Raw genomic sequence first — 115,602 nt, forward strand, 5'->3', positions numbered from 1 at the left:
CCTCTTTCCAAACCCCACACTTATTCCTCGCCCCTCTTTTAAGCCCCACCCCTCACGGAAACCTCTAAACCACGCCCATAGCCCCTCCTTCTTGGAGTTCCTTTTCAGAAAGTCGCCTATAAGACTCGCCTCTTTCGGAGCCCCGCCCCCTCCAGTCCTTGGTACTTAAGCTCGCCTCTTTGGGTTCCTTGTATGTGCCCTCAGGCTTATGTTTGGGATTCAGTTTCTGCAGTCGTCTTTTGGAGCTTTATGGGTGTGTAGCAGGGATGGTTCATTCACGGGAAACTTCCACAGCCAGCGAGGGGCTGAAACAAGGGAAGCCGCGTTTCTAATCATGTGCTACACACTTGGCGTGAGCTGCAGACCCTAGTGCAATCTGGTTGCTTTGTTAAGTACAAACACGCTGCACGCAGCTAATGACAACCTTATCACTTTTGCTTTGTCTGCATTCCTAGGGAGTTCATATTTCTTATTAATTCTTATTTCTTTTATTAATTATTATTATTATTATTATTTGAAACATGACATTTTAATTTTTAAGTGAAAATAGCTTTTTTTTTCAAGATGAGAGGTGGGGGCTCACTCCTTTAATTCCAGCACAAGGGCGGCAGAGGCAGTCGGATCTGGGTTCGAGGCAGGACATCCAGAGCTGCACAGAGAAACCTTGTCTAGAAAACAAAAACAAACAAACGAAAATCAAAATTACACAAAAAATTATTTTCATAGTCTTGTTACAGTTTTCTTCCACAGCTCTTTCCAGATCCTCCAACACTTCCCCATGCACCCAAATCCACACTGTTTTTTCTTTTTCTTGTTAGAATGCAAACATGATGATGATGATAGGTAAAATAAAAACAAACAAATCATAATAGGAGAAAACAAAGAAACAGAAGAAAAAAGAGTCAAAGCTCAAGAAACACATATAGACACAGACACACACACACAGAAAATCTTATAAAAATACAAAATCAGAAACAGAAATATATATGCCAAAGACCTATAAGGGCTGGGGGGGGGAGCTCTGGCAAAGAATTATGAGGCAGGGGTTGGGGATTTAGCTCAGTGGTAGAGCACTTGCCTACCAAGCACAAGGCCCTGGGTTTGGTCCCCAGCTCCGAAAAAAAGAAAAAAGAAAAAAAAAAGAGTTATGAGGCAAAGAACCTCCAAAAAATGCTACAGAGTTCATTTTGTGTTGTCCATATGCTAATTGGGCCTGGAACATGGCCTTAGGTTTGTGCAGTGGGTTAGCTCCTTTGGAGAAAACTGATTTGTCAGTGATTATCAATGGGAGATAGCTTCTGGGTAAGGGGCTCTCTCAGAGCTGGAAGTCCATCTGGCCCAGACCCAGGCCGGCACTGTGTGCTGCCAGTCTCTTCTACTGAGTTTGGAAGGCCTTGTTTCCTTGGTGTCCTCCACCCCCACTTACTATCTTTTGCCCTCTTCTCCTACCTTCCCTTTTGGCTTCCTTTTTTGCCTTCCTAAGGAGAAGGTTTAGATGGAGACCTCATATTTAAGACTGAGCAACTGAGGTCTCTCACTCTCTACACATTGCCCAGCTGTGTTGCGGGTCTCTGTATTTGCTCTCTTCTGCTACTGGAGGAAGTTTCTCTGAGGGCAGCTAAGCAAGAGGAGCTGATCTGAGTATAGCAGAATGTCTTTAAGAGTCATGGGGGTAGGAGAGATGACTCAGCGGTTAAGAGCACTGATAGTTACTCTTCCAAAGGTCCTGAGTCCAATTCCCAGCAACCACATGGTGTCTCACAACCATCTGTAATGGGATCTGATGCCCTCTTCTGGTGTGTCTGAAGACAGCAACAGTGTATTCATATAAATAAAATAAATAAACCTTTAAAAACGAGTCATATATGTGTGTATTTAAGAGTTATATATATTTAAGATATATTTATTTAATATATTGATATTATATCATATATATATACATATATATATATCAATAAATGAACAATAGTAGTTGGGTTTTCCTTAGTTCCCTAGCCTATCTGGTCTCAGATTCTTGGTCACTGAGGAATGTAAGGCAGACAGGTCACTATTATAGATCAAAGGTTTGGTGACTAGATTGGTTTTACCTTTTTCCTCTTGCATGAAGAGCACCCTCCAGGACCATGAACACTAGTCAGTAGATGTGAAGGCTCTGTGTAGGCACCAGCTTGACCTCTCCACTTTCAATGAGTCGTGTAAATGTCTTCAGCAGTACGACCTTACAGTCAGTTTGTGGAGAGCAATCAACAGCTTCGTCAATAGCCTGGGTTGTTTGGGACTTCCTATGGGGCCCCCTTGGCTAACAACTCAGTTAGATGTAACCCTTTCCTGGAACTGGAGACTTCATCTGGTAATGAAAGATGTCCAGTTGGGGCTCCATTTCCCCATTATTTGGGAACTCCAATTGGATCATCTTCATATATGTACGTATTTTAGAAGTTTCTTCTGTACTAGGTTTCCATACAACCTGTCAAACGGCCCTTAGTCTTAGCTGTTCCTCTCTGAATTTCCTCCCTCACCCCTTTCTTCCATCCCCTTCTTTTTTGATCCTCTGTTCCAATCCCATCCCACCCCATTCTCCCATAACTGTTTATTCTATTTCCCTTTCCCAGGGAGAGCCAACCTTGTCCGCCCCACCCCAACCCCTTACTCTATACCTAACCTCTATGTGTGTATAGATGGTAGCCTGCTTATTGAAAAATTAACACGTATAAGTGATTATTTACCATTTTTGTCTTTGGGGTTCTTGGTGACCTTGCTCAGGATATTTTTTTCTAGTTTCATATGTGCACCTGAGAAATCCATGATTTCATTTGTTTAGCCTCTGAGTGACATTCTATAATGTCAATATGCCAAGTTTTCTTTCTCTCATTCATCCATCGATAGACATGGTGTAGCCTTCATGTCTGACTTTAAGTGAAATGTTTCAGCAAAGCCTTTATGTTTGTGTGAATGAGTAGAGGCTGAGAGTTGTTTTGAGAATGTTTGAACCTTGAAGAAATGTCTCTCCAGAGAATCTACCCTTGGTACTCTGTGAGAGCTTGCAGCTGCACCAAACTTGGTCCTAAGACACTCCTGGCAAACCTGGAGTTCTTACTTTGGATTATGGGTAGCCATGGTCAAAAGGGACTGAGATTTATAAGGGTCGTCTGCTCTCACAGGCAGCAAGAGCAGGATAACTTGAGTAGCTGGAACCTTTCCCAGTCCCAGTTAACTTTGTACACTGTTTGAATGAAATAACTGGAGTGAGCTAGCTGGATGTCAGTCTTTTCCGAGAAGGCTGAACCCCTTTGCTCCTTCAGAAAAATGAAAGCTTAACATCTTGATGAGTTTCTCTCTCTACCGTGGCACCTACAACTGACATCAAACAATAATCTAGTCTGTTTTCCATTTCTGGCTATTACAAATAGACCAACAATAAACGTAGTTGAGGGAGTGTCTCTGTAGTAGGACATCAAGTCCTTTGGGTATATGTTTAAGGATGCTATCGTTCAGTCTTGGAAGTAGATCTTTTCCCAGCTTCGTAGAGCCGTCACACTGATTTCCATGCTGGCTGTGTAAGTTTACACTCCCACCAGCAATGGAGGAGTGTCCCCCTTACTCCAGATCTCACCAGCAGGAGTTGTCATCTATTGATCTGGGCCATGTCAGAGTGGTTTTGATTTACATCTCCCCAGGGGCTAAGGATGTTGAGTGTCTCTTAGAGTTTCTCAGCCATTTTTATTTCTGACTTTAAGGATTCTCTCTTTAGATCTGTACTCCAGGTTTAAATTGGGTTGTTTTCTTGATGTCCTTTTTTTTTAAGCTCTTCATATATTTTAGATATGTTTAGATACTAGCACTCTATCAGATGTATAGTTGTTTAAAAAAAAATCTTTTCCATTCTGTAGCCTGCCACTTTGTTCAATTGTATCTTTGGACATGCAGAAGCGGTTCAGTTTCATGTGCTGTCTCTGTCTTTTCTTAGTGCCTGTACGGCTTTCAGCATTCTGTTCATAAAATCTTTCCTTGTGCCGGTGGGTTCAAGCCTATTCCCCACCTTCTCTTCTCTCAGAGTTGGTGTATGTGGCCTTATGCTGAGGTCTGTGGTTCACTTAGAGTTGAGCTTAGTGCAGGTTGGTAAGTGTGAACGGATTTGCAGCCTTCCAGTTTGACCAGCATCATTTGTTGAAGATGCTGTGTTTTTTCCAGTATGTATTTCTTGCTTCTTTACTAAAAATCAGATATGCATAGATGTGTGACTTTATGACTGGCTCTTCAATTCAATTTCACTGGTCCATTTTTATTACTATTGCTCTGTAGTACAATCTGAGGTTAGGGATAGGGAGACCTCCAGCAGCTCTTTTCTTACTCTAGGGTGTTTTAACTATCTCGTGTGTGTGTGTATGTGTGTGTGTGTGTGTGTGTGTGCGGGTGTGTGTTTCCACATAAAGCTGAAAATTCCCCCTTTGAAGTACTGGGAAGAATTATTGGAATTTTGATGGAGATTGCATTGAATCTGTAGATTGCTTTTGGTAGGACGGCCATTTTCACTATGTTAACCCTCCCAATCCATGAGCATGGGAGATCTTTCTATCTTCTGAGATCTTCCTCAGTTTCTTTCTTCAGGGACTTGGAGTCCTTGTCATACAGGTCTTTCCCTTGCTTGGTTAGAGTTACACCAAGGTAGTTTATGTTATTTGTGGCTATTGTGAAGGGTGTCATTTCCCTGATATCTTTCTAAGTTCCTTCGTCTATAGGAATGCTACTGATCTTTGTGTATTAAATCTGTATTTATCAGCTGCAAGAGTTTCCTGGTGGAATTTTTAGAGTCACTTATATATACAACCATATTTTCATCCAACATGAGGCTTTGACGTCTTTCCGTCCTGTCTGTGTCTCTCTCATCTTATCGTTCTAGCTAAGACTTCAGGTACTATCCTGAGTAGGCATAAAAGGAGTAGGCAACGTGTCTTGTTCCTGACCTTAGTGGAATTGCTTTAAGTTTCCATTTAAGATGATATTGGCCATGACCTTGCTGTGAAATGCCTTTATTATGCTGAGGGATGTTTCTTGTATACCTACTCTCTCAGGGATTTTCTCATGAAGGGTATTGGATTTTTGTCAAAGGCCTTTTATGCACGTAATGAGATGTTCGTTCGTGTGGTTTTGTCTTTCATTGTTTATATGTGGATGGCATCTGTGGATCTGTGCATGTCCAACCATCCTTGCATCTCACGATCATAGCGGACAGTCTTTTTCATATGTTCTTGTATCCAGTTTGCATGACCAGGGGGTTTCCAGGGAGAGTGTCTCGGGTCAGACAATAGGATGGGGTGAGGAAGGAACGCTGTAGGAGAAGATATGGGTAGTACCCCAGGAATCATATTTTTTCCTTTAAATCAAACCTAGGCAAGAGAATTGACCAAACAGGTAAAAGCTCTTGCCATCAAACCCGATGACTTGAATTAGATCCCTGGGACCCACAGGATAGAGGGAGAGAACCTACTCTCACAAGAGAGCCTTCTCTTACATATAAACAGTAAATGTTTTTAAAAGGCACCTAGTTGAGGCATAATTTAGAAACAATAAGAGCAATCATTTCAGTGAAACCACTTGGCAATTGTTAGCAAATGAACACGCAGGTGTAACTATGTCCCCAGCCCTAATAGAATTTTAGCATAGCTACAAGTTATTTCGCTGCAGCCTCTGCGATGACGTCAACACAGCCTAGCCCCAGGAGTACCAGGTAACCACACAACAAACCTGCTTCAAGGTCACTGTGGCAAAGGATACGCTCTGTGGACCACACAGGTGAGGCTGGATGCTCTGCCTCTCTGTTCTGGAGGCATCCATTTCTCTGCAGACATGGGGCTCACCATTGCAGCAGCATCCAGCTTTCTGTGCCCCTCTTCCACTGGAAATGTGGGAAACACAGCTGCTCTTTTGAAGGCATTCTTGGCAAAGTTCCTGCATTTCTCTCCATTGGACTAACATAGTCTCCCATCGTTGGCTTAACGCTGGTTAAGGCAAACAATAAAAAATAAAAAAACCACCTTCCATGTATCTCTTCAGACAGTTAGTAACCTGTGTCTACACAAGGTGTTCATTGCTGAGAACCACAAAAGAAGTTAAATGCAGATTATAGTGACAAAATTTTAATGCAATTATTTAAGTAAACCTGAAGTTTTAGTCCTTGATAAAAATTGTCTCAGGAAATATATATCATGATGATAAATTACAATTTTGTTATTTAATATTGAGACATAAGAATTATTTAATATTGCTAAATATCTTTTAGCTGCCACTAACTAAATAAAATTCTGTTGTTGAGAATTTTACACTAATGTCTGAGTACATCCATAACCATAAGCTGAAAATACATAGGGAAATTGGAAATTGGATGTTTGAGGCTTCTTAGAAATAACTTCTACTATACCTGAATCTGTTATGTTGTGAAAGGAAGGGTGACTGGTCCCCCAGCCCTTTCTTCTCACTAAGAGGTTCTTAAGAGTCTCCCTGAAGCCTGAAGCCATGGCTGGAAAAGCAGTTGCCCAGGAACATCCAGCCTGTCTTCTAATTGTGGGGACACAGGAGAAGAGCTGCTTCCAAAAAACTTAAGCACATACCCAGTTATTTTTAAACTTTTATTTACGTATATGTATGTGAGTGCATGTGTGTGCACACAGACGTGAGTATGTGTATGTGTGTGTATGTGTATGTTTGTATGTATGTGTCTGTGTCCATGTGAGAGTGTATGTATATGTTGGTGAGAGAGAGAGAGAGAGAGAGAGAGAGAGAGAGAGAGAGAGAGTCTGTGTGTAAGAGAATGTAAGTGTGTGTGTGTGTGTGTGTGTGTGTGTGTCTTTGTCTGTGTGGTGTGAATGTGTGAGCACTCTTGCACAAGTGTTTGCAAGTGCCAAGAACACAGAAGGAAGGTTGTCAGGCTTGGCCTCAGACACTTTGATTACCCACCCAAATTTATCTTTTGTTGAAATGGGATCAGCTGGACACAGTGACATATGCCAGAAATCCTAGCACCTTGAAGGTGGAGGCAGGGGGATCAGGAGTTCAAGATCATCATTGTCTATTACTTACTTACTTACTTACTTTATTTATTTATTCATTCATTCATTCATTCATTCATTCATTCATTCATTCAGCAAGTCAGGGTTTCTCTACACAGCCTTGGGTGCCCTATAGACCAGGCTGGCCTCAAATTGACAGAGTTTGTCTCTGTCTCCCCTCCCGAGTGCTGGGATAAAAGGCCACCACTGCCCATCAAAACTGTTGTTAAAAAGAAAGGAGAGGAAGAGAAATGGAAGGGAAAGGATAGGAGGGAGCATGAAGGGAGGGAAGGGGAGAGGGAAGGAAAAGAGATGGGAAGAGAGGGAGGAAAGGGGAAGAGGGAGAGAAGAATAAGGGAGAGGAAGGAAGACAGTGGGAGGGAAAGGGGGTACAAATGTCCTTAGCAAAGTAAACTCTACATTTTGACTACGTACTCTAAAGCACTTTGAAAAAAGTACTTTAAAGTGGGAAAAATAATACAGTGATTCATATTTCAAATATCGAGGTATTAGAAGCAATGGGTAAAACAAGATCTTAGCAACCAAAACTGGGATATCAGTTTTAATAGCTCTGATCACTTGTTGTTGTGGGAATTTTCTAATATCGATAAAAAGAATTGAAAATGGGGAAGCCAAAACAAATCCTTTCTCAACTTAGGAATATTTTACTTTGACAAAACAAAACAAAAAATCCAGTTGTATGTAGCCCAGGCTGGCCTGGAATTCTTGATCTTCCTGCCTCCATTTCCATAGCTCTGGAGTTAAAGACATTTCCACCACATCCACATAATATTTTACTTTTAAAGTAAATATTTTAAGTTTTGAGTTTTGTTTTTTTTTTTGTTTGTTTGTTTTTTGTTTTTTTTTTTTAAGAAAAAGATTTGGAAATACACAATGGCAAGAAGCACCTGTCATACCTCTGAAGACCACCAGGTGGCACTAAAGTACCTTTCCCGGGTCTTCCAGGTGGTCCATAGAATTAGAAATGTATACTATTGTCTAAACACTGATTCATTGACCCTGAACACGTTGTAAAATTTACTAAAACAATACTCAAATGCCATTTAGGGAGCTACAGTACTTAAAATTGTTTAGTGGTTTTTTTAGCTAGTGAGAACTATTCAGTGATCTGCTTATAAATCGATTCATTCAATTAGAGGTACGGGTAGCCCAGGTCTCTTCTCGTCTCTCTGCCTTGTGCTATGCTTATTTTGTTGAATATCTACCACTTCTGATATTGATTATTTGTTGATTAAAAATAAGACCAGCACTGACACAGATTTTAGAACTGGCATCTACAGATAATAAGTGGTTTATTTTATCTGTATTCCATATTTCTAAATACAGGGCTAAGGAGATGATTTGGTGAGTAAAAGTGCTTACTTAGACTTGAGTCTAAATTCCCAGGACCCATGTTAAAAAAAAAGCTGTGTGTGGGCTTTCAATCCTGTGTCCCAGGACACAGTTAGTGTAGACAGGAGAATCACTGGAGTTGCTGGCTGCCTAGCTCCAGATTCAGTGAGAGACCCTGTCTCAAGATAATAAGGCAGAGTGACATACTCACACACCCACACACATACACACACATACACACACACACACACACACACACACACACACACACATAGGTGTGAAAGATAAGCACCTTCTGTACATACCATGTATGTCCTCAACTGGAAAACGTTTAAGTAGCTGGACAGTGGTGGCACACACCCTTAATCCCAGCACTGGGGAGGCAAAGGCAGGCAGATCTCTGTGAATTCCAGGCCAACTTGGGTTCAGAGTGAATTCCAAGGTAGCCAGGGATACAGAGAGAAACCCTGTCTCAAAAAAAAAGTTAAAGTAATTAAGTATATAAGTAATCTTTATCAATCATTTACTATCTAAAGCAATATTACTTGCTCCCGACAAAAACATTTTAAGACATTACCAACAATGCTACCACCCTTTAGGCACCACCACCGTTTAGGAAGCAATTTGGAAACATGTGTCTGGAACTTGACATATGTGCATTCCAGTTAATGCACTGATTCTATTTCTGGAAGTCTTTAACAAGCTGACATGCCAGAAGCCAGGAACAGACCATTACCATCCTCTTGTGTGGGATGGCAGATTTTTTTTTTAATTATAGGGGCTGAAGAGAGGGCTCAGTGGTAAGAGAACTAGCTACTTTTTCCAAGAATCCGGGTTTGTTTCCCAGAACCCACATGGCAGTGCACAACTCTAGTCCAGGGGATCCAACACCGTCCTATGGCCTCTTTAGGCTCCAGGCACACAAGTGGTGTACACACACACACACACACACACACACACACACACACACTCACACACATACATGCACATTCACTCATATACACACACACTCACACACACTCACACACACATACACACTCACACACATACACACTCACACACATACACACTCACACACATACACACTCACACACATACACACACTCACACACACATACACACTCACACATTCACATACACACATATACATACACACTCACACACACATACACACTCACACACATACACATTCACTCATATACACACACACACTCACACATATACACATTCACATACACACATATACACACACTCACACATACACACACATTCACACACACATACACACTCACACACACATACACACTCACACACACATACACACACATTCACATACACACATATACATACATACTCACACATACACACACACATATATATACACACACACACGGCAAAATGCTTATACACATAAAATAAAATAAAAAATTTTAAATACAGTTCTATATTGTTAAGTATAAATATAGTTCATAGAAATACATATTTCTTTTTTGGGGGTGGGGGGAAGAGTTTTACTATGTGGCCCTGACTGTCCTGAAACTCACTATGTAGACCAGGCTGGACTTAAACACAGAACCACCAGCTTCTGCCGCCCCAAGTGCTGAGATTAATGGTGTGTACCACCATGCCAACCAATATACATGTGCGTGTGTTATTTCAAAAATCGTAGTTTGATAATTTTAAATAAGAGCAATTGAAGGTATTTTTGTAAGTTATCCATGCATATCAATAATTTTTGTATTGTGTCATTTTCTGTCTAAACCAACCTCTAAATTTTAAATCTTAATATGCATTGTTAAGTTTTTTTCCCGTAAACAACTACATATAAGAAATGAACTAGAGACAATAAACCAGGACTCCAATAGAGCATGTGTTTTGTCACACAATTTTAATGGCATGTCTTTAGAAGAACAATTGAACTCTTTGAAGAAGGCTCTTAGTGCTGGGGGTCAGCTTTCTACAGATAAGGAGCCGGGGGGTCATCCTGTTAAAGACACTAGGTGGTTTAGGGGTGTGTGTGTGTGTGTGTGTGTTTGTGTGCGCGCGCGCGCATGTGTTAAACATTGGGAAATCTTGCATTCAGTATCTCAGAGCAGCTTCCTGAAAAAAGAAAAATTAAACAGTATTGTACAGGCAACATTTTAAAGTTTGTTTTGTTTATTTATTTTGTACATACGTGCGTTTTGTTTTACCTGTGTGTATATCATGTGAGGTACCTGGTAGCCTCAGAAGCCAGAGGAGAGGCCAGAGGAGGGCATCAGATCCCCTGGTTTGGAGTTATAGGTATAAGCCACCATGTGGGTGCTGGGAATTGAACTGGGGTCCTCTGGAAGAGCAACCACTGTTCTTACCTGCGGAACCATCTCTCCAGCACATATTTTTAATTGTGTGTGTGCACGTGGAAGAACTGTGTATTCTTGTGTGTGTGTGTGAGTGTTGGTGCCCAAGGTTCAAGACATCGGATCCCACATGCAGCCCGACTTAGGGAGCTGGAGTTACAAGCACGTGCAGGCTGCTCCAGGTGATGCTGCAAACTAACTTGGATCTTCTTCAAGAGCAATCCTCTGCTCTTAATCTCTGAGCTACTTCTCCAGCCCTCGAAGGACTTCCGTTTTTGTAAATTACCTCTTAATCTGGGTAAGGTGGTGCATGGCTTTAATCCTAGCACAGAGGAGGCAGAGACAGGTAGATTTCTTTAGGCTTATATTTTTCAAAGCCTATTTTAATAAGGATTCTTTAACCCTTCAACGGTTTCACCTACCTTCTAGCCCACTACCCACCAGAGGGAGTGGACAGGAAAGGTTAGCAGGGCAAAGGAGGATGTGGACCGGTTTAGGAGTAATTCTCTGTGGCTATTCCAATCTTCATCGTCAAGATCACAGCAGTTCAGTTCCCAGACAGCAGTAGCTTGATCCACTCACAGGCAATGGCAGTTTGATCAAGAAGAAATGGAAAGGCTCCCCCAATCGGCCTGGATCCAAGAAAGTGCCAAGAAGCTGCTGGAATCCCACCAGAAGTTCTTTGGTGACCTCTCTCTCTACAAAGTCACAGCGAACAAAAAGGAGGCAAGGCAAACCAATGCCACAGCATCGTCAGCCGCTGTCATCAATACGGCCACACTGTATCAGCCACTGTCTGTTGGGTTCTATCTACACATTTCCAAACATCACGTGTTCTCGCAAGCGTCTGCTCGACAAAACACCACGTGCCCCGTTCCCAGTCAGCTTCCAGAAAAACACCACGCGTCTGTGTTCTCAGCAAAACATTCTCCCATGTGTCTGCTTCAGCAAAAACACCCTCCCATAAGACCGTTTCTAGAAAAACACCACATGAAACAACTGAGTCTCCAAAGAAATCAGAAATGTCCATGTTGGATCTCTGTGAGTTCAAGGCCAGCTAAAGTTACATAATGAGACTCTGTCTTAAAAGGTAAGTAGTAAGTAAGTAAATCCTTTTTTTGTCTTGTTTTGTTTCTTTGCTTGTTTGCCTTTGATTTTCAAGATGGTGTTTGTCTAGCCCTGACTCTCCTGGAACTCACTCTGTAGACCAGGCTGGCCTCACATTCAGAGATCCCTCTGCCTCTGCCTCTGCCTCTGCCTCTGCCTCTGCCTCTGCCTCTGCCTCTGCCTCTGCCTCTGCCTCTGCCTCTGCCTCTGCCTCTGCCTCTGCCTCTGCCTCTGCCTCTGCCTCTGCCTCTGCCTCTGCCTCTGCCTCTGCCTCTGCCTCTGCCTCTGCCTCTGCCTCTGCCTCTGCCTCCCGAGTGCTAGGATCAGAGGCATTTGCCATTACTGCCCTGCTGACAAAAGCTTTTTAAAATTTTTTTAAAAAAATTTAAAGATTTTGCAGCTATGTAAAGATTTTATGAACGCTAAAAAGATACCAGAAAAGAGAACATGAGACCAAAACTACTGGTAAATAACAAACCTCTGAGAGCTGTGGAGGTCACTCTCTGATGCCTGTACTTCTAGGAGAAGGCTTCTGTGGTGTCAATCAACAGAACCGTAAATCCAAACGGAAGAACAGAGGCCAGGGCCGGCAGAGCCCATCAATCAAAATCACCTCCTCCTGGCAGACCTTCCATCATGATGCCGTCATAATCTTTTCTCTCCCTTTAAGGCTGGCAGAAGTTTGATCAGCGTTAGGATGGGCCTACACATCCAACGTTAGCCAGAAGAGATGGCTTCCTAGGAACACTTACTAACGTCCCTAACCGAGACTCTGGCAAGTGATGGATTTTGCAAAGCCACACCTCTTCAGTGAGATACTCAGGTTTGTCTTTGCTCCATAATGAGCAGGAAAGAAGGGATAATTTTTTTTTTGTCTTAAAATCGAGTTTTAGATCAACATACAAAGATTGCTTTCATAACACAGTCATGCGTTCTTTGGTGTAATTTATTCCCTCCTCCAAGCCCCTTCCTCCAGTTCCCTTCCTTGGTCTCCTCTACTACACCCCACCCCCAGATATTTTACACTTCTTAAAATATGTTTTTACTATTGTTTTTTTTCCCTTTTAGTTAAGATAGCAGAAAATATCGATCCCTTCATATGACATTGACTGGTACTGTGGACAGCCTGCTCACCTGGCGCTCTCTGAAGAAACGATCAGGCCTATGAATTGTGGTTTCTATTAGCATCATCATAGTGTGTGTGTGTGTGTGTGTGTGTGTGTGTGTGTGTGTGTGTGTGCGCGTGCGCGCGCACGCGCGCGCATGTGTGCGGGAACATGAGCGCACATGTGTAGGCTCTCTCTCTCTCTCATGCTGTGTGCTGCAATCTGATAGAACAGCAAACATTTTTAACTATTGACACATCTCTTCAAACACCCTTCCTTCCTTCCTTCCTTCCTTCCTTCCTTTTTTTGGGGGGGGTGGTGGAGAAGTGGGATGGGGAGGATGACAGAGCTTTGCCCAGGCTGGTCTTGAACTCACTCTACAGCTAAGTGAAGCTGGTCTTGAACTCCTGATTCTCCTTGCTTCACCTCCCAAGTACTGACACTTCAAACACAGGCCTAGGTATTTGCTTATTTTTAATTTAACTCTTCCCATACTCTATCCCTTTTCCTGGAATCTCCTTTTGTCTATGGACCTAGCGTCTCAGAGCTCCTGTTTGGTAAGTCATTCTCTTGGCATAGGAATGTGACCGTAGCCCACCCCTCTCGTGGCTGTGATTTTCTTTCAGCTGCCAGCATAATGTCCTTTGTTTCTTTGTTTGGCTTAATGATAATTTTACTTCTTGCTGTCATTTTGTTGCCTTTTTATGCAACATAGGCTGGCCTTAAACTCACTATGCAGCCTAAGCTGTCTTTGAACTCATGACCCTCATGCCTCAACCACCCAAGTTCTGGGATTAGAGGCACATACCACCATTACTACCAAAAAGTAGGTTTACCTTTTAGTTACCTTTACTGAGACATTGTTTACATATAAAAATTATGATAAAAACATCCACATTGATATTTTACAGTGTCCTGTTCTTAATAGCCCCTATGTTGTATTCATCTTCCTTGTGTATACAAAGGGGAACTTGGCCTCTGGGTATAATGATTGAACTGGTGTAGCCTTACACCACAATGTATATAGTTTAAGGACCCTTGATACATCTTTGACCTCTTTCACATTTCCCCTGCCTTTTCCCCTCACTGTGAGCCACTCTGAATGTGAGATATACTTCCTCTTCAAGACCTTTGTGCTTATTGTTCTCTTCTCTTAGCTCTTGACCATAACCTGGTTAGCTTCAACTATTAACTTGACACAATTATCTGGGAAGGAAGCCTCAGTAGAAAAAAATTGCCTGTGGGCATGTCTCTAGGGGGAGTCTCTTGATTGGTAATTGTCCACTATGGGTGGCATCATTCCCTAGACAGATGGTCCTGAACTAATGGGAAGGTTAGCTGTGTATGCCTCTAGCCAGCAAGCATAATTCTCTATGGTTCCTGCTGTACTTCAGCTATGAAGTGAGTTCCTTGGTCAGAGACATTGCTCCATAGAATATCAAGCAGGTCTGTACCCCCACTCATTTTTAGTGAGCCCTGGCCTGAAGATTTCACAAAAAGCTACAAGTCATCGGCACTATCGTAAGACCTCTTCTTTTTCCTTTAGCACATGTCGCTCAATATGCTAAATGTACCTATCTGACTTGTTTACCATCTGTCCCTCAATACAAAACACAAGCTCTGTACGTGCAAAGATCCATGTCTGCCTTTCTTCCTGTGTCACTTCTGCAGCGTCTGGAACACAGACTGACAGGTATCAGGAACTCAATAATTATTCTTTGGATTTCATATCAATTTGACAAAAGCATTTCATTTTTCCATAGTACAATCCCCTGATGCTCTTTGCAGATTGACAAGATGGCACTAAATCACAGAGATGACTCACAATTCTGCCTTAATGCTTCAGCCCTTTTAGCAACAAGCAACAAGCTCTTGGTGCTAGGTGGGTAAGACAGAAAGAGCTGGGAAAACATAGGGGGATTCAATGCACAGTCAAAGATTCCACAAGGTCACTTAGAAGCCAATTAATTGGACCTCCTAAAGTTACTTTCAGAGCACCATCGGGTACAAAGGGGCAGCTTCAGAGAAGCCTGAGAAGACTGCAAGGTGCCAGAACCTGAAACTAGATCTGCCCCACGGGAAAGGCTGGCCCTGGAAGGACAGGGACAGGTACTTTGAATGCCAAGGGCATTTAGTGTATCTGGGAGGATGTTGTTCTGAAGACAGGGGAATCAGAAAGTGTTATAGGGGGCCCAGAGGAAATGACGTCATAACTCTGTTGGGAAGTAGACATCAAGTACTCACAATCTAAGATCATGCTTAGAAGACAGGCTTGTCAAAAACACCGAAAAAGAGGACTAAGGACGTAGCCCAGTTGGTAGAGCCCCTGCCTAGCATGTATGGGCGTCGGGATACAGTCCCTGTCCCTGCAGTTAGCAGGCGTGTTAAATGCACACCTGACGTCCAGCACTTGGGAGATAAAGGCAGGAGGATCAGAAGTTCAAGAATAGCTTTAGCTACATGGAGAGCTTCAGGCCAGCTTGGGAATACATGAGACCACAAACAAACACAAAAAGAACAAAAGTATTTGAGGGTGAGCTACAGGATACGGAAAATCGTTAATATAAAATTCATGTATGTAACAAATGACTCATGTGAGAATATTTTAAAAATTGTCCCAAAACAATAAACATATTTATGGGTGTATGTTTGTATATGCACATATACCCATATGTGTGTGTGTGTGTGTGTGTGTGTGTGTGTGTGTGTGTGTGTAATACAGAAACTACCAAAATGACCACTTGATTATTAGGGTGGAAGGTTTTATTGTGAGTAAAAGAGAGGAAATATCCAGAGACTTCTGGAAAATCCAGAGCAGAGAGAATAAAAATCAGATTGGACATGGCTAAGGCTAGGAAAATGGGATATGGGAAAGTCTGGGGTATAAGGAGGCTGAGTAGCTGTGGGGAGGGAAGTCTGTGAGCTGGAGCAGGCCTAGGAGTATAGAAAAGAAGTGGTGGGGATGGTGAATAGGGACTGCAGGAGCCTGGAAGCTAGCATGGGCTTCAGCATGCTGGTGGTGCCACAGTTACTTGTCACTGGAGAGCCATGTGTTTCTTCTGCCAGAAGCAAGGGAAGCAACTCCTTTCCTCAGTTAGAAAACAAGTTCCTGGGGAATGCTGGCTTTTAACAGACCACCAGAAATCCTCTGTAGTTCTTCTTGAGCTCATTTCTGCATTCTCCGAGACCTAATCAAACATGCTCAATTCCACACCAGTAGAAAAATGAGCAGAAACCTCAATGGTCATTAAAGCAACAGTGATGCTATCCACATTACAGGTAGCCCATCAATCAGAGCCACCATGAGGCTTCCCCACACAGGACCAGCAAGGCTGGAGCAAGAGACTGTCAGGGTCTCAAGGGTCTGAGAGTAGACCTCAGTCCTCTTTTTCCATCCTGGAAAAGAGAACAAGGGAGAGACAGACAGACAGAGACGGAGGAGAGCAGAGAGACAGAGAGACAACCATGATAGGAGCTGGGCATGGTAGCTCACATCTTTAATCTCAGCACTCAGGAGGCAGAGGAAGCAGATCTCTGTGAGTTTGAGACCAGCCTGGTCTACTTCCAGGCCAGCCAGGACTGTACAAAGTGCGGCCCTGCTCAAGGGGAAAAAAACAAAACAACCAACCAAACCAAACCAACTAACCAAACAAAGAAAAAAACCCACCTAATATTCTGCTGGTGCAATATACTATCAGGACAGATACTTCTTTAAATTATTATTTCACAATTAGGTACACTGTCAGGTGCGCTGTTCAGAACAGAAACGCCCAAGAAGACCCACAAGAGCATCATTTGTAACGTCTTAACCCAGAGCCAAGCCAGACATCGACGTCCAGCAAAAGAATGGACACATGTGCTAGCCATGAACCCACACTCTTGCCCTGTACTATAGAAAGGATTTTCATGAGCATCCTGGTGAGCAATAGGTGCCAGGCAAAAGGATATACATGCCATGATTCTACATGGATCATGAGGTCAAAGGTTGCTGGAGTTGGTACCTCACAGAAGCTAACCTACACAGCATGGATAAGAAGACACTGGGCAGGGTGAGGGGTCCGGGCTCCTGCGATAGTCTGTTTCTAGGTTTGGAGGATAAAGGGTGCTCATTTTGTGAAAAATATCTTCAAGCTATGCATCCTTCTCTCCTATACACAAGCTATATACTAGTAGGATACTTTTTAAAATTTTATTTAAACAGAAAAGAAGACAGAGCCAGCCTTGCAGGACAATGTAAATAGCAAGACCTGGATGCCAGGCCCAGGGATGAAAAGTAGCCTCAGGTAAAAGTGACCAACAAGAGTCACACAGTCATAAAGCTGCCATCTACTGCTCTGGCCCTGTCCCTCAACAGCACGTCTTGGATCTCAGCTTCCTTGGTTGCAGAACGGAAATAATATAGAGCCCTCCGAGGTAGCCCGTTTCCTCCACTGAGACTCCACTTCATAAACGCCCTTCCAAAAGTGTCTATCAGTCAGTGGGAGCCAGGTGCCCAAACACTCGAGCCTACAGGAGACATTTCACATTCGAAAAGCTGTACTGTGCTAAATGATTGAGTCAGCCACACAGAAAAAAATATTCTGTGATTCCACTCAAGAGAGCACCTGCAGGAGTCAAATTCAGTGAGAGAAAGCAGGTCAAGACTATGGGTTACCAGGAGGAAGGAGAAATGAGTTCTTTTTTAAATATTCATTCACTTATTTTACAGGTATATGTTTGTACCCGTATGAGTTTGTATGCACCATGTATCCAAAGGAGCCTGCGGAGGCCAGAAGAGACCATTAGATTCTCTAGAGCTGGAGGGATAGATGGTTGTGAGCCACTAACTGATTGCTGAGAGCCAAACTCTGGTCCTTAGTGCACTTAACCACACTCATGATGTACTTCTTCAGCTTGTGGTATGTTTTAATGGACACTAAATTTTGGTTTTATGACCCACAAGTTTTAAGATGGGTGGTAGAAGTGGATATGCAACACGAATATACTTACTATCACTGGGCTGTGCTTAAAATGGTTAAGATTTTATTACGTGTATTGTACTGCCATTTTAAAAGTTAAAAATTGATAGAACTAGCAGGAGGAACACACTTGTAAGTGGTGTGATGGCTTGAATAGAGGGAGGGTGCTGGGATGAGAAAGGGCTACAGGCACAGCTGTATGCTGGACCCAGATTATAAAAGGGCATGTGTGCCACAGTGAAATGTTCACTAGATGCTATGCTTTGTAGAAGCAAGAGGAAGGCCCACCAAAATGGCTGAAACACAGGGAATCAAAAAACCCATGTCTCTGCAGTCCTAGAGGCTGGATCACAGCCTTTTCCACAGCCAACTTCACGCCACTAGCTAGCCTCCCATGGTCAAAGAAGAAGCTAGCAAGTCTTGGAGGCCATGTGATGTGGGGAAGGAGAGATCTCAGAGAGGAAAGGCTGAGAAAGGAGATAGGGAAAGGAAACATATATATATATAACAATCCAGAGACTGGAACTTTCTGGACATGAGCCCACTTGGTGGATGCAGGCTCTAAGAGTCCCAGGCCAATTCAGAGCCTGCCCCACATGTGGCCCATATATGTACAGCCCCCCAAACTAGATAAGATTGATGAAGCTAAAAAATGCATGCTGAAAGGGACTGGATATAGATCTCTCCTGAGAGACACATCCAGAGCATGTCCAATACAGAAGTCAATGCTAGCAGCAAACCACTGAACTGAGAACAGGACCCCATTTAGGGGAATTAGAGAAAGGATTGAAAGAGTTGAAGGAGCTTGCAACCCCATAAAAAACAGCAATGCCAACCAACCAGAGCTTCCAGGGACTAAACCACTACTGAAAGACTATACATGGACTGACCCAGGAGAGAACAGCAGAGAATAGCCTTGTTGGGGCACCAGTGGAAGGGGAAGCCCTTGGTCCTGCCAAGGTTGGACCCCCAGTGCAGGGGAATATGGGGGGACAGTAAGGGGGATGTATGGGGGGAATACCTGTATGGGGGGAGGAGGAGAGGGGATGGGGGCTTATGGACAGGAAAACGGGAAGGGGAATAACATTTGAAATGTATGTAAAGAAATATATCTAATAAAAAAATTAAAAGAAAAAGTCACAGGCCAGCCTCACTTCCCATTTGTCTCTGCTCTCTGATCCTCCAAGGTAAAGCAAGCTGAGCCATGGGTACCTTTCACCTCTGACACCTGGTCACCACACCTTCTTGATCCCAATGGGCTGTGTGTGGTACATCAATCACAGAATATCTGACAGAGGCAACTTGAGGGAAGAAGGATTGTATTTGACTCACAGTTTGAGAGGGTGTGGTTCACCATGGTGGGAGAGACACACTGGGTTTCAGGGTGACAGGGGCGGGCAAAAAGTACTCCTTACACCCTAGCAAGCCAGAAAGTAGAGAGCAGAGGCCGAGGCTTGCCACCAGTACCGGGCCTTTCAGCTCTTCGGTCTAGAGATCAAGTGTCCTACCTAACACGTGGGCCTGTGGAAGACGTTTCATACTGAAGCCTGTTTGGACCCTGAGACAAAGTAAATCTTTTCCTTAAGTGGCTTCTTTGAGGTATTTGGTCTTAATGATAAGAAGAGTAGTCAACACACTTCTCCTTTCCTTCAGTGGTGTTCTCACGGCAACCCTCTTTCCATTGTCCCCAGCAGCTAGAGTTCAATCCCGCAATGTTCTTCACTGTATGTAATCCCCATTTTGCCTCCCTACCCAGACTCAGGTAGACCTGGAGAGGATGGAGTGGAAGAGAAGCTACTGAGGGGGCAAAGAGTCACAAATGATTAATCGTTAAGGGGGCAGCCTTCTTTTCTCTAACTGTTATCCTCTGTGGGATTTATTGTGAAATGAGACCGTAAGTATTGTTTGCTAACCTTAAGCAAATGTCTGATAAAATTATCCATGGGCCAGCGAGATGGCTCAATGGGTAAAGGGGCTTGCTGCCAACCTTCATGGCCTGAGTTTGATTTCAGTGACCCTGTGGTGGGTCTCTCTTTTTTTAAACTTTGTATTGGTTATTTTATTTATTTATTTACATTTCAAATGTTATCCCTCTTCCCGGTTTCCCCTCCGAAACCCCCCTATCTGGCCCACCTCCCCCTGCTTCTATGAGGGTGCTTCCCCACCCACTCCCCCTCACCACCCTAGCATTCTCCTACACTGGGACATCAAGCCTTCACAGAACCAAGGGCCTCCCCTCCCAATGATGCCAGATAAGTCCATCCTCTGCTACATAATGCGGCTGGAGCCATGGGTCCCTCCATGTGTACTCTTTGATTGGTACTTTAGTCCCTGGGAGCTCTGGGGGATCTGGTTGATTGATGTTGTTGTTCTTTCTATGGTGCTGCCAACCCCTTCAGCTCCTTCAGTCCTTCCCCTAACTCCCCCGTTGGGGTTCCCATGCTCAGTCCAATGGTTGGCTACAAGCATCTGCATCTGCATCTGTATCAGTAAGGTTTAAAAAAAATGAAATATATCAGTCATGGGCAGGGAAATAGCTCAGTAATAAAGGCAATGGTTGTCAAGCTTGACAGCCTGACCTCAATCCTGAGATTGGATCTATATGATGGGAGGAGAGGATGGACTACCACAATTTATCCTCTGACCTATACTTACCATGTGCACACACAAGCACAAATAAAAAATGTATTTTCAAATCATTCCTTTAATTGTATAAAAATTTGTAAGCAAACTTACAGAATTCATAAATTTTTAGTGTATTACACTTTGCTTTACACACAAATACATATAAATATATAATAAATTTATATATACATATATATAATTTTATGTGTTTGGATATTTTGCCTGCATGCACATCTATGTACCACATGATGCCTATGTAGAACAGAAAAGGGTATAGGATCTCCTGGAACTAGATTTACAGATGACTGGGAGCCACCACGTGGGTGCTAGGAATTGAACCTAGGTCCTCTGGAAGAACAGCTAGTTCTCTTAACCACTGAGCCATCTCTACATCCCCTAGTTGTTCTTTTGTTTTTTTGTTTTTTTGTTATATTAACAACTAATGTCTGCCTATTAAAGAGAAGGTGCTAGAATCCTACCTTGGCTCACAGAATTCTGGGAGGAAGTGGTGCCAGTAGAACGCTACTGTGTACCTTCCGTAGAAACAGTTCATAAAAGCATCCCCTAGTGTTTCCCCCTCCTCTGCAGGACAAGCTTGCAAATACTCATGTGTGTCTGCATGAAATGAGTCTTCGCCTGTTTATCCTCTCACTAGCTTATGAGACTTCTTTGGAAAGGTTTCAGGTCTGTTCGTGTTGTGTCCTTATCTGATCCTGTCTCAGTGACTTCATCATAATTAAGTATGACAATGGACATATGTTGGCTAGTCAGCTGTGTGCAAATGTTCATGATGCGCATAGGTGGCTGTGCTGTGCTGGACGAGTTTTGCCAAAACAAATTTACCCCTTAAATGCATAAGCATTCCCCTCCTCCCGCCCCAAAGCATATTTGCTACATCAAACATTGATGCAAGCTTTACTTCACTTTCTCCATGAAGAGGCTTGCTAGGGAGGACATCCCAAGCAGAGGATCACAAATGATTTCCCAGCATCCTCAGCTCATGACGTCAGCATACGCATTCAGCCCATTCTCTTCAGCTTATGTAGCCCTGGACACCGGCATCATCTGAGGTTACAATGTCACTCAGGTGGCTAACGTCACCACTTTCCATTCCCTCCCACTGCTGGAGTCTCATTTTAGCCTCGGGGATCACAAGGCATGGAGTGTCCAGAATGTCACTTGTGGAGATAACATTACTGTCGCCCCTACTGTCCAGTGACCCTGCTCCAGCACGGAGCACCACGTGCTGTGCGTGTGACTTGAGAGGAGGATGGAGGAGGGCTTTGCTGGGGGTTGGTGTGGTCAACAGAAAATGCAAACAAGGCAGTTTCTTGTGCTCAGCGGCAAACTTGGCATTAGTCTCCCTGTGGCTGTCCCTGCAGCAAATGACAATAGTATTTAGATACTCAGTTTTCAAGCATTAGGAGCTCTGGGGCTTGGAGTTCTCACTGGCTGAGTGGTAGAAGCTGGAATGGCAGCTCCTGTTTTTCCACCCGGGAACATCTCTTTAGGACGACCACTTCCATTTTATGGCTTTTCAGTTCAGCCTCATAAACCTCCCCTCAGAGGGAAATACAAAAATAGAATCAGAGAGACAAGGAGAGAAGGCAGGGCGATGGAATGCTTCTTCGGAGCCCCATGGACTGTTTGGAATTTCCTTTCTCGATAATCCACAGGATCATCAAAGATAGGGTCTGTCGGCTTTCCACAGCTCTGCGAAGTTCTAGGTCTGGGCCCTCCTAACTCAGACATGCCGCTGGTGTGGCGGGGAGGGCCCACGGGGCAGGGGTCGCTTGCTAGCACAGCTGCTCCTGAGCCCAGGAGCTTACCCTAGCCAGCCATGAGCCGTTGCCAGGTTTCTGGAGTGTTAGAATAGTAAACAGTTGTTTCTCAGAAACAGAGATAGGGTGACCTGCAGCCTCACATGCTAAATTTAAATTTCATTACGCTCTTTCCTAACAACAGGGATCAGGGATTTTCAAGCAGGGTGGGGCGGAGGGAGATGTGGCTCTAGAGGGTTGGAAGAAGGAACCACTAGGCGATTCAGTATCTCCAAATCTCAATGGATGCTTTGCTCATGCGCTCACTGTGTCCCTGACATTTTGAGAGGAACCTAGAAGCTCTCAGGGAAAATTCGACTGAGAGGTGTCACAAGTTCTTGGTCCCTGGCCCCAGTGCTGCCCCTGTGAACTTTCTCACAGTTAGCAGGAAGCAGCCAAAGGGCTGGGAGCAAAGGCGAATAAGGTGCACATAATTAAACGCTGACAAGAGTCCGGCTGTAAACTCCAATGTCATCAACCATGTCATCAGAACAGGGGTGGTGAAGCAGATGAAAGGGACAGGAGGGGCTGCAGACATGGCTCTGTCAGTAAAGCGTCTGTCACGCAAGGACAAAGTCCTGAGTTCAGTCTCTAGAATGCACATAAAAGTCATGGTAAACATCTGTAATCCTGGCTCTAGGAAGAGGGGAAACAAGTGGATCCCTGAAATCTGTTGGCTAGCCAGTCTAGCAAACTGGGGGACTCCAGGTTCAAGAGAGACCCTGTATACATGTCTGTGCACTCAAAGACAGGTGTATTTATACACACTACACACACACACACACACACACACACACACACACACAAATAAAGTGATGGTTTGAATATGGTTGGCAAAGGGAAATGGCACTATTAGGAGGTGTGGCCTTGTTGGAGTAGCTGTGGCCTTGTTGGAGAAAGTGTGTCATCATGGCTGTTGGCTTTGAGACCCTCATCCTAGCTGCCTAGATCGGTCTTATCCTGTTTGCCTTTGTAACAAGATGTAGAGCTGTCAACTCCTCCAACACCATGCTTGCCTGGACTCTGCTGCGCTCCAGCCTTGATGATAACGGACTGAAGCTCTGAAACTTAAACCAGCCCCAATTAAATGTTGTCCTTATAGGAGTTACCTTGGTCATGATGTTTGTTCACAGCTAAAATCCTAAGTAAGAAAGATGTTGGTACTAGGGACTGGGGTATTGCTGTGGTGGGCCTGACCATTCTTTTGTTTGGAAGAATGTGGATTTGGGGACTTTTGATTTGGAAAGCAGTGGAATGCATTAAGTCGATCTGAATGAGCTATCCTAGAAGGAATGTGGAAGACTTTGTTGCTCAGAGTGATTTGAACTGTGCAGAACTGGTCCAAGAGGTTTCAGTGGAGAAGAATTTCAGAATGTGGCATAGAGACCTTTTTTTGTGGTATTTTGGTGAAGAGTTCACCCACATACAGGAAGGAAAGAAAGAGAACGGAAAGTAGGGCCAGCAATAAAACCTTCAAAACATGCTTCGCAGTGATGTACTCCTCCAGCAAGGCTCTACCTCTGAAAGGCTCTACCTCCGAAAGGCTCCCTAACCTTCACAAACAGTGCAACCAACTGGGAACCAAACATTCAAATACATGAGCCCATGGGGGACTTTTCTCATTCAAACCATCACGATCTCCCAATGAACACCTATCTTCAGGTATTAATTACCAGTGGTGGCAAAAGATTAAGAAGTTAAATATTTATTTAGTCCTTACAGCCCATTAAGAGGTGACCCACCAAAGCAATCTGATTTAGGGTTTATATTGTCTCAATTATTTTGAAAAGTAGTTGATATCACTTAGTTCTAGACTAACCATGGTCATTTCCGGAAAGAGCAGAGTTCGTGAGAAGTCTCATTTTAGCTATAATATAAACAACACTATTTTCCTCATGCTTTGACTTTGGCACCTGCCTCAACCAAGCATCTCTAGGCAAACATTCTTACCTCTTACTATTACCTAGAACACTTTTGCTACCAAACATACAGTTCTCCAGGACTTTGCTTATTGAGGTTGAGAGTCTGTGATAGTGAATATTGAGGATGGACTGATAGAATCTAGACTTAGAAGAAAGCTCTAGGCAAGGCCATAAGGGGTTATCTAAATCAGGATACCTGAGGTAGGAAGAGCCATCATAACTATGAATGGTACCTCTCTGTGGCTGGGGTCCAAACTAAAGAAAACAAGGAGCAAGCAAGCTGGGGGTTTTGTTACAGCAATAAGAAAAGCAAACAATGTATTATTGCCCTGCAGTTTCATGCTGTTCTGATATCAAGGACTGCTAGCACAGACCCAGTGACTAAGTGTGCAATTCCACAAGCTGGTGGCCCTCGTCATATGCCAGTCATAAGCCTCAGTTTGTGAGACTCACTTCTACCCAATGACTCCCATGTATTTCAGGTGTTATATGATTGAATTATTGTCTACAAAACATAAAACAAAACAAAACATAACTAAAACAAAACAAAACAAAACAAAACCAATGAAACAAACAAAAGATTGGTAGAAGTTACTTGTCTGCGAAGTAGTGTGTTCTAAAGGTTTTACCCCACAGTCACAAAAACACTAGTTTAGTGGCAGAGGTTAAGGGTATGTGGTAACCAAGGGAACTAAGAACAGTCAAGATAATTTTGGTCCTGGATCTTGTTGATGGTTGGTTTTCATTGTGCATTTGACTGGGTTTGGGATCACCTAGGAGACACACATCTGGGTATATGAACACATTTCCAGAGAAGTTTAACTGAGGAGGGAAGACCCATCTTGAATGTAGCCAGCACCATCTCATGGGCCACAGTCCTGAGTAATAAGGGAAGAGAAAGTGAGCTGGGTTCCAGCACTCATTTCTCTGCTGTGAGGCCACTCCATGCTCCTGATGCCATGCCTTCCCTACCCTGATGGACAATATCTTCAAACTATGAGCTAAAATAAACCCTCTCTAAATTGCTGTTGTCACAGTAACAGGAAACACTACAAATATAATCTCCAGCATCCCATCTCATTACAACCTCACACGTTCTGCCCAGTATCTGTAAGATCTTCTACACAGATATCAGTTCCTTGGGGAATTTCAGTTGACAATTCAGAAAACCTCAGTGAAGACCAGTTCTTTGATCTTTACATCCTGCCATAATCCTGCCAAGGCGGTTGTGCAGCACGTGGTGACACCCCCAAGGTGATGTGCAAGCGAGTGTGTATGTGTGTGTGTGTGTGTGTGTGTATGCGCACGTATGTATATATATATATATATATATATATATATATATATATATATATATATATATATGCAGCACTTATAAATTTGCTTATGGAGGAGACCAGAAGAGAGTGAGTTACATACAGATGGTTGTGAGCCACTATGTGAATACTGGGAATTAAATCCAGGTCCTCTGGAAGAGGAACAAGTGTTCTTAACAGCTAAGCCATCTCTCCAGTCCCAACATGTGTTAATTCTTGACAATAGCCTGTAGCAGCTTTCCGAAAGGAGACAGCAGCTACGTGACAGATCTGCCCAAGTTCCCTCCAACTGGGTCCTTAGGAACAGCAGCCTCTCTTTAAAGGCTGCAGAGAGCTCCAGGGCACACCGTTTGCTTCAGGGACATTGCAGCTTTATATGGGGATGACGACAACTTTCTGGCTTGTGGCTGTGAAGCACCCTAAGGAAGGGTATTCCTACTCTGGTTACTCTGTCTCCGCAGACACAAACAGTGAACTGTGGGGAAAGAGGGCTCCATCACTTGGACTTTTGTAGTGGTTTCCCCATGGTGGATGAAAGATAACATCCTTTACTCTCTGCCCTGCTAAAACCCTATTATTCCGGCAGTCTTGGCTAGAATCAGAATACACACACACACACACATACACACACACACACACACACACACACACACACACACACACACTAGCATATTCACTAGCGCTCAATGTGTCCTGGTGACTCTTAGCTATCATATCAGATTCTTCCTTATTCCATCTAATAAATGTTACTTTGGGTAATGGCTCATGCATTTCCTGTCCCTTATATCCTTTTGGTCAAACTTATCTATGTCCATATGTGGAATTCCAACCACCGGAGAGAAGCAATAGAAGTGGATTTTGGCTTTATAGTTCCTTATGCTGTCAACACTCACAACCAAGGGGCTATATAAAACCAAGTGCTATTATCAGCCCTGACTGAAGAGAAAACAAGCCAGAGAGGTGTGCCAGCATAGGAAAACCCATCCTAAAAAAAGATATGGATGTCTTCAGTTTGCTGGTAAGAGTCTCCAATCTTGACTGCTCACGTCAGCTCAGCCATGCTGCGAGAGTTTTTCCTTGGTGTGTTTCCAGGTTAAGCACTGAGGCTCTCAACTCTGAAGGACAGGAACGGGTCCAGGAAAGAGAGAGGTTGGGTGGATGGTGTTCTATATTCAGTGAACCAGAGGATGAAACCCCTGCCTTCAAATATAATACTATGGCTTCCGTCCTGGGGGTGTTCTGTTTCAAGATGCAGACATCTCTGCTAGGTATCCTGGGAAAAGGTTTCTCGGATACGGTTGGCAGAGGACAAGAAGGAAGATGGGTCCATTCGGTATTTACAGGGGCAGAGAGAGGGAAGAGAGGGGCAGGTGCTAGATCGCTAGATCACAATCTGTTTTGCTTTCATCCAGGGCTTGGCCTCATGGATTAGCAGATAGCTAAGACACTGGTAAGTTAACCATTTCCAAGAAAGCTGGTTTCTTTGGGTGTAGAAGTAGCTTGAAGGTTGTTAGACATATTTAAGGATCCCTTTGAAAATAACATTTTCCTTACAGGTGTTGTTTTTGCTTTGGTTATGTGTGTGTGTGTGTGTGTGTGTGTGTGTGTGTGTGTGTGTGTGTAGGTCAGACAACAACTTACAGAAGTTGATTCTTTTCTACCACGTGGGTTCTGGGGATCAAACTCAGGAAATCAGGCTTGGTGGCAAGCACCTTTCCCCTTTGAGCTATTTCTCCAGTCCCATCCATCTGTTTTTTGTGGGTTTTTGTGGGCAGAACTCAGGTCCTCATGCTGGCAAGACAAGTATTAGAATTATTGGGCCTCCTATCCCTCCATGAGCCACTCTGAACAGGTCATTTCCTAAGATAACCAGCCTGGTCGCCTAGAACTGGCATTTGAGAGGACAAAAGCTGGTGGAGTACAGCTTGGCCCACCTGTCAGGCAGCTCATGTTACCAGGGTGAGGGGGATGGAGAGGGGATTTAGGAACTGTGAGTTTAAATCCCAGCTCCACTGGTCAGCTCACTGAACACTTCTGGCGTCTGGATTTTTTTCATTTTTAAAAGCGGGATGTGTCTGACTTTGCAGGGAGGGTGACTGGGAGTGGTTAGCCGTTGCAAATGAAACCAAGGTACCTTCTCCTCAGTAGGAAGAACAGCTGATTACAAATCCCACACCCCCCTCTGCCTCACCATGCTCCAATTTCCTCATAACTAAGGCATCTTTATGTGGTTAGGCCATGTCTTAGTCAGGTTTTCTATTTCTGCACAAACATCATAACCAAGAAGCAAGTTGGGGAAGAAAGGGTTTATTCAACTTTCACTTCCACATTGCTGTTCATCACCCAATGAAGTCAGAACTCAAGCAGGTCAGGAGGCAGGAGTTGATACATAGGCCACGGAAGGATGTTACTTAATGGCTTGTTTCCCCTGCCTTGCTCATGCTTGCTTTCTTATAGAACCCAGGGCTAACAACCCAGGGATGGTACCACCCACAATGGGCTGGGCCCTCCCACCCTTGATCAGTAATTGATAAAATGTCTTACACCTGGATCTCATGGAGGCATTTCCTCAAGGGAGGCTCCTTTCTCTGTGATAACTCCAGCTTGTGTCAGGATGACACACAAAACCAGTCAGTACAGGTCATGTGATACCAAAGCCTGATTCTATTCTGAAATCCATCACATTAGTTGCTGCCTGTGGTAGGGATTGTCAAATCTGAACTCAAGATAGGGATTCCATGGGAAAGAGGACGTGGACTCACTAAGACATACGTAGAGATCTTCCTATGTATATCTGCCTGTGTGTAAGGGACTACGAGCATGAGTGGTTGCACATGCATGGCAGCGCATATACATGTGGAGGCCAGAGGCCGACCTCTTGGTTTTTCAGGAGCTGTCCACAGTTTTGCTATTCATTTATTTTTATTTTTTATTTTCCCATGTATGGTTTGGGCATGTGAAGGTCAGAGGAAACAGCTTGGCCCAGCTGCTCACATTACCTGATGGCTGGGTGAGGGGGATGTGTCCCCGCCAGCGGGGACCCAGTTATTCAGGGTCCTGAAGAGGCTTTCTACCTGTGTGCCAAAATGGGGGTGAAGAGAAGAAGGAGACCAAGCAAAAGTTCTGTTGTCAAGGTCTCGTTTATTGAGAGAAATGTACAGCATTTAAAGCTCTGAGGCAGGAATAGAAGCGGGAACTGAAGCTTAGGGTGGGGGACTTTGGGAAGTGCCCAAGGATATAAGGTGAATCACTACACTGCAAGATATCCTCCTATAACAAAGAGGCAACAGTCTTCCGGGGACATGTTCTTTGAAAAGGTCGAACCCTTCTTAGGAATCTGCTCAGGGACATCCGGTGTTTTGCTCAGGCTGAAACATCCTGTCATTGCTCCCAGGGTCTTCCTGGGAGAGGCTCTTAGTTCAACAATCTCAAGTCTGTATGGCAGTCATTTCAAGGTTAAACCTCTGAGGCCATGCAGCCCGGAGTCAAGTAGCCACCTTGAGCTATGGAGTCACAAAGCGGCTAGGCCCAAATCCAATACGGCTCACTGCAGGGATGGAGAGGGGATTTAGAAGCCCACCCTTGTGTGGGTTCCTGGGAGTGAACTTGGCTCACTGAGCTTGTACAGTAGGCCCTCTAAGTAATCTTGCTGGTCATGTCCTCAAGTTTGTATGACAAGCATTTTACCAATGGGACCCCACCCAAAACTGAGCACTTCTGTCAAGTTCCCAATCTGGTCCATACTTGGTAGATTTTGGGGAAAACCTAATCAAAGGAGGGATGCCTTAGAGTACTTACTCCTATTCTAGGCATCCCTCATGTATGCAGCTGGTGGACCCACAGTTCCCTCTCTCCCTCTCTCCCTCCCTCCCAGTGACACAGGACACTCTACTGTAACTTGAAGTCTTCCTTCCACCCCCAGGGCCTGTCTCTTTAACTGGGCTTCTCCTATAACTCACTTTATAGCCCAGGTTATATCTTCCTACCTTACTCTCCCCAATGCATCCTCTCCGTCTCACCCTTAAAATTCTTAAAATGAAAAACCAAGCAAGCAACAAACAAACAAACAAACAAACAAACAAAAAAACCCTACCTCAGCCAGGTGGCGTGTGTTTAATCCCAGAGCTGAGGAGGAAAGGACAGATGGGTCCCCAGATCTTACGAGCCTAAAAATCTAGTCTAATATGTGAGCTCTAGGCCGTAAGAGATTGTGCCTCAATAAAGAGAGAGTAAAAATAAAGAAAAACAAAGATGGCTGGCATCTGAGGTGCAATATGCATGAGTGCCTGCACACATGTGTGCAACACACACACACACACACACACACACACACACACACACACCACAGAGGCTGACTTCAGTGGAACCACAGGGATTTAGGAAGCTGTTGTTTTGAAGAGTATATTCATGAGACACATTGAACTCAACATCCCATCGCTCACATCTTGAGATCATCTGTGCCAGTGCACAGAAGGCCCTGGGGGTGGGTCAGACTGGAGGGCTCTGCTCTGTGGGACGCCTGCTGCTCTGCAGCCCTGTGTCTGCCACTTGCATTCCTGTCAAGAAGTCACTTTGAAGGCCTTGGCCATGGCTTATCATTTTTTCCACTCTCAGGCCAAGGCTATTTGTGGTCCCTCCACCTGTCACCATATGTGTTAGTCCGAAAAAGGCCGAGGGCAGCTTCATTAATAGCCTAAGACCAGCGCAAACTCGCTGGGAACACTGTGCTTTCTTTGAGGGCTCCATCCCAGGGACCCTGGGTAAGTCCTCACAGATTCTCAGCTGTGCTGGCTGCCTTGAGTCAGATACACAGCAAGGAGTGCGTTTCTCTCAAGGCCTGAGCTATTCCCATTTGTAAATGAGGAATGTGTAATCGCTTACTAATTGCATAATATGTTAATGACTAAAGAAGTCCGTGCAGGCAGCCAATAATGCAGATGCTACAATAGCTTGCTATCAAAGAAATAACCATAGGAAAGTAATAAAAAAGCTCCCCAGACTAAAAGTGAGAGGAAAATCTGATTTTCAGAGTGCCACACAGTATAAAATGCTTTAAAAAAAAAACCCACCAATAAAACAATAAGGGACATTGTGGTGCACGCTAGTCAGTGAAAATGAAATGTAGCAAATATTTAAGAATAAAACATTAAAGTAAAATTTCTAAAAGATACAGTAGAGGAAAATCTAGGTGATATAGGCTGTGAGGATCTATTTTAGATAGATCACCACAACTGTAAACAACTCAAGGGGGAAAAAAAAAAGCTGGGCTTTATTAAAATGTAAGCACCTTTGTTCTGTGAAAGGCACAGAGAAGATGAGTCAGCAAGTAGGAGAAAATATTTTCGAAGTGTGCATCTCAAAAGCAAGCAGGGTTGCAGGGTGGTGATGGGTCAGCCTGTAAAGGTGTTTGCTGCCATGCCTGATGGACCTGAGTTCGATTCCCAGAACCCACATGGTAGGAAGAGAGAATCTACCCCCACAACTGTCCTCTGACCTCCACATTGCACGCACATGCACACGCATACACACACACACACACACACACACACACACACACACACACACACACATACAAACACTTTTAAATTAAGGATCAGGTTTGGATTGGTGAGTGGCTCAATGAGCGAAGGCACTTGTAGCCAAGTTTGACAACCTGACTTAGATCTCTGAAACCTCTATGATTGAAGAACAGAATCAACTCCCAGAAAGTTGTCCTCTGACTTCCACGTGCATATTCCCTTCGCTCCCTTCCTTCCTCCCCTCCCCTCTCCTTCTCCTTCCCCTCTCCCCCTCCCCCTCTCCGTCTCCCCTTCCCTTCCCTTCTCCCCCTTCTCCCTCCCCTTCTCTCTAACACACACACACAATAAATGAATGACTATATACATGTAATTATTTTGGGAAAGGTAACATTAATCCTCACAAAAGGCTTGCGGGATGCTAGAACTTCAAGCAGTATTAGAGATTCTTCAAGCCTGAGCTTTTTATTTTCCACATGTATGAGTATCTAGCCCCGGGCAAACCAAAAGCTGTCTAAAGTCTCCCACCAGAAGGGCCAGACTGAGTCAGTCTGGTTCTAATGCCATTCTTTTCTGCCACCGGATCCTGCCTCTCCTATTCCTGCTTAGAGCTGGAAGAAGCCCCCTTAACCACTCAGCCTCAGAATCCTCATCTTTACAGTGAGAGCTGGATGTGTCCCCAAGATTCCTCTAATACCTAAAAGTTTTACAGCTCTGCTGTGCTTTGGATTTTGAAACGTCCCCCACAGACTCACTTGGCCCATAGACCGTGGCTCTGTTTGAGGAAGTTGTGGAACCACTGAGAAGAATAATCTAGTTGAAGGACGTAGATTATTGAGGTGGTCGGTCGGTGAGCCTAGAGGCTTACAGCTGGGCCACAGTTGCAGCCGGATCTTTCTCATCCTTCTGGCCCACTTGGAGTGGAGCTGTCAGCCTCGGGTTCCCGATACCTGTGAGCCACTCCTATTACTGCGAATGCAGCCAGGTCTTCACCACTTTGAAACCACGAACTAGTGGTTTCTGTCAGGCATTTTGTCCCAGAGACCCGGAAAGTACAAGTACCTTTCTTTCTAATGCAAGAAAAGGTTAGTGAATAACAAAAATAGGCCACTTGGCTGTCAGAGACCTTTGGACCCAAGGCAATTAACCCAAGTGCAAAGTGCTGTTTCCATGAAGAACAAAGTATAAGGTTGAACAAGGTGACCCACACTCAGAAAAACACTGCATGCTCTCCCTCGTATGTGGATCCCAGCCTATGCCATTTATAAACACTGTAAATGTGGATAAAGTAAAATTTAGAAAGGAGTCTGTGATAGGGTAATATAAGGTCGTGGAGAAAGGACAGAATACTCATGGGTTTGAAGGGTGTGTGTGTGTGTGTGTGTGTGTGTGTGTGTGTGTGATGGGGAGGTCATGAAAAAAGGACATTGAGTGGGTGTTTTTCTCTTCATTGAACTTTGAAGGAACAGTTGGCTCTGTCATTGTTTCCCCTCCTTCCCCTTCTCCCCTTCCTCCCTCTCCTCCCCATTCCTCTCTCTCCTTCCCCCTTTTCCCCTTCCTCCTCCCTGCCCATGCTGGATATGAGAATTCAACTTTCTGTGTATTGAAGTAGTTAGAAACATTTCCAAATTTCCAAAAGAGCCCAACATGTGTTATCCTTTGAAGCAGTGACTATTGGAGTTGGATGCTCTTCGCAATTCCATCAGCCATTAGTACAACAGACATTACACATGACTACTCATCATTGGATTCTTTTGTCACATTGACCCAGTTAGAAACAATGATTTTTTTCTTTTAAAAAAATCTGTTACTGGAGGAGGGGTTTTGTAACCTGAAATTTTTTCTTTCTTTTTTTTTTTTCTGTTTTAAAATATACCCAGTCATTCTATTATAATATTACTTAGTATGTAGATGATATTCTGTATGCACAGTATGATTTTATCCTTAAAATAAAATAAAATTTCAAATGGAACTATACCCTATCCACTGCTAGAAGAGTCCTCTTGCTTTCATATTCTGTCAAACCTTTCACTTCTGAGCTCTGGTCATATTTTTGGTTGAAGCGTCTTAAGGACTAAGTTATAAGGGGGACTTGGCAGGGCTGGAGAGATGGCTCAGCGGTTAAGAGCACCAACTGCTCTTCCAGAGGTCCTGAGTTCAATTCCCAGCAACCACATGGTGGCTCACAACCATCTGTAAAGAGATCTGATGCCCTCTTCTGGTGTATCTGAAGACAGCTACAGTGTACTCATATATAATAAATGAATAATTCTTTAAAAAGGGGGGGGGAGGATGTGGCTATCTGTCACTAGAACAAGCACTTCAAATCGGAATCATCATGTGTATCTGGATCTTTGCCAAATTTCCCCAGAAGAGACTTTAACAGCCTTTTAGTGTTCTCCAGAGTTCCTTTACCACCTGGCTTCTTTCCACTTAGAAACCCAGTTTAGTAGGGAGAGATTCTGAATGGGACACATGGTGTAACTGATATTTTTGAAAGACGTCTTTGAGGATTCCTCTTGGAAAAGGGAAACGAAGTTGCTAAGAATTTTATCATTTTCGAGAGAGCCCACATATCTGTATATAAGTAAAGTATGGACAATGAAAGCATATTATTTGAAAATTATTTTTTAAAGATAGGAAAAAAAGACCAAGCAGAGGCCTTGGGGGTAGCCAGAGAGTAGGCTTGCCTGGTATGTAGGAAGCCCTGGGTTTGATTCTCAACACTTCATAGCTGGATGTGTGACACATGCCTCTAACCCAGCACTCTGGAGACAGAGGCAGGAGGATACAGAGTTCAAAGTTATCCTCAGCTATGTATATGTTTTGAGGCTTGTCTAGATTATCTAAGGTTCTCTGTCAAGTAACAACAAACCAGAAAAGGAGCCGGAGAGATGGACCAGTAGTCAAGAGTACTTGCTGCTTTTGCAAAGGACCCGGGTTCAGTTCTCAGCATCCACATAGCGTCTCACAACCATCTCTAACTCCAGTTCCAGGAAATCTAACACTATCTTGTGATCTCTGTGGATACTAGGTGCATGTATAGCGTGCGTGCGCGCGCGCACACACACACACACACACACACACACACAGTCACTCACACAGAAAAGTAAAATTTCAAACTTCTGCTAATGAGAATTAGCTACTTCTCCTGCACACTCAGTAGACCAGTGTGCTCTGTTTATAATTGGAATAAATAATAACAGTTTTTAATCTCCAGCAGTGACCAGTGTGCTCTTTGCATGCAATTTCATGTGTTTGGGCATACCCAAACAGCCTATACTCAATGATCAATCTTATCTCTACCAGACCAGATGCTCCTCATCCTCGCCCAATTGCTCTCCTGGTTAAGGCTGGGCTGGTCGTGGTTTGATGTGAAATGCCCTCACAGGTTCCTGTTTGAACGCTTGGTCCTTAGGTCATGGTGCTTGTTTTAGGAGATAGTGGGATGTTTAGTAGGTGGGGCCTAGCTAAAGGAAATTGATCTGTAAGGGTAGGCCTTGAGGGTTATGGGCCAGTGACACTTCTGGTCCACTTTCTGCTTCTGATCTGCTAAGATGTGAACAAGTGGCCTCATGTTCCTGCTGCCACAACCACGAGTCATACTGTCATGCCTTCCCTAGGATGAACTGCACTCTTAAACCATGGGCCCCAATAAACCCTTCTTCCACCAAGTCACTTTTCTCAAGTATTGTGTCACGGATGAGAAAATACTCCCTCAATTATACCTGCCAATTGAGAATGGATGGGCTTCTTAATACAGGGTGCAGTGATTGAAGATGTCTACAGTTTGCATTCTGTCTCACCCAACCCTTCGACATGCCCCCATGTGAGCTCTTTTCCCTGTGTCATCTCAAGGAGTGCTGATTCCACCCACTGGGCATGTCAAAATTTTAGAAGGATGCCTAGGGACCTTTTTCTGTCTTCTTACACCTGGATAAAATCAATCAAAACATCTTTTTCTTCTGTCTTCCAAATGTCACTCAGGCCCACTTCCTTCCCTCCATCCTCTTCACCAGCCTCCTAAGATGTTTGGAAATAATTATTCTAGTTACTCTGCATGCCCTAGTCAAAATTACAAAATACAATATGTACCACTTAATTATAGTCCAGCCAGCAATGGACTGCATAGCCTATGGTGGCCCAGTGAGATCATAATATGATATATATATATTATATGTATGATATATATACATAATATATACATAATATATATGTATGTGTGATAGATAGATAGATAGATAGATAGATAGATAGATAGATAGATAGATCTACTATAGCCATTGTAACCTAACACATTAGGGTGTGTGTTGTAGAAATGCAACACAATACATAAACATTCCTGGTTTATATATTTCCCACTTTGCGATTTCTTTTGTTATTGTCATCTTAGAGGATACTTACAGCAAAATGGTTCCCCGTGAAACAGTATACCGTGTCACACGGCAGCAGACTCGCCCATCTCATGTCTTTTGGCTGCAGGAAGAAGCTAAGCTGAGCAGTTGACCGTGGCCATCTGGGCCTGTGTGACGTACTCTGTGACATCCACACAGCCACAGAAATCATGTGCAGGTCCTTTCCTCAGGAGCTCCCCTGTTAAACACCTGTGAGGCTAGGTACAGTTCTTTGATCTCTCCCTCTCCTTTCTCCTTCTTCGTGGTATTATGCTCAGTCCTTTACCTTCTGACTTCCTGCCTTTCGCCTACCTATACTTTTTCCACTTTATAAAAACCTAAGTAAAATCTCATTACCTAGGAAGTAAACTACAAACACCAAAACAGAACAAAACAAAACACCTACCATGTCCATTTCAAACGGTGCCCAAACTAAGCAATTGCCACAAATGTATGGTGTGGTAGTTTCAAAGCGAAGTAATCCCCCCTCCATAGTCTCAGGACATTTGAAATCTTGGTGTTAAATTAGTGACACCATTTGGGAAGGTTTAGGAGGTATGGCCCTGCTGCAGAAGGTATGTTACTAGAGGCAGACTGAGATGAGAAGCCTCGTGTCGTGTCATTTCTAACTTGTTCTCTCAGCTTTGCACTTTCAAGATCTGAGCTTATCTTCTGTTCCCGCTGCCGCGCGCCTGTTGCTTGCTGCCACAGTGGACTCTGGAACCATAAGCCCAAAGTTGCCTTCTTTAAGATGGCTTGATCATGGTATTTATCAAGGCAGCAGAACAGTACTGAATGCAGATGGCTTTGAGTGAGTGAGCTTAATGGTGCATCCATTTAGCCCTACACCCATAGGAACAAGCATATTCTCCTAGACTTTCCTACCCAGGCTGGATCTTGGACAGCTCCAGCAAGGACAAGATCTGCTCTATAGAGAATCAAGTTTGCCAAAATGGACAACCAAGGAAATAGATGAATCAGATGGAGATGAAGAGTTCAAAAGCTTTGGTAGACTTAAGCAGATTCTAGAACGGATGTGGTTAGGGACAAGGAATACAGGAAGCCAGGACATTGGAGCTAGCTAATACTTGGATGGGCTGAGCAAATGGAGGAAGTATCCGGCACGACCCTTGCTCAGATGCTAAGGTCCCCTGCAGAAACAATGGCAGCATTCTTCGTGAAGAATCTATTGGTTCAGGCAGTGGTCTGGGCATAGGAGACTCTGATGGCTAATCTTTGTTGTCAGCACCACATGGCTGGGAAGAGCGAATCTCTTGGTTGGTGGATGGCCTCTATCAGCTGACCTGCGGGCATGTCTGTGTGGCATTTTCTTCATTGCTAATTGATGCAGATACTATGAACAGGGGAGCAAGTCAGTAAGCAGTGTTCCTCCATAGTCCCTGCCCTGACTTCCCTCAGGGATGGACTAGGATCAGAAGTGTATGCCAAATAACCCCTTTCTTCTAGAGTTTCTTTTGATTGTGGACCTTATCAAAGTAGGTGAATCAAGGGAGTAAGGATTTATTCCACCGTGGGGGTTCTTAGAATACAAATCCATTCTGGTGGGGAAAGCATATAGCGTATTGGCTGCAGAGCCACAAGGCCAGAAGTGGGGCTGAACTATTAGCCTTCAAAGCCCACCCCTCCAGTGACTCACTTCCTCCAGTGAGATTCTGCGGCCTGAGTTACCGCATCAGGTCAGGGCCAAGTGCTCAAACACATGATGAGCCCATTCGGCATATTTCACAAACCATAATGACCTGTGTGGGATAACAGAATGCCTCCAATACACAGTCACATCCAAAAAGGAAATCGCACAATAGCGAATTTTGTTTAACCTCATTTAAGTTTTACAAAAATAATATTTATGTCTGAATATTCATAGAAAAAAATCTGGAGGCATTCACAAGTCTCTGTGAACACTGAATGTTTGTAGGGTTAGGGAAAACGTTCCATCCACTCATGCCACACAAAAAAAAAAAACAGACAAAGAACTTCCAAATGCAATGAAAACCGAGTCTGCACACCACCCACCTAGACTTTCTCGCTTTTTAAAAGGGTTCTGTGAACCCAGAAGTAACTTGAGAAACATGATAAACATCATCAACAGAAAAGAGAAGGTGGGTTGATGTAGTAAAGGCTGCGGAAATGTCAAGGATTTCCTGTTGTTTGAAGGTTGTTTTCAACAGTGAGGAACAATAATTGGATTGTTGCTTTTTACCCACGCTCTTCCTGCGTTTGGGAAAAGGACCCAGGTGTCCTAGCTGATGGGGAGCTCAATAGAAGCTGCTGTGGGTGGATGAAATACCAAGTGCAAACTTGAACTTCTCAGGTGCTCGTTCAGTTCTTGATTAAAAACATTGTTTGGTGAGCTGGCAGGGCCACAGATGGAGTAAGAAATTTGCCATTTAGTATAAATGCAACTGGCTCTCGCCACAGAAAAACCAGTAAAGATAGTTTTAAATCAGTGCTGAAGTCCCGGCACCTGTCCACCCCCTACCTAATCCTCAGGTTTTGTTAAAGAGCTTGAGATGTTTTCTTCCAAACACAGATTTATTTATAGATATATAATTTCATCACAGCAACTTTCCTTCCTTCTTTACTTCCTCTTTCTCTCTCTTTCCCTCCCTCCTTCCCTCTCTGTTCTTTATCTTAACCGCCCCCCACCCCTTTCTCTTTCTTTTGAGACAAGGACTCACTCAAGCTGGCCTGGAGCTTACTGTAGCCCAGGTTGGTTTGGAACCCATGGCAATCCTCCAGCATCAGCCTTCAAGTGCTGAGTTTACAGACGAGCTAATATGCTGGACTTGATGGATACAATCAGGTGAATGACATATATGTTCATATGTGAACATATACATGAAATTACTTTTACGATTTACTTCTAAGTCATTGATGTCTAAGTTTAGAGATTTTCTATTTTCTGTAAATTTCTTAATTGGCCCATTACATGTGAATATTTGCTTTATTTGTTGTGAAGATCTAAAAAAGAGTTCCTGGCTGGGCGTGGTGGCATCTACCTTTAATCCCAGTAGAAGAGGAAGGTGGATCTCTATGAGTTTGAGGCTATCTTGATCTACAAAGCAAGTTCCAGAACAGCCAGGGCTCTGTTACACAGAGAAACCCTGTCTTTAAAAGTCGAAACAACCAACCAAACAACAAAAACCAGTTCCTGGTTCAAAAGGGACAATTGTAATTTGAAGAGGGCAGTAAAAAATCCTTTATAAAAAGGTTGCATGGAAACCACATTACAGAAAAAATAGCTATACAAACAGGAAGTGTATCTAGAAAAAAAGAGAAAGCAGTATGACACGGTTCTTGACTATAAATGTGGGTTTTATAATAATTTGTTTCAAATTTGATCAGTGACTTTGGTCATGTCATATTCAACACTTTTCCAGTGTCATTTTACTACATTTGTAAGCTGGGAGTCACAACTCCTTCCTTTCAGGTGGCAGCAAGTGCTAAATGAGGTAACCCCCTTACTCTAGTGTTCAATACATAGGAAGCCACCATGTAGAAGCTGGGAACAGAGCCCACGTCCTCTGCAAGAGCAACGAGTGCTCTTAAACTTCTGAGTGATCTCTCCAGCCCCACCTTTAAAAGGTTTTATTTTATTTGTGTATATGTGTCTGTGTACACATGTATGTAGGTGACCACAAGGGGCTGTTACATTCCCTGGACTGAGAGTTATAGCTGTCTGTGAGCTATCTGATTATGGGTGCTGGAAACTGAACTCAGGTCCTATAGGAGAGCAGTAAGTGTTCTTAATCACTGAACCAGCTCACAGCCCCAAGTCATCTGGTGTGTGTGTGTGTGTGTGTGTGTGTGTGTGTGTGTGTTATGGAAGCACATAATTCAAGGCACAGATTTTCATGGTGGGGAAGCCAAGGCAGCAGAAGCTTGAAGCAACGGCTTACATTACAGCGTTACAGTCAGAAGAGAATGATATATGCATATCGGTAGCTCTTAAACTACTCAGTTTCTATGTATCAAAGTATCTTTCTGAAGAAGAAAGAATAAGTCAGTTAGGACATGAATTAATATACCTTAAACAGTCAGTAACTCTTAAAGTTTTTCTCAGGAAGAACTGCAAAATGGTAGTGCAGAAGAAATCGAGAAAGGATCGAGGCTGGGAGAACCTGGGAGAGACAGGAGAGGAGCTTGAGACACTGAAAGAAAGAAGGCGTTGGGAACACTTGAGGCTGATCTAACTCTCTGAAGAATTGGATTGGTATTTTGATGGGGATTGCATTGAATCTGTAGATCGCTTTTGGTAAAATGGCCATTTTTACTATATTAATCCTGCCAATCCATGACCATGGGAGATCTTTCCATCTTCTGAGGTCTTCTTCAATTTCTTTCTTCAGAGGCTTGAAGTTCTTATCATACAGATCTTTCACTTGCTTGGTTAAAGTCACACTGAGGTATTTTATATTATTTGGGACTATTATGAAGGGTGTCGTTTCCCTAATTTCTTTCTCAGCTTGTTTCTCTTTTGTGTAGAGGAAGGCTACTGATTTATTGGAGTTAATTTTATACCCAACCACTTTGCTGAAGGTGTTTGTCAGGTTTAGTAGTTCTCTGGTGGAACTTTTGGGATCACTTAAATATACTATCATATCATCTGCAAATAGTGATATTTTGACTTCTTCTTTTCTAATCTGTATCCCTTTGATCTCCTTTTGTTGTCTGATTGCTCTGGCTAGAACTTCAAGAACTATATTGAATAAGTAGGGAGAGAGTGGGCAGCCTTGTCTAGTCCCTGATTTTAAGATTTATTTATTTGTAAGTACATTGTAGCTGTCTTCAGACCAGAAGAGGGCATCAGATCTCACTACAGATGGTTGTGAGCCACCATGTGGTTGCTGGGATTTGAACTCAGGACCTCTGGAAGAGCAGTCAGTGCTCTTAACCACTGAGCCATCTCTCCAGCCCCTAGTCCCTGATTTTAGTGGGATTGCTTCAAGTTTCTCTCCATTTAGCTTAATATTAGCTACTGGTTTGCTGTATACGGCTTTTATTATGTTTCGGTATGGGCCTTGAATTCCTATTCTTTCCAGGACTTTTATCATGAAGGGGTGTTGAATGTTGTCAAATGCTTTCTCAGCATCTAATGAAATGATCATGTGGTTTTGTTCTTTCAGTTTGTTTATATAATGGATCACGTAGATGGTTTTCTGTATATTAAACCATCCCTGCATGGGAAGCTGAAATTAGGATTTGTGTACATGTTAAAGGGGTGTTTCAGAGGAGTAAGGAGACATTGCAATTCTTCAACCATGAAATTTAAATTTTAATTAATTTTTTATTTTCTCACTATGTGTACACATATATGTTGAGGTCAGAGGACAATGTAAAAGAGTGGATCCTTTTTATACCATGTGGATCCTGGGATCAAACACAGGTTTTCAGGTTTGACCGCAGATGCCTTCACTCTGAACCATCTTGTCAACCCAATCGGAATTTTTCCACCACCTTAGGTGGTGGTTTGGCAGTTGACCTAAATAAAAATGGCTAGGAGATATACCTGTGGAAATACAGAAGTGACTTCCATTTATCTGTTCCCATGTCCTAACTAGGCCCTCCGGATCCTTAGCAGTGACTAACAACAGCCCTGGGGTCAGGTTCTAGGTTTCACCAACTGTACCAGTCAGGATTCTCCAGAGGCAACCAAACACCTACTACTGTATGGGAGATCCGTAGGATCAGAGCCTGAATGGCTGCTTGCAGTTATTGGGCAGTAGAAACCCGCAGCTCAAATGAAGGAACTGAGAACAAGAGGGACCAAAGGTGCCATTCTAGTCAGAGCTAAAGCTCTGGAAGCCCCAAGAGGGCCACTGACATGGATCCCTGTACCAAGATTGGAGAACCATCTGGGACAATCTTAAAAACAAGAGACAAAACAAAACCTACACTAGCTCAAGTGTACACATGTACACACTTCCTTATCTTTCCCCCTTCTGTTCTGGTCCCAGCCTATTGGACGACACAGCATCTCTACTCAGTTTTGGGGCCAGATGCTAATCGTGCACATAGCAGACATGGGCTTTACTGATTTGATCGTCTAGGCATCCCTGCATCCGGTCAAACTGACAACCAAGATTAAACAACTCATTGTTGAGTGCTAGTTGGATGATGGTGGGGGAAATTGCTTCATTTCTTTATGTTTGACTGTGTAACTCGGGGTGATTATCTTACTGAAAAGATAAGGTTGGTGTGAGATTAAGGTAGCTAACATCCAATACATTCCCAGGCAAAAGTGGCACAAAATCAATGTTCAACATGTGTCAATTATACTTATTAATTAAAACAAATACAAAACAAAAAACCACTGTGTCCCGAGACTGGAGAGGGCTTAGTGAGTAGAAGCACTTGATGCTTTCTAGGGCTCCTGAGTCAGTTCCCAGCACCCACATCAGGTAATTGGTTTACAACTACCTGTAACTCCAGCTCCAGGGCATCTGGTGCCTTTGACCCACGCCTGGCTTTAAGGCAACACCTGGAGAGCCCAAACTTTTGCTCTAAAAGCTCTGTTTACAGAGATGAAATGCTTTTGGTATATGGAAGTGAGTGATATCACCAGGGGTCATGTTAGAGGATAGGGGTTTGGGAGCTTAAAACATGGGCAGAATGTTAAACACTGGAAATTGTAAGACGTACTGAAGGAGAGACCATGTGTGGGTGTGAGCCCATCCAAACAGAGAAATACAGGGTTTTTTTCAACAGCTTTGTTGAGATATAATCAGCGTAAAATGAACTGTGCATATTTAAAATGTACGATCTGTTAAATTTTGATATACACATGCACCTGTGAAGCCATCAGTCAAAGCAAGATAATGAACACATCTGTCACTCCCAAACATTTTCTTTAAATTATTTATTATGTTTATTTATTTGTGTACGTATGTGTGTATGCATAGAGGAAAAGCATATGATCTAGAAAACAAACAAAAGATCCACATTTGACAGAGCTCATTATTACTATAGACACAGCTCTTAGGGAACTAGCAAGAAACTTTCTGAGGCCAACAAAGAAAATCTTACCAATAACAGCAGCAGGAGAAACCATCTTGTCAACCCAATCAGAACTACTAAGTTCTGCACACGCACACACACACACACACACACACACACCACACACACATACACCACACACACCACACACACACACCACACACACATACACCACACACACACCACACACACACACACACCACACACACACACCACACACACATACACCACACACACATACACCACACACACACACCACACACACATACACCACACACACACCACACACACACACACCACACACACACACACACCACACACACACACCAAACACACACACACCACACACACACACACCACACACACACATACAGCACACACACATACACCACACACACACACACACACACACACACACACACACACGAAGAAGTAAGATAACTTCTCAGGAGTTTGGGGAGCAGGGTCTCTCTTGTTTTTGCTGAGATGCATATACAGACTTCCAGCTAATTCTGTCTCCTTCTCACTGTAGGAATTCTGGAATTACAGATGCACACCACTGCCTCTGGCTTTTCGTGTGGTTTCCTGGGAAATAAACTCAGGTCATCTATCTTGGGTGTTGAGTGCTTCTCTATGTGCCGAGGTATCTCATGCCCCTGTTGTATTCTTTTAAATTCCCACCACAGTGTGTGAGAATTTGCACTTTCTTGCTGACTGCTGCCATGGAGCATCTGTTGCGATTAGCACCTCTCTGCACTGCCTGTCTTTTTGTAGATCTGTATATTAGACCTACTGTTGCTTTACTGTTGCATTTAGAGAACTTAAAAAAAAAAACATTGGGTTTGCTTCAGTCCCTGTATGCAGCTCTGGCTGTCCTGGAACTCATTTGGTAGATAAGATTAGCCTCAGACTTGCAGCAATCCCCCTCTCCCCATTTCCCAAGTGCTTGATCACAACCATGTGCCACCATACCCAGCTATAAATACTCTGTTGGAAATATGATTTGCAAGATTTAAAATTGTTTTTACATACTACTGGGTTCAGTTTGCTTGCATCTCTGTGGATTTCTTTGCATATCTGTTGATGGAGATACTTGTGATACAGAATTTCTTTTTTGAGACTGTCCTTGGTTTGGGTGCAAAGATAATGATGGTCTCATAAATTAGTTAGAAAGCTGTTTTCCAGGAAAACCTGTGTAAGATTATAGGTTTGTTATTTCGTTTTTTTTAATTGTCTGGTAGGATCTTGAAGAAGGAGATTTAATACAGTAGACTTTTGTATATTAACCTCGTTAGTAACCTATATCCTTGAGAAGTCACCTTAACTAGTTTCAGTAGGTTCTTTGAAGATTCCATCAGTTTTTCTATGTAAAAGACCACAGTTTCAGTTTTAGTCTTCCTTTCCACCATAGATGACTGGTTTTCCTTCTGTTTGGTTGGCTGGCTAGAGCCTCCAGTGTCAAATAGAATAGAAGCTGGCAACAGACAGGCCTATTAGTGTTAAGGGTTTTTTTTTTTTTTGTTGTTGTTGTTGCTCCTGCTGCTGGTAAGATTTTCTTTGTTGGGCTCAGAAAGTTTCTTGCTAGTTTCCTAAGATCTGTGTCTATAGTAATACTGAGCTCTGTCAAATGTGGATCTTTTGTTTGTTTTCTAGATCATGTGCTCCTCCTTTATTCATCTATTAACATGGCAGATTAAATTTATTGATTTTTTTAAAAAATATTAAATCACACTCCGTTTATGGAATAGACGTATTTGGTGATCATGGATCCAGTTTACGAAAACTGTGTTAAATTTTTTTTTGAAACACTTTGGGGAAATTGTGTGTGTGTGTGTATGTGTGTGTGTGTGTGTGTACACACTTTGGGGGCACATATATAATTGTGTGTATATATACACACAGAGATGTATAGTACTAGGTTATATAAGGGCATATACATATATACACACATTATATACAGTATTGAGCAACTTAGGGACATACATATGTGCAGTACTGGGTTATGTAAGGGCAAGTGTATAATGAACTTTGAGCTCATTTGGCCCATAATTCCCCGTTCTCCTCTTTGCATGCTGTTCTTCTTAGTCCCTTCATCCCCTAGGCAATCTCCCTCTACCTTCCTGTCCTATACACACACACGGTTTATGGATTTATGTGAAATCTGGGATCCACAGATAAGAGACGATATCTGATGTGCCTTCCTGGTGGGCAAGCGTCTTTGTGTTGATGTGCTGACATGGAGTTTTTCAAATGCACACCCAGGACTGGGATAGGGTTTTATGGTAGATCTGGTTTTATTTTTTTCTGAAAAACCTCCATACTGATCTCTATAGTGGCTGAGACTTTACATTTCCACCAGCAATAAATATATAAGTGCCCTCAGATCCTGATCGAGAGTTTTCTCTTCTCAGGCTGTCGTTGGTTACCTTATGGAACAACTTGGAAACCATTCCCTCTACTTCAGATTGTATTCAGTCTGTACTACAAATGGGCTTTTCTTTTCTTACTTTTCATGGTTCTTGGCACTGACTCTTGGGCATACTTGAAGATTGTCTATTGGTCTATACCAGTCCCACCTCACCTGGGTGAATGTCAAATGTCTTTATTTATTTTTATTTTTTTAAAAGAATATAATTATAACTTTAAAATCCTATTTTTAATGATGGTTCTTAAATGCTTTAATCTCCCTTTTAGCCCACCACCCACCAGAGGCATGGAAAAAGAAAGGATACAGGGGAAATGGACCTGTTTAGAAAGGTTCTTTGGAGCAACTCTTGTCTGTGTTGTTTAGAAAACGGCAGTTCAGTTCACAGGTCAGCAGGCAACGGCAGCTCGATCCACTCACAAACACTTCACAGACTCACCAGTTTGGTAGAGTCAGGTTAGCAATGGCAGTGACATGACCTTGCAGAGACAGCCAGGCTTCAGCCTCAACTTGAGTCAGCAGGAGGGACCAGGAGAAACAGCAGAAGTTCTCAGCTGTGCCTCAGGAAAGCAAAGATCAGCAAAGATGTGAGACCCACAAGCGTTGTACAGCTAGCCGTACCAGCAAGCCAAGCTCTGTCTCTGTCACTCTGTGGAGAACTATTTGTAGCCCCCAAACACCATGCGTCCTCCATGTGCCTTCCCTCAGCCGTCAAATGTCTTTAAAATGCTATAGTCGTTTTTGTGTTTTATTTGGGGGACATGATTAAATCCCTGGAAACTATTTTATTCTTCCTATTTCTCTTTTGATGTTTTTCAGGACATTTAATGAAGAACTAATTCATTGCCATTTCTGAGTTCTCCGTAGCTCTGTGACTGTCAATTTTTCAGTCTGACTATGTGAAGCAGGAACCGTTTTCACCGGCCCTGTTTTCACCGGCCCTTTGTTCTTTGTGAGCTGCAGTACTCCTTCCTCCTGGTCCCCATTGGACTCTCAGGGACTCAGTGAATCTCCAGAGTAGCGTCTTCTCAACTCCCATTCTGTAATCAGCCTTGCAAATTCTAGTAACATTCTACTCTCCCACTGCCCTCCTTCCCAATTTAGGAAGTCCTAGGAGCTGTGCCTTTGTTCCCTTGAAAACTTTCCCTCAGGCAGGAAAGATGCCTAACACAGCTTTTATTTATGGGTTGTCTATTTCCCGCCTTTTGGTGATCTTTGTTGTTCTTTGACAGAAACAGATTCTTGAGCAACAGCCTCTGCTTTTCTGGTTTTTCATCCAGATGTTGCCTTTTTGGATCATGGTGCTGTTTTTTCCTTCTTTTCATCTGGTATCTGAAGTCTGTGGTTAATTTTCAAAGACAAGAACTGTAGTACTTTGCTAAACTTGTTCAGAGAGTTGGTTCTAATCTAAAGAGAACTTTAAAATGCAAAAGTAGGGGGTGCTGGGGAGATAGCTTAGTCTGGAGCCCCTGGCGAGCATATACGAAACCCCAGTTTTGATCCCCAGCATCACATATACGAGATGTAGTGGTATATGTCCGTTATCCCAGCATTCCAGAGTTTAGGACTAACCTTGGGTACACAGCCAGTTCTAGACTAGCCTGGGGTACATGTGATGATGCCATTACTGAGAACAACCAACATTAGGCAAAATCTAAGCTTACCTGGGATGATAATTAAAACAAACAAACAAACACAGTAATACATTACATTTGTCAACTGTGTGAGTTTTTCTTCCGCAAAAAAAAGAAAGAAAGAAAGAAAGAAAGAAAGAAAGAAAGAAAACATAGATGTCAAATTTTGAAGGAACTTGGCAATTCTGGGCAACATGGCAGCAAATTGGCAGCCTTGAGGCACCAACAGTATTGTAGCACCTGCTGGCAGCATTTGATACATTGGGATATAAACTTAACTGAAGGCACACTATCCTCTCAGATGTCTTGGGCATCGAATGCTGTATTTGGCTTATAGCAGGTGGTTGTTATATGATTGATTTGAAATTTCAGCCCTCTTGTCCCATAGCTCTGGCTTTACTTGGGTGGCATAAGTCCTGGGGAACAGCTAAGCAGGACTTGTGAGCGAGAGGACACAAGTGCAGCCCTGAGTGGTGAAGCGGAAATGTAAGGAGAAACTGGCCACCAGTCAGTCATCATCAGGTCTCTGAATTTATGGCTGGCAGGTGAGTGCTGGACACTTCCTGCTTTGGCTTGGTTCCTGACATTTTGATTTGGTTGTTTCAAGTTATATACCTTGAGTCCTTCAGGTGAAGGTGAGAAGCCAAGAAAGAGGGTATTCAGGGGCTTTTAAACGAAGGGAGAAAGGACGGGGGGGGGGCGAAGAAGACTGAAGGTTAGGAGAGAGAATGATGAATAGAGGACTAAGAAGGAGGGAGACGTTTTAGAGGAACTGAAAGAAGGGAAACAAAGGAAGGAGGTGAACAGGGAGTGGTGGATAGGCAGACAGAGAACTGAAAATGAGGAAAAGAGAAGAGAAAGACAAATAGAAGAGGAGTGGACAGGAAGAGAAGAATGAGGGGAGGGGAAAGGAGCAGAGGGGAGAGAGAGAGAGAGAGAGAGAGAGAGAGAGAGAGAGAGAGAGAGAGAGAGAGAGAGAGAGAGAGAGATTTTTTAGCTAACTTGTGGAGACACGGAAAACATGACTTTGCAGTGAGTCTTTGGGACCCGCGGGTGCGCTGTGCGAGGTGGGACTAGATCCACAGGTGTCCTTTCCCCAGTTCTCAGCCTTCAGCCCTCCCCACTTCCCTCCGGGTCGCTGTCCGAGGTGCCCCTGGGTCATCCCTGGAAGCCAGCGGATAGCAGAGTAGGTGGAGTCAAGGCAGCCGGACCTGAGCCGGACTATGTAGCCAGCCAACCGCACGTGTTGGAGACCGGGAGTGGGCGGGGTCTGCTGTGTGGGCGGGGCCGGCGGCACGTGACTCTCAGCCGGCTATTAATCCGCGCGGCGCTGCCTGCCAGTGTGTTGGTGCTTCGCCCGAGACTCTGCGCCCAGGCGTGCAGCCCCAGGAACCGCGAGAAGGTCACCACAGCCCGCCGCCTATCCATCCATCCATCCATCCATCCATCCATCCATCCATCCATCCATCCATCCATTTTTCTATCCGTCTGTCCATCCCTCGCGCTGCGCTCGCTCCCCAGTCGCCCCAGCCACCCAGCGCCATGAATCAGATAGAGCCCGGCGTGCAGTACAACTATGTCTACGACGAAGATGAGTACATGATCCAGGAGGAGGAGTGGGACCGCGACCTGCTCCTCGACCCGGCCTGGGAGAAGCAGCAGAGGAAGGTCAGCAGGGTCCCTCACGCGTGTCTGTGTCTGGGTCGCTGTGGGGTGGGGGCGTCTCCGGCTGTGGCCACCAGAAGAGGCCCCCTGGTGGAGGTGCTGTTGTTCTCCCAGCCTCCCACCCCAACCCTCCCCATCAAAAAGGACAGCCCATCCAGAGAAAGGCAGGACACCCGATGTGTGTGTGTGTGAGTGTGTGTGTGTGTGTGTGTGTATGTGTGTGTGTGTGTGTGTGTGTGTGTGTGTGTGTGTCTAAGTTAACTTAAGTCGGAAAACGAATGATGTTCAAAAGACTCTGTTAGACTAGAATCTGAGAGTCTCGGCTCTCCTTTCGCCCGTGACCTTGGCCTAAAGTTGTTTTGTGACAGGCCCTGCTGTATTCTTTTGCCCGAAGACTTGTCACCTCACTAAGACACAAAATGAAAACGCACTCAATCTCAACTTCCCTAGGTCTGGTCCAAAGAGAATTCGAAAACTATTTATTAAACATGTTAGGCTCCTTAGGGAGGGATGCTGTAGAACCCTAGACATTTACCTACAAAGTAATAATTATTTCACACTCTATTTATAGTTCATTGAGGTAAGCACACAGGGATGAAGGAGACAGCCAGCTCCCAAGAGCTCCCTCCCATCTTGCTTGGTGCTCTATGGGGCCTAATGGAACATTCCATTATTTCAGGGTTTCTTCTTGATCCTCTTGGCTAAAAAAATAGGGGGTGCTCACCAGGAGGCTGAGTTCCACCTCTGACTGGGCACAGAGCCTGGGTGGTTAGGCAAGTCAACAGACTAATCCAGCATTTTGACAAAATCCAGTTCCCCAAGCCAGTGCCTCATGCCTTATCTTCTTACTTATTCTGGGTGTGAGCAAGGTGGATTTCCCTTCTAAGAGCCTAGTTTAAAGTGGATACTAAGTGTGAGTGTAAGGAGTTTCCATAGCTGCTCCTGTGAGTGATTGTGTGACATAATAAGTGTATATGCTGGAAATCTATGGTGGTGTTGACGAGAAGGAAAAAGGCTTCCTGCTTGCATTACTTGTCAAATAACCCAGCACTACTTTTATATCTGTATTTCTCTTTTCTTGTTTACTCTCTCTCTTAAATTCTCAGTTCTGTTCCTACTATTGCTATAAACCTCTGATGATGCTACTTTTCCACCCCCACCTTGCTTCATGAGGTGTCTGTCATCACTACCTTCCTTGGGAACAAGGGATCGAGACTGGTCCATTTAGAAATAGAGTCTAGTTAAAGCGCTTACCAAAAGGGATGCCCCTGGCCCTGAGGGTTATACTTGTGTCATCTGGATGTGTTGGTATGTAACCACTTTGTAAGAAGTTGAAGAGTGGTTTTAATTATAGCAGCGAGTGGCTCATTTCTTTTTATTTTTTCTCAATAAGTTTGATTATGTTTTTCACGGATTAAAAAAGAATTCTGCTTCTATGTTTTTGTTTTGAAGATTGGTCATTTCTTATGAAAAACAAAAACATAGTTTAGGGACAAGATTACCCATCCTTAGAGCTTGAAGGGGCTCGAGACCCCATATGTACAACAATGCCAAGCAACCAGAGCTTCCAGGGACTAAGCCACTACCTAAAGACTATACATGGACTGACCCTGGACTCTGACCTCATAGGTAGCAATGAATATCCTAGTAAGAGCACCAGTGGAAGGGGAAGCCCTGGGTCCTGCTAAGACTGAACCCCCAGTGAACTAGACTGTTGGGGGGAGGGCGGCAATGGGGGGAGGGTTGGGAGGGGAACACCCATAAGGAAGGGGAGGGGGGAGGGAGATGTTTGCCCGGAAACCAAAGAATTATTATTAAGTATTAAATAAATTAAAAAAAAAAGATTACCCATCCTTTTTTAAAGCCAAAGTCCGATTCTAGAAGTTTCTGTTGATTCTAAGAAAATACAAAGAAGGTGTAGACATCCTCGGTTTCTGAGGCCATATCATTATGCTTTGTGACATATTTAGTTTTAAAAAACATATTTACACAATATTTTTGTGTAAAGTGGCATTGTTCTAATTTTTTAGGATTCCTATATGACCAATTATTACAATTATTACCACATGAGATATGTTATTCAAAAGCTGAAATATTAACCGACCCAGTTTTTAAAAAACTGCTGAAAAGTGTAAAACATCATTAATTTTTTCCCTTTAAGATATATTGAGCAGAATGTAGCATCACATGTTCATACTTTCAGCACATAAGAGGCTAAGCCAGGAGGAGGCCAGCCTGGGATACAGCCTGAAAAAAAGGAAAGAAAAATTAATATAGCTTGGTGGTTAGAGATCCCAGGGGAAGCAAAGCCCCAGCTTCCTCAAAACACAGACCTGAACGGATGGGCACACAGCTCTTTCCACTTTTGGTAGAGAACCTGCTGTGGTCAGTGAAATTGTATGGAACTATGAGCTCAGGGCAGCCGGAGCAGTGGCCTCTATATTTGTCCTATGAGCCACTGTTGGAACCAGGAATGGACAAGATGCCATTGTTTCTATTGTGGGCCACCTTCTCTGCACTTGCCATTTCAGTGATATGCCGGGTATGCGATCTGTCAACAGATGTTGGTGGCTCTCGGTGACGTTGGTGGCACGCTAATGGAAGTGGTGCCTAATTATACCCACAGTTCAGAGGCTTGGGACTGTGGTAATCCCTGCCCCCTGGTGTGGAATGCCTTGCTGCAGAAGGCCTCAGGAACAGTAGAGTGCTTTTTTTAAAGGTCACTCAAGAGATGTCGGACTTTGGGTGTGTGTGTGTGTGTGTGTGTGTGTGTGTGTGTGTGTGTGTGTGTGTTGGCACCCCCACATTATTTGTGAGGGTGTATTGGGTCCCTGGGGTAGACTCTACATGATCTATAAAGAAGATTGTGTTTTACATTTAACTGCAACTCAAGGAGAGGAGAATAGTTCCTGAAGTATCAGAGATGGAATATTTAAAGTAGTAGTGAAGGCTAGGAGTGTAGCTTAATTGGTAGAGTGTTTGTCTAGCATCCTAGACAAGGTCCTAGGTTCAAAACCCAGTGCTACATAAACTGAGTGTAGTGGATCTATCTATAATCCCAGCACATGGGAGATGGAGAAGTGGGGATCAGAAGCTCAAGGTCATCCTCAGTTGCATAGTGAATTTGAGACCAATCTGGGACGTCTGAGATTTGGTCTCAAAAAACAAAACAGGAAACAGTAAGGTATTAGGTTTGTACCTGGAGTTAGAGAGAAACTTTGCCATACAGAACAGTTTAGGGATTCTCATTTCCAGGGTAAGTTTAGCTGCTTCCCATGGGAGTCTAGAAACAGGCTTCCTCTGGATCAAGGGGTGCACTCAGCCTTAACCCTTCCCTGGGGAAGTCTAGGCAGATGGAAACTTGTCAGAGCAGCGACCCTGAATGTGCAGTGTCCCTGAAACTTTAGGAGGTGAGAGCAGGTCTTTAAAGAGAAGACTTCTCCGCTTCCGTTCCTAAAGGGTCTTTCTCTCTACTCATCAGACTTTTCTTATCTGCAGACGTTCTAGTCTGGCTGCATTCTGGAGATGGACCCGTTCTCCATGAGCTGTCTGTCCTGTCAGCCTGGCCTCCCTGTAACATGTGGCCATGATGTTGGATCAGGCAGCCTGGAATGATAGGTGTGTGGGAGCAGCTGGTTACAGAGTAAGGATTGGACTAAGGTCAGGAGCCTTTGCACTCCCCCTCCTGTGTTCTTCGTGGGCTCAGGCCACTGAAGGGCATGACGTCCAGGCCCTTTTTGTTTGTTTGCAATATTGGGGTTGAAGCTGTGGGTTCACACTCCTAGGCAAGTGCTCTGTCACTGAGCTACATCCCCAGCTGTGATAAACGCTATTGTCTGAAGTTTTCCTCAGAGAGAAAAGGCACCGATTGTTTGGATAAATGAGCAAGCTTGTGGTTTTCACAAATTCAGGAGACCCTGATGGTCCTCAGCTCCGCTTGGTTCTTTCTTTCTGTTGAACTGCAGTTGAGTTCTTATATCTTTCAGACCTCAGTGTGTTTGTTTATGAAACAAAGGCAAAGTTCTTTCATACATCATTAGGTTGTGCCTCAGTCAAGGCCTTAAACTGGGTTAGGGTGAAGGAGCCTTATGTGCCATAGAGTGGTCGTACGTGCTGAAAGCTACTGTCAGCCTTGTAAGGCTGTACTTGTTAATTTTACCGTTGGTCTGGTGGTCAGGAGCACTATGCTTAGACTTGGGAGGAAGAAGGAGGTACAGGAGTCGATCCTTGGTGATTGGGATGTACTATTTTTGATAGTAGTAAATATATACAACGTGTAACTCAGTGGTAGGGCATTTGCTTAGTATGAGCAAAGCTCTAGGTTGCATCCCCTGCACCACACACACACACACACACATACATACACATAGAGACATACCTACATACACATACACACACATATATACACATACATATATACATACATACACACATACATACATATATACATATATACATGCATACTCATGTACACATACATACACATATACATACATACACACATATATACATATACATATATGCATACATACATATATATACACATATATATGCCTCCATGCATGTGCACACATGCCCCCTACTCACACAAACACAAACCCAGAAAAAAATATATATATAACCTTATTTTTAACATCTGTTTAAAACTTACCACTATAACTATTTTTAAAAGTTTACATTTATTGTATGTGTACAAGCACATATATACCATGGCTGTGCATACTATGGATGTTAGAGGATAACTGGTGGAGTCAGTTCTCTGCTTTCATGATATAATACTATGGGGATCCAACTCGGTTATCAGGCTTGGAGACAAGAACTTTTACCCACTGAATCATGTCACTGGCCCCGAACTTTAACCATTTTAAGGACACAGTTCAGAGGCGTTCTGTACATACACATGTACTATTAGCTGCCAAACCTTTTTTATCATTTCATCCAGAAACTCTCACTCTTTCTATTCTTCCTATGCTCCTCTTCCCTGGAGTTCTTTTAAAGGTAAGATTTGCATGCACGAGTATTTACAGCATAATAATTGTTTAATATCAAATGTTGGATGCTCATCTAAAGCCTAAGACTTGTAGGAGGTGAACTAAGGAGAATCATTGTGGGTGGAGAAAAGTAAGCAGAGCGTTTACAAAAGGGTAGAAGTTGAACTGGGCTGCACTGAAGTAATTACTGTTAACTGAGTGGAGAGGGGAGAGAAACAGCCCTTTTGAGTAGGGAAACTGTGTGAAGCCCTGTTGCAGGTTTTGGAGGAGAGATAAGGAGGGACAATCAGAGAAATGTAACAGAGTTTTACCCAGCTCTTTAACACTAACAAGGCAGTTTCTCTCCAGTATTTTATGGAGAGCTTCTCCCTTAACCCCTTTGTAGAGCAACAGGGAAGAATTTCAGGGGTAAACATGCAGAGAGGGGATGTAAGCAAGGGGCCACACCAACTTGGTCATTGAAGTCTAGCTGTGTGTTCTTGAGCTTATTGTCTGAGGAAACTCGAAGGCAGATAAGCTTCCAAAGCTGAAGATGCCCAGACAAATGTAGGGAAAAGGTCGGAGAGAGAAAATGTGGTCAAGTGGATAGTAGCAGTCCTCAGATGCCAGGGTGATGTGGACTTCATTCTTTTGATAACTGAGTTTCGGAGGTCTGAACCTCCGAAATGTGGTCAAGTGGATAGTAGCAGTCCTCAGATGCCAGGGTGATGTGGACTTCATTCTTTTGATAACTGAGTTTCGGAGGTCTGAACTAGGAGGAGTCTTGCTTATGCAAATGTACTGCTTTTGGTGCTGATTCAGATTGGGAGGGTCTGAGATGGAAACCTGCTGTGGGGCCATAGGGATATAGAGTGGTGAGGGTTAGAATGGACAAATGGATACATTGTCTTGGAAGGTATCTAATGGATACATTGTCTTGGAAGGTATCTAATAGAGAGACGTGAGGAGGGAGGCTAAAAAGGACCATATAACCACCTGTACAGTGGTAGGCTGTTGGACGAATCTCATTAAGCAGATGTGATCTTTCCAGCAAGTCTTCCTACACTTATGGTGCATGAACAGTTGTGCCCGAAGTGGCTAGCCCCCATGTCTAGGGAGGAGAAATTGTAGTTCTAGATAGCCTAACATGGCCAGAGAACTCTTTGGGAGTGGAAGAATAAAGGAAGAGGTGAGGACAGAATCTTACGTAAGGTTTAGGAAGCTTATGCATCCCACCTAAGGGAACAATTGTTACAATTACATGCTTAGTTTACCTAAGAGGTTCTAAGATGCCCCAAGTCACTGAATTTTGTATTCAAAAAAACATTCATTGGGAATAGGATGTGCCCTGTCCCTTCAGTCAGATTCACCAAGAAACGTGAGCCCAAAATACAGTTTCCTATGCATGTGGGAGGAGGAAGAGAGGTCTTAACTGGGAACCTCAATTAACTCAGCATCAGAGAGCTGTCAGAAAGCCCTGCAGTCGGTTGCTGCAGCTAGGAGACGCCCACGGGAAAAGCGAAGGCTGGAGTGGGCGGGGAGCCACCGTGCTTCGCAGAGGAGTTGGTATGGAATCCGTTGGAGGACAGTCAGAACTCTGCCTCCGTTTCCCTGGGAACGGGACTAGTTCTTCCAGAAAGAAGAGAAAGCAAACGGTGGGGAGGTAAATTTAAATGCTACGATCTGCCGATTTCAAAGAAGGGCGCTGTGCAGTGCAGGAAGGCGCCCTTGTGTGTATTCAGCGTGTGCGGGTGCACATGGGTCTGTGTGTCAGGGGGAGCAGTTGATATTAGGTATCTTCTCAAGTCTCTTTGCACCTCCTTATTTTGAGACAGGGTCTTTCATCAGTGAGAGACCCAAAGTTTACTGATTTAGCTCGATTGCCTGACCAGGGATCCTCTTGTCTCAACCTCCCCACTGGCTTTACAGACACATGCCTCTGCAACTGACATTTTAAATGTCTATGCTGGGCACCTGAACTCAGATCCTCATGTTTAAGCAAGCTGTTTACTGAGTCCTCCTAGAATGTGGTCTTTCTAGAGAAGCCCCAGAAAAGTTTTAGTATAGATGTGAATGAGTGTGTGTGTGTGTGTGTGTGTGTGTGTGTGTGTGTGTGTGTAGAGAAAGAGAGAATTGAATCCACCATAAACACACACACACACACACACACACACGTACACATACACACACTCACACACAGGTCAGGAAGAGGAGGTATTAGCAAGAGTGGGAATCGGATAGAACAAGGCAATAGAGGGTGAGAACGATCAAAATACATAGAGCTGGAGAGAGGACTTAGTGGGTAAAAGTCCTTACTGCTCTTGGAGAGGACCCAGGTTCACATCCCAGAACCCACATGCTGTCTCACAAGCGTCTATAACTCCTGTCCCAGGGGATCCAACAACTTCTGGTCTCTGTGCACTACAGTCAGGTGGTGCATAGAACACTTGTGGCAAAAAAACTTATGCATAAAAAATTTAAAATATTTTAAAATGTTTGTATGTATTTGAAAATGTCATACCAAAACCCATTATTATATATAATCAATATATGCTAATAAAATATGTATTTTATAAAAGAAAACGAAGAGTAGATACAAGTGGTACCATATACATTATGAGATCCTGGGGCCACACTGGTCTTGGTGCATACCATGGCTTAAGCCGTGAAGTTAGCATGACTGAGTTATCGTGATTCATTTGCTTTGCCAAGAGGAAAAATAAATGTGTTCATCATAGTCTGTGCAAATTGCTGTATGCATTGAAAATAGAGTCTCTGTGGTATCCAGTATAGCAGTTTGTGTGCAGGGGGTGGGCAGTGAGGAGGATGTAGCTCGGAACAGACTCTCAGTGATTGTCAAACATGGTTCGGTGGAGGAGCATGAGGTTGATTGGGCAAGTGTGAACAGTTCCGTAGAAAAGGCTGCAGTTCAGTTCTGTGCAGACAGTCGTAACTGAGACCACAGGGGTGTGTACAAACCTCATCTTTGAAAGTCACCAGGAGTTGTCAGACTGGGGAGGTAGAGGCAGGAGGATAGAGCCCAAAGTCACCCTTACCTCCTCACTGCAGTCAAGGCCAATCTGGGCTGCTGTGAGATGCTGTCTCAGAACAGCAACAAAAAGAGTTTTCAAGTGACTTTGTAACCGTGACACAAGATTCGTGTGTGTGTGTGTGTGTGTGTGTGTGTGTGTGTGTGTGTGTGTGTGTTGGGGGGTGATTTTGTTTTTCTCTTGAGATATTACATATGAATTAGGTGGAACTGATGATTCTGATTTCCCTAAACTGTAAAGTCCTGTGGTTCAACCCCATGAAGCCACTTTACCCATATTGTCAGACTGTATTTAAAGTTCACCACTAGACCACAAAGACAGCCAGGCTGTAGAACTGTGCTGTGACCACTCTACCCTGACCCCTCCGATAGCTTCAGTGTTCATTTCCCAGAGCTAGGGAAGTGTTGGGGGTTTCGGGCGAAGTTAAACTTGTGGGATGTGGATTGAGGAAGGATGAAGGCCAGAGATATGAGTACAGGAGTTGTCCATATACAGACAGGTGGAGACCAGGGTGGGGGAACAGGGGAGGCAGTAGAATGAACTAAGAATAGAGGACTCTGGCGGTGAGGGGACAGCAACTGAGTGCAGAAGCTGTGCTTTCTGGGCGAAAACACGCATGGATTCCACAGCTTGGGTCTATGTGAATTTGTCAGGCTGCCTTTGATTTTCCCTTCTAGAGAAATTGCACCTGGATCTTTGGTACCCTGGGATGGGATTGGTCTTAATTCATAAGACAACTTACACCTTCAAAGCAAGCTAAAGTTGTGAGGGATTGATTGTTTGAGGCTCTACACCCCAGTGTGTGACACAACCCTTTCTGCCCTGAGAATAGGTAGGCTTTAGTGAGGGTGATGTCATTAAAATTTGTGAGGATTACTGAAGAAAATAGAATTTTGTTTTATCTTAGCATACCAGGTGTAGAATTAAACTTCAACATCAATTTTTATGTATATCTGTATCTATCTATCTATCTATCTATCTATCTATCTATCTATCTATCGAGAGATATAGATATATTTGAGGCTGAGTTTTAGCATGTAGACTGTGGCAACCTTGAACACTTGCTTCTTTTTGCTCAGTTTTCCAAGTGTTGGAATTACAGGCATGTGCCACAACTTCAAACCCCCTATTTCGTCATTTAAAAAAAATTAAGGAGATGGATTGTCCTTATATAGGTATTTTATTTTAAGATTAAAAAAAAACACAACTATTTTATATATTGGATAATTTCAGTCACAAAAAATGGTAAATGACAGAATTTCGTCAGCTCAGAGATCCACTTGCAGAGAAATTATATATATGAATTACACGTAACATATGCATATATGTGCATATTTGAATATATATTTGAAAACAAACACGATGGACCAGCAAGATGGCTCCGTGGGAAAGCACTTCCCACTTAGAGTAACAACTTGAGTTTGATTCCTCAAAGGAGTAATAGGAGAGAGACAGCTCCCAAAAGTTGTACTCTGACTCCCACATGTACACATACCTGCACATAAATATACAAACGTCATTTTAAAATGACAGAATAGAGATGTTGGAAAGGTTCAAGCTGTGGGCTTGCATTTTGCACACCGATCTTCTGCTCTGCTATTTCAGTTTTATGAAACATGAGGTGATTTTGTTGAATACTTTGGCCGCGTAGCTTAGATTTTTGGAGAAGGACTTTTCCCTTTCTTTTAATATGACAGTAATCCCCAAGTTGAAAACAAAACCCAAGCAGACAGTAAAAGTGATACTTTAACGTATGGGTTTTTCCTTTCTTTTTGCCAGTGGGTTTTTTAAAAGGCGTGTGTGGGAAGGATTTTGGCACATCTTTCCTGCTACCCTAAAGCCTTCACCATATGAAGAGGGAGAGCAACTGTTATGAGAACTTCTAGACACTGTCTTAACCACGTATAAATCACCACTCGATTTCACGAAAACCGTGCCAGGCACACGCTTTCTCTTCAGGTTTCAGTCAGAGATGTTGAGGTGCCTGCTGACCGGTTGCTGAAGGTAGTGAAATGGGGGCTGGCCCTGAAGATGGCTCAAGAGGATGAAGGTGCTTGCCACCAAGCTTGACAACTTGAGTTTGACTCCTGAGGGTTGTCCTCTGACTTCCAGAGCTGAATTGTGGTTTGAGTACAGCCATATGCACATGAAATTATCAATGTTGACTCCTAAAACTGCAGGGTGTGTGTGTGTGTGTGTGTGTGTGTGTGTGTGTGTGTGTGTGTGTGTGTATAGAAAGAGAGAATTGAATCCAGTCAGGTAAGCTCTCTACCAACTGAGCTGTGCCTTCAGCCCCCACCCCACTCCCACTTTTAATTCTCCCCTCTCAGCCTCAAGCGTCAGGTTAAAGACTGATGCCACCATGCCTGGCTTCTAACTCAGTGAGATCTGCTTTGCTACCGTTATCTGTTGTCAAGGCCCTTGATCTTGATACAGAACTACCAGGTGGAGTTGCCTCTCTCAGGGAAGCAAAGTGTGGTGTATTCAAAGCCAAGGGGTAAGGTTGGAGCTGTCCTCCCACACAGGTCTGTCTTCTGCAGGAACACATTTTAAAGTCAGCTCTCCCTGGAAATCCAGCCTAAAGTACCGGAAAGGGATCATACAGAGAATCACATTATGTTTAAATAAATCTTTCCCTCATTTGTCTGACTTCTCGTTAATGAAAATTTTTCAAAAGTGTGCAGAAACAGAGAGGATAAAATGCATCCATCTCTCTCATCATGGGGGAAGAGCCAAGTTTCACAAATAGACTATCTGGTTTTAAAAGGGAAGCAGATATTTATGGTTATAAATACTTTCTAAGAAAACAATTGTATGTTAGGAAATGGACACTGGTGGCTTATCCAATATTTACTGTTCATTTTATTTTTACTTTTCAGTACTGGGAATTGAACCAAGAGCTTCACTCACTGAGCTGTATCCACAACCCCCTCTTTACATCATATTTTTAACACAGTGTCTCCAATAAATTGTCCAAACTAGTCTGGGCTCACTCTACCTCAGGTTGGCCTTGAACTCATGACTCTCCTGCCTCAGCTTCCTTAGTAGATGAAAGAACAGGCGTGTGCCATTCATTCGGCCCTGCTGCTTTCTCCTGGTTTGGGCATCCTCCCTCCTCCTGAAGATCCTATATTGCCAAAGGGCTTCCTCTGTTCTCTGTCTCTATCCCTAAATTATAATTTCTTATGCTTTTTTTTTCATGGAAAAAGAGAAGGTTCCTAAGACCTAGCTGTATGGGATAACCAATATTTTGTTTTATTTTTTAAAATTATTTTATATGTATAGCTGCTTTGCCTATATGCACACTTGTGTGCCATGTGGGTATCTGGACCAAGGAGGCCGGAGGAGGGAGTTGGATCCTGTTGAACTGGAGTAGTAGACCATTAGAAACTACCTGTGTATGCTGGGAACTGAACCTGGGTCTTCTACAGGAGCAGCCAGTATTCTTACCAGCTGTGCACCTCCCCTCCTGGTACCCGCTCACTCAGAAATGGGCACCCTTACTACTTTTTGGTCACCACGTTGTATGCTGTGTATCTGGTTTCATAAGTGTTTACTCTCATACTTTAGATTATTTGATATTAATCTGTGGGCATTAAAGATGCTTACTTTGAATATTTGAAGAGCTAAAAGTTAAATATTACTTAAATATGTGAACCAGGAGGTTAGAGAGAAGACTCGGTGGTTAAGCACACCTGGCTGTTCTTTCTGAGGACCTGAGTTCAATTCTGAGTACCCATTTTGGGTGGCTTTCAATCATCTGTAACCCCAGCTCAAGGGGAACAGATGCTGTCTCTGTCTTTTGGCCTCCTTAGATAACTGAACACATCTCACACACACACATACACACACACACACACGCACGCATGCACAAATAGATAAATTTTTAGATATCTAAATCAACAGCAAAGTCAGACATCTTGCTTTGTTTTTCTTTTCTTTTTTTTAAGATTTTTTTTTTTTATTTATATGAGTATACTGTAGCTGTATTCAGACACACCAGAAGAGGGCATCGGATCCCATTACAGATGGTTGTGAGCCACCATGTGGTTGCTGGGAATTGAACTCAGGACCTCTGGAAGAGCAGTCAGTGCTCTTAACCACTGAGCCATCTCTCCAGCCCTTGCTTTGTTTTTCTAATAGTTCAATACTTTTCTCAGAATTACAGGAATTTATTTCTAAGTTTGGATGCTTGAAAATTTACAGACAAATGGGGATAAGTATATTTACTGTGTTCTAAAATCATGTGTAAGGAGGCATTTCCCCTTAATTCCCTAATGAGACACAGGTTGGGTGTCTCTGAGTCCTTTAAGGACTTGGTCACGAAGCAGGAAAAAGCCTGTCAGAGATGCCTGGTGTGTGACAGTGGCCTCTATTGCTAGAGCTGGCATCTGGTAACTGGATCTGCAGGATTCCAGAGGATTTATATTCCCAAGGCCTTCATCTAGGCCTTGTGGTTCATGCCTGTAGGATCAGGGGCTCAAGGTCATCCTGAGCTACTCATAAAGTCCAAGGCCAGCCTGGGCTGCATTAAGACTCAAAAGAAAGAGAAAAGTTATGCTTAGAAAGCTAAGGTTTCTGGATTCTAACTAATCTGGGAATATCAAAGACTAGCACAGTAAAATGAATTAGCATAATTACAGATAAACAAGGAAGGGAAAATTGCTAATCTAGGCTAACGAATCTTATGTCATTTTGCGGTTGGAATTAAAGCTCAGTTGGTAGATTGGCCAACTGTACATGAAGGCCTGGGTTTGATCTTCACCTCTCATAAAACCAAGCCTGGTGGTATACACTGCAGTCCAGCACCCTGGGAGGAGAAGAAAGAGGGTTAGGGATCGGGTCACCCTCTCAGCTATACAGGGAATTTAAGGCCAGCCTAGATATGAAAGACCCTCAGAATTTTTGGGTTTCCTGACTGCATTTTTTTCTCCCTTCCATTTATGGTGCTGACTTTGAACCAGCTCAGGGCCCAATATACCCAAGGCAAGTGCAATACCACTAAGCTACATTCCAGCACTCCGAGTTACTTTATTCTCTTTTTAACTTTTGAAATTTACTTCATATTTGCATGTATGTGGACACTCATGCCCTGTGGAGGTCAGAAGACAGTTTGCAGGGGTCGGTTCTCTTCACCGTGTGAATGTTAAGGACTGAACTCAGGTCAATAGGCTTGGGGTAAGCATCTTTACCCACTGAGCCCAGGAACTTCCTGGCCCTCCAAGTTAGTTTTCTAAGATGTTTCAAGGATCGCATAAGTGATAGGTGTTCATTTTTAAATCAAAGGTAAGAGAACGTTAAAAGGCACACATCAGAGGAAAGCTGAAAACATTCGTCTCAGAGACTACTGTGAGCAGTGGTGTAGAAGGATGCGCTCACCTGCTTTAGACTGCAATGTGGAATTGTCTGAAATGGCTAAAACCATGAAAACTTCATTCTGCACTTACATGAGCATTGCTAGGAAACTTTCTTTAAAATTAAAATACAAAATATTTGATGTGTATGGGTGGGTGTTTTTCCTACATGTAGTCCTGTGCCGGGTTGTCCAGCTGGTGCTTGTGCAGACCAGAAGTACTCATCAAGGTCATCTGAAGAACTCATCAAGGTCATCTGAAGCTAGAGCTACAGACCGTTTTGAGACGCTGTTGTTGTGAGTGTTGGGAATTGAACCCAGGTCGCTTAGAAGAGTAGTCAGTGCTCTTAATCTCCAAGCCATCCCTCCATCCCTTAGGAGACCTTCTTAATGAAGAAATCCCAGCCTGGCTACCTGCTGTGCGGTGGAGTCAGCAGGATGCTGGAAATGCCCAACTTCCTTGTGTTTTTGCCATATGGCAAGTGTCCCTCCATCTGTGAGGAAAGCTGTGTCTGTACCTGCCTGAGGTCTGGGGCAGCAATGCAGACAGTATGGTGTATTCCAGAAAGCCGCTTCCTCCCAAATGAGTGCTTTCATCGCTTTGTGTAGGCAGCCACTTATTTGGGTCCCCCAAAATAGTAACAGTATGGTGAACTTGAATTAAAGAATATTTATTTTGTTGTCTGTGTGGTGCAAGCTGTTTCCCAAGTTGCTGGATGGACTGGAGGGGGTGTCGTGGTGGGGGGAACATCAATGTGCCTTTCTTTAAGCTTCACATTCACCCTCAGGAAGAGCAAAGTACAGTAAACTGAGCAACAGTTGGGCAGGCCCTGCCGGGGAGAGCTTGTCATGCGCGTGCGCGGTTCCCTGGCGAACAAGTTATTTTGGGAAGCGTAACTCAGGATTGATCAGATGGAGCCGTAATATGGCTGCTTACCAGTAAGTCTTTGGAGGAATTCTCCACCCATCTCATGCCAGAGTGGGCAGGCAGGTGCGACCCCACGGAACACCAAACTGAGTCGGGATCCCGGCCTAACACAACACTAACGCCTGTGTGACCAGGCTCCAGTCGCTTTCTTGTGATCCTCAAGGCTAACTCCACACCCCCAGCCCCTTAGTCTTTTACAGAGAAAAGGAATTAGACTTTCACTGTGAAGATGCTTGGCTTTGCTTAGTTTACCCTATGTTCCAAGCCTTAAGATAGTTGGGGATGAATACACAGCTCTTGTCTTCACTGTTGGGTTCGACAGTTAAAAGGAATGGCTTCCCCAAGATCAGCTGTGACCCTTCTTTAGAATAGAGAGTACATAGGGCTGGAGAGTGGCCCAGAGACAGAATACTTTACTTTACCTAGGTACTTCAGGGTCCTGGGTTCTGACCTCAGCACTGAAAAAGATCACTGGAGTCATAGAAGAGTATATATATATATATATATATATATATATATATATATATATATATATATGTGTGTGTGTGTGTGTGTGTGTGTGTGTGTGTATTCATTGAGAGTGTGTGTGTGTGTGTGTGTGTGTGTGTGTGTGTGTGTACGCGCACTTGCAAGCAGGTGCAGTCGTACCAGGGCATGCATATGGAGGTCAGATGATAACTTTCAGGAGTCTGTTCTTTTCCTTCTACCCTGTGGGGTCGGGGGGTCAAACTCAGGTTGTCAGGCTTGGTGGCCCCTTTATCTGCTGAGCTGTCACCAGCCTCTGATCTTCTTTGTTTTTTGTTTTTCCTTTCTAATTGAATTTTTGTTTTGAAGCCAAGTATGACAGCACACAAGCAGGAAGATGGATCTCTGTGAGTCCCAGGCCAGTGAGGGCTTCATACTGAGGTCCTGGCTGCTCTTCCAGAGGACCCAGGTTTAGCTCCCAGCACCCACTTAGTGGCTCACAACTGTATCTAACTCCCTCTTCTGACCTCCATGAACACAGGACACATATAAGATGGACAGACATACAGGCAGGCAAAACACTCATATCTGTAAAATAAGAATAAGAAGTTTAAAAGTTTGAGAACTTTAAGGGCATTCCTTGAGTGAGCTTGCCTTGTGAGCCAGCCTCACGACTCTTGGCATCGGTGTTACGTTCTTACTAGATAGCTTAACTCCAGGGTGAGGATGACAGGTAGGGATGAGTAGTATTGGCTGCAAAGGTTCTTGGGGATCCTCCTGAGCAGGGAGGAGATTGACAAATGGAAACTGCTTGGCCTCACGTTGAGGGGAGGTCTTTGTGAGGCAGAGATGGTGAGACAGAGAGAAATGCTAAGTAAGCCAGCCTAAAGCCGTGCATATGGAGCTCAGTATCAGAGGGAACGTGGGCACAGGGACAGCTTTCATTCATTTCTGCCCTCACTCTATAGCTAGAAAGCACTGAGGAGCCCAGGCTAGCCCAGAAATCACTGTGTAGTCCAGCCTCAGCCTTGAACTCTTGCTTGTCCTACCTTTGTCCCTTATTTTAGGATGTCAGGCATGCACCACCATCCCTGGCCATGTTGTCTTTTGAGGGAAAGTTTGACATGGGAAAAAAGGATGTAGAAAATCATAATTTAGGACAGTTATTGGCTTTGTGGGACAGAGGAGGGGTACATTCATCTAAGATCAGCAAGTAATAGATGACTTGCTCCTGTATTAATTGCTATTTACCTCGACCAAAATCAATCAAGTTTAAGTTGGGGAAGCAGATCATTGGGTAAGAGCACTTGATGTGCAAGCATGAGGACCCAAGTTCAAATCCCCTGAACCCATATAAAAGCTGGGTATGACTGCACACCTATAACCCCAGGAATGTGTAGGGGCGATGAGAAGATTTCTGGGGCTTGCTGGCTGTCAGCCTAGCTCCAAGTTTGGTGAAAGACCCTGTCTGAAAGGAAGAGAAAGATGGACTGGAACACCCAACATTCTCCTCTGACAGGCAATCATCTACACACACAGTAACCGGACGTATATCCATCTCATATATTTAAAATTAGGGTTCAAGGGGTAAAGAGCACTTGTTGCTCTTGCAGAGGACCAAGGTCCAAGTTCAGTTCCCATCATCCATGCCGGTTGGCTCTCACCGCCTGTCATTCTAGTTTCGCATGTGTACATCCTCCCACAGACATACATACAATTAAATAATAAAATAAATCTTAAAGAAGGATTATACTTTAGACTGGAGTAGTGAGTGTTTAGCCTGCGTCTGCACATCTTTACAAGGAAGACTCTATTAATAAAGACAATTCTTAGATAAAACCATATAAGGGAATCCATGTTAAAGATGTTCACTAGCCTTGAGCTAGTGGCAGTCCCCTGCTTCAGCCTCTTAAGTTCTTTAATTACAGGTGTGAGTCACCATGACCAGCTTAGACAGGCAAGTTCTCATTGTTGTCATGGCTGTGACTGCAGACCGCCGATGAGCACACATCACCTTGGAGCCCAGGTCTCTCCCCGTGGAACTCGACCTTGTCAGCCAGTTCCCACCTCTGTGTGCCATAGCTAGAATTTCTTTCATCCTTTCTGGAGGGTATTTTATTATTTCACTTATGTAAGTATGTGTTTGTATGTGTTGAAGGTGGGTTGGTAAGGGGTGTGTGTGTGTGTGTGTGTGTGTGTGTGTGTGTGTGTGTGAAGGCCAGACATCATGTCTTCTCTATGGCTCTCCATCATAATCTGTGAGGCAGAGTCTTTCTGACCTGAGCTCACCATTTATTTATTTATTTATTTATTTATTTTTTGCTGGCTGGCCAGTGAGCCCCTAGAGGTGGGTGCTGGGGATCTGAGCTCAGGTCCTCGTGCTTTAGCCATTGAACTGTCTCCCTATTCCCCTTTTCTGGATGTTTTGAACAAGATTCCTGTGTCTCAGAGAGGTCATGCCTCAAACCCTCATTCATCTGGATAAATTCAGCTCTGTTGAAAATGGGAGAAACATTATCTCCTGCTACACAACTTTTTGGCACTTGCATTTCTGAATTTTTGAGCAGCCTGTGGGCTAGACAGAAGGCAGGGTTGTGAGTCTGGCAGTTGAAGCCTCAAGTTCTCAGTTCAGAATTTCTGATTAAGGCGAGGTCTGGATAAGGCTGTCTTTCTAAGTGCTTGGGGAGCCATGGTTAGCCTACCCACTTGATGAGCCATGAGTGGATTCTATTTTTACAGATCCCCTCCAGTGGATAGCCTGTTATTTTTGTGCTCTCTCTCTCTCTCTCTCTCTCTCCCCCCCCCCCGTCATCTCCCCCCCCCCGTCATCTCCCCCTCCCCCTCCTCCTTCCCCTCCCCCTCTCCTTCTCTCCTCTCTCTCAGCTTACATATTCTTTCTCAATGTCTGTGAATTCTGCAGTTAAGCTTGGCATAAATGTTTTTTAAATGTAGAACTTGTACCGGTACATGGTCTTATCATTCTTTAAATTCAAACAAACAGCTTGATTACACCTTGAATGTTTGCCCAGTAAGACCATATTCAACAACAAATTTTCAGGCATGGTGGTAACTCATGCCTGTGATCCTAGCAATGCCAAGCTGGAGCAGGAGGACTGCTAATTTGAGGCCAGCCTGGGGTACAGAGTGAAACCTTGTCTCAAAGAGAGAGCATAGGCTGGGGTAAATCTCCGATGGTTTCAGTGCTTGTTTGCATGCAGGAGGCCCTGGGATTTACTTTAATCCCAACACTCACTTGGGAGGTGGAGGCAAGAGGACTGGGAGTTTGGTTGGGAATTTGAGACCAGCCTGAGACCTTGTCACCAACAAACCCCAGACAAGAAATGGTTGTGGCCTGCCACCACACCCCAGCGACTGCTCCAACTGAGATCAGTGAGTCCTGCTTTTCTTCATTGTTGGTTTCACCAGCATCTCCTGAGTGTTTTTGAATGAAGATGGCAGGCTTCTAGAAGCCCTTGAGACATTTGTTGGTATTCATGACCTGAAGACTTAGGGGTCCCGAGGCTTTAGATAGAAGGCAGTACTGAGTGCTGTCAGGTAGGATGTGCTGGAGCGAGTCTACAGAGACCTCCTTCTCCTGCCCCTTCCACAGCATCTTTGAGTCACTACATTGGAACCATTTGCTATCCTTGAGCCTCAGTTAAAAGCAGCCATGTTTGCTAATGAAATTCCAATGTACTCATGGCCGAGATTGTGGAACTGGGAACTCTAAAGTGAGCGGGACAGGCTCTGCTCCTCTGGGTGATGTGAGGAAAGCAGCATGGGAGTGTATCCAGTGCATTACAATGGTGTCCTGGTTTAAATGTAGCTTTATTTAGTTTTCCCTTAGCAATAAGTTTCTTTTAAAAAAAATACACACACACACACACACACAAAGAAAGATTCCTCTTATTAGCAAAACTGATGAGCTGAATATTTTTTATCAGATGAAGTTGAAAAACAAAACCCAAAATATAATAACAGTGCTGCCTGTTCTCTCCATAAATCTAGAAGAGATGATGACTTGGCACCTCTCTAGATTCTTGGAGCAGAGACCTCGGATCCCTGACTAGCAACCTCTGATGAGCTGTGCTGAGCGCCAGTGCATTTATCTTTAGATATCAGAGCTGGGATATCTCCCGGGCTCAGGCAGTCTTAAATCACAGCTAGGGGTTGTTTCTCTGAGACACCTTGCCCTACCCCAGCAAGAGTCTAAAGTGGCTTGATTCATATTCGTTCGTTCATTCATTCATTCATTCATTCATTCATTCATTTCTTCACTCAGATATTCATCCAAACATTCATTCATTCTCTCCTTCCTCCCTCCTCTCCTTTCTTCCCTTCCTCCTCTTTCTCTCCCCGACTTCCTTTCCTCCTTCTCTTTCTTTTATAAGACAGGGTCTCACTGTAACTTAGGCCCACCAGGAATTTGCTCGGTAGTCAGGGGTGGCTGACCTGTGCTTCCCCATGCCACAGTGTCTAACAGGATCTTGGAGATTACGCAGAGATTTGTGGGCAGAGAATTAAACAACTCCTTACTATATAGCGAGATGCCTGGCTGTATAAATTATGAGACCATCGAGGTTCTGAGTGGACTTCAAGGCACCTGGTAATTGATAGTAACTGGCTTGCAGGGTCCTTAGGGTTAATGTTCCTGATACATCCTTTGCTTTAATTTACCTATTTTCACCCCAGGGATGGAACCCAGGACCCCGTGCATACTAAACTAAACTAAAGAGGCAGCCTCCCACTAAGCTGTATCCTGCTTTGGTGACGTTTTAAGATTCTATGATCAGTTGGAAAGTGTACAGCCTTGAAGTCATGGTCCTTTTTTTTCCCAGTTGGATGACTGTTGAGTCTCATGGTTAATGTTTTGTCACTATTGTGAGTGCCATCTGGGTCCAGAGACTTCCTGAATGAAATACAGGCCAGAAAAACACTTTCCTTCATATTTTCCAAGATGGTGGAATGTCTGGATATGTAATTTTTTTTTGAGAGAGAGACAGAGGCAGAGACAGAGACTCTCTCTCTCTGTGTAGTCTTGGCTATCCTGGAACTTGCCATTAGAGCAAGCAGGCCTTGAACTCGAAGAGATCCCCACCTCACCTCTGCCTCCCAAATGCTGGAATTAAAGATATATACCACCACAACCAGCTGGATATTTAAGTTTAAGGCCACTCAGCTTCTTGGTGTGTGTGTGTGTGTTGCTACACTTCTGTGCATGCATGTGTCTGGAGGTCAGGGTCAATCTCAGATGTCTCTTCAGCAGCTACATGGTTGCACTGTTGGCTTCTAATGTGGCTTTCCAGGTCTGCAATTGGCTGGGGTTAGCACTATAGCATTCATATGGACCACACAGTGTCACTCTCTGTGTGGTGTTTGCCCGATCAAGGTTTTTCTATCAGAGTCAGGAAGGGTCATCGAGAGGCAGGCCCTTCCCCTTGTAGCAGCCTCATGGATGAGTGGCGGGGGTTTCCACCTTCAGAGGGCTAGGCCATCTACTTCTGAAGGGACAGAATGACCCTTATCGATGGCAGTGCTAAACAAACATATCCTTTTAAGAGTGAGCTCTGCCCTCCCACTTCTACCTGCGCAAAAGGTAGAACTTCACTGAACACACGGGCAGCTCTCGAGAACCTTTCCTTCTGCAGTATTGATCAAGAGCCAGGAAGCTGATCAGAAGGAATCTTGGCAAATTTATGAAGTAGAAAAGAAGACACTATTAAAGCAGTCTTTATAAATAGAAAGGTAAATGGAGCATTTAAAAATCAGCTTAACAAAATTGTGTTTTTAATATAAATGTCTTAAAATACTTTTTCTCTTTTTTTGGTTAGACTGTGTTCAGAATCAACCTGCCAGGTAGCACGCCCACTCCTGTATTTCTTCTCCTGATAACCATTTGAACTGTTTCATAATGCTGCTCATGGCAGTGACTGTGTCTGTTTTATAGCTGGAAACCACCACCATGTGAAGGACAAATAATTGCACAGTGTCACAGTTAGAAATAGAATGTGAGTTCCAAACCATGGCTTCAGGCTGGATCTGGCTTCCTGCCCCATCCTCCCTGCTCCTTTTTGGGAAATTTTGGCCGTCCCACCTGAAGGTTTCAGGCCAGGGCAAGTGTCAGGGCACATGTAGAAGACACAGTGTATGCTTTTTATCACCCCCAACCCCCACAGGACAGATGAGCACAAGTAACCTCAGGTACTTGCATGCTTTCATGGTTCCTGACCACGCCCCTCTGCACCATGCTCTCTTATCACTGGTAGATTCATAAGCCCTCCCTTCCCTTGCCCATCGCATTCAGAAAAACCCTAAGGAGTTTCTTTCCATTTTAGAGGTCATGTCTGAAATGTGTATTATATGTAGTATAATGTATGTATGTAGTACATATGAATATAGATAGCAGTATAGTTCTCATTATTGTTAGAAAAGCTGGGCAAAGAAATAGAAAATAAGTGCATTAGTATGTTGTCACAATTTTTTGTGTGGAGATTAGGGAAGGGGTGGTGATGGTTGAATTCAGAGTGACAGAGCCAGGCCTGGTGGCACAGACCTATACTCCCAACTGCTTAGAAGTCTGAGGCAGGAGAATTATATGTCTAAGACTTGTCTGAGAGCTACAGAGTGAATCTTTCAAGTTTGGGTAACTCAGACTCTTCTGCTCTGTTTTTACTGAAGAGGCTCAGTGGTAGAGCACCTGCCTGGTGATCCTACATTCAGGCTCAAGGAACATAGTAAAATGGGGTGAGAGTGGGCATTGAATGAAACAGACTCTTGCTAGAACCATGATTACTTTTCGGATTCTCATCTGGGCTCCCATCTCTTAAGATACACACACCAAGGAGAAATGGTAAAAATTACACACACACACACACACACACACACACACACACACACACACACGCATGAAAACAAAACAAAACAAAACCATTAAGAGATGACTCAGTGGTTAAGAACACTGGCTGTTCTTCAAAGGACCCGAGTTCAAATCTCAACCATGTGTAGCTCACAAACCTCTGTCACTCAAGTTCCAGGGGGTCTCGCACCCTTCTCTGGCCTCAGTGGGCACAAGGCATGTACATGGTACATAGATATATACCTGCAGGCAAAACATTTATTTGCACAAAATCTAAAAAATGTAAATCACAGATGCAACTACTTTTGCTTAAGAATTCCTCATGGAAATAAATTGTTATGAGTGAATAGAACATAAATAGGTAAAATTAACTGAAAAATGAAGCCAAGGACCAAACAGCAGTTGAATGGCACAGGTTCCTCAGTTCAGAGCTAAGTTATGCTCATCATTAAGTAACCACATTGTTCTGTGTTATAATCTCACTGTGGGGAAAGCAGTGGACTCAAGTCCTTTGTGAAAGACGGACTGTCCTTTCCTGCTTTTAAATGAACCGTCCTCTCACCTGTGCTCCTGGAAAACCTCTCAGCTCATCACTGGTTGCCATGTCTCAAGATCTGAGGAGCATTTTCCCCCTTGAGCCTCTGGGTGGAGTCCAGCTTCTGGGTGGAGTCGGTAGAAGTAAAGACCAAGGTGGTCTAAGCATCCTGCAGTCTTACCAGATGAAAGCGAGTGACTGACAAGTTACCGGAACAGGGCTGGAATCTTGGTCCAACAACTGGACAACTTGGTCTGCTGCTTCCTGGGCTTAGAGAATTCCCATCTGAGTCCAGGGATGACCACCACTGGAAGGAGAAGCCAGCTTGTGCCAATAGACTGCTCATAAAGCACCTGGAGGGGTTGTGGTTCTTTGTTCTAGAAAAGGATTCTGTATTTCCTGCAATTGCCTAAGGACCATACCTAGCATCTCTTTGCTGTGAAAAACACCTGACAGACACCCAGACTCTACTATAGTCATCAGAGCAGTGAAGGCCTGACGACGAGAGCAGTTCTATCTGCATCGGCAGGAACCAGAAGGTGGCTGGTCACATTATAGCTATTCAGGAGGCACGGGAGGATGCTGGCCTTCAGCCTGCCTTCTCCTTTTCCCCCTTTCTTCCTATTGTTTTTATTAAGTTTGGGGCTCTAACCCATGGGATGGTGTCCCTCGCAGTCAGGGCGTATCTTTCTTCCTCCCTGTCCCTCACCAGCATGCCTAGCAGTGCAGATCCTAGGTGATTCCAAACCCAGTCAAGTTGATTAATCTTCACACCTACAGAGGCAGTGTCTGCGCTCTTTTATTTCTGGAACTTCAACCTTAGTTTCTTTGGAGCTGATAGAGATTAGACTTGCTTGTCTATCCTTTCTGGGAAATAGATGGTTTGGGGTTTCTCCTCGTGGGTGACTGAATTCTTGTTTCGCTTTGTTTTGTTTTAATAGTGTGTGTGTGTGTGTGTGTGTGTGTGTGTGTGTGTGTGTGTGTGTGTGTGTAAGTTACAGGACAACCTTTAGGAGTCAGTTTTCTCCTTCCACCATAGGCTTAGCTACTGCTTTTGTTCCCTGGACCATCTCCCCAAACCCTCCTTCCAACAGGTTTTTATATCTACCTCATACCCTTTTTTGACTCTGGGCCTTGGTATGTAGCACAGACTGACCTTGTATTTATGGTCCTCCTGCCTCAACCTCACAAGTGACTGGGATTACATTCACATGCCACCGTGCTTAGCTAAGTGCCCCTTTCTGGGTTGTGTAAAATGCTCGGACTTACCACTAGGTGCAGAGGAAAGGGAATAGCGAGGTAGAAGAGGGTTTGAGCTGCAGGGAAGATGGAGGAGGATCTCAGATTGGCCCGGCAGCTTCGGGGTGGGGAACTTCAGCGTCTTTTCAGACAGGGCATCTGGATAGCGAATCTAGTCCTCAGGTGCCTCCTGAAGATGGTCTTACCTCCGTGGCTATTTGAGTTCTCCAGGGTTCCACTCCCATGGGCCTTTATTATATATGTTGCTGTAAATTAATATATATCACTAAGTGAGAATGCGTACAAAAAAAGCTTCAGAAGGTTGTAGAGCTTTGTTGCTGTCCTGTGGGTCCTAAGGATCCAAACACTTTCCCCAGAAGCCTCTGTGATGGGAAAGACATAGAAACAGTGTTTCTCATCTGTGACAATGAAAACCGTGAACAGAATGACAGTTAAACATCTAAGAAACCTGTAATTCCACTTCATTATACATTATTCAGCAGCCTTTTCCTAGCAACTACCCCGGAGCCCTTTGAGCCCCCTTTCCATGGTCCCCAGTCACTCCCTTCCCTTGGTGCTTGGAACTCAGTAAAGATAGGTGTTGCTTCTGGGGCTACACCCTGCCAAACACACTGGTTGCTTAGATTACACTCGTTCTCTGCACTCGCACAACGGAGTAGTATATGAGATAGGAAACCTCCACTGATAGGTATGCCCGAGAAAAGACTTATCAGAGTGGTTTTCGCAGCATTCCATGGGGGATTAGAAGCCTGTGCTGATGTCCCGGGCAGCTCTGGGGCTATCTCCAGAAGTGCTTCTGACACTCTGACTGTCAGAGGAAGTAAAAGATAAGACACCAAGTACCACAGCTTGTTCTTTTCAAAGTGGAGCCTAAATAAAAGAAACGCTACAAATGTTTACCTTGTCATATTTTCCTCTCAAGACTTGGTATTCTACAAGGTCACACTTACGTAATTAATCTTGATGTTATCAGTTAACTAAGAGCACCTGCCCCGGGTAGTTTTGTTCTTCTGTAATGTTGTTTCTTAAAAATCCTTTAATTTTTGCAAAGCATGTGTGTGCGTGTGCGTGTGTGCGTGTGTATGTGTGTGTGTGTGTGCACGCGCGCGCATGTGTCCCTATCCGAGCATGCACACTCACAAACCATGGTGTATAAATGGAGTCCATAGAGCATCTTGCAGGAATTGATTTTCTCCTTCGACCGCGTGGATCTCAGAAATCTCAGACATTTTAAGTCATCAGGCTTGATGGCAAACTCCTTTACTGCTGAGCCATATTGCTGCTGCCTCTGATTTCTGGTGTTGTTGTTGTGTTGTTTTTCCTGGGCTGGCCTCAAACTCTGTATGTAGCCACGGGTGACCTTGAACTCCTTATTCTCCTGCTTCTGTTTCCTGTGTGCTGGGGTTAGAACCTGTTTTTATTTGGTTATTTGGTACTGGAGACCAAACCCACAGCTAATGCGTGCCAGGCAAGCACTCCACCAAATGAACTACACCCGCCAGCCCCCTAAGTACATTATAATTAATTGGATTACTCTTAAGTAATGTTCTGGAAGCCATCTTACCTTACTGTCTAGAACGATACTGGGGATGCCCCATGGCTGGGCCACTCCATACCGAGTACTTGAAAGATGCTGGTGCAACGTAGAGGCTACGTTTCAGTTGACTTTTCCTTTACATAGCTTAAGTTTCAATAGCTACTTGGAACTAGAGAAGCCCACATTGTTGGGTTCTAGGTCTGCAGCGGCTTCCATGTTTATTACTAAAGCTCAAGCATGTTTAGGAGAAGTAATTATTCATTTAAGCTCTTGGGACAATTTGATGCCTGTAAATCTGAGAAAATGCTTACACATTTTGTCACTAAATTTATAGCAGTTTCATGTAGTTCTTGACCAGAGTGATTGCTAAATTCAAAAGTCCTTATAACCTGGGAAAATTGTTTTTATGGGCACCAGGCTTTTTCTGGCCCTGTTTGGAAGCCGCCTGTTTGGGAGAGGTTGATTTGCCTCATCATGAATACAGAACCTCCTCGTGTGTTCCCTACCTACCCTCCCCATTTATCATGCTAGGCACTCTGTTCTTAAGCCCAGCAGCTGTTGTGAATGGGGACAGTTTGCATTCTTAGCCAGCAGCTGCCCAAAGCATTTCTAATCTGGTTTTGGCAGGAAATAGCACACAAGTGAAAGCCAAATTAAAAGAAGCTTGAAAAATAACAGACTAACTTAGGGCAGCACCAAGGTACCGTCTGGTTTCCACTGCAGATTATATGAGTAATTTGTTAACATGACAGGGCCCAGAGGCACTCTGGGGTTGGGGCCACGTGTGATCAAGTTTAAAATCCAGGGTCTAGACACTGAAGACAGAACTTCAAGGTTAAGACTTCATACTACTCTTCAAGGGGACCCAAGTTCAGTGTCTATCACACCCCTACTGGGTGGGCGGCTCACAACCATCTGCAACTCCAGCTCTAGGTGATCTGACACCTTCTTCTGGGCTCCATGGGCACCCACAGTCTCTCTCCCTCTCCCTCTTCCTCTCCCTCTCCCTCTCCCTCTCCCTCTCCCTCTCCCTCTCCCTCTCCCTCTCCCTCTCCCTCTCCCTCTCCCTCCCCCTCCCCCTCCCCCTCCCCCTCCCTCTCCTTGTCTCTCTCTGTCTCTCTCTGTCTCTGTCTCTCTGTCTCTGTCTCTCTCTCTCTCTCTCTCTCTCACACACACACACACACACACACACACACACACTCTCTCTCTCTCTTAAAAAAAAACTTTAGGGGGTTGGGGGTTTAGCTCAGTGGTAGAGCGCTTGCCTAGGAAGCGCAAGGCCCTGGGTTCGGTCCCCAGCTCCGAAAAAAAAGAACCAAAAAAAAAAAAAAAACTTTAGTAAACACAGAATCTAACTCAAGGCCTAGAATAGGCTTAGAGGAGGTTATTACTATTTTTATTATTTAAACGATGTGCTACAAATCCGTTTTAATTGATTTAGCTAAGAACTTAAAATTATTGTTCCTTCAAGATAAACTACTCATTGATAATTAGTGGTTAGGGGTCCCTCCCCTCCCCTGCTGTGAGCTACACAATGTCACCCACTCTCTACAGAAAGCTGCTTCACATTTTTCAGCATTACTTATGTATCTGTTTGGTAGGCACACTTTTCCTGAATGCAAGGAAGAAAAGCATATTCTCCTTTAGTCTCTTTCCTTCAAAGTGAGAGCTCTTCAGCAGGCACAGGTATGGGTGTCGATGGGGAGCCAGTGTTCATCGAAGGTAAATGCTCCTCAGGAGGTGCTGGAGCTCTACCAGCTCAGCTTGTAAAGGCACTTGTTGCCAAGCCTGACAACTGCAGTGCTATTCCTGGGACCACATAGTGGGAGGAAAGAATGGACTGTCATTCATAGGTTGTCCTATAGGACTCTTATGGGACTCCCTAAAGCCCGTTCTCCAATTTCCACAAGGGTATCTCTCTCACACAAAAATAAATAAATGTTATTTCTTTTAAGTTCTTCAAGTTGTAGTTGCAAACAAATTAATTTTGTCCCTAAAGAGATTTCGCCTTGTGCTTACCTTTGCGTCTCCAACTCTTCTCTACATGGAATCCTGCTTCCTGTAGAAGGCCCAGGGAGCTGTGGGCTCTGATGGACCCTTTAGAAGGTTCCGTGTGCTGTCCATGAAGGAGAGGTCCTCCAGGCGCCTGGCCTGTGCTTACCGAGTCTGGTTTTCCTTGCAGACTTTCACTGCCTGGTGCAACTCGCACCTGCGCAAAGCCGGCACCCAGATCGAGAACATAGAGGAGGATTTCAGGAATGGCCTCAAGCTCATGCTGCTTCTGGAAGTCATCTCAGGTGACTGTGCTGGCTCCAAGCTGTTTGTTTGTTCCTGTTATAAAAGAAGAATGGGCTCTATATAAAATGGACTTAAAATGTTTAGGACTGGACGTGACAGTACTTCTCTACAATTCCAGTCTGAGTCAGAAGGGTCACCCCTGAGTTGAGGCCAGCCTGGGTTACGTAGGGAATTGTAGGCCAGCCTAGGGCACATGGTAAGATCCCGTCTTTAAAAAGCAAAAACAATGGGCTGGAGAGATGGCTCAGTGGTTAAGAGCACCGACTGCTCTTCTAGAGGTCCTGAGTTCAAATCCCAGCAACCACATGGTGGCTCATAACCATCTGTAAATGAGATCTGATGCCCTCTTCTGGTGTGTCTGAGGACAGCTACGGTGTACTCATATATAATAAATAAATAAATCTTTTAAAAAAAAACCCAACTTTGTTTAAAAACAAAACAAAGATCCAGTGAAACAAAATAATATACCGCACATCTCAAAACATGGGAGTAAAATGGATACTTGTATGTTACCTGCCACACTGCCTGCTTCATCTTTAGTATGGAGTCCAGAAATAAATGACCTCTGGTCTCGGCCAGTACGTGTGTTTCTCAGGACTCTGAAACATGTGCAGAGATCACCCTGGGCTTGGGTGTAGACTGGGCAGGCTGGGTGGCCCTTGAGGAGATGTGGCTGGGAAGGAGAATGGAAGGCCTACTCAGCTTCAGAGAGCTTCATGACCAGATGTCTAAGAAGAGCTCTGGCAACCACTTTGGTGACTCAGGCATCCTCTAACAGTTAGCCAGCACCTCTGAATGCTCCAGGGCCTCTAACTGGCTTCTTTCTTTATCAATGTGAAACCTGGCCTGTGGCCAGATCCAACACTGGTCGGTCTGCAAAGGGTGTGGTAGCTTTATCTGTCCTCTTGGGCACATTGGTCTTGAATGTGTTCCCTTAGGGGAAACCAGAAACATGTCAGAAGCAATAGAGTGATTACCCCCTCTTAAGGAAAGCCTAGGCTCTAGTTTTCGATCCCTTGATTCACAACCAAGACAGTATCCTGCATGATTCTCTTTTCTTCCTTCAGGGGAAAGGCTTCCCAAACCTGACCGGGGCAAAATGCGGTTCCACAAGATTGCGAATGTCAACAAGGCTTTGGATTACATAGCCAGCAAGGGAGTGAAATTGGTATCTATTGGGGCTGAAGGTAGGTGAGAGGTGACCGCTTCTCCTCCCTCCCACCACGCTCCATGCCTGCCTGTATCATGCCCCCTTCTAGGCACTGTCCACAGACATGTACCAGGAATGGGCACCAGGTTCTACACTTACTGGTTAAAGAAAAATAACATCAACTGTCATACCTTGTCTTCTTCAGATGTGTTACTGGAGATTCATGTCTGAATGACTAGGTTAGGAACTGATCAACAGGACTCAGTGTGGTGCCGACACAAATCCATCATTCCAGAACTTTTTGAGTTTGTTCTGGGCTACACTGGGAGTTCAAGGCCAGGAGCTGAGAATGCTGAGTCCTCTCACTGCCATTTAGGGAAGGTTGCAAGAGGGGTCAGGGCCGAGACTAGAATGACTTCTCTCTGATGGAGTCTCAGAACACCGAGGTGGTCTGCATTGATGAAGCATTTGTAAGACTGGTGCTTAAATCATTAACTCAGAACTCACAGAAACCGGAGCCATTTGCTTATAAATGCCACACAACCAGATGCTCAGCGATGCCTGTTTAAACAGACGGGTCCTCTCCCATGTACCCTTGCCAGCAAGCCGTGTACCAATTTTTGTCATCTGTCCATTAGCTTGTTTTTCTTACCCACAGAAATCGTCGATGGCAATGTGAAGATGACCCTGGGTATGATCTGGACCATCATCCTCCGCTTCGCCATTCAGGACATCTCAGTGGAAGGTAAAATTCATGGATGGCGGTCCAAGCTGCCTAATTCGGAAATTGAGCTTATAAATTGAATTTTGAGTAGGATATTGTGACTTTGAACCGTCACTTGCACGATCAAATGAGAGGCATCTGGGTTGAGTTTTCAAAAATTTTATATTTATATGGGAAAATACCATGGCAGCGCTGTTCTATTCTTGGGGTGGAATCACTTTGCAAGAGATGAACACACGTTCCGAGCAGACGGTGTCTTTAACATAGGTTTCTACTGCATACTGTACTAGGATGTTCTCGAATGTGCTAATGAAATAGGCAGAGGGTTTTCTTTCTTTGTATTCTCTATCCTTTCTTCCTCCCTCCCTCCTTCCCTCCCTTCTTCCTCCTTCCCCCTCCCTTCCTCCTTCCCCCCTCTTTCCCTCCCTATTTCTTCTTCCTTCTCTTTCTCCCTTCACTGGGGATTAAACTCAGGGCCTTGCACATGCTAAACACGTTTCACCACAGAGCCATCCCCTCAACCCCCTAGGGCAAAGTTCTTTAGGCTTACAGCCAGAACACTTTAGTTCCATTAATACTAATAATAAAAGTTGGACGAGGTGGTTGACACCTATAAGCCTAGCACTCAGGAAGTTAAGACAAGAGGATCACAAGTTTGAAAACACCTCAGGCTTCATAGTCTGACCATCCAGTCCTATGTTGTCCCTGTTTCACCCCTAAAACATTCTTTACATTCCCTCCAAAAAAGGAAGAGAAAGAAAAAGGGGAAAAAAAACCCAAAAACCAAGATTTCCTAGCTCAGCCACAGAGCCTTCAAAATAGTGAGCTCTACAAAGTGGGTTTAACTGTTTAGGTATTTAAATTTAGTGGGTAAAAACTGACACAATTATGGCAAATTACTGTTTTTTGATAACTTGGGAACCTTTAGGAAGCATCCTGTTATTTTCATTAGCATGAAGAAATGCACTGTAATAGAACCACGTTGTGCAGGAGTTTTCAAATGTAGACCGTGTGCTCTTCAAACTGGCTGTCATTTCTGAGCCCGGATTGAGGTTTAAATGTCATTACATCTCGGTTTGATGTTTTAGATGACATAAATGGGTTTGGTGTTCTAAAAATGGAATCACTTAAGTGAATTAGAAAGTTCTCTAAGGGCACATGCTGCGGGCTTCTTGTCACCCAGTACAGTAAGCAGGGAAGTGGCTTGTTAAAAAGATTTATTTTAGTTTTAATTACATATATGCATGTGCCTGTGAGTGCAGGTGTTCTTGGAGGACAGAAGAGAAAGTCAGATTCCCTGGTGCTGGAATTATAAGTAGTTATGAGCTGCCCAACATGGGTGCTGGCAACTGAAACAGATACACTCTTTCTGAGCAGTGTCAACACTTGACTACTGAGCCTGCTCTTCTGCCCAGCCCCAGTGGGAGGGTCTTAATGATTGACTACTGAGCCTGCTCTTCTGTCCAGCCCCAGTGGGCGGGTCTTAATGATTGCTGGCTGAGGAGTCACTAACACCACCAGGAAGACTAACGTTGGAGTCTGGGAAGACACAAACACCCAACTTCTCCACACTCAAGTTTCACCACTCAGGCTAGGTTAGCCTTTGGTGACCAAGTTAAGGGAGGCTGACTAATTGGCAGCCCATCTTGCCCTTTAACCTATTCAGCATGCTATGGTTTGAGAGATGATAAACAGACACTTCTAATTCTCAGGATGTCAAGTGTGTCAACAGCACTAAATTTGGATTTATTTGCAAGAGGTGCTCCTGAGATGACTTAGTGGGCAGGCCTAGCCTGACAACCCGAGTTGGATTTCTGGGACCCACAAGGTGGAAAAAGAGTACAGACTCCTGAAAATTGTCCCCTGGCCTCCACACGTGTGCTCAAAAATATTTAAGAAAAAGATTTAATTCTACTGATCAAACAGTTGTTAGGCTAAAAGGCACAGTAATAAATTTATTAAGGAAAAAAAGAAGGGCAGTAATAATGAGGGGGCCAAGACAGGGAAGGAGGGGTGTAACAGGCACACGGCAACAGCACATACTGATAAACACGAGTGTTTTGTTTAGAGTTGGGGGTGACCTAGGGTTGCTCTTGCCCTCTGCTGAGGAGGGGATTATATGAAATCCAGCAAATCTTCCTTCAATCAGTATTAAAGGGGTGAACTTAATTTTTTCCCCAGCTGGTTGTTTATTATTTGGTTTTTGTTGTTGTTGTTGTTTGGGTTTTTTTTTTTTGTATTTTTGTTGTTATTTGGTTTTTCCGTTGCTAGACATTGACCTTAGGGCCACAGGAGCACTAACTAGGCAAGCACTGTACTCCTGAGCTACATCCCACAGTCCTGGTTATAATTTTGTAATTAGTGTAAGGGAATTTAAAATTTAATTTCTATCAGATGTACTATGAGAATGGCATTGTCTGTTTCCCCTATATCCAAAATAAAATAACCTTTTTTTTTTGAGCACACCCTCACTCACTCCCCACCACCCACAGACCTTTTCTTGTTGTCACTGTAGAAACATCTGCCAAAGAGGGCCTGCTGCTATGGTGTCAGAGGAAGACAGCACCATACCGAAATGTGAACATCCAGAACTTCCACACCAGGTAAGCGCTATGACCCTCAGGCCCTGCCTGTCCCCCAGAGCCCACGAAGGTCAGGAGAACCATGTGGCTTTTAGCAGTATCTCTCCTATCCAACAGCTGGTTTACATGGGAGAAGTGAAGCAGTATTTCCCCAGTGCTCAGGGTCTCCCACAGAGACAATCCGTTAAGGTTTGCAAACATGCAGTCCTGTTTGTTAAGTGGAGGCTGTGTTGTGCCAGAGCCCTTCCCAACTGGTGGCTCCTTTGCCCCCACACTAGGAGAAGATGACAGGAAAGTTAGACTCTTATCTAGGATGGTAGAACCCCAGCAAACTCTATAGCTACTCTGGGCACTCCGGTACTCTGTCCTCTTCCTTCCTAGGCCATCAGGTTTAATTGAAGACAAATAGGAAAGTCACATTTTAAAAATGGCAGGGAACGGGACAAACAAAACCCAGGCTTGTTTTGAGAGCAGAGTGTCGCCCTAGTGCAGGTTTAGCTCCTAGGGGTTTGCTAGCACTGTCGTCTGTGAGCAGAGGCTTGGTCAAGTTTCATCCTTTGGATGGTGAGTTTCTGTGGGTCTGTGGAAAGTGAGAGAAAGGAAGGACAAAGACACAGCACAGCTGCAGATCAGGAGAGAGGTACTTCTGGCTAGTCCATTATTAGGTTAATGGCTGTTGGAGAGGGAGGGTCGATTTTCTTTAAGGGTATGACCCTCAGTATGTCAACCAATGGATGGCCCTACACTCGTGAATATATGGATAACACAAACTAGACTTGACTATTGAGAGAGAGGCAGAGACAGACAGAGACAGAGCGGAGGAGGAGAAAAGGGAGGGGAGTCAACAATTGTCGATATGATTAAAATGTACTATATGCTTATATAAAACTCTCAAAGAAGTATTTTCAAAAAATTTTATTTAAAATTATGTTAGAATATCTCCAGGATGTTAGCACCAAGCTAGGCCTTGCAAGCAGCAGAGGAGAAAGGAAGAATTCCCAGTCCCAAAGAAGCCAGGGAAGGCTGAGACAGCCAGCCAGGGTGAAAGTCAAGTTCCCCTGTTGGCCAACACTGGCCTCTTCTCTTGGTGGACCCATGCCTTTCAGAGTGATGTTTCCGTCAGGGCCATTTCCAATGTTTTGGGAAACACCTCCCATTCCCCACTCATTGGCCCTGCAGCACACTCAGAGCTGAGCATCCAAGGACTCAGTAGTAGTGTTGTCTATGCCCCAGCTGACATCCAAGTCTGCCCCATGACCCTGGCCTTCTAAAAATTAAAAGTAAACCCAGAATGGTAACCCCCAGTCTGCAGCCCAGCATTTAGAAAGCTGAGGCTGGAGGGTTCAGAGGCCATCCTGAGCCATGCTGAAGGACCCTCCCCCAAAATAATAATAAATAAATCAATAAAGGCAATCCTCCTGAGGAAAGACAGAGTAGCTGGGAACTTGTGGAGACTATAAGTACTCTAAGAACTCTCAGAGGGAGTATCTCCCAGATACACCTGGGGTCAGTATTCTTAGGGGAGGGGTTACTGGCCAGTATCAGGTAAGGACCAGAATAGAGACTGGGTAAAGAGTGAGTAGGAAACCCCAGGATTAGGAGATGGTAGGCTTGTCTTCTTTCCCATCGCTGTCTGTGCCAGCACACAGTGAACAGGGTTAGAGACTCTGGCAAGGCTGAGTCACCCGCTCAAAGCAGAAAAGAAGGGGGCAGAGAATGGAAGTGTGTATGGGAAAGTGCAAGGCTAGACCATCCAAGGGCCATTGTGGTTACTCACTGGGGAGGGGAAGGTCCCTTGGGTGCCGGACATCAGATGGGAACAGAGAGTGTCTCACCCAGGGGACCCTGGGGTCTCTTCATTAACCCACATTCTTCTCCTCTGTGTTGCGAAGCTGGAAAGATGGCCTTGGACTCTGTGCCCTCATCCACAGACACCGGCCTGACCTCATCGACTACTCAAAGCTTAACAAGGTCATTTGTTTGGGGGTGACTTTCAGTGTGCTCCACCCATCACACCCGGCATGTCACCCTGAGAATGAGCCCACAGCACTGGCCTGCACGGATGTGGGCTGCACAAAGGCTTCACATATGTTAACGGTTTTGCTTGCCAGGATTACAAAGATGGGCAGTATCTAGCTAGGGCTTGGGGGAATAAGAAAGGTTCAGTTGCCCCACCCCCACCCCTTTTAATGTGGCATCAGGAGATTATGTTTGCTAATGAAGAGTTTACTGCTGAGCCATATCCTTAGCCCTTAAACTCCCTTCACCTTTCTGGAAGATTCTCCTCTACCTGATGAGAATTGATTAACTCTTTTCTCACACAAAGGCTCATCACAACTATGTCATTGTTGATGGAGGAAACCACTTATTTATCTTACAAAAGAAGCTTTGGGGATTTTCTGGGGGGCTGGGGTGGAGAAATTAACCGTAGAAAACAATTCAGTGTACTAGGTCTTGGGATGAGGTTGGGGATGGGTGGTAGTGTAGCAACAGGGTCTCTTGTAGTTGAGGCCAGCTTTGATCTCCCGATCATCTTGCCTCAGCATCTTATATATGATGATTGCAGGAGTGCTCCTCTCCCAATCCCATTTTTAAAAGTAGTTTTAGGTCTGGAGAGGTGGCTCAGCAGTTAAGAGCTGACTGCTGTTCCAGAGGTCATGAGTTCAGTTCCCAGCAATCACATGGTGGCTCACAACCACCTGTGATGGGATCTGATGGCCTCTTCTGGTGTGTCTAAAGACAGAGACAGTGTACTCACATACATTAAATAAACAAATCTGGGGAGAGAGGGAGGGAGGGAGAAGGAGGGGAGGTAGTTTGAGAGACCCGGGTGTGATGCCCGTCATTTGGGAGGGTGAGTCAGGAGAGTAGTGAATTTGAGGGCAGTCTCCTAAGGAAAACAAGAAGGTTGTTTTAGAATGTAGGTTGTAGGACAAAGAGAAACCAGACCCTCCTCTGAAATTGCCATGCTTCAGAATAAAATGACCCAGGAAGATTTGAAACTGAGAGTATGGCAAACTCGGACATGCTTGCCTTAGGCCAGAGATTTCCTCCTGGGTGCTGGTTTGCTGAGCTGGCCATTCACGTGTGCTGTGTCTTGATTTGGAAGTCGGCTCTGTTGCATGCTGCCCTCCTGTGTGGCATGTACGGTTGTGGGGCACGTGACCTCTGGCTCCCCTCGAGGTAGCACTCCGCACCCCATCCGCACTCCCCCAGTGTGTCTTCACCGATTCAGAGCTTGTGAAGGTGGGTTTGTTCCCCAAAGATGAAGGAGGAGGTACCATAGTGGGAAGCAGAGCTTTTCAGGCTCCTCGGTGCCTATATTGTCCTGTCCTCTGAGTTGCCTTGAAATATTAAAACAAGTGTATATTTCCTCCATGAATATTTATTGAATTTGTAAAATGGAGAACTTGTTCTAAACAGATTGCTACGCTATCAAGTTAAGAGTGATCAGCTTTTATTTTGAAAGTGAATAAACTTATAAAATTTGGCATGTGCAGTGGGTAGAAAATTGGTAATATAATGACAAGTATTTTATATTCTGTTAGATCAGAATCTATTATAAGTAAATGTGCATATACATATATTCTCATTATATGTAAGCATGTGTGTAAAATAATGCATGCATATTCGTTGGAGTTTCACACTAAAGTCAATGCTTTAGATTTTGTTTGTTTGTTTGACACAAGGTCTGGCTGTATAGTCCAGGCTAGCCTTAAACTCATGGCAATTCTCCTGCCTCAGCCTCTTGGGTCCTGGGATTATAAGCATGAACCATTACACTTGGCTTTGGTTCTTATTATCCTAGCTTTGTAGACCTAGAAAGTGGGAGAGCCAGGGCGTGCCCAGGGTCACACGACTTCCCGCCTGTACCAGGAGGTACTGAATTGCTACATTTCATCTCTTTAAATGGCCACCTAAAAAACCAAGTTGTCACAAAGCCTCAGAATTACCACCCCATTTTAGGCACCCGAATCTTTCTCATATATTTTTTGAAAAAAAAAATTGTTTTTACCCAACTCATAATCTTCATAAGCACATCACAGCAGTCAGGCAAGTAAGATTTGATTAATGAGATTAAGCAAATGGCTCTATGCCTTATTAAAGCAATATTTTTTTTGCCTGATATAATTGTATGTTTTATGAGGTAAATGAAACGACACTGGGGTTCTCTTTGGGCACATCTAGAATTTTTTTTTTGAAGTCGAGACTTTCAGTCATCCCCCTGTAGTAGGGAGACTGTATATACTGCGGAGCACCGCAGTTTCTAAGATGCTCAAACGGGCCAGATGAGATGGATCAGCAGGTACAGGAGCTTGTGGCCAAGTCTGCCAACCCGAGTTCGATCCCTAGACCCATGGTGGAAGGACATTGCACCAAAGTTGTCTCTGAACTAACAACGTCTTTCATTTTTGTCTCTTACCTCCATCTGTTTCAGATCCATCAGAGTTCATCGCTTTAACAGATTAGAACAGTTTATGCTGCCTTTAGGTTTTCAGAGTTTCAGTTACACACGTCTAGCTAACATCGTTCTCTGTGTTTAGCGAATCTCACGGGGCGGAAAACATAATTTCCTGTAAAAAAAAAAAAAAAGACCGTTGTGAAGTTACTTGAGATTTTAATACTGTCACCTTTGTCCTAATTGGAGCATCATTTCTGTTTTTCATGACCACCCTGTAACGTCTCTAGCAAGCTAAGCATGACGCCCAATATCACCTGACTTTTGTCCTCCCACCCCGTGACTGCTTATATTCTGCACCAATATCGTGCTAGGTGTGGTAGTACACACCTGCAGTCTTGGCGCTTGCCAAGTAGAAGCGGGAGGGTTCAAGGTAGGGCTTTTGAGATGTGTCAGTCAAACAAACAAACAAACACTCCAATACGATCAGAGTAAACATCTTGAGCCTCACCTTCCACATCCGGAAAATGGCTTTTGTGATTTAGAATGGTGAAGTTTTCTTTCCACCTAAAAACTAAGCCCTAACATACAGACATACATATACATATATATCGGGGTGTCCTTTCTTCACCAATGACAAAATATCCGTCTACTCACCTCCTAATCCAGCATTTGCCCTCTTAAATCTTTTGCTTATGTCCCGTGAAGTGCAGCTGCATGGGTCCTGCATCTCTGTGAAGTCTAATGTTTCTCTCCATGTCTCATAAGAAGGAACGTTGTATAGCTCTAGTCCTGTGTGAGTGGGAACGTGTCCTTCCGGAAGGGCGGGGGTACGCCTTGTTTTTGCTTTGGTATCCTGACGAAAACCGGCTGTGTTGTTCTCCACACAGGATGACCCCATAGGAAACATTAACCTGGCCATGGAAATAGCAGAGAAGCACTTGGATATCCCTAAAATGTTGGATGCTGAAGGTGAGGTGAAAAGCATGCCTACCGAGTTACAGGATAAAAACCCATGGACCGTAAAAGCCATGGCGGTGGATGGGGACGCTGTAAAACCATGGGCAGGTTACATCTGAAGTACTTAGGATTCTGACAAGGTTCTGTTGCTCAACACAGTATTAGAGTTTTGTGCTTATCTTGCTCATAATGATCTCACTAAAGATTGGGCCAGCAGCACTGTAGAAAGAGGAAAAGATAAAAATCTCAGCCTTAGCTAAGAAGCGGAGTGCTTTGGTATGCGGATTGAGGTCTAGACAGCAGTGTGTAATTGTGTGTGTGTGTGTGTGTGTGTGTGTGTGTGTGTGTGAGATTGTGTGTGTGTGAGTGTGTGTGTATGTATGTGTGTGTGAGTGTGTGTGTATGTATGTGTGTGTGAGTGTGTGTGTATGTATGTGTGTGTGAGTGTGTGTGTGATTGTGTGTGTGTACAAATATGTATTAATAGCCCATGTGTATAAATATGTGTATATTTACACACGTCACATAGATAGCACCATAGCACTGGAGATTGAATCCAGGGCCTTGCACATCTGTTCACTCTACCATCTGTCCCCAGCCCTCTATTGCTTTCTATTTTCAAGTCGGGGTCTCAAGTTGGTTAACCAGGCTGTCCTTGAACTCACTCCATCGTCTAGCCAGGTTTTGAACTTTTGCTCTTACTGTTTCGGCCTCTCCAGTAATGCAGACTGTATGTCTGTATCACCAGGCTCTGACGGATTACTGTTTTTCTAAAGCAGACTTTCTGTGTTCTGTTTTGCTTCTGCTAACATCAAGCTTTTTTCTTCTCTATGTAGAAGTAAGTTTAGCAAATAAGTCTCTTTGTGAAATTACCACTTTAACAGAAAAGAAGTCTTTCCTGCTAAAAGCTGTAGAATTAAATTTAAAACATAGAACATTTGTACTTTCCTGCCTGTGGATTTATCTTCCCTTTTTACCTTGTTGCTGTTAGTATCCTCATTCTCTAATGTGAATTCTAATTAGTCATCAATCAATTCTCTGTGGGCTAAACAACCAGGACCTTTCTCTTCAGAGCTCTAAGAATGGCCTCAGTGTGTTGGTCAAGCCAAAGGCTGCTGGGAGAAGATCCTTCCCTTTTTTTTTTTTTTTTTTTAGGGTAATCCTCACCCTGTGGCAGCATTGATCCAGTTCAGTCTCTGTCTTCTCTTGGAATCTCCTTGTGTCCTGCTAGGCTAAGAGATCTGTTTGCTTTATGGTGATCTCACCTTCTGGTTCCTTTCTGGGAAGACTCTTCTGCATAAGGTCCAGTCACAGCTTTAGGAAATGTTAGTATCAGCCATTCAGCCCACAGCAGCAATTTTTCAGTTAGCAACACTGACCATTTGCTAATCCAAACCCCGTGTAATGCTCTTACTCAAACACCACCAGAAGCTCTCTTCGTGCTTTCTCCCAAGCTCTCTAGAGGGAGAAAGCCAAAAAGGAACATAGAAATGCCCCTTTCCTCTCCAAACTCTGCCCTCTCCAAACTGCGCATGGGTTCATGGAGTATCTCCACAGACCTTTCCATGTGGTAGTGAACTGCACAGAACTCCCAAATTAATATCCAGTGTGGATTAATAGACTCATGTCTCTGTTCATTAATGCCTGGCCCAAGTGGAAGGCCGGGGGAGCTTTCAAATGTAATCATGGTTGTCTGCAGGATTACTACCATGGCTGCCCTGGCCCTACTCATGTTCTCCATCATTCTTAGGTTTTCCCTTAGTCTCTGGGTCCTGGGCTGAGTATGCAGTTACCCTTGACCTTGCCCTTCTGGCTGAAGGCATGCTTTAGCTCTGTCATTTCCTCCTCCTTTTCCCTTTCCTCTCTTCTCCTTCCCCTCCTGTTCTATCCCCCCCCCCCATCTCCCTGACTTCCCTCTCTCTTCCTTCCAGTTCTCTGAGCAAGGTCTTTTCTACACTTTCCAGACTGACCTTAAATCCACTACATAACCCAGGCTGTCCCAGAACCAGGGGAAACCCCTTCCCCCACCTCCCAAGCACTGGAATCACAGGCACTTGGCACTCTGCCCGTCTATTCCCTCTCCTCCTCTTCCCTTTTAAAGACCCACAGTGCTTATACACCATGTTAGCCATGGTTGTAGAAGAGTCTTGTGTAGGAATCTCATAACTGTTGAGATCGTGATGGTCTTGGATGCAGTGCATACTGGGACATAACCACTGCATTACTGTAGATGGTTTTGTGTCTGTCCTCAGCCTCCCTGTCTTGGCAGCTTTCCTGTATCAGCTTAGTGATGACCCTTGGTAAATCCTTGTATCCCACCTGCTATTGTCACCCTCATACCCCGTGGTATTTGTGTTGGTTTCCAAATCCAGGTGTGGGCTATCCTGAGGCTAACTGATCTCCTTAGCCACGACCTTCCCTTGCAATGGAAACTGGAAACATTCTTCCCTTCCTATCTATCATACTTTCAACAGGTGATGGGAACTGTATCCACCTTGAAGTTGTTTGGAGATGAGCTCTGAGATTAAGTCTGTGGGCTTCTCCTAGACTTGTAGAGGGATCTTGTTGACCTCAGCCCTCCAGGTGATAGAAAGTCTGTGAATGTACTAGAGTCTAGGAGCCTCGTGTGCTTGACTTGTAACTAAGGCTTCTCTCCACCAGCTCTACCTTCCTTTCCTTTCCTTTCCTTTCCTTTCCTTTCCTTTCCTTTCCTTTCCTTTCCTTTCCTTTCCTTTCCTTTCCTTTCCTTTCCTTTCCTTTCCTTTGGCAGTTCTCACAAGCACTCAGAACAGAGACTTTGTAAGCACAACTTTGATTTGAGCCAGACTCAGAGAGCAGCTGCGTGGTGGGACAGGCTCCCTTCAAGACCTCTCACGGGAAGCTGTGATCAGAATCCTGCTCACTGTTGGAGCATCTAAGCACTCGAGCCTCGTTTCTTCCCACAGATTTACTACACATGGGCAGAGCTGCAGACGAAAGAGCTGCAGTAACTCACGTGGCTTCTTACTCACTGTCTTGCCTTTTCTGGTGCCCAGAGGGGAGGATGTGGAACAGAAGTCTCGATTTTTCTGTCGTTCACACCTCCTTTCCTGCCCCACCTCCTCAAGAGGTTCTGAGGAGGCAGTTCTTGGTTGTCGTTGTGTTGTTGTTTTTTAGTCTAGTTTTCTTTGAAACTTTCTGCTCACATGGTGTTCATGTTGTTTTCTAAAGGTTCGGTAGGCTTACAAGTTTTCACTGACATGAATCATTTTGGGCCCCCTCGTTCACTGACCCAACCAAGTTCCTGGACAGGTCTTACCAAACCTGATATCATAGGAGGGAAGCATGTGTGGCCACCACGGTCCTTTTCTCTTCTGTTTGGTCTTGTAGTAGCTAACTACAGTGGCAGCAACAAGCAGAGTCATATATACAACCCCCTTCTGTAGATGTTTTGTTACTCTTGGTGGGAAGGTAAGTATGTTTTGAAGGTGTTAAGGACAACCCTTACCCCACACAGCGAGTTTCACCACTCTCCCTGGGTGGTTTCCAGCACAGAGAGAGTCCATGAATGTGGGGTTGGGGCTGGGAAGTAGGAGGACAATCCAGGCTGTGTCTAACCATCTTTCCACAGAACCTATCTTCCTCAGAGACAAAGTTGTGAGAGTCACAAACAAGGCTAACAAGAATGTATGATCCTGATACATGCTATCCGAATCTCCATGTTAACATGCTATATACACTTTTAAAAGCCCGTTGAAGGAGGCGGGGCACAGGCCCTCAGTTGGACCATTCAGATCCTAAGACTGGTGAGATGGCTGAGCATCAGGATAAAGGCATCAGGATAAAGGCTCGGGCTTACCAACGAGCTTGATGACCTGAGTTTGATCCCTTGGCTCCACCTGGTGGAAGGAGAGAACTGACTCTCAGGAATTGTCCTCTGACGTCCACATGCATTCCATAGAATGTGTGTGCGTGTGTGGCACATATATGTGCGTGCACAAACACACACGCATTCATATACTGAGTAAATGGGTAAAAAGTAATCCTAAAATAGCTATCCTGGGGTCGTGTCAGTGCTGTCCAGCTGCCCTGAGGTTCAGGGTCATGGGCCCATGAAACGTGAAGCAAAGTGGTCGGTATAAGCTGATTAGTTCCTCCCTCCGTTCACCGTGGTTTCTCCTCTTCGCCTGTGTGTGTCCGTGTCCCGTGTTATTTTTCCCCCCTCAGACATTGTCAACACTCCCAAACCCGATGAAAGAGCCATCATGACTTACGTTTCCTGCTTCTACCATGCTTTCGCGGGAGCGGAGCAGGTACTCCTCCCCTGTGCACGCAGCGAACCGCGCTGCTCTTCTGTGTGCGCGTGTGTATTTCTGGGCGTGTGTCTGTGTGCTTCACATCTGACCTCGGAATATCAGTGTTTCATAACGACCTAACACAGCAAGTCCCCAACTGCAAATGATTTTTTAAAAAAAAACAACCACCCGCCCCCAGAAAAAAACCCCAAAACCTTTAGACAATAACCAACGTGTTTTTCTCTATTTTTCCCCTCCCAAGATGTTTCTTCAATTTTATTAGAAAACTGTTAGAAACACAGCACATTCTGGGGAGCAGAGTGCCTTGAAAAGCGTGCTGCATGCATTGAGCAGTGAAGGGCAGGCAACTAGGAGACACAATGCCTCCGCCATGTTTCTTGTTCTCAGTTGCCTAAAAATGACCTTTATTCAGTGGTTTGCTCCAACATTCCAGACTAACTGTATTTTTAGTCAACGGAACAAAAGGGTTACAACCTCAGAAGCATTTACCTGCCTCTGAACAGACTGAGAGAAACTAGGAGAGAGCAGTCATCTACCTTCTGCAGAATCATCTGTCACTGCTGTTCACCCCTGTATGTGGGGGACCCTTATGGACTGACAGACAAAATGGCCCTATTTTGCCGTCTTTGTAAAGGCTACCACCGAGAGATGATGGTAATTGGGATCATTGTGGTCAGGAGAACTATGGCTTTAGAGGACAGACTTTGGGAAAAGTGTCCAGTGGCTTCTGTGGGTCACATTTTGGATTGTCTTGGGCTGCACAGGGGTGTCCAATCTGTAGCCAGAGGTTACAGAAGCATGCATGTATTTACTCGGCCTGACATCAAAACACGAGCTGTGTAATCAAGTCTCACACACACACACACACACACACACACACACACACGCATACACACACATACACACACACGCATACACGCACAAAATAAAATATAAAAACAACAAATAAAGCCAGGCATGGAGGTGCACTCTTTTCATCTCATATCTTTGGAGGCAGAGGCAGGCAGATTTCAGTAAAATTGAGGCCAGCCTGATCTACATATAAGTTCCAGGCCAGCCAGGACTACATAGTGAGAGTCTGAAAACAAAGAATTGGTTTGGTGGAGGTGGTGTACAACTTTAATCCCAGTACTTGGGCTACAGAAGCAGGCAGATTTTGGGAATTCAAGGTCTATAGGGCAAATTCCAGGACAGCCAAGGATTTATAGAGAAAACCTATCTTTAAAAACAAACAAACAAACAAACAAACAAAAACCTAAAAAAACAAAAAACAATAAAACAAAACAAAACAAACACCTCCCTCCAAAAAGCCCCAAAGAATTCAAATACTTTTCTACTTGGTGTTGGGATATATTCATTGCTATCCTGGTTACACGTGGCACCTGGGCCAGGAGTTGGACACCTCTGGTTGAGAGCAGGCACGTACCTCTTCTTGGTGTATTGCAGGAATGTGTTAAGAGGCACATGACCCAAGTTCCCTTCAAGGTAATGACAGAGGAATATTTATTGCTTCAGTGATTCCTCTCGTAGAGTAAACAATGAAACAGCATCTTAAGGCAAGCTCATCTCCAGTATCCCATCTAGAAAGTTCTTCTGTGGATTCAAGGTCAATAACATGGATTCATTCAGGACCCAACCTTTTCAGCTTGGATTTCTGAAGGCCAGGGTCATTCCACCCCATAGCTGCAGGGTCTGTCTATTCAGGAGCATTTAGCTGGACAGTCAGAGACCTGAGATCTTGGTTTCCTCGACCCACATATTTCTGTTACTAACTTGCTCGATGTTTTATAAAGCTTGTACTTTAGACTAATGATATCTCCCCATTATTCCCTACAGTATATTCAGCCTGCCGTGTAAGTCTGTGTGAAAACTAAAAAAGGTGTGAACTGACTCATCCCCTCTATCTTACCCCACCCTGACCCAGACTGCACCGTCTTCAACACACCCTCTCCTCCATCCTGCCCTGCCACGTCTGGCTTTACGTGTGTTTGCCTGCATACCCTTGTCTCCCAGCCATTCTGTTTACCTATTGTGTTTTGCAGGCCGAGACGGCAGCTAACAGGATATGTAAGGTTCTTGCTGTGAATCAAGAGAATGAGAGGCTGATGGAAGAATATGAGAGGCTAGCGAGTGAGGTAAAGGAAATGGGGGCAGCTCTGTCCGTCCGCCTGCAGCCAGGGGTGAGGCGGAGACTGCAAACAGACCCACCGTCCACGTTTACTTTTCCCACTTTTCACCTCACAGAGAGCGAGAGCAGAAAAGACTGGTCACTGAAACCTCTGGTCTCAGAGGCTACTTCTCCTGTAGCCACATGCCTGGGGCCTGGTGCCAGTGTCCCCGCCCCCACCGTGACCTTTGCAAAGACTCCAAAGCTACTTGTGTTGATGTGGTAGGGAGGGGATCTAGTCTTCTCTCTGCCCCTGCAAGGTCAGAATCCCGTCACTCGTAGCTTGTGGGCTACTGACATCGTGTAGGGTGCTCTTTCTGTCAAGGGCCCTGTTCAGCACTGTGAAAGGAATTTTGGGAGGTGGAGGTGTGCTGTGTATGTACATGTGTTCACACACACATGTGTGCATGTGTGTACATGCACAGGCCCAGAGTGGGATCTGGGATGACAGCTCACCTTCCAAACCCTTTGAGCCTTGGGGATGAGTTTTTATAACTTTTCACCCAGACCCTTGATTTGAGCAATGCATTTACAGTTCATTTTGTTGTTTGGCCTTATCACAGCACAGAGGAGTACCAGGGCATCCTTGTCACTAACCCTGTGTTATTTTTCTAACACAAGCCCAGGCTGAGGGACCCAAGTGCTGTGTCCTCTGAGATGGAACTCAGTACAGACCCATAGTCAAGACCAGATAGCTTAAACTAAATTTTTAAAAAGTGTTTAAAAGGTTAATAAGAAGAATAAATGCAATACTAAATAATTTTTGCGTTAACTTGATGTAACCACAGTTGCTCTGTGCTATGAACATGATCAGCAGAGGTGAAGTAAATCATCCCAGATACGTACTTGATGGCAATTCAATCAGAGTAAACTAAATGTATACCTTCATGCTGCTGATATGGGGAAATTTAGTGTTCGATCCCCTACCACTCTTTCTTCCTTCTGTAATTGTTACCACTGCTGTGCAAAACATCTCATTCGTTGGTATTAAGGAGTCTTAGACTTCAAGAGGGAAGTCTGTTTGGCACAGAAAGATGGCTAATTGTCAGGAATTTCCTTACTTGTCCTAAACTTAGTTTCACTCTCATTGCTGTGATAAAACGACCTTACAACAGCAACTTGCGGGAGACATGGTTTATTCTAACTCACAGTTCCAAGGGGATATGGCCCATTATGGTAAAGGAGGAATGGCAACAGATTCCTGATGTAAGTTTGTCATTTGTCACATGGAATCTACAGTCTAGAAGCAGAGAGAGAACAGGAAGCAGAGCCAAGCTATAACTTCCCAAAACAGCGCCACCTGCTGGGGAACAAGTGTTCAGACACATGAGCCTCTGAGGGACACTCCTGTTCAATGTTGATTGTGGAGGCATCATCATTGAAACTCGTTTTCATCCCAGCTTCCCAAGGCATCAGTAGACATAAGAGTAAATAAAAGGGGAGCTGGAGAGATGGCTGAAAGATATAGCTTAGCTGAGAGTCTGGCTGCTTTCCCACAGGACCTGGGTTTGTGTCCCAGCACCCACATGGTGGTTAACAACTATGTAAAACTCCGGTTCCAGGAGGACCTGGCACCCTCTTCTGGCCTCTGAAGGCACTTCATGCATGTGGTGCACAGATATACATTCAGGCAAAATGCCCATGTACATAAAATAAAAATAAAATTTTAAAACAAATTAAAAACTAAAAGAATAAATTAAGTGGCTAGGTGTCTAGCAGGTTATCTCTGAGGCCTGGATACTGACTCAGGAGAAGGGCAGTCATTAGATTTTTGGGGAATTCACTAGGATTTCACTCGCTTCCTGTGGAGTTGCATAAAACGCTAACGATAAAGTTTACCCTGGCCCAGAGTCCTCCCTAAGCTTTGTAGTACAATTCTCTAGTGAGTAAACTCATTAGCTCTAAGCTTTTCTTTTTTTTTTTCAATGAAACATTTGACATTCGACCCAGTTCCTTGCTGAATGCATCAACTCCATTCTTCTTATTCTTCTTGTTTTTTTTTCTTTTGTTTCTTTTTTTTTTTTAATTTTGTTTTCCCTTTTAGAATTTGGAGGCTCCATCCAGCATTTGTCTGCTAATGTCTGATTGCTGCGTTTCTCGTAAATGTCACATTTTTGTCAAACACGACTCCGTGTGCTGACCTGAAGTTTGAGTTAAACCTGGGCGTGGTTTCATTGGGGTGGTCACTGTGACCCTGGGTGGACACCATCATTCATTGCACCATGCACAGAGCTGCCATCCCCACTTTAAGTCAATACAGTAGTAACCATGCTCGGTCATCTGGGAGCCTTAGGGGAACTGGTTCCAGTTATCGGGCCCCTTTGCTCTTGTACTGGAAACAGTTTGCTAGAATCCTCAGCCATGCTTTCTTTCGTGTTTGGAAATAGCTCTTGGAATGGATTCGACGCACAATCCCCTGGCTGGAGAACAGGACACCGGAGAAGACCATGCAAGCCATGCAGAAGAAGCTGGAGGACTTCCGGGACTATCGTCGTAAGCACAAGCCCCCAAAGGTGCAGGAGAAGTGCCAGCTGGAGATCAACTTCAACACCCTGCAGACCAAGCTTCGGATCAGCAACCGGCCTGCCTTCATGCCCTCCGAGGGCAAGATGGTGTCGGTGAGTGGCTGCAGTCCCCACTGTCACCACTCCCTTTGGTCTGTTGAGGAGGCCTTTGCTTCCTGAGCGTGACTGTTAGTAAATGTAATCACGAATGACCCCGTAATCACTCCATTTTTGTGGGTTGAGAGAATGGGGGCTGGACCCCAGGACTTTGCACATGTCAGGCAAGCTTACCACCGCTCAGCTACCTCCCCACTCCTTTTTAATTTTTTTCTTTTGAGAAGTGGTCTTACTAAGTTTCCAGGCTGACCTTGAATTCATTGAGTTGCCCAGACTGGACTCAAACTTACATTCCTCCTGCCTCAGCCTCCTGAGCCGCTGGGATTACCAGCATGTGCTGCCGGTAGGGCAGCAGGGCTTCGTTACTGATCCTCCACTCCCTTCCATTGTGCAGTTCTTGGTGTGGTGTGTCATGAATGGTGCCCCACAGGCTCTCATCAAAGGCTCTGCAAGAGGCCACTCCCTCCCCTTGCAGAGCTATGATCTTGACCTCGCTGAAATTTCTTTATAATTTACAATGCTAGATCTTCCCTGTGTACTCACCTCCCTGCTGTCACCAGCTGCCCTTCCCACCTGCTTGACATCTGGAAACGTCTTCGAGGCTGATGAGAATAGCTGTGCTAATGTAATAGGCCGCTGTGGGGATTTGGACATTTGGAAAGCAAACTGGTGGGATGGTTAGTTGTACAGAAGAGGCAATGGGGGACCGAAACCAGAGGACAACCACTGTCAGACACACGCTGGAGGATTAGTGGAACCTAGAAGCTCTCGTGTCTTACCTGTGCCCTCGAATGACTTTCATTTCTCAGGACATTGCTGGTGCCTGGCAGAGGTTGGAGCAGGCCGAGAAGGGCTATGAGGAATGGCTATTGAATGAGATTCGAAGACTGGAGCGCTTGGAGCACTTGGCTGAGAAGTTCAGGCAGAAGGCCTCCACCCATGAGACATGGGCTTACGGTAAGGGTGTGAGAATCCAGTTCAGCTTTTACAGCATCTGGGTTGTGTATAAAGATGCTCCCTGCCAAGCCTGTACCCTGAGTTTGAACCAACTCCTGCAGATTGTCCTTCATCCTCCATAGACACAAGGTGGCATGCACATGCCCCTCAACACATGCACACACCCACGCACCATATGTATATATAAATAAACAAATGTGAAAAAATTCATCCGAGTTGTTCTAGGGTTGGTTAGTGTCTATTCCTGTAATTCCAGCACTTAGTAGACTGAGTCAGGAGGATCATCAATATTTCCAGCTGAGCCTACGCTACTTATTGAGTTCAAAGCTAGACAGAACTATAAAATAAGGTCTTGTTCCAGCGTAACAGCCAGGCGTTGTTTTGGGGGACCAGAGCTCTGTTTCTAGCATCCAAATCAGGCTCATGACCCTTGCAAGTCCAGCTTTAGGGGATCTGGTGCCCTTTTCTGGCATCCACAGGCACCTGTGCTTACATGCACCCCTCTACACACACACACAAACACCTGTACATGTAATAAAAAAATTAACCTTAAAAACAAACAAAAAAGAATGGATACACTGTAACTGTTTCCCATCTGACACAGCCTAGCTTCAATGTTGCCATCCTCTGACCTACTACACTTGCTTTCCATTTCCTGCTTTATAGAATTAAAACCATCAGGGTTGGGGATTTAGCTCAGTGGTTAGAGCGCTTGCCTAGAAAGCGCAAGGCCCTGGGTTCGATCCCCAGCTCCGAAAAAAAAAAAAGAACCAAAAAAAAAAAAAAACCAAAAAAAGCCTAGAATTAAAACCATCAGCCCCAGAGTACATGTAGATCTGGATACCTAGTCACAGCAGTATCTAGATTTAAGAAATACTTTTAGAGAGGACTGGGAATGTGGCTTAGTTGATGCGGTGCAAGCTTAACATACACCAGCAAAACCCTGGTTTCTATCCCCAGTACTGCATGTACTGGACATGGTGGTTCATACACCATAATCTCAGCACCAGGAGTGTAAAGGCGAAAGAATCAGAAGTTCAAGGTCATCCCTACCTAAGTACTAAGTTCAGGGCCAATCTGCATGAGAGACCCCTCGTCAAACAAACAAATGATAAAGAAAAATGTTGCGATAAAATTAAAAAGCAGCAGAAATGGTTCCCGTGAATTTCCACTCCGTGTGGATCTGAGGCAGCCGTGCGCTCTAGCTGTGTCTCTGTCAGCCGCTTTTACACACTGTCCACTTGGCGGACTGTTACCATGACACACACACACACACACACACACACACACACACACACACACACACTAAGTTCCAAGGGCTGTGCTAGCATGGCCCCACACCATGCTAGCCCCAAGCATTCTATAGCCTGGCACAGCTTCCTGTCATGGACTCTGCTCAGACTCCCAACAACCCAGTGAAACCAAGACTCAACAAACTGTAACCCAATAATCAGATTTGTATGTTAAATTCTCAATCCTCACATCCACACAATAAACTTATAACCAATTGATAAGGATATAAACTACCCACCTACATAAAATAAATTTGCCTACAGAAATGCATCCCAGCTAGCTACCTGGACAATTGAGGACCACCCAGATCTGGGTCATCCTTCTCAGTCTCCACCTTGATTCTTCCTCTTCCTCCCCTTTCACTTTATAAAAACTTTGTCCTGATCCACTCTCTACTGTCCAATCATGTATCAACCTTGATATCAACCTACAAAAAACTTATGGAAGAATTAGCAGGGGTTCAAAGAGGGAAATGTCTAATGTTTAGAATCAGGATGAGCAAAATGTAGGCCATATTTCGTCCCAGAGTGCAAGAGAAACCTGCTGACAAGCAATTTTTTGTGACTGAGTCCTGCTCTGTCACCGATACTCAACTTGAATTCACAGTGCTCTTGTCTTAGCCTCCTGGGTGCTGGGATTATAGGTGTGTACCACCATTCCCAGCTAACACACGAGTTTTATTCATCCATTCGATGTGGCTCATGGGTGGAAATGATTTCCAGCAGAACTGGATGTCATGCTGGGAAGGTAGACACTTGTGACTCAGAATGATGCAGAATATAGTGTGTAAATGCATAGCTCTCCTGCCTTTCTTTCTGGGCACCTCCTCTGTGAGCATCTAGAGGGATTGGGTGTTGCTTATAGGCTGGTTCTCCCTTGAAATCCCAGTGTTCTCTGAGCACATTCTGGTGTGGGGTAGCTTCTGTGTGACTTTGAGACTTCATGTTTATTTAATTGATCATATTGATCAATTTATTAGGCAATACTTGTCTTTGTACATCCTAGGCAAGCCCTCTACCATTGAGCTTCAGTCTTCTGTTTTCCTTTTCATTTTGAGACAAAATCTCAGAGTTGCCCAGGCTGGCCTTGAACCTTGAATCCTGCTGTCTCGGCCTAACAGTGTTGACTGGCTGTTTCCTTTGCAGGCAAAGAACAGATCTTGCTGCAGAAGGACTATGAGTCTGCGTCCCTGACGGAAGTTCGAGCCCTACTTCGGAAGCACGAGGCCTTTGAGAGTGACCTGGCGGCACACCAGGATCGTGTGGAACAGATTGCAGCCATTGCTCAGGAGCTCAAGTGTGTGCTGGTACCCTGGCCAAAGGCCACGTTGGGTTGTGGACACCCTGCAGGGTCTCAGAGAACAGACACTCTTCCCCGCTGAGTTCCAAGGGTCAGGCTGAAGCCCCTAGGGATGATGATTTTGGTGTCTAGAGAGGTCAAAACAGGTTCAGCTTTGCTGGGTGCCAGGTTCTCTCATCCTGTACCCCTGACCCCACATAAACCATTCTGCTTCTAAGGGAATGAGATACCGGTGTGGGGGCTGAGGCCTCAGGCTGCAGCAGGAGGCAACACCCATGTCTCCTGCAAAGAGGAAGGCAAAGAGAAGTCACTACTACCTCGTTTGGGGAGGAGCAGGCTGCCTCTTTTTTTGCATTTTGTTCTGTGGGAACAGGTGTCCTGGAGCTGATCTTCGTTTAGATGTTTTCTGCCTCTGCTTTGTACCTGTGATTCCCGGGATGTGTACAGCACGTGTGGAGGGCAGAAAAGAGTTTCAGATCTCCTGGAACTGGGGTTCCTGAGGGTTCCTGGGTTCTGGGAAATGAACCCAGCTCCTCTGTAGGAGTGACCAGAGCTCCTAACTGCTGACCTAGCTTTCTGGATCCACATCTGGCAGAAATATCATTGCTTATCACCTAACAATAAAAATAAAGTAATTAAAATGTACTTCACTGTTGAGGAAGCACCAACCCCTTAATTAACAGGTAGGGCTTTGTAAAACACCGTTTCTCAGGCTGGCCCATAAAAACCCTTCATCTTTTTTCAGCCTCACGCGGTCTTATGCCTCTTGAATATTGGCTCTTTGCTAATTAACAGCCACTCACCCATAGGATGAGGGCTTGCAAAGGACTGAAATTACTTAGTGTACAGTAATGGTTCCCACGAGTGATTTGAAGCAGTCTTAAGTGTCGCCCATAAGCTTTAAGCAATTGGATATTATTATGACTGTTGTTCCAGGCAACGTTGGTGCCGTTTGCTCCACCCTGCCAAGCTGCTGTACCCATGCCTGAGATCTACGTTGTGTTCATTTGACTGTTGCTAACATTCTTTTCCTTCCTGCTCATCCTAAAAATAAGTCCAAGTTTTTAGGCAGTTCTCAGAAGTACATAAAAATAGTCCTCCAAGCCCTAACTCCCAAACGCAGGTGTACACAGAACCGTTGTGTAAGGATCAGGGAAAATGGGGCTAGGAACACTTTCAGAGGACGGCCCCAGTGTTTCCTTTGTGGGTTAGCAGACAGTTCTAGCTTTATTCAATCACTTTGGAGATAGGGTCTCTCCGTGTAGTCCTGGCTGTCCTAGAACTCTGTGTAGACCAGGCTGGTTTCAGACTCACAGACATCCTCCTGCCTCTGTGTCCTGAATGCTGAGACTATGATTTTTTAAAAAAAAAAAATCATAGTCTGGAAATGGGAGGACATTCATATGTATACCATTGTGTGTGTGAGATCAGAGGGGGCTCTCGGGAGCTGTTCTCGCCTCCCTTTCTCCCCAGGTAGGGGTCCCGTTCCTGAGGCTGCCTGTGTGCTCCAGGGTTTTAGGTTTACCTCCTGTCTCAGCCTCCCATCATGCTCTGAGTTCTGGGATTTCAGGCACGTGCCATTTGGCTTTTTACGTGGGTTCTGGGATTGAAGTTGGGTTGTCAGGCTTATATAGCAAGCATTTTTTAACCTGGGGTGCTATCTCCCTCACTTCTTAGTTACTTTTTTCATTTATGTTGCCAGAATGCTGGACAGAAACAGCTCGAGGGGACAAGTTGATGTTTGTTCACGGTTTCATGAGGATTTCAGTCAGTCAGGACAGAGAAGACCAGGAATCAGAGAGAGCTAGGATCTTGGAGTTTCTACTGCTGGGATGAACACAACTTGGCAAGGAAACAGTTTATTTCAGCTATGTGTCCCGGATACATGTCCTGAAATAACAGGCCATCATGAAAGAGAGTCAGAGCAGAAACTAAGCAGGGGAGAAACCTGGATCCAGGAACTGAAGCAGAGGCCATGGAGGAGTGCTGCCTACTGTTCTGCTCCTCCTGGCTTGCTCAGTTTGCTTCTTTTCTTCTTCTTTTTTTTAAGGATGATCTTTTCTTTTATGTGTGAGTGTTTTGTGTGAGTGTTGTGTGTGTATGTGTGTATGTATGTGTGTGTATGTATGTATGTATGTATGTATGTATGTATATATGTATGTATACTACTTACATGCTTGGTAACTATGGAGAGTAGAAGATGGAGTTAGGAATGGTTGTAAACCACCATGTGGGTGCTGGGATTTGAGCTTAGGTCCTTTGTAAAAGTGACAAGTGCTCTTAATGGCTAAGCCATCTCTTCAGCCCTCAGTTTTGTTTTGTTTTTGTTTTATGTATCCCAGAATCACCACCTACAATGGACTGTGCTCTCCCATATCAATTATTAATCAAGAAATGTTGGGCAGTAGTGGTACACACCTTTAATCCCCTCACTCTAGAGGCAGAGGCAGGTGAGTCTCTGAGCTCGAGGCTAGCTTGATGTACAGAGTGAGTTCCAGGACAGCCCTCCAGGCTTGCCCACAGGCCAGCCTTATGGAGCCGTTGATTGAAATGAGGTTGTTCTCTCCTCTTAGTTGTCTCTAGGTTGTGTCAAGCTGACATAAGACTAGGCAGTGTCTTTGTTAGGCTTTCATTGCTGGGAAGAGACACCGTGACCAAGGCAACTCGTGTAAGGGTAAACATTTAATTGGGGCTTCCAGTTTCAAAGGTTTAGTGCATTTATCGTCATGGCAGAAAGCAAGGCAGAGGGCAGGTAGACTTGGTGCTGGAGGAGCCAAGGGTTCTACATCTTCATTTGCAGGTAGCAGAAGGGGATTGTCTCCTGCAGGCATCCCAGAGGAGGCTCTGTCCCACACTGGGCATAGCCTGAACACTAGGAGACCTCAGAGTCCACCTACACAGTGACTGACACACTTCCTCCAACGAGGCCACCCACACCTAGTCCAACAAGGCCACCCTCCCTAATAGTGCCACTTCTCATGGGCCAAGTATATTAAAACCACCACAGCCAACATACCCAGAGTAGAGCCCGAGTTGAGTCTGACCCCCTGAGGCCCACCCTTTGTGACTTACTTATGCCACAGTGCTCCACTTTCTTCAAATTCATGCAACTAGCCAGGGACCAAGCATTCACACACCAGGCCACAAGGGACATATCAGATGGAAACATCCAGAAATTTCTGGAAAAGACTTATCTCTTTAATGTTTCCACGTTAAAGATCTACTCTCTTGCCATTTTAAAATCAGCATAGTATAGCATCTCAGGGCAGGTACTGGGTTTGGTTTTCAGTTTGTACTCCAAGTATAAAGATCTAAATCAACTTTGGTTACATGAAAAGCCCATGTTTGTAGATAGCTGGTGGTTGCTCTTAAGGACAGGACAAGCTCTAACGAGGTGACAGGGAGCTTCTGCCCCTTTCAGAATGTTCTGGAAGAACAGCCAGATAACAATCAGATACATTTTCTCTGCTCAGCAAAAGAAACAGTAAAGTCAGCAAACGCAGGCGAGTATATGAAAAAGGAAATGGCAGAGGGGCCATGCACCCACACATTTATAAATTAATAAATTAATAAAACCGAAGTCTCAAGGACATGATTTTCAGGGGAGCAGGGCACTTCTGGAAAGTTCTCTCCTCTCAGGCTGTTTTCAAAGAAGCCTCCTGCAAATGTCTTCTGATCGCCACAGTTCCTGCTCTCCTCTTAGCCTGGTAGGGCAGCCACTTTTAAGGAGGACCCAGGCATTTACCCCTGAGATGAGGTTAAGTTTTAACCAAACTTTCTGTTTGTTTTGTTCTTTCTACCACACTAGAGGCATCCAATAGTCCAAAGAGTCATTGTCCCTAAATGGAAGAGCTCCAGCCTGCCCAGTTTTAGAAGTCTTTCTGTGCTGGCTAATGTCACAGCTCCCTCCTGGACTAGTCACTCAGTAGGCAGCAAGCTGCATGTCCTTCTAGAGAAGCCAAGGACACAGAACCCTGCCAAGTGGACACCCCCTTCCCTATGACTCATTTTAGTGTTCCAGCCACCTGGGTCAGATAGTTGGCTCTCCTTGTTGTTTCCATTTAAAAATCATGCTCTCAGGAGGCCTCAGAGGACACAGGAAGAGAAAGCTAGCCAGGGGCATTAAGAAGACAGTGCTGTTTTGAAAACCTTTAACTAACAGGATTTGTATTAACGCTTATAATTTATTCTGAGTGATAATATTTCCAGTGGGGACAATTCAAGAAACCCTGAAATGCCCTACCAGTTTTCTATTACCTTTGTATTTTGTGTATGTGTATGTGGGGGATTAGGGGTCGGGAATTCCTGAGGTGATGCAGAGGCCAGAGGTCAGAGGTCAGAAGTCGCCCTCAGATGTTTTCAGCAGGTCACCCTCCACATATTTTTTTTAAATATATAATTTTCTGATGGGCAAGAGCTTGCATGACTCAGCTATGCTGGCTGCCTAGTGAGCCCCAGGGACCTCCTTGTCTGGGTCAGGAGTAATTACATTAGCACATCTGTGGAGGTCAGAAGACAATATTAGGGATCGAATTCATGCCGTCAAATTGGTGGCAGGTTCCCTCAGTGGTTGAGCCATCTCACTAGCCTCCCTCCTGGTTTTCTATCAGGTCTTTAAAAGAGAAAGGCATGGGGCAAGTACTGGATAATGGGAGATGGCCGCCAGTTGAGGACATACATTCAATCACCCAGAACCCATGTTGAAAACCCCAACACAGATCCAGGGGAGATGACTCAGAGGCTAAGAGTGCTTCATGACCTACCCTGCTGAGGACACAGGTTCAGTTCCCAGAATCCACATCAGGCAGCTCACAACTGCCTATAACCCCAGCTCCAGGTGATCCATCGTCCTCTTCTGACCTCTACAAGTGCCCGCGCGCACACGTGTGCGCGCGCACACACACACACCATCTGGAAGAATTAACCTTTATTTCTTGCTTTCCATAGTGAACTGGACTACCACGATGCTGTGAACGTCAATGATCGTTGCCAGAAAATTTGCGACCAGTGGGATAGATTGGGGACGCTCACCCAGAAGAGGAGGGAGGCCTTGGAGGTAAAAACCTTGAAGCTCTTCTTGCCTTGAAAAGTCCTATGAGAGGCTCCATAATTAAATCAGTGACGTTAATTGTGTTTCTCCATGACCTCATGTGGAGACAGCCAAACATTATCCAGGAAATAGAAGAATGTGGAAAGTGGGAGCCACGGGGCCAAGGGAGGCTGGTACCTCTGCACTGTAACAAGTTAGAAGCAAACACACTTTTCAATTTTAAAATGATTGACATCTGAGCCCTGTTTGTTCAGTAGCAATCACGGTAAATTTCCCAAAAGCCCTTTTGAAAAAATTTTGACCACTTTCGTCTTTTATGTATGTGAGCATTTTGCCTGCGTGCGTGCGTGCCTGTGTACCACTCCTGTGCCTGGCACCTTTGCAGAACAGGGGAAGGCATCCTATCTCCTGGACCTGGAGTTACAGATGGTTGTGAGCCATCGAGCGTGTGCTGGGAATTCAGCTCAGGTCCTCTGGAAGAACAGTCTTGAACTCTTAACCACCAAGCCATACCTCTATACCCCTACTAAAGTTCTTCGGGGCCAAAAGCTGACTCAGGGTATCAGGCCCAACTTGAGGTGGGTACCTGGGGAATGGTAACAGATGTGGAAGAAAAAAAAATGCTAGGTTGGTAAAGTGCTTGTCTTGTACACACAGGGCCTAGGTTCACTTCCTAGAACCCCATAAAACTGCTGTGGTCATCAGTGACTAATCGAAACTCAGGAGGTAGAAGCAGAAGGATCAGAAGTTCAAGGCCATCCTTAGCTGTGTAGAAAGTTCAAGGCAAAGCTGAGCACTGTGGCACACTCTTTTTAATCCTAGCGTGTGGGAGGCAGAGGCTGGCAGATCTCGTCTGAGGCAGCCTGGTCTACATGGTGAGTTCCAGGATAGCCAAGACTATGTGAGACCTTCTCTCAAAAAAAAAGAAAAAGAAAGAGAAAGAAAAAAGAAAAGGAAAAGTTTAGACAAACCTGGGACTTTGTCTCAATAAATAAAAATAAGTGCTTTAGCAGGAGGAAGTTGTATATCTGTGTGAATTTTCAAGGGGAGTTCTTCAGGTACTTTAAATGTGAGGTTGCTCTGAGTGGCATTAAATTTTTCTTTAATTCAAAGGGCTCCCAAGGGACTACGCTCAGAGGTCAGACACTTTCATAACTGAGGCTTGGGCTCCATCCCCATCACCAAAACTAAGCAAACACAGAGTCTCTCGGAGACCTGTGGGTCTTACCATCATTCCAGCAGTGACCAGGATAAATAATACTTTATTGATCCAGAGACATATTCCATGTGTTTGCACATCTTGGGATTTTTAGAAAGTGTATTTAATCTGAGATAACACTTGCTTCTCTTCAATCTTCAGAGAACCGAGAAGTTGCTAGAAACAATTGACCAGCTGCACCTGGAGTTTGCCAAGAGAGCTGCGCCCTTCAACAACTGGATGGAGGGCGCCATGGAGGACCTGCAGGACATGTTCATCGTCCACAGCATTGAGGAGATCCAGGTGAGGGGCTCAAGCTTGTCCTCCTTCCGTTAGTGTGTATTTGCTGTGTGAAGGGATGCTTTTGGTTCAAGTGTATCCTGTACCAGACGAAGTATTTATTCTGCATCACCCTCTCTTATCCCCATATCTGCTAATTTCCATCCTTTTCTCAAATGGCCCCTCTTCTGTTTCCATTACACATATATATGCATATGTGTATGACTTAATGTGAGTATAAGACCTAAGGTTCTGGGCTAGTAAGATGGCTCTTCTAGTAAAGGCACTTGCCCCCCAGTCCTGCCGACCTGAGTTAAGTCACCAGAATCCACGAGGTGAAAGGGCAGGATTGACTCCTACAAGTTGTCCTCTGACCTCCACACGACATTCTATGTCATGCGTGAACACACACGTACAAAAGTAAAATGCACCTTTCTAAAAGGAAAATGAGGTTCTAGATTGAGGGAGACACTTGATGTTGACCTCTGGTTCCCACGAACACCAATATGCATGTAGCACACATGAGCACACCCATACAAAAGCACCTCCAAGATAGCACCTGCTCCCCGCCAACCCAAAGTGTTCTACTTGTATATCTCTTCAGAACATTCAAGTCTATAAATTAGCTTGCTGGCTTTAGTGTTAGGGAGAAAAGTTACTGTCAAGTGACCAGGACCCTGTTTATTCATAATCCATTTATGATGAATTTGGGCTACAATAGATTACAAAGAAAATATACATTTGTTTTTTAACAAAAGATATGTCATGAAGCCTGGGTTTAGTCAGTAAAGTGTTGCCTTGTGGGTACAAAGTCATAAGTTCAATTCCCAAGAATCTACATTTTAAAAAAAATTGGGCATGAAAGCATATGCTTGTAGTCCCAGACTGACCCAAAGAGAGAGCGGCCAGGCCAGTGAAAGTCCCTGTCAAACAAGATGGACCTCTGCCCTCTGGATACCCGTAAACACACACAAGGTTTACACTAAACGTCTGAACGCAGTGGTACATGCCTGCAATCCCAGAAGCTGGGATTGGAGAAGGAGAATCAGGAGTTCAGGGTCACACGTGACATTCGAGGCCAGTCTGGTTACTTGAGATCATGTCTAAAGATAAACGCGCATTTGATGCCCCAGTCGGATTGGTTCTCTGCACTGCCCCCTGCTGTAGAGTCTGATCACCGCACATGAGCAGTTCAAGGCCACGCTGCCCGAGGCCGATGGGGAGCGGCAGTCCATCCTAGCCATCCAGAATGAGGTGGAGAAGGTGATCCAGAGCTACAGTATCCGGATCAGCTCCAGCAACCCCTACAGCACTGTCACCATGGACGAGCTGCGCAACAAGTGGGACAAGGTGGGCAGCCGCGGGCCGGCGTGGGGGGTGTGGGTTGATGGGGGAGGGCAAGGCGGTCTGTGGGTTGGTGATGGGATGAGGGAAGGGTTATGCGGAAGGAAGGAAGGAAGGAAGACCTTGGGATGGAGGATGACCTAATTCAGCATCACCCTCCGACTTCCCTCCCTTCCAGATTTTATAGACGTGTTGAATGGTCCTGCTGTTTGGCAACCTCTGTGATTTGTGAAGAAAAACAATAGAAGTTATTTCCCTTAAAGAAAGTATTGTAAATTTTGGCAAAGTAAATATTGGTTATGATAGTAATACTTTCAGGGAAACATTTTAAAATCCTGGCCTGAGATGGCTCCTCAGTGGGTGAAGGCGTTTGCTGCGCAAGTCTGGGGCCCTAGGTCCAATCCGCAGAACCCACGTAGAGGAAGAAGGAGAGAAGAGAGCACACAGTTGTCCTCTGGTTTGCACATAAATGCTATCCTGCACACACACACACACACACACACACACACACACACACACACACACACACGCACACGCACACACATACACGGGGGGGGGCGGGGGACAGAGAGAGAGAGAGAATAAAATATAAAATAAACTTTAAAAACCCAGGCCTGGCAGGCCTGTAGTCCTTTTTGGGAGGCTGGAGATCAAAATTTCAAGGTCACCCTGGGCAACCAATCAAGTTTAAGGCTAACCCAGGTCATGACTCACATTATAGAGTGAAAAAAAAAGGTTGAGATGGGCTCAGTGGCAGACCTTAGGTTTAACAACCCCACTGAATAAAGTCAGGATATGGTGAAGTACGTGCCCTGCCTCCTTATGAAGGAACACATTTACAAGAGGATGCAATGGCAACCCGATGACCTTGAAATAGACCGGAGTGTATGTGTCGACCTCGAGACAGTTGCAGGGGCTCGCCTGGCATAGGGATGCCTGGTGGCTGTGTGGCAGTCATGGGTTCTACTGAATCCTGATGCCCACATCCATAGATGAAGGAAACGCTAACCTTTGATCAGGGAACATGAAAATAAAGATGCCACTCTTCCCCACATTCAAGCTCATGATTCTGCACTGTGGTCCCAGCCCCCATGGGCTTGGTGCCGCAGGGAGAGAACTCCTCTTTGAGGAACAGCCCTTGGATAGACTCTTAAATCCCTTGACTAAGCTGCCCTTTCAGAGCTCCCTTGGTGTTATAAGGTAACAGTCAGGACTAGTCCCTTCAGCACGACTCTCTCTCCGCTCTGTTCCCCAAGCCTCTATCCTTGTCTTCCCTCTTTCCCCTTTCTCCCTCTTCAAACCCCAGTGGCTTAACATCTGATGGTGAGCCCATCCCCTGGCCACTCTTATGAAACCAGAGATGGCCTCTCATCCTGCTCTCCTTGGGTCCTGACAGGTGAAGCAGCTGGTGCCAGTCCGGGATCAGTCCCTGCAGGAGGAGCTGGCACGCCAACATGCTAATGAGCGCCTACGGCGCCAGTTTGCTGCCCAGGCCAATGCCATCGGCCCCTGGATCCAGAACAAGATGGAGGTTGGTGGAGCCCTACCCGAGTCTGGAGTTCTCAGCGAGCTTCAGAACAGCACCTCCCTGCCTGGGTTCTGTCTGCACCACCCACTCCACTGTCTGTGGCCTTCATGTCTCCATGCCCAGGGCTGACAGAGTACAGGCTGCCAAGGGCTGTTAGAGTACAGGGCTCAGTGGCCCATCTCCGCTGTCTGCCCTTGTCAGTGACAAAGCTCTTCCTCAGGTTTAGTCTCACCAGGAGCTAGATGTTGAGCCATCCGCCCCTAGTGAGGGCAGGTGAAGGGTCACACGTGCTTTGTGTTTCAAACATTCAAGAAACGTGGTATTAGAATGGCTCCAAGGATCTGGCTTTTTTTTTTTTTTAATAGCTTTCAACAATAGCCAGGAGACCTTTTCTGTCTCCCCTTTGGGATAAAGTATTAACTTTATCTTAGAGGTAGAAGCTCTCCCCAGTGGTCTGATACCTGTCTGGCAGCTCTGCCCATGTCTGCAGTCCACGTGCCCACAGCACAGAGCAGACTAGCAGGCCTGACGACATGTCTCTTCCCTTCAGGAACGTCAGCAGGACTCTTTCCTTACAGCTGCTTTGGATCATGTCCGCGCCCCCACCCCCCGCCCCATTCTCTAGACAGACGTGAACTTAACCTTATTCCATCCTGTGATCTTGTCCCTAATTTGTCTGGGACACCCAGTGCCTCGGGCCCACCCTGTCTGTCTCTGTGCTCACTGAGTGCACCCTCATACCCCACCTGCCCCCCACATACAGGAGATCGCTCGGAGCTCCATCCAGATCACAGGGGCCCTGGAGGACCAGATGAACCAGCTGAAGCAGTACGAGCACAACATCATCAACTACAAGAACAACATTGACAAGCTGGAGGGCGACCACCAGCTCATCCAGGAAGCCCTGGTCTTCGACAACAAGCACACCAACTACACCATGGAGGTACGGATGGCGCGTGGGCAGGCTTGGCTCGCCTTGACCTTGCAGGTGGTTTCCGTCCGCACGTCTCCCTCTCTGGTAAATCCTGTATGTGTGAACTCAGGGGACAGTCAGGTCTTTCTATTCACTGTGTGTGGAAAAGCACTGTGAATGGTTACAATCATCAAACAATAATTAATTGTCAACGTATCGTTATTGTCACAGGGAAGTCATTACGCTTCTTTGCAGAGGAACTTAAATTGTCCTCATTTCTTCCCATTGTTTTTTGGCTTGGGTTTTTGTTGTTGTTGTTGCTGCTGCTGCTGTTGCAATGGATGGTCTCATGTACCCCAGATTCTCCTGGATCTGAATATGTAATTATGAATGACCCGATACTCCTGCTTCGATCTCCTAAGTACTATGACCACAGGCATGTACCACCACACCCATTCTTTATTAGTTGTTGTAAAAATTAGTACGTAAAGTCAAGACTGTCCCCATTTCTACCAGTCTGGTTCCAATCTCCCTGGATGCCTTTGGGTATAACCAGTGCCCAAAGGCTATTTGTGAAAATGTCTTCAGTGACAAATAGACCACATGTTGAATATTTAATCTACAAAGTGTGGGCCAGAGATGTAGTTTCGTTGTAGACTTTATTTATTTATTTATTTTTGCTTAGTATGTGCAAGGCCCTAGGTTAACCCCTAGTTCCAAGTATATGTGACATAAATAAAAAATATTAATTGATTTGCAAAGTGCCACTTTGTAGATTGTCATTTGTAGAAATCTGATCTCACTCCTCAATATTTCCCATGCTACAGAATCTTGTAAAAGTTGAAACAGTGAAAAAAACATTTTAAGTACAGGGAAGTCAAGCTGTTGAGATGGCTCGGCAGTAAAGGCACACACCATGAAGCCTGACAATCTGAGTTGAGTTCTAGGAATCTATGTAAAGGAGGGAACTGACTCCAAAATTTTCCTGTGATGTCTGCACATGGACTCCCTACACCAATGATGATGATGATGGTGGTGGTGGTGGTGGTGGTGGTGGTGGTGGTGGTGGTGATGGTGGTGGTGGTGATGGTGGTGATGGTGGTGATGGTGGTGGTGGTGGTGGTGATGGTGGTGGTGGTGGTGGTGGTGGTGATGGTGGTGGTGGTGGTGATGGTGGTGATGGTGGTGGTGGTGGTGGTGGTGGTGGTGGTGGTGGTGGTGGTGATAAACAGAATCAGTACAGCAAGCCTATACCAAGCCCTGCTTATTTCCTGCTCATTGGAGTCCCCCTCCTTTCGTGATAACGATGCACTAAAACCTCCTTGACGTAGCTGATTGCTGGTTCCTCTCCTTGACAGCATATCCGTGTCGGATGGGAGTTGCTGCTCACAACTATCGCCAGAACCATCAATGAGGTGGAGACCCAGATCCTGACAAGAGATGCCAAGGGCATCACCCAGGAGCAGATGAATGAGTTCAGAGCCTCCTTCAACCACTTTGACAGGGTACTGCTCTCTCTCGAGTTGTGTGAAAGGCAGTTATATCTGGAAGACCATGCGTACTGTTGGTCTGAGTCCTTTAAGACACAGGAATTCCAGGCCGGCTTTCAGGTCTCTCTGTAACTGAGGATGACCTTGAGCCCCCGTCCTCCTGCCCCCACTTCCCAGTGCTGGATGATTGCAGGTGCTTGGCAACATGCCCAGCTGGTCACTTTAGATCTTGCTGCTCCAAAAAGTTCACAAGGAAACTGGTTGAGTGATACCAAGGGAACTAGCTATCAAACAAGCACTGTTACGTCCCCATGTCGCGTCAGGTGACCTTACATCAAGGCTTTTGCTTTGTTTCCTGAAGTTAGGGATTTAGCTCAGTTGTAGAGTGCAGGCCTAGCAAAGCACAAGGCCCTGGGTTAAGTCCTTGGCTTGGGAGAAAGAAAAAACAAAGGACAAAATCTACAAAAAGAAACAAATGAGCAAAAACAATGTAGCTTGCTCTGTTTTCTGTAGATCCTCTAACTAGGACACTGTAGTTAATGTCAATGCTTGGCTGTCTTTAGTGAAAGCACCTGCTTGGGCTGCAGAGCTGGCTTGGTGGTAAAGAGGGCGAGCTGTTCTTGCCGAGGACATGGGCTCAGTTCTAACACCCACACAGCGGCTCACACCACCTGTAACTCAGGCTTGTGATCCCCATGCATATACGTGGTACACATGTCCACTCAGGCATAACATAAACATTAGGTAAATAAGTAAACCTCAAATACGTTTAAATGTAGAAAAGGTTTATTTCCAATAAGCACTGGAAACAGAGTTTTCCTGGGGTCGGTTGGGGTGAGATTAGACATTTAGATTACGTCGTGTTCTCGATGTACAGCAACATGGGGCTGTGTGTGGTCCGAGTGGCTTTTATCTTGGCATGCAGGGAGCAGGAACAGGTAAATCTCTGAGTTTGAGGCCAACTTGGTCTACATAGCAAATTCAGGCAGGGAGGTACGTAGGGCAAAGCAGTCGGAGGATGGCAGGATCACGGAGCGCATGGATGGAGAGATCCCTCCACCAGACCTCTGGGTCGCTGACTCTCATAGAGCACAGGTATGGGCAGAGCTGTGTTTCTGAGAAGCTCATTAAAACTCCAGATGGTAATGCGGGTGGGGGCATTGGAGTGAAGAGAAGGAGCAGAAGCCAGATGTGGCTCCTGGAGAAATTAAGGAAGGGGGTTAGGAAGGAACTTTGGGCTCAGGGACAGAAGTGACAAGACCAAGGGCTTGGTGGGAAGGAGACTGATGAGCGACACAGTTATTCCAGACTCCAAGGGCATACAGGAGGAGTGCTCATGCGCCAGCTTGGGAAAGCCGGCCCTCCTACCTGGGCAGTGGGAGACCAGCTTAGTGAAACCAGGCAGTGTGCAAGTAATGATCTCCAGCAAGCAGCCATCTGAGAGGAAGAGAGGAGGGTTCCGACCTACAGGGTTACTGCTCCAAAGCAGCTGCAAGCGCCAGAGCAGGGCACCAAGGGAAGTGGACAGGAGCGCCATGAGCAGAACGCAGGGCTGCAAGGAGGCTGACACTGGGGAGGGCCATGGCCCCTCAGGCCTGAGAGCCAAAACACAGGTTCCAGTCACAGAAGACAGAACTTCTAATTTTCTAAACCGGCCATTTCCTGAGTGAACAAAGTCAACTGAATCGCCAGTAAAGACATATTGGTGTTTAAATGTTAGCTGTCCCTCTTACAACTCTAAGAAAATGTAAACAAGAACATTTTCCATCCCAACCAGAATTTGGTATCAGATATCCTCGTTTACAGAGCTGAGACCACCGCCCACTGGGTTTGGGGGAGAAGCTGAGCTAGGCATGCGGATGAAGCCATTACATCTGGCCCTGGGTTCCATTCCCAGAACTTCATCTGGGTAGTAGTTTCCAAGTTTCTCAGTTCAGATCTAGAAATGTTTGCAATACGTGCCATTACCAATAGGTGGCAGCAGTGAGCTCCTCACTGGCTCCCTTTGCTGCCTTTGATGTGGGTTTTTTCATTATTAGTCTTTATAGCACCTGACCCTTTTCCCTTTCCTTCCTCTTATTTTATTTTGCAGCACCTTGTGTGTGTTAGGCAAGCCACTCTCCCACTGAGTGACAGCCGGGTTTCCTCTGTTAAAGAGACTACTTTATAATATTCTGGTACTGGTGGCTTTGTTCTCCTATAAGTCAGGGGCGACTTCTGAGCTTGGCTGGTCACCCTTTCTCTACCACCTTGCTCACTGGGCACTGAGTCAGGCAGAGCTGTTCATCTCGTCCTTAACTGTTCTCTCTTTGTTCTTTAGAGGAAGAATGGCCTGATGGATCATGAGGATTTCAGAGCCTGCCTCATTTCCATGGGCTATGACTTGGTAAGATGCAAGCTGAAGTTCTACAAAGGTCTGGGACCACACCAGGCCTCCATTGTGGGGAATGTAGATATGATACTTTTCTAATGGGTTTATTTTCATATCACAGAGCAACGCTTTGTGAAAAATCTGCCTATCGTTATGTACAAATAATGCTAAAATGCTAAAAAACTTTACTCAGTACCTGGCAAGGTTTCCTTAGGGTGAAAACATTAAGGACATGGGCTTTCCTGGTAATGTTTAGAAGCCTCATTGATATAACTCACATACTTCAGTGAAACAACTTAAAATGTACACGCCAATGGCATCCAGTTTCCTGAGTTTTAAATGGTGTTTTCCTTTGGTATTTTAGAAGATAGAAGAGGAGAGATTTTAATGGCTGGGGATGATAATGCAAGATTTTAATCCCACTTCTTGGGAGGCAAAGGCAGGCAGATCTTTATGAGTTCCGGGCCAGCCAGAGCTATATAGGGGAGTCTCTGTTTCAAAAAAACATCGAGGGCTGGAGAGATGGCTCAGCGGTTAAGAACACTGACTGCTCTTTCCAGAAGTCCTGAGTTCAAATCCCAGCAACCACACGGTGGCTCATAACCATCTGTAATGGGATCTGATGTCCTCTTCTGGTGTGTCTGAAGACAGCTACAGTGTGCTCATATACATAAAATAAATAATTTTTAAAAAATCAAGAGAGAGGGAGAGAGAGACAGACAGACAGGGGACAGATTATAGAAGTGCTCTGCATTACCCTTTGATGAGTTACATGTTTATCTATTTTTGAAACAGTATCTTGTTAGGTAGCCCAGGTTGGCCTTGAGCTTACTGAGATCCTCCTCCCTCTGCCTCTAACCTTGGGCTTAGAGTCCCAGTGGTGTAAGAATAAATTAAATATACAAATTCATAGAACAAGCCAGACTACCAGGTGACATATGCCCGCATTCCCAGCACCTGGGTATCTCGTGTAGCCCAGGTGAGGTTAGCTGGGAGCTAGCCTCAAACTTACTATCCTTTCTGCTCAACCTCCTGAAAACCAGAACTACAGGTATGCACCTTGATTATATATAAAACAGTGTTGCTTTTTAAGGCTTTTTTTTTTCAGTACTAGGGACATGCTAGTCAATTGCTCTAATACTGAGCTGTACTTAGTCTCTAATGAGCGTTTAAAACATGACCAGCGTTGATTCCTCTGGTAATAAACTAAAGAATGAGCACCATCTTACATAGTAATTCCACTTCCCAACTCTGGCTGAGTTACTCTTCCTAATGATGTAATTAGGAAGGGCAACATGGGCTACAGAAAGGACACACTTCTGATAGGCTGGGGCCTCTGGCAATGATGCTACAACAACATATAAAACTGATTGGAAATGGACCTGAGTCACCCACAAGACGAACACTTTCCAGAGAGTAAAGAGAACCATGAGGAGGACCCATTTCCATTCCAAACCCTGAATCATTTACTGTCTCTGTACCACCTCCCCTTAGGGTGAAGCTGAGTTTGCCCGAATTATGACTCTGGTTGACCCCAACGGACAAGGCACAGTCACCTTCCAGTCCTTCATTGACTTCATGACTAGAGAGACCGCAGACACGGACACTGCAGAACAGGTCATCGCCTCCTTCCGGATTCTGGCTTCTGATAAGGTCTGCTGGGACAGGCTTTCTTTTTTTAAAAAAACTTTTTAAATGATCTTCAACTATCTGGGGTAGTGAGTACACTTGCACATGGGCATTGGTGTGTGTGGTGGTCAGAGGCCTCAGACATCAGTCTTGCCTTCACCTTATTTGAGACGTGGACCCTCTTGTTTCTTGCTGTATATGCAAGGCTAGCTTTTCTGCAAGCTTTCAGGGACTCTCTGGTCTTCTACCTCTCATTTCATCATAAGAGCTCTGGGATTTTAGATGTATACAGTTAAGTCTGGACTTTCAAAAAAGGATCTGTGCGTGTGTGCGTGCATGGTCCGATCTCTCCTTCTCCTTTACAGGGGTTCCAGGGACAAACAGCGTTCTCCAGGCTCATGTGGCCCTTACCCACAGAGCCAGTTCATCAGCTGGATATTTTTAATACAAATTAAGCAGGGGTTTATAGAGAGATAGAAGCTCAGAAAGGAGTAAAGCTTATCCCAGAACATGGGTGAAGGCTTCCCATATGTATATGTTTTTAAAAGTTCCTTCCTTCAATGCCAATCCTACTCTTTAAGTGAAGGTTTTATTTTTCCCCTCACAGTGACATATTTTCATATTTTTAAAAACTAGAGCATGAAAGGGTCTCCATTTTCTTATATTTTTGGTTGTGGGCCTAACCTTTAACAACTAAGCCATATCTCCAGCCAAGGGTCTCCATTTTCTAAAAACATCACTTATGTGAAGTCAAATGGTTCACTCCTATGTTCTCCTCAGTTTATGCTGTGAACCAACGTGACCCATGAGGTGGGGAATTAAAATCGGAATGTTTATGAGAAATGTTGGCAATACTCACTCATGGGCTTTTACAAAGCATCCTGAACTTCCTGCCTGTCTCCTTGCAGACTCGCTCTCTGTGAACCCAGCTTTCGGTCGTTATCTGGTAAAATGGGCAGAGTAGAGTCCTCACCTGTGATCCTCTACAGTGTGAGAAACACGCAGATATTGAGACGGCTCACAGTCTAGGTTCTCTGCATTTAATCTCCTTTTGTGTTTTTTCCTAGCCTTACATCTTGGCAGAGGAACTTCGTCGAGAGCTGCCTCCGGATCAGGCCCAGTACTGCATCAAGAGAATGCCCCCATACTCAGGCCCAGGCAGTGTCCCCGGGGCCCTGGACTACACTGCCTTCTCCTCTGCCCTCTACGGGGAGAGCGACCTCTGATGCTCCTTCTGTAACCCCTGACCCTATCAGAACGCAATAAAGGCTCAAGTGTAGGTTGTTACCTGGAAACTCTGACAAACTTTATTAAGAGGTGTGATAAGCTGGATGAAGTGGTGCACGCCTTTATCCCCCGCCGCTGGGAGGCAGAGGCAGGTCCATCTCTTCGAGTTCAAGGACAGGCCTGGTCTACCTATTGAGTTCCAGGCCCAGCCAGGGATACCCACAAGACCCTGTCTCAAAAACAAACAAACAAACAAACAAACAAACAAACAAACAAACAACGAAAGAGAGACTGGAGTGAAGGAGGGCCTAAGAAGAAAGGTCTGTCTATGAAGTGCTTGCCCTGTAAAGGTGGCTAGCAGGTAAAGGTGCCTGCAGGAAAGTCTAACGACCTGAGTTTGATCCCTGGAGCCCCTGGGGCAGGACGAGAGAACTGAAAATTTCCTCTGGCTTCCACATGCATATGCACACATGCACCAGGACATACGTGACCAGGCACACGCCCAGAGGGTCTTCCTTGCAGCTCATTCTTTCCCTAGGTCAGGCAGAAGCAGTTTCAATGGGTGTGATGTAGTGGTCCTACTCCCACGGGTTTCTTTCTGAAGGTTTAGCTACATGAAATGAAAGGGTAGG

General features: G+C 44.7%; 1 protein-coding gene across 1 annotated transcript; it reads left to right on the forward strand.

Moving 5' to 3' along the window:
• The first annotated feature begins 47,935 nt into the window (after nt 1-47,935).
• Nucleotides 47,936-115,038, forward strand: Actn2 (actinin alpha 2). Its single transcript, NM_001170325.1, is given in 21 exon segments — nt 47,936-48,246; nt 75,380-75,494; nt 76,563-76,682; nt 77,304-77,390; nt 79,885-79,972; nt 81,844-81,922; nt 85,241-85,322; nt 89,516-89,601; nt 91,647-91,739; nt 94,159-94,389; nt 95,202-95,349; nt 97,788-97,938; nt 102,889-102,997; nt 104,352-104,492; nt 105,636-105,818; nt 107,209-107,343; nt 108,104-108,283; nt 109,612-109,758; nt 112,064-112,129; nt 113,609-113,767; nt 114,811-115,038. Coding segments are annotated over 21 exon segments (2,685 nt in total). The 5' UTR covers nt 47,936-48,120; the 3' UTR covers nt 114,970-115,038.
• The last annotated feature ends 564 nt before the right edge of the window (nt 115,039-115,602 follow it).

The sequence above is a fragment of the Rattus norvegicus genome, chromosome 17, assembly GCF_021556685.1.
Source record: "Rattus norvegicus strain SHRSP/BbbUtx chromosome 17, alternate assembly SHRSP_T2T, whole genome shotgun sequence".
Lineage (NCBI taxonomy): Eukaryota > Metazoa > Chordata > Mammalia > Rodentia > Muridae > Rattus > Rattus norvegicus.